This window comes from Choloepus didactylus, chromosome 10 (genome assembly GCF_015220235.1).
Source record: "Choloepus didactylus isolate mChoDid1 chromosome 10, mChoDid1.pri, whole genome shotgun sequence".
Taxonomy (NCBI): Eukaryota; Metazoa; Chordata; class Mammalia; order Pilosa; family Megalonychidae; genus Choloepus; species Choloepus didactylus.
The window spans coordinates 29044358-29188536 of NC_051316.1; the positions used below are offsets into that span (position 1 = coordinate 29044358).

Below are 144179 nucleotides of genomic sequence, written 5' to 3' on the forward strand. Positions count from 1 at the left end.
GCAAGGAATGAGGCCACTTCTTGCTTTCTGCCTCACCATCCCTAGCATGTGGCTTTTGTCTTTATGGCTATAAGATGGCTCCATATTAATAAGCACTGTGTCCACAGAAAGAAGGAAGAGATTCAAAGGTCCAAAAGAATGTGCTAGTTGAGTATGTTGTTTTTTTTTTTTTTTTTTTTTTGAAAACCTTTACTGGAAGCTTTATGCCATAGGCACAGGCTTTTGAAGAGATCATGATGACCTCTGAATAGTCCCGAGTCTTGCATTTTAAAGGGTAACAAAGGAGGGAGGCATGATTAATGATGTTGTGTCCCTATCACTTTTTCCCCGCCTGAACAGTCCGTAGTAGAGTATTCCATTCAGAAAGACAGCCATCATTCTGAATATCTAAATTAGATAGTCAAGCACTTGGAACAAATATTGCCACATTAGCTATTTTCTGTCATGACAGGATATGGCAGAAACTTAAGTAGAGGGTTAAGGGGTATTCTTAAAGAAAAGTTGCAAAAGTCGGTTACAGCAATGGATAGTCAATAAACATTGACATTAGAGAGGAGGCTGTAGTTTCTTGTATCTGCAGAAGGAGTTTGGCAGGAATTTATATATGATTTATTTCAAGGAATTTGCTTACACAATTGTGGGGGCTGGTGAGTCCAAAAACCAAAGGGCAGGAAGGGAAGTCTGGAAACTCTTGAGCAAGAGCTCATGCTGCAGAGTCTTGAGGCAGAATTTCTTCTTCCTCAGATAACCTTAGTTTTGCTCTTAATGACTTCCAACTGATTGGATGAGACCCACCCATTATTAAGTACTCTCCTTTACTTAAAAGTCAACTGATTGTAGATGTTAACCACATCTACAAAATATGCTCATAGCAACATCTAGATTAGTGCTTGATTGAATAACTGGGTACTATAACAAACTATAGCCTAGGCAAGGTGACACATAAAGCTAACCATCACCATTACCCCAGTTCCTTTGGCTACTCAGGAAGTCAGATCCCTTGACCATGAAGTGTGGCATTTTATTGAAGGCTGAAAGTGGAGGGAGAAACCAGAAACTCAGGGCATGTTGCTGATTGGCCTAGATACTCAATGACAGCCTTGAGGCAGGGCCTAGCATCTGGTCAGCCCCAGATGGCATAACTGAAGGCTCAAGTGACATTGCTTGGTAGCAGCAGCTGAGGTGGAGCAAACCTCTGTCACCATATTTGGTTGCTGCTTGCACAACATAAGCCTCTTTGATTGAAAGGCTGCCTGTAATAGCAACTAACACTAGATAATTTAACCAAAAAGAGAGTTTATTGAAAGATTATGGAAGTCCTTATTGGACGGAAGGGAAGGTTGGGGAAACCAGACTCATAAAGGATAGAAATGAGGCAGTTCAAGAGAGTATTGAAAGCAGAAACTGCACAAAGTCCTCTTCTACTAGTGCTGCTGAAAAAACGAACTGTAATCATTACATCTTGCTTGCATCATTCTGCTCAAGATTCAAATTCCAGGAGACTGGTTGGCCAAACCTAGGTCATATCAAACCTCTAAGGACAGGGATTTCTATCTCATCAAGTCTCCATGCAATAGGGAAGAGAAAAACTTCAAAAGGAAAGGGGAAACTGATGCTGTGTTGTTAAAAAAAAAGTCCATCAAAATTCACCCCTTTGGCTGTTCAGTGCCCAAACACACTTCTATTCCCATATATATACTTAGAAAAATACTCCTGCCTAACATAATGCACTGATTCCTCATAAAATAAGAAATTCTCTGAGAGAAATAATCCTTTCCCAGAGGGAGATAACCCAAAGTTTCACTAATTATTGCATCAGAGATTTCTGCATGATGGACATTTCTGCTCTTGCTCTATCTCAACTGTTTTAGATCAAGTCCCAAGATGCATAACTGAGCTGGGGATCCTTGTTCATGTGATTTAGTGGAGAAGCGCTCTCAGGTAAAGGAGATTGAGGGCAATAAGAGCAGGAGAAAAGTAGTCAAGCAATGATGTGATCTCAGCTGGAGACATGTCAACACGATCCCATGAAGAGTTCTGGAGTCTGAATTATACACAGAATTTGTGCCACTTTGAGACATAGATATGAATAAATGATCCAGGAAAAAAAAAAGGCTATCTGATCTACCATTTCAAGGCCCCAACACAAGTAGGATCACCTCCATCAAGGATTTATGGTTTCATGGCATTAACCTTATCTCCCTTGCTGGGCTCCCAAATTCCCATATACCCTCTTTAACTGAGCTCAACTTTCCCATTTCCATTGATGGCAGGAAAATCATGTAAATTTGCCAGGTAAAAGTTGGTCTCTTACCTTGTGGATCACACCCCCTTTATCTAGTGTATGGATGAGTGGAGAAATGGGAATAAAAACTAAAGGACAAATGGGGTGGGATGGGGGGATGATTTGGGTGTTCTTTTTTCGCTTTTATTTTTTATTCTTGTTCTGGTTCTTTCTGATGTAAGGAAAATGTTCAGAGATAGACTGTGGTGATGAATGCATAACTATGTTATCATACTGTGGACAGTGGATTGTATACCATGGATGATTGTATGGTGTGTGAATGTATTTCAATATAACTGAATTTAAAAAAAAAAGACGAACACAGGAAAAATGTGTGTGTATACAAGTGTATACATACGATTGAACTTTTATTAAAATTGAGCAAAATGGCAAAAAAAAAAAGTTGGTCTCTTCCAGGTGTTTTTATTTTTGACAGTTATAATTTATTTGATAATCATTTCTTAGTTTTCATCCACATTGAGTACAGGTTTTTGAAAGTGGTGATGGGTACACCAGTAACCAAAGTATAGAGCTTGTTTGGTGAATCTTCATCCTCATTCTCTTTACATTTTCTGGACAACCTTACATGAATATGGTGCAGGACATTCTTTATTCCCATCTACTTCATGACAAATTTATGGATCTCTGAGTGCCTGAGGGACATGCTTCTAGAAGCCCACTCCATGGATGTCCTTGTGAAAGTTGGTGTATCCCCAGGCCACCATCTCATTGATGGCAGAATATGGCCCTTCTCCTCGCCTCTCTTCTTTGCAGGAACCATTCTGCCTGGACCAAATTGGAAAGGAAAAGTGTGAGGGATTGTCTGGTCCAGTTTTAGACAGTCTTTTTTAAGGAAAATATTCAGTTCACTTAAAGGTCAAACTTCTTACTACGGCTGTTTCTCTTAAAGGCTTCTCTTTTGCCTCCAGCGTTTTCAAGATAATTTTCTGGTTGCAAAGGAGGTTTAGGTGTTTAAAATGGGGAAACAGGCTTTGGTGAGCAAGCTGTCTGACCGCTAGTTGAGTGTGTCATCTATTTGCCTGTGTCTCAATTTTGGTCTCGCTTCCCCCATAGCTATTCTTAAATGATCCAAGTTAGTATAACTAGTGGTCTTCCTTGACTAACTTGATTCCACTTTGGCTTTCACTGGAATTAAAGATCCTTTGATATTCTGCCATGTCCTCCATCTGTCCCTGACTAGACTGTCTACCTTTAACTTTGGCTATGTAGTAACCATACCTTGCAAATACTCCATTGCAAATACAGCTTTCAACTGGTGTCCCTATTATGACATAAGTCAAAAGAAATTCTGTGCTGTTTGTGTGAGACCTCAGACACGTGTCAAAACTGATATGCCTCTCCTGTGCTTGACTACCTCATGGAGCACTTTGCAAGGGAATTTTCTCCTAGGGCTCCAAATAGGAGTGGGGTTTGTGCCCCTCTACTTTAGGCTTTCTCATCAACCTATCGGGTTCCTGCTCCCTCACTACCCATGTCCATTTGTCCTGTTCCAGGCTGAACTCTAGGGAGGTCTCAGAGGGATCCAGCTAGCTCTTTTATCCAACTCTTCTCTCCAAATCTCTCTCCTTTCTATTAATAGGGTTTTTCCTTCCCCTTTTGGTGTGTTAAGAAGCTGAATCATATATATGCTTTTTCCAGACATCTTTGTTCTAGGGAAGCTGGCCCTCCTTTCCCATGAAGCTTGGATTAAACTGTAGAAAGGCTTCGGAGGAAAAAGGGGGATGAAAGGGATGAGCAAAAAGGGGAAATGTTATTTCAGAAAGGATTTTGACAAGCGTGATGTTTTGGTAGCAATACCTTTCTCTTCCCTCACAAACCTACAGGTCTAGGGGTTGGGGCTTGGAGATGAGGAATTTGGAGGAGGGAGAGGGAAGAGCTGCTGGGGAATGACAGGAAATCACTACAGGTTCTGGACCAAAAACGAGATAGAACCTAGGTTTGAGGTTATAAAATATCTGGCAGGCCAGTTTGCAATTCTGTTGCTAGTGCCAGTTAGTAAGCCAAGAGCGGAATCTGTCCCCACAAAACATTTGCATCTTACATTTTCCAATGTGTATTTGCACATGTAACCACCTACCTGGACTCAGATTAGCTCCCTATTTTAATATAGACAAACATTTAACTGCCTGGGCTTTTCTTCCATGAAATACCCCTCCCCCGTTTCCTCGTCAGATTTCTTCCCCAACTGGGAGAGACAAGGCCTGGCATGGGTAGATGATGTCTACCTGTGTAAATAAGCTCACAGAGCCTTGAGTCTCAAATACCTGGGTCAAGAAACTAGGATTTTTCTATTTCACTCTAGGAAAGATGTTTCAAACATGCTTGTGTGTCAGTGTGTGCCTAACTTATTTACATACACACACTTCTTGATTTCTACTTTCTTAAACATCTGAGTTCTTTGTGGTTTATGTTTGTGTTAGCATTATTTGTTACACATTGCAATAATTATTGGATTCTCTCCAAGCAGACAGCTTTCACTCGCCCATATCTTCAAGGCCTAGCACTGTGCCTGGCACAACTAAAGAACTAAACACTTAAGTGTTTAGCAACAGTGAAAAACTACAACATTTTTGATTCTTACTATATACCATTACAATGGTCTTCAAACTGTTGAAGCAGCTCTTGCAAAATTTGTTCAATAGGCTCCTGCCTCCCCATCCCGAGATTTAGTAGAGCTGAGGTATGGCCCAGGAATTCATTTTAAAAGCAGCACTCTTGGTGATTCTGATTAAAGTGTTACCAGAAGTTTGAAATACAGCACAATGAAGCTTTCCAAAAGCTCAGTGCATTATTAAAAATACCAACAATTGCTTCATTTCCAACTTGGCAGCAATGGGCAAACCCTGTCAGACTCAGCTTCTGCTACATATTCCAATGGCATGTGCGAGCAAGGATTCAGCTACCTGTTGGCTCCAATCAATACAACTTAAGTATGTTAAATCTCAGGACAAAAAAACTTGGAAGAACTAAAGGCAAACTATTAAAATCCTTAACTAAAACAATTTTTAAAATGTCAATAATTCAGCATAGTTGCTTTCAAAACTAATGTTCCATTTGTTTTATGAGCTTGCAAATGTTTCCTTTTTGTCTCGAGAATTTTTCAACCTGACCACTCCCAACCCATGTTCAAACACCACTACCATCATGGTAGTACTCAATAGCAGTGGCAATGTAAAGAAAATTCCTTAAGTTGTATATCCAACTTTTCTACTAAATTTTCAGGAGGCTGATGAGTGTAAGGTCCAAAATTACTTGCAAAAACCAAGTATGAAAAACTTGACTATTCACCATAGTTACACAACTCATTTTCAAATGACTGAGAAAGCTTTAAAAGCCATCCTCCCCTCTGGGATGCTTTCTTCCAGGAGAAATAACCATTTCACTAAAAGGTCATTACTGGTAATTCTCCTCTAGAGGAAGGGCTTATTTCAGCGTAAGACCTTGCTACCATAAGCACCCCCAACTCACCCATAGTTAAAACAACCAAAGGAGAGGCTAAATAATACTAAACGGCAATCCAGCTAATTTCATCTCGGGAAAGTGCTCACTAGTTTTAAGTCATGTTGTGACAGCATTTTTTTATTGCATATCTCAATCACTGGACACTTTACCACCCCTTCCCAAACTGAACAGGGAATCTCAGTGAAACTACTGTCAAAGGCAATTAAAAGGCTTCTACTCTTTAGGTGTTATTTCAGAAAAACTACCCAGTATCATACTTGTACTAGCTATTTTAAAGGCAGAAACCTAAAAGCTCTAAGAACTCCTTTAAAAGACTCCAACTACTTTAATTTTCTGCCAACCCTACCAGATAGCATTTATGCTAGAAAAACACTTCACACAAAGAAACACGTAATTTAAGATTACTGTATTTCCTTACAAGAGGAAACAAGCTTTACAGGTGTCAATCAACCTCTGTTCAAATTGGGCACACATCAAATCTAGGATCATGGGAGTTTTATTTATTTGGAAGCGAACCTTTAACTATCAATACAAATGCCAAGAAACTACACAAAACATCCACAGGAACTTTTTTTTCCATCTTTGTTTTGAATTGTTCACAAACATTTCCTACATAATCCAACATACAACAGAGAAAATGGTACATATTTTTTCAATTTGCATACAACAGAAAAACAATATATATATATTTTACAAAGTTTAACTAATAAAGACACTATCAGGTTGACAGTTGAAGTCTAGGTGAGAAATAATCTAATAAAAATAATCAGAATTTATTCAGTCACTTCCATAACCAAGCATTATTCTGATTAATAAAAATTGCAAAGTAGGGGGCAACAATTTACAAAAACAAACACCCCCCCAGCTTATTATAAGCATGAATATATGTGATGGAGTTATCTGTATCTTTCCAAACAATGGATTTTCAAACCATCAAATCACCAGAATTGAATTTCCCAAGGTATTTTTGCCTATGTCCAAGAAGAGATGCACTTATATCCAACAGAGGAGCTGAAAATCAAAACTTAGTGTTTAGTTCAGGGGTGAGGTGGAAGAGTTTAGCCATTTGAAAAATGACCACCTTAAAAAAAAAAAAAAAAAAAATGACCACCAAAAAATAGGTTCACTAAATTTATTTTAAAAATCATAAAACGTTTCTTACAAAAGAGCATTACATTCTGCACACTGCTCTGACTAGATGCCAGGGACCTGTGGACTACTGTTACTTTTCCTCTCTGTCCCACCCCGCACCCCAAATGTTACAGTGACCACAAAGCAAGGTGTTCACAATAATTGCATGGGGGGAAATCTTTTTACCAACAACAATGAACAAAAAATAAAATCCACTCACTCTGCTGCTGTTTCAAAATTTCAATGTTAGTTTTTGCACACCCTTCCCCACCCCCCACCCTGTTTGTAAGGAACTAAAACATTACATCTGGTGAACAGCAAAGATTTCACTACACCTCAAATGCAGAACACCTATGAAGCAGAGGAATGTTGGCTTTTTAAACAGAAGCAGATAAAAAAAAAAAGATGCAGGACTCCTTCAGTTCTTCACTAGTCTTAGAAAAACTTTCCAGAATACTGCTTCACACTATAAAAAAGAAAAAATATCTTGCATTAGAATCCTTCAACATCTGCATACTGCTTCACACTATAAAAGAAAAGAAAAAAAAAGTACGAATTAGAATTTTTGCTCGTAACATCTTAATCAACATTAAGACAATTTCAATGCTAAATTAAAATGATAAACATGTCCATTAAATTTAGAAATACGAATTAAAAAACATTAGCAATTATAAATTAATGTAAGATTCAAGAAAAATGATTAATAGTAAATCAGACATTAGTTGAGCAGAATTAAGAAAATGAAACTGAAAGGTGTTAATGTTCAGTAGAAAAGACAAAGAAATGCCAGTAAGGTGTGAAATGCTGCATTTTACAGCACCAATCATTTGTCCTGTAGAGGCATGGCCTGTGCCATACGGCAGACTGTGATTTGTTGTCAATTTAGTTATCTAAAAACAACAAAATCACTAGTCTTCCACACAGAACTAGACCAACATCCACTGAATCTTCTATATTTTCTACAGGCTCTGTATAATTTTATAACAAGTGGTTTTGGCAGCAGTTTTCACCAGAAAAATGAGAAGTTTGCTTGGTTAAGGCTTCTTCCAGCAAGATTAGTATTGAATGTCTTCGTTTTTAGTAAGAAAGCAGAAGAAAATTAAGGCAAAGCTATTAGAAAGTTTAGAAGTTAGGTCCCCAAAAGGTTGAGACACCATGGCTTCTAAAAGAAAAATCAATTTAGGAGGAAAGCTTTTTAAAGTTTTAGTATGTTTAAGCCAACATAAAGCTAAACTTAAACTGACCTGTTCTGCAGCAAATACTGTGCATTCTGTATCTGGTCCTGTGTTCCTGTAATGGTAATGATCCGATCTTCGGATCCTTCTAAAGGTTCATCAATTTTGATTGAAGCTCCTGACTCATGACGGATTTGTTTAATACGCTGACCACCTTTCCCAATAATAGATCCAGCCAACTGAAATAAATAAGTGTTTATTATATACTTTTAAAGTTAACTTATTTTCATTAACCATTGGAAATACTTAACTTTTTTATTGACTTTGACTCCTCTAATGCCTACTTGGTAAAAGTTTCAATTATTCATACTACCTGTTTAAGATTTCTTTTAAACTAATTAAGTGATCAAAACACTAACTGCTTTTCTTAGTAGCACTAAACATCACTTGGTAAGATTCAAAATTGTATAATGATCTAAAACACAACCTCAATCCTAAAATAGATAACTTGTTAAAACAATTTACTAAAGAAAATTTAAACGTCACAAGAAGAATCAGAGAAATGACTCATTATACAAGTTCCTAGTAGTAAATTAAAGATACTCACATCTTTGGGAATAGTTACTTGGGTAGTAATAATAGGTCCACCGAGATCACCGTATGAGCCACGACCCCCTGCATAAGAATAATCTGATTTAAATAATGAGCATTAAGTTCATTAAGAAAGCATGAAATAATGTTTTAGTTCACAAAGGAGAAAACTTACCATATCCAGAGCCACCCTAAAAGCAGAAAGAAAAAAAAAAAATTACTTTTAACTTGAAAACCACTCCAAGCATTTCAATACTCATGAAAAATCCCATTTAGGAAGACAAAGTTCTCCAAATTCCTCCCGTGTCTTTTTAGAGTAAGCAAATTTCAGAAGACAATCTTCAGGGGAAGAATAAAAGGGATTCAGGCACAGAGCATTCAATGAAACAAAAACATTACATGGGAGGGAGAGGGAGGAGGGAATACTTATTGGTGAACAGGCAATCATCTTAAATTTTAGTGACATGCAGGCTAAAATGATACTCAACCTGTGGTTCATAAGCCATCTGCCATTCTGACGGGCTCCATGTATCTATTGCAGAGTCCCAAGTTTCATCAGCACTGAAACCAACCTGTGTCAGACAGAAATGAAAATATTAACATGAACCTGCCATTCTATTTCAGTGAAGAGAACCACCATTTTATATGCCGAATTTCTATTTTACCCAACTAAAATATATATACTGGGCAGCCATGTATTTTTGGAGAATGACAACTCAAGAAAGTCTTGTGTCAATGGAGACCTAAAAGTTTGTTTTGTTTTTTAACTGCATTACTTCAAAGACTCTTTAGAGTCCTCATATATATTGATGAAGTTCTTACCATGCCATCATAACGATCTCCTGGTCTTCCTCTTCTGTCATAAGCCATTAGATCTCTGCAAGCATAATACTTGTTGTAATCTCAGCTTGTCACATGTCAAAAACTTCAAATCAGATTAACTCTTCCCTCGCTACTCCTAAATACAGCCTCTTCTATGCTACACAACCTGCTGATGAAAAAAACTTACCCTCCCCTAGGTGGTGGTGGTGGTGGAAGAGGAAGATTCCGAGCTCTGCTGCCACCCCGGCCACCTCGTCCAGGAGGAGGAGGAGGAGGTCCTCGACGAGGGCTCATATCATCATAATCTCTTCTGGATGGAGGCATTGGACGCCCACCCCGACCAGGAGGCATTCTGTCAAAACCACCTCTTCCCCGCATGGGAAATCCCACAGGACGTCCACGGCGGTCATCAAACATCATCGTAAAACCACCATAATCATAGGTTTCATCATAAAAATTGGGATCATAAGGCTGTGCACGTCCTTTGATGGGAGACTAAAACAGAGATAAAGCAACTTTATAGACTGGAAAAAAAAACAGCCTTGGTTCACATACCAAACCTTCTTTCAACAAAGTATTTCAAGTTATTTCTTCTGGGAGATACTAGATGAAGGGACAGGAATCTAGGAAATGATGATCAATAGCTAGTAAAAGACTTGAGTAAATACAGTGATTTTCCAAGTCCTAAACAAAAAAGTGAGCTTTACTGCTGGGGGCGAGGAAAAACTGCAGCTTGCATAAACCCTTACATCTTAAAAAATAACAGACCCTTTTTGGCATTTCACATAGAGAAACATATATCATAGACACAGCAGGGTCTATGAAGACGAAATTGACCATCCCAAGGGCGGAGGAGATCAGTATATTTTGGATATACCAGTAATCCATACTGAGGAACACTGGTTGGGGAGCTGTGCAATGTAGTTTGTAAGATGGATAAAAGACTAAAGAGGAACTGTTGTTTCTGTTAACAGGAACAAAAACTGAACTGAAGGCTATAAAAATACCACCAATGATCAAATGACTAACCTCCACACTTTTCAAGGTATTCTAAATTAAAGTGATGGATAAGGATGGATGTGCTAGAAAATGGACTTAAAATTTTTAAGTAAATTGCTAGGAAAAGACCAAGTTAAAGTTATTTATCTAAACACCCTGAAACAAACTTTGAATGTGGACATCAATTACTATTCCATGAAATTAAAATCTAAACAAACATTTTGGAGATACCTCAGATATAAGATCAAGGATGATCTTTATGCACTCTACAACCCTATCAGGCTTTCCTCCAATAAGGACGACCCTGTCAGTGGAATGAGGACAGCATTCCTGGAAAAGCTTGATTGTTGTCTGAGTATTCTGTAATAAATTCACACACACACACAAAAAAACAAATTAGAATTAAAAATAAATGCACTAAAAAAGAGATTCCCTCAGTTGAGATAAATTTACATTAGAATTCAGGCCACTATTTCCTAACATAAAAACTGTTCATTCTAGAGCCAGAGCCTTGGCTTTGCAATGGCATAAAAATTACTATCTTTAGCACTGTCAGGCCTTTCAGATATTTCAATAGCAAATAAGATAAAGATAGAAGTGATGTGGAATCTTAGGGAAATCAAGGGGGTGGGGGATGAATGAAAGAAACCCACTGACCTAATTCTACACGAAAAATCATTTTCCAGTAAGGAATATGGCAGGAGGAGAAAACAAAAAGGTGCCTTTACCTCTCGAAGTTCTTTGATTTTAGCACCTTTGACCCCAATAATTCCTCCTGCCAGACTCTGATGAATCAACAGTCTCAACTCGCAGTCAAAGTCGCTTCCTTTATAGTGTTGGTACTGCGGAGGGAGATTTATAGAATTTTAGTCCGAAATCAAGAATTCCCCAACATGTACTTATCTGCTATAAGCATAACAATATATTGTTGCAGTGAGCAACCTGAATTTATATTTCAATAACTTTACCAGTTATGTGCTTATTATCCTCAATAGCCAGGCCCAAAAAGGACATTCTGCACCACCTTAAAAAACTATTTTATTTTCAGGTCCTGCAACACCATACCCACACTGCAGCCATTTAGCATGTCGCTGTTACCACAAAATTATTATTAACATTCAAATAACACCATAATAAAAATGACTGCAAAGCACTTTGCAAATGTAGTTAATTCCCACTGCAGCATGGAGCAGGGTCAACAGTGAGTTGTAAGACCATTCATTTATCTTGTTTTTAAGCTTTTTCTATAGACATGGGAAAAGTACACTATGTTAAAAATAAAATTGATCCTATGGGCCAGGCTCCATACTTCAGTGGGGTTCAATGGCACTATGACATACATTTAAGCATTCCACAGCATCAGATTCGAGCGGGAGCTGGCTGGTTGCAGTGGGTGATGGCAACTGCAGGCCCTGAAAGTAGAAAAATAAGAGTAATAGGTTAAGTGTCTAGAGTGATCAGGCTATTGTCGCATATATTGGTAAAGCTACTACAACATATTTAAAAATCTATACTACAAAAACGAGAAACTGCGTATCTATACATAATAATATAAAGTGCCCTTTTCCACACACCTAGTAAACTTCATAATTCTCTAATCAGAGCAAAACAATTTTCAATATATTCCCAGTTATTTAAAAAAAAAACCTCCTCTAAAACTAAATGTATGTGGAACCCCATGGAAGTGCATGACCACAGGTAGTTCATTTTTACTCCAAGTGTGGCCAGCCTATATTTTAGAACAAATGGTAATACAGTAATGCTGCCTGTTATACAGCAGGCTCTATGATATTGCTGCTATAAACTCTCTTCACCACCCCCGTAACAGTAACACATACTTCACGCAAACCCCCTTACATTGCCATATACATAAACAAAAAAATGAACCTACCTCTTCCAAGGTAGGGATGATTTTCTTCAGAATTTCTCCAATTGTCTCAATATCAGCACTGATACTCAATATGCTGTCAAACACCACAAATACCAAATAGTACAAAAAAGGTAGAAAAGAAAAATGAGTTTTGTGTTTATCACCAGTTATCACACAAATTTTAACAAGAGAAGTAACATACATTTAGTATTCCCCATTTAAAGTACCCTATTTAGATTTTTCACATGCATTTTGTTTTATGCCCAATACAGACATGATAATATTAGGAGACTTGCAGAGAGACAGAGAGAATGGGCTTTTGGAAGGGCTCAGATTAAGTGGGCAATAAACTGACCAGAATTGAAGCAGTGTTGAATATTTATGATCCCCACCACCACTGAGTTAATTATGGATACCCTTTGCTATTACACTGGTAAAATGGGCACACCTTCTCTTAGGCAGAGTGGGGGAATATGCAAGTGGTAAACATTGTATTTGGAGTAAAGGCTATGGATACCAGTTAGAAATTAGATCACTAATGGGCTCTGCAAGAAAACAAATACAAATGCAAGACAAAACAAAGACAACACAAATGAGAAGTGAAGAAAGTGAACCAGAGTTAGCATTTCATCAGGAAAATTATGAACAGGCAATGTTGGGAAGCAAGGTGGGCCACAAAGACAGAGCAAGAGACTATTCTGGTAACAAATTTGATTTACAATGCAGCAAATATGCAACACTTGAAGCTGTGCTCCTTCCATTGAAATAAAATTAGTGGATCGTTTGGGTGGGCAACTCACGGTAAAAGTTCAGTGACAAAAAGACTTAATGGGGAAAATAAGACAGAAACTTGAAAAACAATACACCATCTAAAGGGGATACTATTTAATTATATAAAAGGCAGGTAATAAAATACATTTCTCTCTTTCTAATCAGGCAGTGAGGCATAAACTGTTGGGACATACCGCTCGGGGCCACTGCTGTCTGGGACTGAAACACTGGCATTGTACTGCATTGGTCATTGGCGTTCGTGGATGTTGGCATTGGGCATGGGCATTCAATCAGAAGTTGTCAAGTATGGTACCCGTTTGGCAACGAGCACATTTTTGGGCATAGCCAACCAGGGTTTTCACATGGGCGTTCAGGGGCGGATGGGCCAACGTCATGGTGGGCAACGCAGGGGTAAGTCGATCCAGTACATGGGCAACGGAGATATATGGCCAAAAAAACAAGGAGAGGGAAAAGGGGGAAAAGCAATAAATTTTAATTTAATACAAACTATACTCATACTCTCAATTAATGAAACAAGCTTAAGTTGTTCTGAAGACTAACACAATAATGGATTTCTCTATACCTGTCTGTGGCTTAACATTTAAGGATCTTAAATGATGGTTCAAGCTTACTATTATTATTTTTAACAAATGATGTTTCAGTAGCAGGCTGGCTCATGAGGGTAGACACAAAACCTGTCACGACTCAAAGTTTACCAAAATTCTTGAGGAAATGGGGAAATTAATAACCCAGATAACTATTCAGAACATCTGGATTAAAAGAAGAGAGGTTTATAGAAGACAAAACAAAAATTCCCACACCACCAAAAACCCTAACTACTGAAAGACTAGTTTGGTTTCCTGGAGGTTTAAAAAGCATTCCTAGATTCTAACAAGCAGGTCTGTAAAATTTTAAACAAATTTCAAAGTTCAGTTTACAGTTATCAAGAGGAACAAACAAAGATCTGTGACCAAGAGAGAAATGAAGTATTGTCAAATAAGTATTCAACAGTTATTATTTGCCTCAATTTTAGCAAGAAAAAAACAGAACAAAACAAAAAAAAACCCCACTATGAATGTGTACTATGAAAAAATTTTAGGAATTTTGGTGTAGCCAAGTCCTATAAATACACTCACTACTGGTGATGCCATTTTGATGTGTCTAATCACAAGAGTCAACCCACTATAAAAAATGAAGACTCAAACAAATCCTAGGCATTGACAAACTATTTCTCAACTACAAAAATAAGTCCCTATACTCTGTATTTAAATCATGCAACCTCAATATTAATTTCTCTGTGCTCCATGTGCAACCTATTAAAGAACAGATGGATATATTTTTAAAAAAGGAATAAAAAATTCTGGGTTTAATCAGCCACCTGCAATGGTTTTCGGTAATACTATAAACGATTTACACACATGGGAAATGGCGCAATTAAGGGTTTTTACATTTAGTCAAGATTTCTAATTAAAATGTTATTTTGCTTGAAGTGAATAATTTGGTGGAATCCTAAGAAAGTGAAAAGGTTTAATATAAACCTCCCACATGACTCAATCTGAGCCTTGTTAAAACAGGATCATCAAACCTTGACATCTTCTATATAAAATCATTACAAATGGGCTTGTGTCTAGACTATGATTTCTATGCTTCAAATCTTTAAACTTCTAAACGCACGTTAAACTGAAGCTGCTTGTATGATAGTTTAAACTCTTTAATACTTACGTCTGTACGGAGGGCCTTAATATTCTTGCCTCCTTTTCCAATCACTGCCCCAGCGTTCTGGCAAAGATAAAAGGAGAAAAAAAAAATCATCTTGTATTTTTCCTAGAATTAATGTATGTTCCCCTAGTCTTAGCTCTGAACAAAAATCTCTAAACCTTTTTGTTACAGGGCTAAGAATCTTATTTGGGGGTTATCAAGAAAGAAAACTATCAAGTTAAAAAAAAAAAGAAGCCTGTTTTGAGGACTAAAGAGATTTGGAATATTCAGAATGGTAGGAATACATTCTGAGTATGTAAGGTTGAGCATCAATTAATTTGATACTACTCTACTGTAAAGCAATTTTAACGTTACTATGTATGTACCTAGTACCTTCATATTGTGACATTTGATCAACTGCCAACTAGGAATTTTAAAGAAAGAATCCACAATATGATTAAGACCTAACTCTAATGCTTTAAGAAGTACACACCCGAAGTTCTCCTAGTTGAACTGCAGTGGCTCACTGTATCAGATTTTCAGCTTACTGTTTATAAAACAAAACCACTAGGGCTACAAGTCTGCTCACAAAGAACACCACAAAAGGAATCGTTTATATTGTCTTCAACCTGTAAGGCTCTGATGACTCAGCTAAGGACCAAATCAGCTTTTACCTTAATTTCTAAGGCATACGAATCACCTTAAAATTTTCAAGAAAACATACCTTGCTCTGAAGCAGAATGCGAAGCTCAACCATCTCATCCGTGTTTCTGGATCTTTTAAACGCTTGTTCCTCTTCCATATCTTCTGCAGGACGTTTACCTAGAAAGTAACAGTGCAGATCTCAAAGAAAGCACAAATGCCTTTGAGAAAAGGCACTTCTAATTACATTTCAATTTTAACCGGTAGGTTAAATTAGAAAAAATTACTCGATTCTGTCTGATATGATTTGACAATTCCAAGTGTGTTAAAAAAAAGGCCAAGGAGTAGTTAATATTCTTGTTCATTTAAATAAGGGTAAAAAAAAAAAAGCCTGCTTCCCAACGTTTACCAATCACAAGTTACTGTGACAAAACACTTTAAATCAATTCCAAAATCCAAGGAAAAGATTTTGACGTTTTAAGTTACAGTTACCTATACAAGTCAGTTACTTCTAGTTCAGAAATAAAAGATGTAACTGGAAGATATCTACAGTTAAATTTACCTACGTAAAGGATAACGATAGAATTTTAAACTACACAATCACAAGATAAAAAAGGAAATTAACAGAATGGAAAACACCAAGTGACAATTAAAATATTTTCTCACCAAATTCACCATTGGTTTCCGTGTTGGGGAAGGTTTCCTCCGGCTGTTCAGTTTCCATTTTCTTGTATTAAATGGACACACCAATCTGTTAAAAATACAAAAAGCTACAACTTCTGCCTCACTGGAAAGTAAGCTGTGTATCTCGCTAAATATTAAAACAAGGAACGAAATGACTCTCCTTCCAGAACGTACCAGTTATTATATATCCTTGCAGAGCACAACTGAAGTGTTCTGGGCGGGACCAACAACTGACACCCTAGTGGCTGCTGTAGCCTATAAAAACCAACATAAATCAGTTTTGTTTTCTTAATTCTTATTACTGAGTACTAATTTGTGATCACAATGAACACCAATTTGAACCCAATAAACTATTTCTAAAATTCACTCTTAATTTTAGTGTCTTAAGAATTCAAATGACTGCCTAAAATCAAAGGCCCATGGCTGACTTTTTTAAAGAAATGAAAAACACTAAGTTGTTTTTTTTTTAACTATATATAAAAGACTGAAAAAGCATGTAAGCCCCGAGTCTCAATTTTATCCTTAAAACTACAAATGTACGAAAACATAAAAAAAAAAAACAACCCCAATATACTGCATCCTATTCAATGGAGACCAGTTTAATGTTGGAATGATCGCTTTTGGGTTCTTTAAACTGATTACTTGAAACGCTATCCCCCGAAATCTTTATAGTATAAAAATAATGAGAAATAAAAGCCATATCCACTAACTAAATCACTCTATCGGAGAATAAATCGCAAAACCTGTCGTTAAGACTAACTCAAACTGCCAATATTATTTCATTTTTCAATGAAATTAGTGGAGCCCCGATCACTGAATATTGCCACTAGTGGGAAATCAGGATAAAAAACATGCCTAAAAACTACATCTCTAATATCAAAAACATAAAATGACTCTACGTCCCAGACGGTGGGCAAATGGCCTTTGCAGACGCCCTCTTGGGACCGGCAGGAGCCAACGTGTGGACCCTTCTAGATAGACTGGCTAGACAACAAAGCTTTAAAAAAAAAAAAAAAAAAAAAAAATCAAGGCAGCATATACGCCTCCCAGTCTTCGAAATGTTTATCGATAGATCCACTCTTCTAACAGACGATGACCGTTAAATACTGAGGTGTGGTCGAACGGCCGGATAAAGGGGCTTAGAGAAAACAGGGTCTAGGGTTAAGAATAAGGTTGCCGCGTTTCACTAGTCACCGTGCCTCCGACCCGGAAAATTGTTAAGTGGATACTGACTAGCGTTCCGCAAACATGCCCTCTCCCCCCCAACCCCAGATACCACGATCCGCCAACAGCCCAGTAACAAAAATCGAAAAAGCAAAAGGTGGCTGCAGAAGCGCCGCACCTCTCCTCACCCGGATCCGACGGGAAATGGCGGCCCGCGTAATGGCGCCTACGTGCTGCGAGGCGGAGCTGAACGCGGACCCCTCCCCCACCCACCACGCGGTCCCGAGATCTCACCCCCCGCACCCCCTTCCCACCGCCGAAGAAACAAAGCAACGGAGGCGGCGGGGACCATTCGATCGTTCCCGCTCCCATCCCCGCCCCAGGCCAGGAAGGTCCAAGTGCGGTGAGGCCCACACAAAGAGCGGCGGCAGTGCCGCGGCGTGAAGCGTTGTCTACCACCAAGCTCCCGCCTGCTAGCCGTTTTTCCTTGTTACACAACGTAAAGAGTTCACAATTCTGGATAACACCTCATCCTACACGATAGATGCCTCGTAATTTCCCGAAATCTCTAGTACCACTACGCGGACTGCGGATCTACACTAAGGGAAATGGCGGAGGTGGGGGGAGGGGGAAACAACCAACGTTCCCACTGAGAAGAGGCCTACTACCAAGCATCCCCTAGAACGGCCTCCTTCAAGCAGAAAAACTGATTTCCAACCCTCGCCCCCACGCGCCGCCTGCACAGCCCCACTCCTCACCGCGCTAGGCCTCCGTCCCTTCGCCGCTGCGCCCCCTCAGACGGTCACAGATAGACAGAGAACGAGCCAAGGCCCCGTCGCCCTCCCCCGCCTCCTCGCGCTCGCCTCGCCTACCCTACCTCACACCCGATTGGCTGCCCTGGCTTCAGCGGTGGGGCGAGGGCAAAGTAATTGGTCCAAAGACGCGTCAATCAAGGTGCCGGGAAAGGGGACGGCCCCGCCTTCCGCCGGCACCTCCCTTTGGACCGAGAGGCCGCCAAGGCCCGAGAAAACCTTGGCTTGGGAAAAGTCAGCGCAGGCTTTCAGGGAGGCTAACCCCCTGTCTGAATCCCTAATACCCAAGTTCCAATAACTACAATTACCTATAGGCCGCGAATGAGTAGACGGCCGGAAAGACGTCGAGGTCGCTGCGGCAAGAAGCAGGATAATGGCGTCGGCGTTACTTTCGCCTGGAGCGCCCTCCTCCTTTCTCGTTCGTGCACTTACTAGCTGGGGGAGGGGAGAACCTCTCGCGAGATCTAAAGGCTACTTCGTTCACGCGCAGTGGGAGGGGGCGGGGAAAGGGCGTTTTCCTGTGCCGAGGGACTCTTTTAGGGTTGGAGGAGGGGTGTGAGTGCGCGGCAAACCGAGCGGGAAGAGGCAAAAAGGCTTAGGGCGCGCGCCGTGGCGGTTCCTGCTCTCAAAATCGCGCGGCCTTTGGACCGCTGTTGCGCGAGGGGAAGGCGGGACGCAAGGTCGGTGCCAGGCCCAGACGAACTCCCCGGTCCCCACAGTCTACACTCGGGTCACCCTCCCTCTCCGCCCTCTCTCCCCGCTGCGGGGCGAGCCGCGCGTCGGTAAGTGCCGGCCGCCTCCAGTCGCCCACCTGCGCCCGCTGGGCCCGGCCAACGCCTCAGAAACCTGGTGTTTGTAACAGTCCCGGCGCCCATCCAGCTTTGCCCTCGCCTCAGCTGAAGGTTCGCGTACTCCGTCCGCTCGGGCATGAGCCGGGGAAGGCGGGCGGTCCACCGGAGTCCTGGAGAACGTTGGTTTCGGCCCGGAGCCTCCCGCAATCAAAACCCTCGGGAGAACCATCATTCTGACGCGCGAGCTTATTTGGTGGTTTTTGTTGTTAATCAGGCCCATAATATCGGTATTTCACAGTGTCGGCTTTGCAGTTTTATTTCGTGAAAGATCTGAGGAAACGAATATTGCGACGCAAAAAACGTTTTAGACCTCCGCATTCCGTTCATTCAAGTCTTTTAAAGCACTTCCCTTGTACCAGGGGATTCGGCAATGATCAAAACAGACAAAAACCCCGCCCTCAATGAGCTTACTCTTCTAGAGTGTTGAATTTATACTTGCTTTGTGTTCGCTAATTTATCTCTAAGGTTCCTGTGCCAAGCTTTGATGATTTCTTTTGTTAAGACACGTAAGGTAACTGAATCGGTGACAATCTGGGAAAAGCAGCCGTGTTACCACTTTCCACATCCTGACTCTCCAACTTTCCAGCCTATACCAACAATCCCAGACTTATATTGGAGCATAAAAAGGATGTCATAATTTCCATATAAAACTAAATCCATCATTTGTAGAACATACTTTTCTTTTTTTGTAATGGGGAATTTGTGCTGGTTCATTGCTGCTGTAACTTGATTCCCCTGTTGCTATGATTACGACCATCTATCAACTTTTACTTACCTGATTAAGAAAAAAACTCATGTTGGTAGGAACCGTGGACTTCATGAACTAGCTGGGAGGGCACGTTAATAAATAGAGCATGGTGTCTGGAGTTTTGGGAAGTTATAAAAGGTTTCTTTTAAGTGGTAATTTTTTTTTAATGGCCTCCACCATGAAAAGTATATAGGCGTTTTTTGGAAAGTACAACTTAACTCACATTTTGGTTCTAAATTACATAGTTCAGGTTTTTTTTAAATATTCAACCAAAATTTAATGTTGTGTAAGGGCTGGGAATACTTGGATTATGGAGATTTAGTCTACCAGCCAGGACTTGCAACATTTAATTGAGTCTGTCATTTAAAACCTGAGACATTTCACTACAAATATGCACACGTTAGGGTACTGTAATAATGATGCTGTATTTCAAGTTAGTATTTCTGTTGCAGCCATCATGTGCCATTAATAAGAAGTGATAAGCGCTGAGCCGCTGTCTAAAGCAGCTATATAGGTAGGGAAACCTTCCCAGTTTTACTGTCTTCTGACTGGACCCTTAGTGATGCAATCCTGGTGAACTCGTGTTCACCTTCTCTAGACACCACTATAGGGTGGGTGTTTTGTTTTCCCCACTTGTTTTCTTCCTTCCCTCTTTTCCCTTAATTTTTTTTTCCTGGTTTCCTCAAAATTATCCTTTCATTCTGTTTAAAATTAAAAGTATTGTACCCAACAGTATTATACCTGGGCTTTTTTAAGGACTTGCCAGCTTGACTGATACATTCATTGACTCCTGCCTGCTATAATTAGTTGCATGATCCTTTTGGACTCCTTCAATGAATTTAGAGCTAGATTTGCTTAGTTGTGGAATTTATTTTAGATAGACTAATTTGAGATTATACATTAACCAATCCAGATTATTACTCTAAATATTTATTATTTATAACTTTTACTGAGTTCTCTGCTGTATGCCAGACCCTGGGCTGCACAGTTTAATGCTTAATACAGTCCTGTGAATAAGTTGTGGTTATCCTTGTTTTATGGATGAGAAGGAATATTTCCAAGGTCATATGGCAGGATAGGGATTTACATTTCTAAGCCTAGGATTTTTCTCTGTTTCCCTTACATTAGTTTATAGAGGATCCAAAAACAGCTCCACTAATTACTCCTCTGATTTCAGTCATTATATATCAGTACCTCCCCCTCCCCCCATAATTTTCAAAGATCTGAGATATCGTTGAAGTCATCTTCAACAAATTAAAACATACACATAGCTTTATTTTTTAGATGAAGACAGTGGATACAGAGTGGTTATGATTTAAATAGTTGTTAGTGCTTTTAAGTCTCAGCTATAGGTTGTTTACCACATGGAATGTCCAAAAGCATGATACTTCTGTCTGGTTTTCTACTTCAAGAAAAAAAATTGGAATATGTGAGACTGATGAAAAATAACATAAATCAAGTATGCCTAAACCTCAGTGGTGAGTGATAGAATTTTCTCTTCTGCTGCTCAGATAACTGCAGTCAAACTCTACAATGTAGATTAGTGTGGTCAGCCAAGCTTTGTATGCACAAAGTATCAATCAAGTTTTAAAAAACATTTTCCCCTGATTATGAAATTAATGGGGATTAAACAGTATGTAATTTTATATCTGGCCTTTTCCCTAACAACAGAGGAGTATATTCCTTTAAAAACATTACTCTTAAGACTCCATAGCATTACATTTTATGAATATAATGCAATATATTTAATTATTTTTCTATTTTTGAGCATTTAGATTTTTTCCCCCACAATGTGAAAATAACGATAAACATTCTGCCACATAAACCTTCTCATTTATGATTGTTTCCTTAAGATAAATTCTGGAAATTAAAAAAAGTAGGTCATATGTTATGAACATTTCTTAATATTCAATTTAAAAACGATTTTTTTCTATATTTATTTTTTCTTGGATAGTGGAGCACATGAGGGTTAGAGCTGTCCTTTGTATATTAGCAGTTGGGAAGTTGTGCTGCTCTAGCTGATTTCCCTCTGAGCTGTTTCTACCTGCAGTGACTGTGGTTATCCATAGAAAGGGAAAGATAGAAATGTTCAGAATTCTCAAAAGGGCTAGATTAAAAGTAATAAAATTTAAGAAATTATTAAAGGTCTTGGCTATTGAAACCCGGTCTGAACATTTGTAATATAGACTCCATATGATAATACTTTTTCCATTTAATTAAAAATTTTTATAGTTTTTCTTTCCAAACTATAGGGGGAAAATCCTATTATACATTGGGGGAACTTTATTCATGTTCCAGATAAATCATACCTTCCACTTGACTTTGCTGCTAAATGAAGCATTCTGTGTAACAAATGTGCATTTAGCAGTCAATTTTTTTCTCCAAAGTTCTTGATTTTTTGGTAAAATATTTTAGAATAGCTTTATTGTATATATAATATTAAATGTTTCTTACCACATTTGCTTTAAAAATGTCTTGGTTATCTTTTGGGGTTTCAGTCATTAGAAATTTTTTTCCTTGCCTGGTTATAATAACATTACTATAAAATTGTATTGTGTCAGTTAGCTATGTAAGTAGAGATTCAGATTCTGGAGGGTAGTGCTTGGAGACAGTTATTAATTAGAACTGCACGCATTAATGAAGCAATTTAGTTGTGGTTCACTGAGTAGCGTTCTTTAGAATTTGTCTCAACTGTGAGCTGAAAGGTGTTTTGTCATTTGCTGTGTTCAGCAGCACAAACAAAGAATTGCATGTTTGGAATAAATAAAAATAAATGAAACAAAACAAAACCCTGATACCTGAGCATTCAAATATCACATATTTGCAGATTTTATTTCATTATTTTATGTGGTATTTTAATATAATTATAGCAAAGGAAAAAACAGTGCTTAACCATAACATTGTTTTAAAACTACCACAAAGATAAATGTAGTAATGTTTTTAAGTTTTTACTTCAATTGACTTTATAAATGAAATAATTTAGAATGCCCTAGGAAAGCTTGCTATTTAAATGATTCCAGAGAAAAGTCTGTTCATTGTAATAACAATGGTGGTACCCTTGAAGAATGACCATTTATAAGTGAGTTTTTTGTGCAAATCAGGGACTGGATATTCTTTCTCTCTGAGCTTGAGTCAACAGAGTCTAGAAAAAGGGATAGGAATGAAGATGAGCAGAATTCCAGTTCTAATTCTGGGTCTGCTACTAGGTGTGAAATTTTTCGTGAACCATTAATCTTCGTGTCTCAGTTTCATCATTTATCAAATAGATAGAAATACCTATCCTTTCTACCACAGAAGATTGTTTTGAGGTTTAGATAATATTGCAGATTTGAAAGTATTTTGAAAAAGGTTTAAAACATTTTAATAAGAGGTTTTAATTTTTATTTTCAGCAATCCCTTATTTTCAATTCTTTGTTCATATATCCATCCCTGATGGGATATAGAATTAATATTTCTGAAATTCATCCTTATAACTTTTCATTTTCTGTGCAGCCTTGACTTTTTCAATTGACAGCTAATCAGTTTTTCTTCCTTTCTTCCTGGTTCCTTCTTCCATCTAGAAGTCTCATCAGTATTATCTCCTAGCATATAACAGGTTCGATAGAAGATATCATTTGTGTTATATAGCTGCATATAGTAACTTAGGGGTATAGACTGTACTCAGGTACAAAACATTCTGTAAGCAGTTTAATGGTAATTGTGGCATGTATGTTTGATAATCCACTTGAACAATTTATAACCTCTGATTTCAGTTTACATACCTAATGACTATTATCATATTACTGTACTATCTTTGCAAGTTTTACTAGGTCTGTTTGCCAGCATTGTGATGTTTAAATTTTAGTAGGGAACATAGGTAACTCAGTGCACCTAAGAGTTGTGGACCTGGCTTAATTTTTGAAATGAAAAACAGTGACAAAAGCAGATGCAATAAAATAGTGCTTTGGATTCCTAGGTTATATAACTACAGATATCTTGATATTTAGGATAAGATGTCACTGAGCTGTGGCCTCAGGGAATCACAATTGGAAGTTTTTCTCAAATTTCTTTCTATTGGAGCAGTTGTAGGTTTACAGAAAAATCGTGCAGAAAGTACAGAGTTCCCATATACCATACCCCCAAAGTTTTCCCTATTATTAACATTTTGCATTAGTGTGGTACATTTGTTAGAATTTATGAAACATTATATTAATGATAGTTCATAGCTTACATTAGGATTTACTCTTTCTGTTGTACAGCTGTATTCTGGTAACATATATACAACCTAAAATTAATCATTTTCTGCTTGGATGTTTTAACATGACTTTATTTTGGTTAATTTCAAATTTTGGTGTTATTTTGTTTTAGGTCTCTTGCTTATGAAGCTTACAGCTGGATTTGCTTTATCCAATTTGAGAGCATCTATTGTAATAGGTGAGTTTAATCTATTTATGCTTATTATGATTGCTGGCGTATTTACATCTATTTCTATCATCTTCTTTATTATTTCTATTTATAATGCCTCCCTCCTTTTGTGTCTTCTTTTGGATTGATTGTTTTCTTTATTCTTTGTTTTCCTCGGCTAGTTTGAAAGTTAGTTATATTTCTTTTTTTTGGTGTTAACCAACCAAAGGAATGTATAGGTCTAATGAGTTGAGTTTTTTTTTGTGTATGTTTTTTTTTTTTCTTTTAAATTGGACAGTAAATTTATGATCAGGAAAGATGAAATTATTTTTATTTAAAGAACTCCAAAGGTAACACATTTTTACAATGTTCATAGTATTGACATCTAATTCTAGGGGATCTCTGAGAACCATGTTTGAAAGGCTCCCATTGCACAGAATCCCTTTCACCTTGACCACATTGGGCTTATACTTAGGCCCTTACACTTTAGAATTTATCTTGGGTATTCATAGGTTGGGGGCAGACACCTAGACGTGTCTGAATCATGCTAAAAGTTGCCTTCCCTCACAGTGGAGTAAAGAGGTTAACAGCCTCCGTGCCTTTTTGTTTATTTATTTTTAATTTTAATGCAATTTTATTGAGATATATTCACATACCATACAGTCCATCCAAAGAATACAATTAGTTGCTCACAGTATCATCACATGGTTGTGCAGTCATCATCACAGTCCATTTTAGAACATTTTCATTACTCCAAAAATAAAAATATAGAAGAGAACCCAAAGCACCCCAGATCACTTATCTCCCCCATCATTGATCCCTTGCATTGGTGTGGTACATTTTTTTTACTGTTGATGAAAGAATAGTAAGATATTACTGTAAACTGTAGTCCATAGTTCGCAGATAGGTACATTTTTCCCTATATACCACTTTATTATTGACTCTTTGTAAAAGTGTCTTACATTTGTTTTGGTTCATGAAATAACTTATTTATATTTGTAGTGTTAGTCAAAGACATTGTCCATCACAAGGTTCACTCTGTCATACATTCCCATGTTTTAACCTTTTACCTTTCCTTCTGGTGACACATGTGACTCTAAACAACCCCTTTCAACCACAATCACATACAATTCAGTGCTATTACTTATACTTACAATAACATGCTACCTTCACCTCTATCCATTTCCAAACGTTTAAGTTCAACCTAGTTAAAAATTCTGTACTTATTAAGCAACTGCTCACCTAGCCTCATTCTGTCCCCTGGTAACTTATATTCTAGATTTTATGACTTTGAGTTTATATATTATAATTAGTTCATATTAGTGAAATCTTCCAATATTTGTCCTTTTGTGTCTGACTTATTTCACTCAGCATAATGTCCTCAAGGTTCAGTCTATGAGTTTTGACAAACACATATAGTCATGTAGGCAATACTGCCATAGTCAAAATAGAGAACAGTTCCATCACCCCCAAAATTGCCTTGTGCCCTTGTGGCCAATCCCTCTCCTCACCCTCAGCCCTTGGCCACTACTGTACTATTTTCTGTTTCTGTGGTGTTGCCTTTTTCAGAACGTCATATAAATGGAATTAAACAATCCTTGTCTGGCGTCCTTGTCTGGCTTCTTCTACATAGCAAAATGCATTTGACATTCATGTCAAATTGGGTGTATCAGTAATTTTTTCCTTCTTATTGCCAATTCCATTATATGGCTATGCCACGGTTTGTTTATGTGTTCACCAGTTAAAGAACATTTGAGTTATTACCATGTTTTGATGATTTTGAATAAAGCTGCCAAAGACATTCACATACAGGTTTTTAAGTTTGCATTTCTTTTGAGTAAATAAGAGATTGCTGGATCATAGGTGAGTTTAGTTTTCCTTTCTAAGAAAACTGCTAAACTGTTTTCCAAAGTGACTGTACCTTTTTTTGGTACCATGATCTTATTTTTATTTGAGAAAATGTATGTTTACATACAGGTATACATTAAGTATTTGATTATTAGGGTTTTGTATTTTATTCTATATGTTTCAGTATTTTCTCATTTTTTGACACTGGACATGTCATTATTTACATTGAATGATAAAAAGATATTTTAAGTCTTAATATTTACATTTATGCATAGAAAAAATCTGAAAGAATATACATCATAATGGTAAGAGTAGTTATTTCTTAGCATTAAGTTTTTTTCTAAATTTTTTACAGTAAGCATATACTAATTTTGTAATCAGAAGCAAAGTAAACAAGTTATTTCAAATATAAATCACAGGTAATTGGCCCCATTAAAATATATGCTTCTAACTTGAGTTGCTCTGTCCATTGTAACTCTTAGACAATGTTTTAATGACCTCTTATTAATTCCCAGTTGAATGATAGCTTGCCTTCCAAATATTCTTCAGTCATCTCTTTATGCCTCTCCAACCCAGCTGAAGAAACACTTATTTTGATGTGAAAATGGATGCAATCCAGTGTGTCCTCAAATTTTTTCTTCTCTCTTCAAAAATCTCTTTGCAAGTTAACTTTTATCTTAGTGTCTGTCTTCTGTCAAGAATGATTAATGTATTTTTTGAAATTTTTTGAAAATGAATTCAAGAATTTCATTTTTTTACCTCGTGCTCTTCCTACCAAAATTAAGGAGATAATCCAGGAAGGAAATAAGGAGTAAGGTACATTAAATTGTGTACCCCAATTTAGACATGTTCTTAATCTTAATCCACATTCCTGTGGGTATGAAGCCATTATAAATAGGATCTCTTAAGGATTTATTTTTCATTAAGATGTAGTCCAACTGAATGAGATTGGATCTTAATCCTGATTACTGGAGTCCTTATAAGCAAAAGAAATTCAGATACAGAGATAGAATGCTTTCTTATATTTAGGTCTTTGATCAGTGTTGAGTTAATTTTTGTATAGGTGGGTGGTAGGGGTCCACTGTCATTCTTTTGCAAATGGAGATTCAGTTTTTCTAGTACCACTTGTTGAAGAGACTATTTTTTGCAATTGTCAAAAATCAATTGGCCATACATACAAAGGTTGCTTTCTGAACTCTCAGTTTGACTCCATTGGTCTATATCTTTGTCCTTGTGCCAATACCATGCCGTTTTGATTATTGTGACTTTGTAATAAGTTTTAATGTTGGGAATTTTGAATCCTCCAACATCTTTCTTCTTTTTCAAGGTGGCTTTGACTATTTGGGCCCCCTTCCCCTTCCGTATAAATTTGATGACTGGCTTTTCCATTTCTGCAAAGAAGGTTATTGGAATTTTTATTGGGAGTGTGTTGAATCTGTAAATCCCTTTGGGTAGAATTGACATCTTAACAATATTTAGTCTTCAAGTCCACAAACACTGAAAGTTCTTCCATTTATTTGGGTCTTTGATTTCTTTTAGTTTTGTGTATACAGATCCTTTATGTTCTTGGTTAGATTTATTCCTAGATATTTGATTGTTTTACTTGATGTCATAAATAAAATTTTTTTTCTTGATTTCTTCTTCAGATTGTTCATTGCTAATGTATAGAAACAGCACTGATTTTTGTTTGTTCATCTTGTACCCTGCCACTTTGCTGAATTCATTTTTTAGCTCTAGGACCTTTCTTTTGGATTTTTCAGGATTTTCTGTGTATTGAATCATGTCATCTGCAAATAGAGAAAGTTTTACCTCTTCCTTTCCAATTTCCAATTTCTTTTTCTTGTCTAATTGCTCTGGCAAGAATTTCCAGTACATTGTTTAATAACAGTGGTGACAGTGGGCATCCTTGTCTTGTTCCTGATCTTAGAGGGAAAGCTTTCAGACTTTCACCATTAAGTAGGTTGTTAGCTGTGGGCTTTTCATATATGTCCTTTATCATGTTGAGGAAGTTTCCTTCTGTTCCTAGTTTTTAAAGTGTTTTTATCAAGAAGCGGTGCTGAATTTTGTTAAATGCCTTTTCTGCATCAAGTGAGATGATTATGTGGATTTTTTTTTCCTTCATTTTGTTCATGTAGTGTATTTATTAATTGAACTTCTTATTCTGAACCACCCTTTCATACCTGGGATAAATCCCACTTGGTCAAAGAGAATAATTATTTTAATGTATTCTTGGATTTGGTTTGCTAGTATTTTGTTGAAGACTTTTGCATCTAAATCCTTACAAGGTATTGTTCTGTAATTTTCTTTTGCGGTGGTATCTTTATCTGGCTTTTGTATGAGGGTAATGTTGCCTTGTAAAATGAATTAGGAAATATTCCCTTGTGTTCAATCTTCTTGGAGAGTTTGAGCAGAATTCTTGGCATGTTTGGTAAAATTCCACTGTGAAGCCATCTGGTCCTAGGCTTTTCTTTGTTGGGAGATTTTTAATTACTAATTGTATTAGTCAGCATTCTCTAGGGAAACAGAACCAACAGGAGATATCTGTAAATAGAATAAGATTTTATAAAAGTATCTCAAACAACTGTGGGGATGTATGAGTCCAAATTCTGTAGGACAGGCTGCAAGCTGGCAACTGATGAAGGTCTTCGATGAATTCTCCTGGAGAGGCTGGCTGGCTGAAGCAGAGACAAAAGTTCTCTCTTCTGACTGATTAGATTAAACATATCTCATTGCAGGAGACACTCCCTTAGCTGACTGCAGATGTAATCAGCCATAGATGCAATCAACAAGTCTGTGAAATGTCCTTGCAGCAACAGATAGGCCAGTGCTTGCTTGACCAGACAGCTGGGCACCATCACCTGGCCAAGTGGCACATGAACTTAACAATCACACTGATTCAGTCTCTTTACTAGTTATTGGTTTGTTGATATTTTGTATTTCTTCTTGAGTCAGTGTAGGTAGTTTGTATGTTTCTAGGAATTTGTCCATTTTATCTAATTTGTTGGCGTACATTTGTTCATAATATCCTCTTAAAGTCCTCTTTATTTCAGGGGGTCAGTAGTAATGTCCCTTTTTCATTTCTGATTTTAGTTGTGTCCTCTTTATTTTTCTCTTTGTCAGTCTAGCTAAAGTTTTGTTGAATTTTTTATCTGTGCAAAGAACCAAATTCTCTGTATTGTTGATTTTCTCTATTTTTTATTCTCATTTATCTCTGCTGTTATCTTAATTGTTTCCTTTTTTTTAAATTAACTCCTCATTCTCCTACCCCCAATCCCTGGTAACCTAGTCTCAATTTTCTGTTTCTATGGATTTGCATATTCTATCTTTCATATAAGCAAAATACAATATTTCTCTCTTTTTGTCTGACTTATTTTGCTCAACATATGTTCAGGGTTCATCCATGTAGTAATGGTATCAGAACTTCATTCATTTTACAGCTGAAAAATGCTTTATTGTATGTGTGTGTGTGTGTATGTGTGTATGTATATATGTATATATATATACACCAAATTTTATTTATCCAGTCATCTGCTGATGGACAGACATTTGAGTTCCTTCCACTTTTTGGCTGTAGTGAACAATGCAGCTGTAAACATTGGTATGCAAATATGTGCTTGACCTTCTGCTTTCAATTCTTTTGGGTATATACTTGAAGTGGGATTGCTGGGATACATGATAATTCTATGTTCAACCTTCTTAGGAACCTCCAAATTGATTTCCATTGTGGCTGCATCATTTTCCAATCATATCAACAATATATAATGGTTCCGACTTTCTCGCATCCTCATCAACCCTTGTTATTTTCTGTTTTTCTTTTTTTTGATAGTAGCCATTGTAGTGGGTGTGAAGTAGTATCTCGTGGTTTGGATTTGCATTTCCCTGATGACTAATGATGTTCAGTGTTTTTATGTGGTTATTGTCCATTTGAATATCTTCTTTGTAGCAATTCAAGTCCTTTGCCCATTTTTTCATTGGGTTATTTGTCTTTCTGTTGTTGAATTTTAGGACCTCTTTATATATTGATATTAAAACTTTATCAGATATATAGTTAGTGATTATTTCCTCCCATTCTGTAGGTTGTCTTTTCACTTTCTTGGTAATGTCCTTTTAATGTACAAAAGTTTTAAATTTTGATGAAGTCTATTACTGTAGACCCTTTAGGATATAGTTTTTTTCTGGTATGTATGGTCAGGAGGTAATCCCTTGGTGTAGGTCTCTGTATTCTGCATTGGGAACTCCTGGGCATTTCTTTAGTTTTAGAGAGTGATGCATGGATAGGCCTCAAGGAAAATGAAGCATTTTCATAAGTACTGGCAAAATTCACTGGCATTATTTTATATCCACACTTCATACACCAAAGGTCAATAGTATCATTCTCCTTCAGTAGTGTTTGTTCATCAAAACTCATTTGGGAATTTGGGCCTGTCAGGAAGTTACTTTTTTCAAGATAAGGAACTTAATTCATTCAGTATATATTGACTGTAAAGCACTATGCCCAGGAGTCTGAGGGAGAGTCAAAGATAAATAAGCACAGCTTCAAGGGGTTTATATATTTACTAAGGAGTATAGATAGGTAACCAATGTAACAAAGCATTTAACCAGCACACACAAATGCTGCAGGAATATAGAAATAGGTGGGAAGTCTTCATGGAAGGTAGCGTTTAACATGATTATTGAAGGATGATTAGGATTTCCATATATCTTGAAGGGATAAGGGCTTTTAAGGCTCAGGATGCAGCCTGAGGGCATGGTATTTTGGGAAAGGATCATACAGTAGTTTAGTCTGATTGGAGTGTGGGATGCATGAAAAAATATAGGGCACAATTAAATGAGATAATATGAGAGCAATTCTTAAGGCTCTAAAGCCCTGTAAGTTTACATGTAAACCATTTGTGCTCTATACTAGCTAAGCGCAATGATAGATTTGGGTTTAAATCTGCTCAGACTGTGTGACTTTGAGCAAGTTGCTTAACCTCTCTTAGCTTCCATTTCTTCATCTATACAATGGGAATAATAGTATAGCATTGTTGTAGTAAATGAAAATGTATAAAAATATTTAGCATAGTGTATGGCACACATAATAAACACCAAATTAATGGTAGCATGATCATCATTAACAGGAGATGAAACTGAGTGACAGATAAGAGCATGGAGTATTTAAGATGTCATAGTAAGGAATTTAGATTTTGTTTTGTAGGGAATAGGAAACCTGGGCTGGTTTTCGAGCAGGGGAGTAATGATAATCCAAACTGCCTTTTAGAAAGACAATTACTAGTCATGTGAAAGTTTGAATGGATTTGAGAGATTAGAAGCTAGGAGACCATTTGACAGAGTTGTGTTAGTTGAATTTGGAAATCATTTCAGGTTCGAGAGTGAGAAGGGAGAAGATGGAGCTATCTTGAGTCTGTAGGCTAATGGGAGAACAAATATGGAACAAAAGAGGTGGAAAAGTTGAGAGGAAAAGATAAGGGGTCTTTGTCACTGAGAAATAGATGAAAAAATGCTCAGCCAGCAGCTTTAGGGTCAGCAATAAACTGTGATGTTTTAGTTTCCTTCTGCTTCTTAGGCACGTGCTGCATTTCTCTTCGGCTGGTTTTTTGTTTCGTTTTTTTTTTGTTTTTTTGTGTTTTGTTTTTTGGATACAGTGTAGAATAGTTTTGTTGCTACAGGGGCAGGTTAAGGTGGGTCACATTAACATTGTCAAGGTTCATGCGCCTCAAACAGCAGATGCATTATTTTCCTGTTTGAGAACTCTCAAAAACTATCAGTTCAGTAATTTCATAGCATTCCAGGACTTTATCCAAAGTAGGGACTTGTCATTCAATCTAAAATAACTGTAACTACAATTATTTTTTTGCCAGGTACCATAGTAGGCTTATATTTACTACGTTCTTACTGTGTGCCAGGTGCTGCTTTATCCATGTCAAACAGTTTAATCCATATTAAACAGTTTAATCCTCATAACAAACCTATGAGGTAAATGCTATTTTTCTCCCTTTACAGATGAAATAAGTACGTTACCCTGAAGTTAAACAACTTGTCTAGGGCACAGAGTTTATAAGTGAAAAATAGTTTGTCACCAGAGCTGTACTTTGAACTGCTACATTATATTCTTTCTCTCTGATCTCCTTTAATTTTCACAGTAGGCCTATGAGGTAAGAATGTGGATAAGGAAACAGAAAGAGTATGTAACTTTCTCAAGGTTACTTGTTGGTAATTATCTCACTCCAGACCTCATGTTTTTATTCAGTATTGCCCCTACTCTGCTGATCACAAGATCCCCAAGAGCCATACTATCAAACTCTGCACTCATAAACAGACCAGCTTCTTTCTTATAACTCTTACTGCTTCTTGTCTTAGCTCCCAGAACCATTTTTGAGTAGTAGAGGTTACAAGTACTCTACCAAACAACCAGCTCCAAATCCTGTCATCAAATCCTGTGCTTCTGTCCCAAGTGGTAAGTTTTCTTATGGACATTTAAAAACTTTTATAAATTCTAGCTCTTAAACATCTTCATCAGCATGAACACAGGGCCATTAGTCCTCTGTGTTTTGCTGAGTAAGTGTATTTACCATGTAGGACTATTGAAGATGTTTAGCCAAATAAATAAAAGGCTTTATATCACTTCAAAGCCTTCTGTTACTTATTTAGTTTTATCCTTAGATCACAAATTTAAGTGCTAAATGGCTAAATACAGGTAGTAAACGTTTTAATAGAGAATGCGTTATAGATATGAAAGGAACCTTAGTGAACATTGCTTCTTAACCAAATTTTAAATGATTAGAATATTATTGTTATATAATAACAACTATTTACCAAGTACCTTCCATAGGTTTTACATTATGCTTTACAAGTATCATTCATATAATCCTCATACCACCCCTTAAGATACAAGGTAGTATTGATATTTTACAGATGAGAAAACTGGGTTAGAGAAGAAATTTATACCAGTTCACATAGCTTATAATTTAGCAGAGCCAGCTTTCAAACCTAGGTATATCTGTCTCAAAACCATTTACTTTTCTCATTATACCATTATACCATCTGATTAATTGTGGTGGTTGATTTTTGTCTATGTAGAAAGTAAAAAAATATTAAAATACTAAAGAAAAAAAAACCTGCAGGGTGTAGTTTTGTCTGTGCATTGTAGAGAATTATAGAAACTATCTAAATTACTGAATTATAATTTTTTTTTCAGGTAATTGATGCATAATATTCCTTTTACTTAAAAGAAATGAGTGTAGCTGGTATTGCATTAAGAGCTGAAACCTGGCTTTCAGCTACGTGGCATGTTAAAGTACCTCTAATGTGGCTGGAAGCTTGTATCAACTGGATCCAAGAAGAAAATAATAATGCTAATTTGAGTCAGGCACAAATGAATAAACAAGTGTTTGAACAATGGCTCCTCACTGATCTGAGAGATTTAGAGCACCCTCTTTTGCCTGAGGGCATTTTAGAAGTTCCAAGAGGAGAACTGAATGGATTTTATGCCCTGCAGATTAATTCATTGGTTGATGTAAGTCAGCCTGCTTATTCCCAGATACAGAAGTTGAGAGGAAAGAATACAACAAATGATCAAGTAACAGCTGAAACACAAGTAACCCAAAAACCTTGGGAAGCAAAGCCTTCACGAATGTTGATGCTACAGTTAACTGATGGGATTGTACAAATGCAGGGAATGGAGTATCATTCTATTCCAGCTCTTCATAGTGACCTTTCTCCAGGTACAAAAATTTTGATTTATGGGAACATTTCTTTCCGTCTTGGTGTTCTCTTGTTGAAACCAGAAAATGTTAAGGTGTTAGGAGGTGAAGTAGATGCCCTTTTAGAAGAATATGCCCAGGAAAAAGTACTTGCAAGATTAATTGGGGAACAACCTGATCCTTTAGTTTCAGACATACCAAATAATTCTAACCAAAGCATCCCCAGAATTACAGATGTTCTAGACCCTGCGTTAGAACCTTCTGATGAAGAACTCTTAGCAAGTCTTAATGAAAATGATGGGCTTGCAGCAGATAATGACACCTCTTTGGAAAGATGTTTCAGCACAGGTAGCTCCTCAAATACTGTTGCTACAAGAAAGTCAAGTTTTGAACCAGGATTTATGGTTTCTCCAAGACCAGAGGAAGAACCACCAAATCAATCTATGCATCTCATTGATGGAGAATTAGATGACTTTTCATTGGAAGAGGTCTTGCTTTTAGAAGAAACTGTCCAGAAAGAACAAGTGGAGATAAAAGAATCACAGCTGTTAGCTTTGAACAGAAACACAGATGAAAGTGTAGAGAGAATTTCACATAAATCTAATACTCTGGATAATTTTTCTTTGATTTGCAAAATTGAAAACAATAATTGGAATGAAAAAAACTTATCTGAACAAGTGACTAATGAAGAGAAATCTTTTGCTTGTCTATCTGCTAGAGACAGTAACGTTTTTTCAATTCATCATAATGTACCCTTATCCCCTGATTTTACCAATAAAAATCAGAACTCAAAGACGGATGATAAAGTAAAACAAAGTATCAGCAGTTCAAATGGGCATTCCTTAACTCATAAAATATTAAATAGAGAGCTGGTTAATTATGTTCCAAAAAGAACTTTACAAATTTCTGAGGAAAATGAACACCATTTACAGACTTGTTCTTTAAAATCATCAGAGAATAGCACTAATCTTTCTATCACAATGGATATGTATTCTCCACCGTTTATCTATTTGTCTGTTCTAATGGCCAGCAAACCAAAGGAAGTTATAACAGTGAAAGTCAAAGCATTTATTGTAACCTTAACTGGGAATCTCTCAAGTTCTGGTGGCATTTGGAGTATAACTGCAAAGGTTTCTGATGGTACTGCATACCTAGATGTAGACTTTATAGATGAGATACTTACCAGCCTAATAGGGTTTTCAGTACCAGAAATGAAACAGTTGAAAAAGGACCCTTTTCAGTACCAAAAGTTCTTGGAAGGTTTGCAGAAATGTCAGAGAGATCTAATAGATTTGTGCTGTTTAATGACTATTTCATTTAATCCCTCCACGTCTAAAGCAATGGTACTGGCATTACAAGATGTTAATGTGGATCACCTTGAGAACCTAAAGAAGCGATTAAATAAATAATTTACTAAAATCATATTAGAGAACAATTCAAAGCAACGAGGAAATATTTAGACTTGAATTTGTCCTTTTGTTTTTGAAATTTTCTTTTTGTAAAAAGGAAGAATAAAATTTCATAACTTATTTTAGTTTAGTTTAAAAATGTTTAATCATGTTTATTGTGTTTAGTTTTTTTTTTTTTTTTGTAAATTATTCTTTAAAACAGAAACTGTTGAAGGAATTGATGACCCAGTATTGTTGAGAAGTTTGTTTCCAGTTGTCATTTCACTTAAGATGATTGCTAAAAATATCATTTTGGTGTTCACTAATAAATCATAATATTGAAAATTAATAATTATAAATAGGTAGTTTTAATTCTAATATGTTGAGTACCCAAAAAGATTTGCTTATCTTGTTGTACTTAGAAAAAAATTTAAAATCCAGTGGGTCAGAATGTCAGGCTTTCAGATGCAGATTGCTTTACTGGTTTTTATTTTGCTGATTGTAGATATTTGTTTGGTATATTTAAGTCAAGTCTTATGCTATCTAGATACTATTTCAGAAATTATATTGAATGATTTAAAATAACCCTTATTTTCAAAGATAGTTTACTTCAAATGGCATATTGAAAACTTAGTTAAGATCCAGTGAGTATTTCACTTATTTAATTAAAATGTCATTAGGAGTTATCGCCTTTCTGAATAGCTCTCTATATAAGCATTCCTTTAGCGTTGTTAGAAGTGCTGATTTTGAAAGGCAAAGTTATTTTATTAATCTTTTAGCTTTAAAATTTTACATTCAAAGTGCCTTGAATTTTTTTTTTTTAATTAAATTTAGTTTTATTGAAATACATTCGCACACCATACAATCATCCATGGTATACAATCCACTGTCCACAGTATGATAACATAGTTATGCGTTCATCACCACAATCTATCTCTGAACATTTTCCTTACATCAGAAAGACCCAGAACAAGAATAAAAAATAAAAGTGAAAAAAGAACACCCAAATCATCCCCCCATCCCACCCCATTTGTCCTTTAGTTTTTATCCCAATTTTTCTACTCATCCATACACTAGATAAAGGGCGTGTGATCCACAAGGTCTTCACAATCACACTGTCACCCCTTGTAATCTACATTATTATATAATTGTCTTCAGGAGTCCAGACTGCTGGGTTGGAGTTTGGTAGTTTCAGGTATTTACTTCTAGCTATTCCAATACATTACTATATAGTGCATAAAAATGTCCACCAGAGTGACCTCTCGACTCCATTTTAAATCTGTCAGCCACTGAAACTATTTCGTCTCATTTTGCTTCCCCCTTTTGGTCAAGAAGATACTCTCAGTCCCACGATGCCAGGTCCACATTCATCCCCGGGAGTCATATTCTGCATTGCCAGGGAGATTTACAACCCTGGGAGTCGGGTCCCACGTAGCGGGGAGAAAGTGCCTTGAATTTTAAGAATTAAACCAATACTTAAATAACAAAATGAAAACATTGTGTTTTATTTCAGTGAAAATAATGCAATAGGAAAATATCTGGAAATAAGATAAATAAATTTTTAAAGTTGGAAAAACTTCTGTCAACTTCCAACGGCTTCTTAAACCAACTGTGAATACTGCAGTAACTCAATTCACTTCTGACTAACTCCCAGGAGTTAGGGCAGACCCCACAGGTTACAGGCAGTCCTCTATAAGATTGCTTTTCAAACACCAGTCACAAGTTCTGGGGCTCAGACTACAAACTGGGGGGTTTCCCACCACTTACTTGGGTTCAGTAATTCGCTAGGATGATTCACAGAGCTCACTGAAATTACTATACTTATGATTCTAGCTTTACTATAGTAAAAGGATACAAATAAGAAGCAGCCAAAAGAAGAAACACATAGGACAAGGTCTGGGAGGGTCTCAAACAGCAAGTATCTATCCTCTCCACGTGAAGTCAGAATGCGTCACTATCCCAGCACAGTGATGTCATTATCAGTCATGGATGCTCACCGGAGCTTCAAGTGTCACAAGTTTATATAGGATCTCAGTATATAGGCATGATTGGTGGAATCAGTGTCCACAAAGTTGAACCCTAATCTGTAGCCCCCCTGCCCACCCCCAGAGGTTGGGGAGGTTGGGCTAACCTGACAGCTTAAAACCCCGATCCCCTAAGCACCGGCTTAATCTGGTGTGGCTAGCCCCCACCTTCAGACTACAGGTGTTTCTGGCCCCACCCTGTTGTCTCAGCATATGAACTATAAGGTGTGGTCCTGGGTCCACTATGAATAAGAAAAGTCACTCCTAACATGGGATATTACAAGGACATGGAGATTACACCCTCAGGACCCGGGGACAAGGACCAGCCAAGTTTTTCATTATACTGCATACATACGTACATAAAAATATGATACGGAAGTAGTAGAAAAATGTTTTTTGCCATTGTTTGAAGGATGATAATCAGAGTTGAGAGCACAAGGACAGTTATTACTGATACAGTCTGCTGGTAATCTTGTCTATATGCTTGAATAATTCTTATTACTATAGAGATCTAAATGGCATGACATTATCTTTCATTACCTTTCTCCTAAATGTTCTCCTGTACTCAGAATGGTGTTTGAAAGTTCGAATTAGGCCTTATTGTTCTCTTCATGTTCAGTTGCTAAAGGCTGGCATCATACTTGACCATCCTTCTATACTGGTTCTCAGTGCCTTTATTCTGGCTCTGGTTGTATCTGGTCTGGATTATTCCAGAAGTTTCCTAAATGGTCTTTGCCTTATTTTGCCCACAAACCATTCTCCACAATGCTGCAGGATGGCCATAGCTTGTTTTCTCTTAAACCTTTTGTATCAACCTACTGCCACCCCCTTACAGGGTGAAGTACCAACTTCTTATTTAGTGTGTAAGGCTATTTGTGATCTGGCCCCTGCCTTCCTTTTCAGCCTCATTTTTCCCCTAAATTTTAGACATACTAAAGTATTTGTAGTTCTTCAAACATATAGGGGGATATATCCCATGCTTTTTTACTTATGTGCATAGTGCCCACACTCCCTAATTCCCTCCCCCCTTCCAAATTCATTCGTTTCCAAACTTGGCCTAAGCTTTAGGTGCTGCTCTAGTTTGCTAATGCTTCTGGAATGCAAAACACCAGAAATGGATTGGCTTTTATAAAAGGGGGTTTATTTGGTTACACAGTTACAGTCTTAAGGCCATAAAGTGTCCATCAACAAAATACCTTCACCGGAGGATGGCCAATGGTGTCCGGAAAACCTCTGTTAGCTGGGAAGGCATGTGGCTGGCATCTGCTCCAAGTTCTGGTTCCAAAATGACTTTCTCCCAGGACATTCCTTTCTAGGCTACAGCTCCTCTTCAAAATGTCACTCTCGGTTACTCTTGAGACATTTGTCCTCTCTTAGCTTCTCCAGAGCAAGAGTCTGGTTTCAACAGCTGTCTTCAAACTATCTTTCATCTGCAGCTACTCTCTCAGCTTCTTCAAAGTGTCCCTCTTGGCTGTAGCTCCTCTTCAAAACGTCACTATCAGCTGCACTGAGTTCCTTCTGTTTGTCAGCTCATTTATATGGCTCCAGTGATTTAATTTAGACCCACCCTGAATGGGTGGAGTAACACCTCCATGGAAATTATCCAATCAGAGTCATCACCCACAGTTGGGTGGGGTGCATCTCCAGGGAAAAACTCATGCAATTTAATCAACACTGATATGTCTGCCCACACAAGATTACATCAAAGATAATGGCATTTTGGGGGATATAGTACATTCAAACTGGCACAGGTGCCCACTGAAGTGTTTCATGAATTCTCCTGCTCCTGTACATTTTACAGGAATGTATCATGTATGTTTTACTGTACTTGCTTCCTGTTCTGGTTTGCTAATACTGCTGTTATGCAAAATACCAGAAATGGATTGGCTTTTATAAGGGACTTTATTTGGCTACAAATTTACAGTTCTATGGCCATAAAAGTGTCCAAACTACCTGACTCCCAGGGGTGTAAATCTCCCTGGCAACACAGGATATGACTTCCAGGGATGAATCTGGACCCAGTGTCGTGGGATTGAGAACATCTTGACCAAAAGGGGGATGTGAAATGAAATGAAATAAAGCTTCAGTGGCTGAGAGATTTCAAATGGAGTCGAGAGGTCACTCTGCTGGACATTCTTACGCACTATATAGATAACCCTTTTTAGGTTTTAATGTATTGGAATACCTAGAAGTAAAGACCTGAAACTACTAAACTCCAACCCAGCCTTGACTCTTGAAGATGATTGTATAACAATGTAGCTTACAAGGAGTGAAAGTGTGATTGTGAAAACCCTGTGGATCGCACTCCCTTTATCCAGTATATGGATGGATGAGTAGAAAAATGGGAACAAAAACTAAATGAAAAATAGGGTGCGATGGGGGGAGTGATTTGGGTGTTCTTTTATTTTTATTTTTTATTCTTCTGATTCTTTCTGGTGTAAGGAAAATGTTCAAAAATAGATTGGGGTGATGAATGCACAACTGTAAGATGGTACAGTGAACAGTTGATTGTACACCATGGATGATTGTATGGTATGTGAATATATCTCAATAAAACTGAATTAAAAAAAAAAGTATCCAAACTAAGGCAACAAGAGGATACCTTTGCTGAAGAAAGGCCGATGGTGTCTGGACTAGCTTCCATCTCCGGGGCAAACTCTGGTTTTATCTCTTAGCTTAGCGTCTCCAAACATCCTTCTGTCCTCTACTAGGGACTAGAATTATAGCAACTCTAATTAATGGTTAAGAGTATAACAAAGTTAGTTTAAAGCACTGAAAATTACAGAATCTCTGCCGTCTGGGCAGATTGTAGAGAAGAATAGCCTTTTCTATCCTTAGGTAAGAGCAAATCCAATACCCAAGAAATATTTGTCATTTTAATAGACAACCAAATTCTAGTCTTGTATTAATATGATTTTGGACAAAAACCGCAACTGTTAATAGGTATGAATCTTGCCCCCCAAATTTGGATGTGTGAGAAATGTCACATTTCTTTATGGACATCAAATGAAATTAAGCTTCAAAGATAAGCTGAGACATTTAAGACATTTTATTAAAGTTTACTTGGGCAACAAATGATTCAGGAACCAGACCACTGAGGGAGTATAAAGGAGAAACTTATATAGGGCAAACATGGAGGCGATGGAGAAAATGTTCTGATTGAGTGATGTTAAGTTTCCATTTCACATGGGGGGGGGGTGGCTTAGAGAGTGGGGAGCTTGTGTATTCTGACAAGCTCTCTCTCCTGGACTGAAACTAGGTTATGACGAGGTGTTGCTTATCTGCAATTCTGCACAGAATTCCAGTGGCTCCACAATACATGGGAGTTCAGTAACATTTAAAGGAGTACAAAGTACCTAAGATAGGTGTATGTTTAATTTTATTAGCAACTATTATACAGTTCACGGTACCATTTTACACTTCCTCTCTCAAATAAGAGTTTCAGTTCTTCCAAATTTTTGCCAACACTTTAATCTTTTAAATTTTAGCTGTTTTGATGGTTGTATAGTGGTATCTCATAATGGTTTAAATTTACATTTCCTTAATCACTAATGTCTGATACCATAGTATCTTTTTTTATTATTCATTTTATTGAGATATATTCACATACCACGCAGTCATACAAAACAAATCGTACATTCGATTGTTCACAGTACCATTACATAGTTGTACGTTCATCACCTAAATCAATCCCTGACACCTTCATTAGCACACACACAAAAATAACAAGAATAATAATTAAAGTGAAAAAGAGCAATTAAAGTAAAAAAGAACCCTGGGTGCCTTTGTCTGTTTGTTTGTTTGTTTCCTTCCCCTATTTTTCTACTCATCCATCCATAGACTAGACAAAGGGGAGTGTTGTCCTTATGGCTTTCCCAATCCCATTGTCACCCCTCATAAGCTACATTTTTATACAATTGTCTTCAAGATTCATGGGTTCTGGGTTGTAGTTTGATAGTTTCAGGTATCTACCACCAGCTACCCCAATTCATTAGAACCTAAAAAGGGTTGTCTGTATTGTGCGTTAAGAGTGCCCACCAGAGTGACCTCTTGGCTCCTTTTGGAATCTCTGCCACTGAAGTTTATTTCATTTCCTTTCACATCCCCCTTTTGGTCAAGATGTTCTCCATCTCACGATGCCAGGTCTCCATTCCCCCGGGAGTCATACTCCATGTTGCCAGGGAGATTCACTTCCCTGGGTGTCTGATCCCACTAGGGGGGAGGGCAGTGATTTCACCTTTCAAGTTGGCTTAGCCAGAGAGAGAGGGCCACATCTGAGCAACAAAGAGGCATTCGGGAGGAGGCTCTTAGGCACAACCATAGGGAGGCCTAGCCTCTCCTTTGCAGCAACAGTCTTCCCAAGGGCAAATCTTGTGGTAGAGGGCTCAACCCATCAAACCACCAGTCCCCTATGTCTGTGGGCATGTTAGCAACCATCACGGTGGGGCAGGCCAATACCTTAAAATAAAAAAAAAAGATTTTCTTTTAAAGTGGTTAATCCATTTTAAGGACAGTATTGATTTTAAAATTTGGGAATTATTTAGTGTGAAACATTTTATAAATATTTGTCTGTGGGCAAGATTTAAAGTGAACTCTGCTTTGGCTAAAATCCTTCAGGAGAGTTGTAAAATGACTACCATAATTTCTGACACTAACTCAAATATTGCAGTGATTTCTGGTCTCCAACGATAATACAATTCTGACTCTACCTGGAGTTAGAACAGACTCCATAAGTTAAAGGCAATTCTTTACAAGAAGGCCCTTCAGTCACCAGCCCCAAGTTCAGGTACCCAGGCCACCCGAGCTTTGGAACAACTGGCTACAAATTCAGGGATGGAGGGTAGAAACCAGGGAGATTCACTCCCCTGGGTGTCTGATCCCACTAGGGGGGAGGGCAGTGATTTCACCTGCCAAGTTGGCTTAGGTAGAGAGAGAGGGCCACATCTGAGCAACAAAGAGGCATTCGGGAGGAGGCTCCACCCCTCCTCCTCCCATTTAGGTTTGGTAATTTGCTGGAATAACTCCCAGAAATCACTGAAAGCACTATACTTATGATTATAGTTTTATTGTAGCCAAAAGTATACAAAGAAGAAGAAATCAAAAGGAGATGCATAGGGCAGGGTCTGGGAGTGCCTAAAATTGAGCTTCTGTGTCCTCTCCCAGTCTTGGTACAGCAATATATCTTCTCAATCATGGAGAAGTATCTGGAGTTTATATGGCATTTCATTTTGTAGACATGAATAATGGAATCAATGCCCAAGTGGTTGAACTCAATCTTGAACCCTCCCCTTTCTGGAAGGTCAGGCTGATAAAACCTGGTGCAACCCCCTGATCACATAGTTGGTCTTTGTGGCGTGGCCAGCCCCTTCTCCCCCCAAGCCTATGGAAGTGTCTGGCCCCACCCTGTCACCTCCTTAAGATAGTGTGCTGGGGGAGGGGGCACATTAATAACAAAGTACACTCTAATCTTACAAAAATTCAAAGATTTAGAGGATATCTTCCAGGAATGGGGATCAAAGACCAGCCAAGTTCTTTATTATAATATGGCCAACTAAGATTTGACAGTAATAAAGCAGGAGGAATTAAAAACCACAGCAGTACAATTTAGTAAAGTGTTGGGAGACAATTTTCCTTGGGTCTCTGGGTTTTGGCATGCCTGGTGAGCACAGTCGCTCATTTTGTTCTGGGCTATTTCAAGGATTCTTGCATACCAAGCATCCCTGGAATATAGAATTAATGCCTCCCTGTAGGGTAGAGTGCAGATTTGTTTGCGGGCCAGCATAGTAAGCTGAGACGTAAACCCACTCCAGATCACCCAATGGGACTTGTGGGGCAAGAGAAACCCATGTGAAGGTGAACTCATGCTGCTTGCTGTGTCATGAGTCATAAAATCCTTTGTCTCTGACCCAGAAGTTGTATCTTCTGCCAGCATCCATGAAACAGTAGTGGGTTAATTTATTAGCCTGCAAGTAGAGTAAAATCTCAGACTCTTTACAGTTATTGACAAAAAGGCATTTAGTAAACATCTATATTTGTTAATAAAATCTCTTAGAAACCTAGCAACAGAAAGGAATTTACTTAAGGTGATGAACAGAATGTTTCAAAGGACCTTCAGCATTATACTTAATAGTAACATTTGAAAAGCATTCCCAATTGTGTCACGAATAGTTTGGATTATGTTAACTTATGTAAGAAGCCATGAAACTATACCCAAAATTTCAGTAGCTTAACACAATAGAAGTATATTTCTTTACCTAATGGTGCAATGTGGATATTCCTCATCAGCAGGTGGCTTTTCTTCAAGGAGTGATTCAGGCTTCTTCCATATTGTGGCTCTGCCATCCAGCTAGCAGAGTAAGAAAGGGCGATGAAGGCATGCCTGCTTCTTACCTAACTTTCTCTGAAGTGATACATCATTTCTACTCACAACTGCAAGTATACCCCATTGACTTTTGAGTTTAAATCATAAACTAAAATCATGACTGTTTTTAATTAATAATAGGTCAAGCAATGACTCCTTTCTGAAGCCATCTTGTAGAATAGAGATCTGAATCAAACACAATTTTGACGCATTTCAGAGAAGAAAATAGAATACTTTAGTTCATGGCTTGAAAGGCAAAACCAAAGGCTGAGCAACATGATCTAATATAATGAGATTTCTCATATTATAGTAGCACCATTAAAACTGTGACTACAGCTTCTAAAAACCTCACAGTTTTAGACAAGACTGACACCTTGGATATAATTTAATTTGAGTTGCTATATTCAACCTCACTTTATATTCCTTCCCTATTCTTAATGATTAATTAGATCCCTGGTTCCCAAACTGTTTGTTGAGGTGCCTGGCATTCCAGTGAACCTGCAGGGTCAGGATATTTTTAATTTTCAATTTTCAGGGAAACATAGCGACATCTGTCCAATACCATGCATGCTACTACTATTAAGTTGTTTGACTCTAATTACATTATAAATGGAACTGTTATGTGTTTCTTTTTAACCCGGGGTGCCATGAAAAAAGTTACTCACACACTAAGGGTGCCCTGACAGAGATATTTTGTGACCCTCTGAACTAGATGTGAAAGGCTTTTTTTGAGCTTTTCAACAAAAACCTGCAATGTTTTAAGGTAACTTCAATAGAAAGTCAGGTAGGCAGAATATAGCATGAAGAAGAGAATTCAGACATTTTAGTCAGAATGAACCTTAATCCCAACTGCCACTTAATATCTGTGTGACCTTAGATAAGTTGCTTTATCACTTCATACCTCAGTCTCCTTGTCTTGAAAATGGAAGTAATAGCAGTACCTGTTTCCTAGTGCTAAATGAAATAATGTGGTTAGCATAGTTCTTGGAGTATGATAAATGGTAGCTACAATTGTTGTTGTTGCTATTAGTAGTAGTATTAGGTTTAGAACCAATTTGGTGACATAGGAATCCTTATCCAGAGTTTAAGGAAACAAATTACTGAAGTAAACATACACACACACATATAAATATATAAATTTTAAAGAAGCTCCTATAAGCTGCAAAAAAAAACCTCAGCTTTATTTAAATATAATGTACATACAATAAACTGCACTCATTTAAAGGGTATAAGTTGATGAGTTTTGACAGTTATATACATCTATGAATGAAACTACCACTATAATCAGGATAAAATATTTCCATCCTCCTTCTCAACCACCCCACCCTTATTTCCTTGTGCCTCTATGTAGTCCATTCCTCTCTCTGTTCCTGGCACCAGGCAACCACTGATCTGCTTTTTGACACTATAAATTACTCTTCATTTCCTAGAATTTTATGTAAATGACATCTTACAATGTGTACTCATTCGTGTCTGGCCTCTTTGACTCAGCATAATGATTCTGAGATTCATCCATGTTGTGTATCAGTATTTCACTCCTTTTTTGTTGCTGAGTAGTATTCCATTATATGGACTTTCCATATTTTGTTTATTTATTCACCTGTTGATGGATATTCAAATTGTTTTCAGTGTTTGGCTATTGTTAATAAAGCTGCTTTGAACATTTGTGCACAAGTCTTTGTATGGACATAGATTTTCCTTTCTCTTTCGGGTATGCACTTAGGGGTAGAGTGATAGGGACATATTGCAGGTGAATGCTAAATTTTATAAGAAACTCCCGAACAGTTTTCCAAAGTATTATTATAATTTTACATTCCCACAAGCAGTGTATGTCATAATCCCACCACTAGATCTAATGAGCCAACATTTGGTGTATATTCTTTTTGTTTTTTCTACATATATTATTTTTATAAAAGTTGGATACTATATACCTTGCCTGGTATTTTTGCATTTCCCACTTAACATGGGAATAGCTTTCCATCGCAGTAAGTATAGAGTTATACATCATTTTAAATGGCTGTATAGTATTCCACTGCATTAATTCATAGTACACTGAAATTAGCCATTTGGCTGCTGTTGGACCTTTAGGTTGTTTCCACTTCTCAATTTTATAAATAATATTACAATGAACAAAGAAAAGAGTGCGGACCTGGGTTCACAAGCAGTCGATGGAGGACATCCAAACTCGACAGTACCAGGCCATGGAGGGCCTGATCCGCTCTGAGTACAGCCCGCTGGGGGACATCCGGAGTACCGTGTGCACGGCCTTCGAGCTGGCCACCGGCGACTACCTGTTCGAGCCCCACTCTGGAGAGGACTACAACCGCAACCAGGATCACTTCGCCCACATCTTGAGTTCCGGGGAGACATCCTCCCAGGCGTTCGCCCTCTCGGCTGCTATTCCCGGGAGTCCTTCAACCAGAGAGGGGAGCTGCGACACATCCACAACCTCAAGCACTAGGGCCTGAATGAGGTGCTTATGGAGAAATACGACTGGCCCCGGGGGCAGGCCATGCATTTGAGCACCTTCCTGCTGCCCATGATGGAGTACATCCCCAAGAAGCTGGTCAGTGCCACCGACAGCCACCAGCACATTTGGCTCAAGCCCTAGGGCCTGCCACCATGGCGGGTGGCTCCCTTGGCCTGGCTCTGCTCCAGCTTGCAGGGCCTCGAGGGGCAGCAGACACCCACTGGCCCGGGGGCGCCGTCCCCTCCCTGCTCCATTGTGTGGCTGTGCTGGGGCCAGGTCTGTCTCTCAGAAGTTGGTTTGTGTCCCCAATCCTCCTGTGTTTCTTTTCTTAATAAAGTCTGAATGGGAAAAAAATAATAATTATGCAAATATAATTGTATACTTACGTAATTATTTCTTTGGGATAAACTCCAAGAATTGCTGGCACTAAAAATATACAAATTTTAAAGGTTTTTGATACTTGTTGCCAAATTGCCTTCTAACTCAGTTATGACTATCTGTGTAACCTTGAGCATGTTACTTAACTCTTGAGCCTTAACTTCCTCATTTATAAAATGGAGATAGTGTGAGAATATATTGTTTTAAAGCAGTTAAAACAGAGCCTTGCATGTGCTAAGTACTTGTTGGTAATGATTATTACTTTTTTTTCCTAAGCTCTTCCAGTTAATACTCCGACCTGAGTTGTATGAGAATTTGTGGTTTTTCAACCTCTCAAGTAGTTACACAAGGTAATATAATTAAAAAAAAAAAGTGCTAATCTGACCATCTGTATTTCTTCTCTTGTGGATTATTTGCAACTATTCCTTGATGATGGTCCTAAATATTTCTCAAACAGTGGGATGAACATAGGACACCAAGTTGTTGGAACTATCTCGAATAATTAAAAGTGAAAGATAGGTAATTATCCCATAAACAAATTCAATAAATTTGGTGCTTCCCTTTATATATTTGTGAACTCATGCAATTCACTCTAGTTTAAGATTCAGGGCAGCAGACCCGCAATGCATTTAAAGGATTCACTGTAAATCAACTTTAAATATGTATTTGTCATTATTATTATTTTTCCATGATGGCCTGGTTCATTATGTCAATTTTATGGTATGCCAGTGCTAATGAAGTGGAGCAGAACTGCATAATAAGCCTACATTTATTTAACATTTTTTTTTTTTTTTTTAAGAAAAGAACCAAGAGGCTAAGATGTTTTTTGTTAGGTTACATTTCCAGGAAATACAGATCAACAGATTGTTCCTGGGCACTTTAGATTATAATCTTCACCAAATGCTATCAAGCCATTTCTCAAGAGCTTTTAAAATTTTTTAAATTTAACTGTGAGTGGAGGTGAGGGAGGTAGGAGTAGGAGGTAGCAGGGGAATGGGAAAATTAGTGTATAGAGTATCTCTGTCTTGGCTTTATCCTTGGAGTTCCCAAACTTTCAGAAGGGGGAACAAGTTTCTGACTCTTGTTTTTCTGTGATGGGCTGCAAAAGTAGCTAAGGGGCACTGAAAAGGTACTTCCTGGTCAGTTCCCCCCAAATCATCATTAATATGCCAACAAAAAACAAAACAAAACAATCCTTTCATCATTTCAGAGATTTAAGAAATTAGTCTATTAAAATGTCTTTACATCTTAATGTGAATTACAGTTATCAGACAATCAACTTTCCACTCCTTAATGGGATAGTTCACTGATTGGGGACCCAGTGCTAATAAAAATACAGGCTGTCATTGGGAAATGGGCAAGTCTGAGCCAGTGTCAGGGAGAGAGCTCTGGGCTGGTAGGTCATGGTACTAGGGCATGTGTTCTTGGCAATTTGTCCATTTTCTCCAAGCCTCAGTTTTCTCATTGGTCAAGTGGGAGTGATGATTTACAGGCTACAGTCCTGGGAGGCTCAAATGGTAAAAAGTATGCCAATATCTTGCATGGTTAATAATCACTATTACCATTTTGGCACCAGATTTTTGTGTTCTCCCATATAAGTATTAAATCTAAGATAGCATTGCAGGCTGCTTGCATACATCTTACAGTTTTGTGGTAGTGGGCAGAAGATGAATTTTATTTAGATTGAAGCTAAATAGGTAAAACCCATAAAAGCATGAATGTTATTATAGCTCTCTAAATAGCATTCATGCAAAATTCAAGTTGTATGTTGGATTATATTTCCTTCTCTTTGCACTCTATGTCTCAATACTTGAATTGCTCAAAAGAGAATGTTCCTGAAGACAGATGCAAACTGAGTCTCTAATTGCCTTTATGAAAGCCTCCAACTTTACCACCAGCTTCCACTGGTGTGCAGGTAAATGTTCAATAACTGGTTGACTCAGTATAGATATGTTTATTATAAATTTTACTGATAATAATAATAATAATAAAATGTAAAATATTCTTTATTATTTCCATATAGCAAATTGATGCTTACAGAATGCTGATTTTTGCCTGATTCTTGTATCTATAGCCAACCTATTGTTGCAACTCACCCATAATTTTGCAATTGTTTTGTGCTGTTTACAATGTAAAAGCTACAGATATGACATATTTTAAAGTTTAATCTGCATAATTAGCCTTTTATCTATCACTTTCTAAAGTCTAGATAGATAGCAAACCAATAAATCAGGTTCTGATTTGTAATGTTTGCTGATTTCCATGGTGTCATTATTCCCTCCGTGGCCAATTTCAGTCTATCAGCATAATGTCCCTGAACATGGAACTGGGAAGAGATGTGCGGTAGCCCACCATTTCTTATTATTTCCATCATACAGATAAAATAGATGTAAATAACTTCAAAAGCATAGATAATAATAAAATAATAAGGAAATGAAGAGTTGTACATATTTGTAACCTTTTTTTAATATAGCTTAATTGTAAATTTATATAAATTAATTTTATGTAATGGTTGTGGTAAATAACTGACTTGCAAAATTCCTGAAAATTAGCAGGTGCTCTCATGAGCTTGTTAGGAGCCAGCTCCAGCACACTAACATCCTCTCAGAGACCTCCATACTCTTGCTCCTAGCTAAACTGGTTGCTTTCTAGGCTTGCTGCAGGGTTATCATCTTAAGATTCTCCTTTTAATTTTCCTCTTTTATTTTTTGTTTCTTACTCCCTCATCTTGCTGGAGTACATCCTCAGGTAACTTCCAAAGAACGGGAATGGAGTAAGTAAATTTTCTGAGTCCTTGCATGCTTGACTATCTTCTTATTCTCTCCTCATACCTGACTGAAAATTTGGGTATAGAATTTTAAGTTGAAAATAAGTCTCTTTCAGAATTTTGAAGGGCTTGCTTCTTTGAATTCTAGTGCCTTGTACTGCTGATAAGCAGATTGGTGCATACTTTTGCCCCTCTGGAAAATTTTAGGATCTTTTCTTCATCTTGGGGTTCTGAAATTTCACAGAAGTTTGTCTAGGTCTATGTCTTTTTCCTTCATTCTTTGGGATATTTAGTGGGACTTTTCAAAATGAAGAGCCATGTCTTTCTTTAGTTCTGGGATAATTTCTGGTATCATGTCTTTAATAATCTCCATTTTTTTCTGTTGTCTTTTCCTGTACCTTATCAATCCAGCATGAGTCTTCTCAGAATGACTCTTTTTCTCTTACCTATCTCTCATATATTCTTTATATTGTCTTTTGTTCTCCATTTTGGGAGATTTCCTCAACTTTATCTTCCAACCATGTACTAAAGTTTAGTTTGGGCAATAATATTTTTAATTTCCAAAAGTTATTTCTTATTTTCTGATTGTCCTCTTTTCACAGCATCCTTTCTTATTTTATGGATTTAATATTTTCTTAAATCTCTCTGATAATATGATTATAACTTTTAAAAGGTTCTTTTTTTTTTTTTTTTCCTTGATTGTTTCTTCCAGGGCCATTTTTCCCCTTGTTTATTTTGATTTTCCTATGTGTTTCCAAAATTATGGATGCTCAGTGGTGTATCCATTTCCATCAATAGAGAACTCTTCAGGCAACCTTGAAATAACTTTTGGTCTGTTTCACATGCATTTATTTTATTTTATTTATTTATGTATTTATGTATTTATGTATTTATTTATTTTGAAATAAATTCAAATTTATAGGAACAGTTGCAAAAACAATACTAACCCCATACACAGAATTCCATTATACTCTGGCCCCCCTCCCCCGATAGCTCAATCCACCAACTTTAACCTGCTGTCACATCGCTATTTCTTTCCCTCTCTCCCTCCCTCCCTCCCTGCCTATCTATCATCCATCATCTATTGCTCTGTCTTCTGAACATATGAGCTAGCTGCACACATCCTTGAACATACACTATAATTCACATATACATTTCCCATGAACAAGAACATTCTTTTATGCAGTCCCGTAAGCGCAGCTAAGAAGTACAAGAGATTCAACAATGATACGAAGCTTCCATTCTATATTTCCTTTTCCTTATGTCTCAACTGTGTCCCTTTGAGCCTCCTGTCCTCCATCCTCCAATCCCATCCAGGCTCATCCTTGGCATTCAATTGTCGTCTATTTAGACTGTCTTTTTTTTTTTCAGTTGTGGAAACGTATATACAGCCTAAATCTTCCCATTCCACCCCCTCCCTAGCCTTCCATTAGTGGGATTAATCACCTTTAGAATGTTGTAATGCTCTTTCCCACCATCCATTACTAGAAATTTCCCTTCACCTCAAACAGCAACCCTACACTCATTTCTTAACTCCCCATTGCCCCTTCCCCCATTTCTCTTAACCAAACTTGACTTTTCATCTCTATGGTTATATTCTCTGATAATTTCTTTGTGTTTACTGTGGGGCTTAAAATTAACCTCTTAAATCCGTATCAATCTTGTTTTTCTTTGATACCACCTTCTCTTCAATAGGACACATAAACTATGTTCCTATACTCCTCCATTCCTCCACCTTTATATAGATGTCTAAAATTACATATTTTACGTTGAGTTCAAAACCTCTGATTTGTCATTTGAGTTTGTGTATTTTATATCATGTAGGAAGTAAATAGTGGAGTTACAGTTCAAAAATTATTGACTTCTATTTGTATTCCATTGTGGTTGGAGAATGTGCTTTGAGTATATTCAATTTTATTTTATTTTATTTTATTTTTTTAATTTCTTGAGGCTTGTTTTATGTCCCAGCTTATGTTCCCTTCTGGAGAAAGATCCGTGATCACTGGAGAAAAATGAGTGTCCTGGTGATTTGGGATGTAAGGTACTACATATGTCAGTTAAAATACTCTATATCTCTTTCTCCTTTCTTTGTTTTTCTGTTGGTATGAGTCCCTCTAGTATCTGAAGTAGGGCAGGTCTTTTATTGGCAAACTCTCTCAGCATTTGTTTGTCTGTGAAAAATTTAAGCTCTCCCTCAAATTTGAAGGAGAGTTTTACTGGATAAAGTATTCTTGGTTGAAAATTTTTCTCTCAGAATTTTAAATATGCCGTGCCACTGCCTTCTTGCCTCCATGGTGGCCGCTGAGTAGTCACAACTTAGTCTTATGTTGTTTCCTTTGTATGTGGTGAATTGCTTTTCTCTTGCTGCTTTCAGAACTTGCTCCTTCTCTTCAGTATTTGAGAGTCTGTTCAGAATATGTCTTGAATTGGGTTTATTTGGATTTATTCTATTTGGAGTTTGCTGGGCATTTATGCTTTGTGTATTTATATTGAGTATAAGGTTTGGGAAGTTTTCCCCAACAATTTCTTTGAATGCTCTTTCTAGACCTTTACCCTTCTCTTCCCCTTCTGGGACACCAATGAGTCTTTAGTTTGGACATTTTATTTTATCTATCGTATCCCTGAGATCCATTTTGATTTTTTCAATTTTTTTCTCCATTCTTTCTTTTGTTCTTTCATTTTCTGTTCTGTGGACTTCTAGGACACTGAGATGTTGTTCAGCTTCCCCTAGTCTTGTATTGTGAATATCCAGAGTCTTTTTAATTTTGGCCAACAGTTTCTTTTATTTCCATAAGGACTTCTATTTTTTTATTTACTCTTGCAATGTCTTCTTTATGCTCTTCTAGGGTCTTCTTTGTGTCGCTTATATCCTGAGCCATGGTCTTCTTGATGTCCTTTAAATCCTTTGCTATGTTTTCATTCCTCGATTGTAGTTCTTTGATTAATTGTTCAAGGTACAGTGTTTCTTCTGATATCTTGATTTGTGTGTTTGGAGTTGGATTCTCCATATCATCTGGTTTTATCATATGCATTAAGATTTTCTGTTGTTTTTGGCCTCTTGGCATTTGCTTTGCTTGATAGGGTTCTTTCAAGTTGGAAAAAAAATACCTATCTAATTTTTCAGAAACACAGTTTGGTGGCGTACACTTTCTCTAAGTAACCAGCAGATGGCATCTATGAGTCACCTATACCCCTCAAGTCAGTTCTCCACCTTGTCCCCACAGTGTGTGGGGAAATGATTCTTGTGGGGTTCAGTTGGAGAATTCAGCTTGGGTGTGTTGCTGGAGCCATCTGCCCTGAATGTGGGGCACATGTACGGGTGGCCAGGGAGGAAGGACAGTTTTAATATTCAAATCTTCCAGGTTCCCGGAGATTCAAGGCCGCTGCAAGAGTCTAAGCCTTCATTTCATTTCAGCCCCAGACCCTCTCTCTCACCGTCCCACAAACCACCGGACTTGGCATAGTGTCCCTGGGTTCTCCAAGCGGGTTCCCCCGCCCAGCCGCGATCCTCCAGGACCTCTGCTGAGGGAATGCTGTTCTACGTCACCAGTGCACGCCTTCCCTCAAGGGAAGCCCCGGGCTGCTGGGCCGTGCCGGCTCGCTTTTAGCCTGATGCAAAGATGGCCGAACGGGGCGTCTCCATACCCCCCTCCTCGCACAGTTCCTCCTTCCCAGCTCTGGGACAACTGGTGGGGCTGTGGGCTGTGGGCATGGCCCCGGGCAGGAGTTTATCCAGCCCTCCCGGGAGCGAGGTGCTAGCTGCGGGGTTTCTGTCAGCTTCTGGCTCTCCCCTCCATTACCCCGGCCCCAGGGGTATCTGCAGTGGGCTATCTTCCAGGCCAGATACTGAGAGGCCGGCCCAGCCCCCTCTTGCTGTGTTTTACTGCGTGGTTCCCACTATCTCTGCTGCAGCTGCTCCGGGATTTTTCCCTTTTTTTTTTTTTTTTTTTTAAAGAGCCCATCAGTCTCCAAATGCCAAACCCCGGCTTCCCCAGACTGCCGTGTGGCTGCGGGTCTTCCAGCAAGCTTACTCACTTGTTTCAGAATGCAGACTCCCAGTTTCACCAAGTATACTGCCCCTTTGGAACTAGAAGATCTCTGCCAGCTGGCGCATTGCTGTAACTGGTATTCTGGATCACCCTCTGGTTTTATCTAGTGTTTCTCACGGAGGTGTTTTTTCGCCCTGTCTCACCTAGCCACCATCTTAGTTTTCCCACATGCATTTATTTTGAAATAGCAATTCTACTTTGTGTAATTAATCCCAGAGAAATAATAGGATATAGAGCAAATATGCACATTCAAGAATGTCCACCCAGCTTTTATTTTATAATATTAGGTGACATAAATTGAACTCTTATTATGTTACAGGCACATGCTTTAAAGTGGTCTACATTTTTTAACTCAATTCTCACAACAACCATTTGGGTTAGGTATTATTATTGCCCCTATTTAATAGATGAGGAAACAGGCTTGGAGAGGATAAGCAGCTTGTCCATGACTGCACAGTTAGCAAGTGGCAGGATTCTATCAGGTGTCAGGATTCTATCAGGCTGCAGGCTCCAGAGCATGCGGTTTTACATAATAAATAATACTAGTGAAATAGAAGATAAGAGTAGAATATTAACAGTAGTTATTTCTGGGTTGTGAAAGAATGATGATGATGATTGGTGAATTTCCTTTTATTTAAATTTTTAAAATTTGAGATTATGGGTGTAAATAATTTTAAAAATTGCTATCTTAAAATTGAGATGTAATTCACATACCATAAAGTCTACTCTTTAAAGTATAAAGTTCAGTGGTCTTTATATATTCACAAAGTTGTGTGAGTGTCTCTACTGTCTAACATTTTCATCACCCTCAACAGAATGGGGACTCACTCCCCCTTTCCTTCTCCTTTCAGCTTCTGGCACCACTAATCTACTTTCTGTCTCTATGGATTTACCTGTCTACAGTGGGCAAGCTCTGAATCAGGTTAAATAAAAGCAATATTGTGAGTGGGGTCTTCTGCAGAATCACCAGACAAATAAAATAATGGCAATTCTCTGAGAATGGGGCTTTGAAAGAGCTCTGTGCTGGTTTGGATGTATTATGTCCCCCAAAACACCATTATCTTTGATGCAGTCTGTGTGGGCAGGAAACATATTGGTGTTGATTGGGTTGGAGACTTTTGATTGGATGTTTCCATGGAGATATGATCACTCAACTGTGGGCGAGATCTTTTGCTGGATAATTTCCATGGAGTTGTGCCCCATCACCCCCACTCAGCATGAGCCTTGATTAGTTTACTGGAGCACTTAGAAGGAGCAAGCTTGCTACAGCTAAGAGGGACACTTTGAAGAGTGCATAGGAGCTGAGAAGAGAGGAGCTGCAGATGAGAGACAATTTGAAGATGGCCGTTGAAAGCAGACTCTTGCTCCAGAGAAGCCAAGAGAGGAAAAATGCCCCAAGAGCAACTAAGAGTGACATTTTGAAGAGAAGCTGAGGCCTAGAGAGGAACGTCCTGGGAGAAAACCATTTTGAAACCAGAACTTGGAGCAGACACCAGCCATGGGCCTTTCCAGCTAACAGGTTTTCCGGTTGCCATTGGCCATCCTCCAGTGAAGGTACCCGATTGTTGATGTGTTACCTTGGACACTTTATGGCCTTAAGACTGTAACTGTGTAACCAATAACCCCCCTTTTTAAAAGCCAATCCATTTCTGGTGTTTTGTATCCTGGCAGCATTAGCAAACTGGAACAAGCTCCAATTACATTCTGCTCCCTCCAGTGGTTGCCAGGCTACTGGTTTTCCCTGTGATTTTGGAATACTGGCCTTCGAGGTTACTGCAGAGCTAGAGAAGGAGATGTCTAATTTTTCTGCAATGAGGTAGTATTGTTCTTGTATCAACCAAGACATTGTTTTTAATGAAGAAAAACTACTGAATAAATGATTCTCAGCACTGCATTTTGCTTTTATTATATTTTATTTATTTTTTATTATTACAGATAAACAATGAAGACAGGAATAAGAATGCTTGAGAAAGCGGAAAAGTTCAGTACTGTCAGAATCAGAATCAAAAGTCAGAATCACTGATTGTTAATTTTGTGTACTAACAGATTTTTGCCATTTATTTTTTTTCAATTAGAGAATTCAGAAATTTAAGGAAAATGAATTAAAATCATTAGAATAAATATCCAATATATAAAAAAAACCAGGACTTACAACAAGTAAAGGAAGAGTTTCTCTTGTGACTTTTGAGTAGTAATGATTAAATCATTCTAAATGTCACTTACTAAAGCAACCCTTTCAGTATTTCAGATGGTTTCCTCTTATTATACAAGTTTAAATCAGCATGTACCAACCTTATAGCATTAAATCCATTATAAATTCTTAGATTGGTCCTAGCTAGTTCATCTTCAGGCAATTATTTATTCTCTCTTAAAAACTAAGCCTTTTGAAAGCCCATGTGCCTCTGGAGATGTTAGACATCTGGAGATAGTTTTTAGCAGTGGGTTTCTACTCCTGGCAAGCCAAGATTTAGGGGTTTGTATAAATATTCCCTGTTAATACAAACTAGGAGCAAATTGAGATGACCCAAGTTCCATTCTCAATATTTCTAAATTACACATCAATCAAAAATCAAAGCCACAGTAAGATAGCACTACACACCTGTTAGAATGGCTAAAATTAAAAAGACCGACCATTCCAAGTGTTTGCAATGATGTGGAACAACTGGAACTCTCATACATTTCTTGCAGGAAAGTAAAATGCCACAACTATTTTGGAAAACAGTATACCAGTTTCATAAAAAATTAAACATACACCGACTGTATGATCCTGCCATTCTACTCTGTGGTATTTACCCAAGAGAATTAAAACGTGTGTCAGTACATAAATGTTCCTAACAGCTTTATTTGTGATGGACAAAAATTGGACACAACCAAATGATGAAACCTGGTAAAATCATCTGTGTCTGAGGCTTACAAATAGGGTAGCTCTTAGATTATCTATTCAGTTTCTCTGAGATTTGGTTTATTTAGGCTTTCAACCTCTTTTTGAAATAATTTTAATAACTTATATTTTCCCAGAAAAATAATCAACCCATTTCTCTCTATTGTTTTTTCCTAATGTTGTTTATTTTGTTTTCTCTTCCTTTTTCTTGAACAACCTTGTTAAAGATTTGTCTAATTATTATTCTTTGAAAGACAAGCTTTTGTTTTTATTTGATTTGATTTGATTTGATTGATCATCTCTACTATATGTTTTGTTTTCTGTTTCCTTAAGTTTTACATTTATGTTTATTTAGTTTTGTATCTTGTGTATTTTAGATTCATTTTATTCTTTTTTTCTTTTTGAATTACATGCAAAATTCATTTTTGAGGCACTCATTTTCTATTAGGTACTATTTTAGTTATATCCCACATGAGATGTAGTATTCCATGTTCTATGTACTTTTCTCATTGTTTATTTCAAAATAATTTTTAATTTTCTGTTTTATTTCTCAATGGCTAATTTAGAGGGTTTAAAAATTTTCCAAACAGATAATTTTCCTTATTCTGTATGCTTTTGTTGTTCATTTCAAATATTATTACACTTGGTTAGAGAAGGTAGCCTGTGGCCTGACGCAGGGGAAATTTTTGTGAATGAATACTGAGATCTGTTGGTGACAAATTGTATACGTAGTCACTGGATTAATCTTGTTGATTGTATTATTAAAATCCTCCATATTTTATTGGTGTGTTTTTTCTGTTAATGTAAAAGTCTTTACCTATGATTAAGTCTTTACCTATGATTAGGTTTGGCCTGTTTTTCCATATATAAATATATTAGTTTTGCTTTATATATTTTGAAGTTATAGTTCTATGTACAAAAAGATTCATGGCATGTTTACTTGGTAGACCGTATTTTAAAATTATTATGCAATAGCCCTTTTTATTTTGCTTGATGCTTTTTCTTTGTGTTTTATGTTGTTTGACATTGATATTTCTATACCTGCTTTCTTTTTTATACCATTTCACTTTTTAAATCTCTTTTAAAATGTTTTATTTAAAAATAATTTAAGACTTATGGAAAAGTTGTAAAAATAGTATAAAGAACTCCCATATACCCTTTACTCAGACTTCTCAAATGTTAGCATTTACCATTTCTTTATTTTTCTTTCTCTCATGTATCTTCTCTGAAACATTTAAGAGTAAGTTGTAGACATATTGCCCCTTTATATCTAAATAAGTCAGTGTTTGTTTCCTAAAAGTAGAGCAAAAACAGTACAATTTTCACAAAAAGGAAATTAATAGCGATACAAAGCTATTATCTAATCTACAGATTTTATTAAATTTTTACCAGTGTCTCCCCTAATGTCCTTTAGCAACAGAAAAGAGAATTTTTTTTTTTTTCTGGCTAAGGATCTAGTCCAAGGTTACATGTTACATTTAATTGTCATGTCCACTGCTTTCTTCAAACTTTTTGTGTGATTTTGTTTCAGGGCCATCTCTTCTATATAGAATACAGCTGGATTAAATTTTTTAAAATTCACCCTAAGATTCTTTGACTTTTAATAAGATATTTCAATCCATTCATATTGTTGCCAATGCATATGCATTGAACTTTCCTCTGCCTAACATTTGTTTTCTATTTATTTAATGCTATCTTACTATTTTTTTCTCTTTTTTCCCTTTCCTGTCTTTTATTGGGTTAATGAGCTTTCTTTGATTTGAAAGTTGAGCATTCTATTTCTATTCTTATAATGATTACTCTTAAATCTTTAACTTACATATTTAAATTTAAATTTTTCTCATGAAATCTGGGATTAATCATTATATGTTCCTCTTAGCAAGTTAATCTCAGCAAGGATTACCTTGCTCTTCCCACTCTTCTTGCTATCTCTGATATTGAATTTGCCTGAGACTTTTAGTTCCAGGTTTTTAATTTAAAAAACAATTAACACTATAAATTAGCAACTTTATCATTTTTAGTGCTTTACTGGGTCTTTTCTCACCATTGTTTTGTATCCATGTCTATCTTTTTATTTTCTTAGACTAGATCTTTGGGTAATTCATTCTGAAATCTGATGTTGGTTAACTTTCTAAGTTTTTGAATATGTGATAAAAATTTTCATTTCCCCTTTTTGTTGAACACTAATTTTGTTGTATGCATAATTCTAGATTTAAAATATTCCCTGAGAAATGTATCATCTGCTAGCATACAGATTACTAATGAGAAGTCTGACTTCAATCTGATTCTTGCTCCTTTGTAGGCAAAATGTTTTCCCTTTTTGAACCTCTTAGCATTTTTTTTTTCTCATTTCCTCAGTGTTATAAAACTTCACCATGAAGTGTCTAGTATGGTCTTTAAAAATCATCCTGTGTGGCACTTGGCACTTTTAATTTGAAGGACTCCAATCTTTCTTTAGCTCTAGGAAAAAATCCAAGCCACCATGAACTTTCTCTTTCCCAGAATATCATCATAGTTGCCTCACTAGTCTCTCCAATCTCTTTTTGTCCTTCTCAAATCCAGTCTCCATAAAACAGCTAAAAGGACTTGTAAAATCTCTTTATTATGGAAAATTTCAATACATATAAAAGTAGAGAGATTCATATAATGAGCTCCCCATGTACCCTTCACTTAGTATCAACAGTTATCAACTCAAAGACAATCTTGTTTAACCTCTACCTTCCCTCACTACCCCTCTGTTTTTGTGAAGTAAATCCCAGGTATCACACCATTTCATCTGTAAATGTTTTTAAAATGCAATTTTATTGAGATATATTCACATACCCTACAATCATCCAAAAGTACAATTAATTGTTCACAGTATCATCACATAGTTGTGCATTCATCACTACAATCAATTTTTGAACATTTTCTTTACTTCAAAAAAATAAAAATGAAAGTAAAAAAGAACACCCAGGACATCCCATACCCCTGCATCCCTCCCTATTATTCATTTACTTTTTACCCTCATTTTTCTACTCCTCTGTCCATACACTGGATAAAGGGAGTAGGAGCCACAAGGTTTTCACAATCACATAGTTACGCAGTAAAAGCTATATAGTTATACGATCATTTTCAAGAATCAAGGTTAATGGATTGCAGTTCAACAGTTTCAGGTATTTCCTTCTAGCTATTTTAAGACACTAAAACTAAAAGGGATATCTATGTAACATATAAGAATACCCTCTAGAACGACCTCTTGACTCCACTTGAAATCTCTCAGCCACTGAAACTTTATTTTGTTTCATTTCTCTTCTCCTCTTTGGTCCAGAAGGCTTTCTCATTCCTATGATACCAGGTCCAGGTTCATTCCTGGGAGTCATGTCCCATATTACCAGGGAGATTTACACTCCTGTGAGTCATGTCCCATGTAGGGCAGAAGTGAGTGGGTTTATTTGCAGAGTTGGATTCAAGAAAGAGTCCACATCTGAACAACAAAAGAGGTTCTCTGGGGTTGACTCTTATGCACAGTTATAATTAGGCTTAGCCTCTCCTTCCAGTAACAAGCTTCATAAGGGCAAGCCCCAAGATTGAGGGCTCGGCATACTAAACTGGTAGTCCCCAATGCTTGTGAGAATGTCAGTAATTCCCCAAGTGGAGAAGATTAATATTTTCACATTTTTCCCCAGTCCCTCAAAGGGGATCAGGAAATACTTTTTATTCTCTATCCAAATTACTCTGGGATGTATTCGGATTTCACACTAACCTGTACAGACTAACCAGATCTCACTCCCTATTCAAGGTTCCATGTAATTATGGTGTTTGAATGAACTGACTATATATGTTAAATTATCCAATTTGCTACAGAAAATATAGATTTTATACCAAATAAACATCTCTTCCTTTGGTCTCACCCAGAAGTTGAAGTTTTAAAACACAGTCAATATCAACCTTTAGTCTGATTTGCCTTAGTCCTAACAAAGTCCATTTTGTTCATGTTTCTAATTGAATTCTGATCTCTTTTTCAGCCTTTTTTTTATTTTTAAACAATTGCTGTATGGGGTAATGCTGACTTTCATGGCTGCCAAATTCTGGCTCTGAGTCTCAGGTGTCACCAGATACCCAAAGTTCTAGGGACCGACCAGGTTATACACAAAGAGCTCAGCATCTCAGAATTTAGAAATAGCCATTATAACTCAGGAATAGATGTGAGTACTGAAAGAGTTTACAATCTGGGAACCTTTACCGTAAGCCTTCCCATGGTAAACTGTGCTCTCAGATTCAATTCTCAGAGTTTGCAAATTATAGTTAGTCCATATTGAGGCATTATAATGTTTGTCTTTTCATTTCTGGCTTATTTCACTCTGCATACTGTCCTCAAGGTCCATTCACCTAGTTGCATACCTAACAACTTCATTCCTTCTTGTAGCAGTTCAATATTCTATTGTATGTATACACTACAGTTTGCCATTCAGTTTATCAGTTGATGTACCCTTAGGCCACCTCCAACCATTGAAAAGCATGAATACTGCTGCCATAAATACCAGTGTGCAAATGTCCATTCCTGTCCCTTTTCTCAGTTCTTCCAAGTATATACCCAATAACAGAGTTACAGAGCCATATGGCAACCTCATACTTAGTTTCCTGTGGAGTCACCACACTGTCTTACAGATGGGCTGCACCATTCTGCTTCCCCACCAACAGTGAATAGGTACATCCCTCTCCAAAGACACTCTTTAAAAACATAACCACAATGCCTTGAAATTATGTGAAATTTCTTAGTCATAGCCCAGTTTCCTTTCCTTTCTTTTCCTTTTCTCCCCTCCCCCTTCCCTCCCCTCTCCTCCCCTTCCATCCCCTTCCCTCACCCCTCCTTTCCTCCTTTCTCCCTCTCTTTCTTCTCTCAGAACAATCATTCCCACAAGAAAATAGATTTCTTGATCATCTTATGTACATGTTTCTTAGAATTTCAGCTCACTTATATTGCTCTCTATATGATGCCCTTTGTGTGTTTATCTGTATGGACATTGTCCTGGAGTGTAACAAAGCATAAGGTTCTCATCTGAGGTTACACTTCAAAATCATATGTAAACTACAGATACTCTGGTTCCCCCACTTCCTACCCACAGAGATTCTGACTCTCCAGATCCCTGGAATGGAGCTTGGCATCTGTATACTTAGCAAGTCATGAGGGGGATTTGGAAGCTTCTTGGAACCACTGCCACAGGGATTGTAATTATGTCTACATAATACCTCAGTCACTGGTTTCTTCATTTATTTAGTAGGCGCTGGGTGTGCCTGTGTGGAGAAACCTAAACAAAGCAAAACAAAGTGCCCTAAAGCAAGATACCATCTTGGCTCTTCTGGAACATATGTCTCATTAGTAAAACAACTGAAGGATATAAAGGATGCTGAGAAAGTAAGAACACTGTGGAGTTGAGTTGGTTCAGGAAACCTTCAGATGGAGAGCAGTCCCAAGTTGAAGCTTGAAAGAAAGGATTTGGGTGAAAGGAGGAAAGGATGAGAGGACATTTGCAGCAGGGGAATAACATAAGGAAAGGCGTAGACAATAACTGAGCCTGACTTATTAAGGAGACTTGCCAAACTGGAGAGGAGAGTTCATTAAGAACTTTTTTGGACAAGGGAAGCCGAAGCCCCGTGGTGAAGGTTCTTGGGTGCCAGGTGAGATGTTTGCCCTTAAAGTCAGAGAGACCTGGGCTTGAATCCTGCCTCTACCACTTGCTACTACCTGTGATTTTAGACAGCTTGTTTATCTTCCCTGAGCCTGTTTTCTTCTGTCCCTGAAATGTTGGGAGATTAAATGAGTCAGCAGTTGTTGGCAAGAATACATAATCAGTAAATGGCAGCTTTGGCTATTATTGATCCAGTAACTATGGAGGGTTCTGGAGCAGGGCAGCTACAGATGGGTGGTGATATGCAGTGAAGGTGAGCACAGACGTAGCAGGAAGGACAGACTTATTCACTTGGGTAAGAAGATAATTTAAAATGGATTTTTGGCATTGTGAGGGAACTATGACAATTCTACTTCACTGGATACTGCCCTGACACGGCCTGTGACCACTTAAAGCTGCGTGGTACCATCCTGTGCAGCAAATAAATGCTCTTTTTCTACCCCCCAGGTACCCTAGGTTCTTTTCTTTTCTTTTCTTTTTTTAACTTTTATTACAGTAACAAGCAAATAAATGCTCTTGCACCTCTTGCGTCAGTTGTTAAAAAACCCCAAAGGACAAGCGAACGATGTGTTGGAGGCAATAAAAGTAGGTCCCATTTGTTGAGCACTCTGCTAAGTGCTTTATATGCATTCCCCAAGATTATGACAATGAAAGAAAGCAAAAAGAAAACTAAAGAATCTTCAGAATAAATGGAAATATCTACTGTTGTACTTTCTTTTCTAAAACTTGTTTTTATTAACTATTGAACAGATTAAAAGCATTTATAATATACATGTAAGGCTTAAAGAATGGTGATAAAACATTCCCAGTACATTAGAATCCCCTGCATGCTCCTTCCCAATTCCATTTTCCTCCATCAGAAGGAATGATTATCCTGAATTTTGTGTTTATCATTTTCTTGCTTTTCTCTTTAATTTTACCACTCTGTGCGTATCTTTAAATTATGTATTGTTTAGTTTTGCATGTTTTTGACCTTTATATAAATTAAATCATATAGCATGTATGTTTTGGCTTCTTGCTTTTTTTCCCCTCAACGTTATGTTCCTGAGATTCATCCATGTTGATGCATGCTGCTGTAGTGTATTTGCTTTGCTTCATAATGTTTTATTGTAGGAAAAGACCACATTGTATGCATCCATGGTCAAGTTTATGGAAATGTAAGCTATTTCCAGTATTTTGCTTTTCCAAATGTTGTTGCCATGAATACATGTCCATTTCTTCATGCCCACATGCAATAATTTTTTGAGGGTGTATGCTTTTGGATCAGTTAAGATTACATTGAGCTACATCACCCCCCTGCCTCCAGGGTAGAAGATAGAGGGTTAGGAAAGTCTTAGGTTACTGGTGTTCCTTGGCCCTTGAAATTGTTTAAGGTAATTCTGTCTGAACTTAGTAAGTGATCAGACTTTTTGGGGGCACATAAATGTTTTCTTCAGAGAGCCTTCCCTGTATTTCTGGGGAACTCCACTTGCAGATGCCTTGACAGGGGTGACCACACCTCCTCTGGCTGGCCACTTATGAGTACCTCAATAAGCCCTGAGCGTCTAGCTGTACATCTTTAGCATCTTCCTGCTGCGATCTTCATCCTTTTCCACGTGGCCCTCAGAAGCGGGATCCAAGTCTGCCCACACCTGCTTGTCCTCCCACTACACTTCCCCTGCCTCCCCTTATCCCCTTAATGAGAAAATGTCAGGAAGCTGACTGAAAAGGGAAGCTGAGGCATTTTCAATGGTTTTAAGACCATTTGGAGTCACTCCAGTTATTACTATTATTTAAAAATTTTCATACATTGTTGTTGGGGTGTAAAGAGGTACAAACTCCTTAAAAATGAAAATGCACATACCCTTTGACCTAACAATTTCACCTACAGTACTTTGTTCTATGGATATATTCACACATATTTGCAAAGACATATATATTAAGACTAGTCATTGAGGCATTGCTTATAAAGCAAAAACTGGAAAAAAACTTAAATGTCTATCAACAGAAGATGTACCTATGCAAGGTTATATTATGCGGTCATTAAAAACGAATAAGGTGTGTTTCATAAGGAATAAACTCCAAAATATATTAAGTGACAAAAAAGTAATTTGCAGAATAATGTATCTAGTATGCTACCATTTACATGTACTGGTATTTTTAAAGGACAGCTGTACATATATCCTTGCAGATACAGAGAATATTTCTGGGTAGTTATATAGAAACCCAGTAACGATGGTTGCTTCTTAGGAGGGGAATTAGAGGTTTTGTGGCCAGGGTTGGGAAGACAACCCTCCTTTTACTGTATTCAATTAACTATTTTATATTTTTGAATTATTCTTTTTATTATGTGATTACTTTTAAAAATGATTTTTTTAAAAAAAGAAAATAATTCCTATTTGAATATTAGGCTTCCTATGATTAATAGTTTGCTTCTGTAGCATTAGATATCTGCGACCTTAACCTGTTAATATATTTTTTTCACAATGACTGGGAGAATATTATTTGTGATACAATAAGTAAATATGGATAAAAAAGATGATTATATTTTCAGCATACTGAATTTGGGATGCCAGTAGGACAGCATATTAGTTTCCTAGGGCCACCATAACAAATACTACAACTGCATGGCTCAAGACAATGGGAACATTTTGTCTCATGGTTCTGAAGGTTAGAAGTCTGAAGCCAAGGTCCCAGCAGGGCCATCTTCCCCTGGAAGTCTCTGGTGAAGAATTCTTCCTTGCCTTTTCTGGCTTCTGGTGACCCAGGTGTTTTTGGTTTATGGCAGCATCGCTCCAACCTCTGTCTCCATCATCTCAATGGCCTCCATGTGCATCTGTGTCTGAATCTTCCTCTCCTTTCTCTTATAAGGACACAAGTCATTGGATTTAGGGCCCATCCTAATCCAGTATGACCTCATTTTAACTTAACTAGTTATAGCTACATAGGCCCTAATTCAAAATAAGTTCACATTCTGAGGCTCCAGTGGACATGAATTTTGGGGGGACACTAGTCAATCCAGCATAGATAATCATTTAGACATAAAAATGTCTAAGAGGCAGTTGAAAATGTAGATGGGAGCATTAGTTTGTGCTAGTTTGGATTTATTATGTCCTGCCAAAATCCATATTCTTTGATGCAATCTTGTGGGGGCAGATGTATTAGTGTTGATTAGATTGGAATCCTTTGAGTGTTTCCATGGAGATGTGACTCAATCAACTGTCAGTGAAACATTTGATTGGATAATTTCCATGGAGATGTTAACCTGTCCATTCAGGGTGGGTGTTAATTGGAGCACTGGAGTCCTATAAAGGAATTCACAGACAGAAGGACCTCAGAGCAACTGAGAGTGACATTTGGAGCAGCTGCAGCTAAGAGAGGCAAAACACCCCAAGAGATTTAGAATATCTTCTTGACCAAAAGGGGGATGCAGAATAAGACGAAATAGTTTCAGTGGCTGAGAGATTTCAAATGGAGTCAAGAGGTCACTCTGGTGGACATTCTTATGCACTATATAGATAACACCTCTTAGGTTTTAATGTATTGGAATAGCTAGAAGTAAATACCTGAAACTATCAAACTCCAACCCAGTAGTCTGGACTCCTGAAGATGATTGTATAACAATGTAGATTACAAGGGGTGACAGTGTGATTGTGAAAACCTTGTGGATCACACTCCCTTTTTCTAGTGTATGGATGGATGAGTGGAAAAATGGGGACAAAATTAAATGGAAAATAGGGTGGGATGGGGGGTGATTTGGGTGTTCTTTTTTACTTTTATTTTTTATTCTGGTTCTGATTCTTTCCGGTGTAACGAAAATGTTCAGAAATAGATTGTGGTGATGAATGCATAACTATATGATCATACTGTGAACAGTTGATTGTACACCATGGATGATTGTATGGTATGTGAATATATTTCAATACAATTGAATTTAATTAAAAAAATAAAATAAATGAGAGAAAAAAAAATACCCCAAGAACAACACTTTGGAGAACACCATTTTGAAGCACAACCTGGGAGTAAGCAGATGCCAGCCACATGCCTTCCCAGCTAACAGAGGTATTCTGGATGCCAATGGCCTTTCTCCAGTGAAGGAACCCTTTGTTGATTCTTTACCTTGGACATGTTATGGCCTTAAGACTGTAAGTTTTTAACCAAATAAACCCCCTTTATAAAAGCCAATCCATTTCTGTTGTTTTGCAAAAGGGCAGCATTAGCAAACCAGAACAAGGACTAAAGAAGTAAATCTATCTAGGGGTAGAAAAGAATGGGTAAAATTCCCAAAGGAGAAAAGAGAAATGGGTGATGGATGTAACCAAAGGGAGGCCTTACGTTTGGGGACAGAAGGAGAAAGAGGCATCAGAGAATGAAAGTGAAGCTGAGAGTGAATGGCATTAAAAAATCATGGGAGAAGACAATACAAAGAAATAAGAGTTGTTGATAGTGGTTTGCTGCAGAGAGTCTGAGGAGGATGAAAAACTGAGCTACAGCTGTTGGATTTAATCTTGCAGTGGTTATCAAGGGACCATTTTCAACTCATGATTAGATGGTGAGGAAATATAGGCTGTAGAAAGAAACTTGGGAGTGAAAAGAAGGAGGAAGGGTCAGGAATGTAGTTCAGCGGGTAGCCTGGGGAGTGGAGATGTGTGTTTATGTGTGTGTGTGTGCTCATTTGTGTATTTTAACCTGGGGAGCACTTCAAAACCTTGATGCACCGACAGTAAGAAGTCACAGAAGAAAGAATGAAGACACAATGAAATATGGTCAAGTTGGGAAGATTAATGATGGACTATAATGGAATGAGGGCGACAGAAGGGGCTTTTGTCTTTAAATGGAGGATCATCTCTTTCTCTGAGATAGTAATGAAGGAAGGAGGAGGGGGAAAAGACAGGAGAGTGATGTTTTAATGTGGCATCACCTGCATATTTTGAATTAAGGAATGGGAGAGATCATCTGCAGAGAATGAAACAAGAATAGAACATTTATAGAACAGTCTTGTAAATTTTATCATTAGAAAAGAGATGGAAAGAGATTTTCTTAATTTAGCAAAGCAGGTGGTTTGCAGCAGCATGATATGGTGGAAAGAACATTAACTTTGGAGCCTCATATACCTGAATTTAAGCCCTGGCTTTGTTCCTTATTAACAAGTTACCAAACTGATCATTCTCAATTTCTTCATAGTAAAATGGAAATAACTATACCTACTTTGTTCAGGTAGTTACGCAGATTGAATGACAGGACATATGAGTTAATTTCCATTTCAACAAACATTGATTTGTCTCGTATTGTGTGCTAGATACTTTACCAGGTCTCTATCTTCAAGCAGTTTAAAATCTGGGAGGGTTATTTCTTCACCCTCTTTTGGGACAGAGAAGCAACTTTTGCAGAATTGTGAAAGGACTTGTTAGGTACGTTCCTCTCGGTATGCTTTTAAATACTACTTCACATCCTGCCTGCAGGTTTTATTTTGGTCTGCCTGGATCTAGCCACTAATGTGGGGTGAGCCACTTCTCCAATGCAGTGTGCTGCTGTTTTGACAATTTGCCCTCTGGCCAGTGGAGTTGGCAGAGGAAACCTTTTGCAGCTGCCAATTATGAGGCATGAGTGGCTTTGGACTACCGAACCCTTAGTGGTGCCTCAGCCTGTCTCATTCTTATCTCTGCAATAAGCTTGGCATGTATTTTCTGTTTTGGTCTTTTTTGTTGTTGTTATTAGCAGCTAAATGTAGGGTTGCTTTGCTTTTAAATAGCATCCCAGAGGGACATGGTCCCAGACTGAGACCTGAGAACAATTGACCATGATCATGGACAATACTGAAATTCATAATTTTGCAATAAATATGGAGCTAGGGACACCCATTTATAATCTCCATTACTTTTAGGGAGAATAAGTATAAAGATATGCACCCTTGATTAGGGAGATTGGAATTAATTGGAATGATTGGGCTTGGAGCATGAGTCTAGAGAAATATTAAATTCTAGCAGAAGTGCTTTGGCAAAAGGATTAGAAATTAAGGCTTAAATATGTGTACTCTAGTTACTTAAGTGACTGAAACATCATTTAAACATTTAATGGCAGTGAAATTGTCCCAATGTCACCTGTAATTTGTGATGAAGATCAGGATGTCCAGATCAGAATTGGGTTAATTGAACCTCATCAGTAAGGAAAGGACAAAACATTCTGACCAGAACCTGGATTGCATAATAGACTTCTTTCCCTTCCTTAGTCCTTTTCCATTGCAGTTAAGCTTGTATAATCTTGTGTCAGATCAATAAGGGTTAGGTTGGCTACATTTCAAAGTTGGCCATAGGCAGTTCATAGATGCATCTTTTCCCTATATGTGACCTCTCGGTTCTCCCTGGTTGGCCTATCTCTTTCAACAGGACTCATGTCTTGTCCTGGCTGTCAGCCTTGCCTGAGAATTATTGCTGTGTCCCGGAGCATCAGCTGAAGGTCCTAGCTGACCTTTTGAAGTAAGATGGCAAAAACCAAACCAAACAAAAAACAATTGACAAGTGCCAAGGTATCTTCAGTGAGTAGAGTAATAGTGATTTTCTTTAGAAACTCTGTGATTCTATTGAAATAGGAGAGCGGGGGTGGCCGCCTCCTAGCCCGGGCTCGCGCAGCTGCCTATGACGCCCTAAGGGCTCCGTGGAGGCGCTCCCGCCGCCGCGCGTCTCCGGGGACCCCTGGGGCGCTGCGCAGGTGGCCGTGCTTCCTGGCCCGCGCTCGCTCTCCTGCCCCTCCTGGCGGCCGCTGGAGAGCCACCCTTAAGACCATCCGGAACGGGGTTCACAAGATAGACGCCTACCGGAACGCCGCTTTGGACCTCCTTGGAGGCGAGGACCGGCCCTGCCAGTAGAGCGCAGAGACAATAAAGCGCAGTCTAAGCCTTTCCCTCGACGCGGTTATAAACTCTCCCCACCGAAAGGCTGTGGCTCTCCGCTGTTTGGTGTTCACTTTAAAATTGCCATCCCTTCCCCGACGAAGTGCAGCAACCAACAGGACAGGTGCTACGAGATCTGTGGCAACAGCAAGAATGACCGTTTGCCAAGAGCTGCCCAAATGTGCAGAAAACACCGACCATGTTCGGGCGCGTGAAACAGCAGTGGAGCTCTTGTTTGCGAGTGTCATACATTTAGGGTGTGAACCGTACCTGGAAAGCCAAAGAGTCGCATGCAGGTGTCATTATGAAGAAAAAACTGATCTCTGAAGAAGATGCTGCCAGCTGGTAACAGCAGATGAAGACAGAAAAACATAACCTTGGACAAAGAACTAATGCTTTTACAGTATAAAGCTGTCTTGTTTTGTGAAAGGATTATTCTAAGATCTTAAAAAAGACTTTATATTGTGCATTAAAACCTCAAGCTAGGAGGGGATGTGGAGAAATTGGAACTCTTATTCATTGTTGGTGGGACTGTATAACGGTTCAGCCACTCTGGAAGTCAGTCTGGCAGTTCCTTAGAAAACTAGATACAGAGTTACCATTCGATCCAGCGATTGCATTTCTCCGTATATACCCGGAAGATTGGAAAGCAGTGACACGAACAGATATCTGCACGCCAATGTTCATAGCAGCATTATTCACAATTGCCAAGAGATGGAAACAACCCAAATGTCCTTCAACAGATGAGTGGATAAATAAAATGTGGTATATACACACGATGGAATACTACGCGGCAGTAAGAAGGAACGATCTCGTGAAACATATGACAACATGGATGAACCTTGAAGACATAATGCTGAGCGAAATAAGCCAGGCACAAAAAGAGAAATATTATATGCTACCACTAATGTGAACTTTGAAAAATGTAAAACAAATGGTTTATAATGTAGAATGTAGGGGAACTAGCAATAGAGAGCAATTAAGGAAGGGGGAACAATAATCCAAGAAGAACAGATAAGCTATTTAACGTTCTGGGGATGCCCAGGAATGACTATGGTCTGTTAATTTCTGATGGATATAGTAGGAACAAGTTCACAGAAATTGTGCTATATTAGGTAACTTTCTTGGGGTAAAGTAGGAACAGGTTGGAAGTAAAGCAGTAATCTTAGGTTAGTTGTCTTTTTCTTACTCCATTGTTGTGGTCTCTTTGAAATGTTCTTTTATTGTATGTTTTTTTATTTATTTTATTTTATTATTTTTTTTCATACAATTGATTTAAAAAAGAAAAAAAAGTTAAAAAAATATGTAGTTCCCCCTTGAGGAGCCTGTGGAGAATGCAGGGGTATTCGCCTACCCCACCTCGATGGTTGCTAACATGACCACAGACATAGGGGACTGGTGGTTTGATGGATTGAGCCCTCTACCATAGGTTTTACCCTTGGGAAGACGGTTGCTGCAAAGGAGAGGCTAGGCCTCCCTATAATTGTGCCTAAGAGCCTCCTCCCGAATGCCTCTTTGTTGCTCAGATGTGGCCCTCTCTCTCTAGCTAAGCCAACTTGAAAGGTGAAATCACTGCCCTCCCCTCTACGTGGGATCAGACACCCAGAGGAGTGAATCTCCCTGGCAACGTGGAATATGACTCCTGGGGAGGAATGTAGACCTGGCATCGTGGGACGGAGAACATCTTCTTGACCAAAAGGGGGATGTGAAAGGAAATGAAATAAGCTTCAGTGGCAGAGAGATTCCAAAAGGAGCCGAGAGGTCACTTTGGTGGGCACTCTTACGCACAATTTAGACAACCCTTTTTAGGTTCTAAAGAATTGGGGTAGCTGGTGGTAGATACGTGAAATTATCAAACTACAACCCAGAACCCATGAATCTCGAAGACAGTTGTATAAAAATGTAGCTTATGAGGGGTGACAATGGGATTGGGAAAGCCATAAGGACCACACTCCACTTTGTCTAGTTTATGGATGGATGAGTAGAAAAATAGGGGAAGGAAACAAACAAACAAACAGACAAAGGTACCCAGTGTTCTTTTTTACTTCAATTGCTCTTTTTCACTTTAATTATTATTCTTGTTATTTTTGTGTGTGTGCTAATGAAGGTGTCAGGGATTGATTTAGGTGATGAACGTACAACTATGTAATGGTACTGTGAACAATCGAATGTACGATTTGTTTTGTATGACTGTGTGGTATGTAAATATATCTCAATAAAATGAAGATAATAAATAAATAAATAAATAAATAACATTAAAAAAAAACCCTCAAGCTAAAAAAAAAAAAAAGTGGGGGAGGGGTGGTGGGGAGGTCATGCCTTCCTCCCAGATACCAGTCACCTGAGTTCCTGTGCCTCACTGTTCCAAATTGTCTCAACCCATCCCAGAAAAAAAGTGTGTTTTAAGAAGGGAGGCTTTTTTTTTTTTTAAAGAGAGGGTCTGCAACTCAATAATTGCTATTGTGTATTTTAAAAAAAGTGGGTCCAATGTAAAAGTTCTTTATAAGATCTGTTCAACATTATTAGCATTATCTTATTTGGATAATCCTCACTTAAGTTTTTGTTTACTATGAAATTTAAAAATACTTACACATTTATGCCTGCAAGGATCTGACTTATTTTTTTCTCTATTTTAATTGCAAGTAATATTCTACTTCTTTATAACCCATTTAGCATATGAATATATCATGATTCTTTTAATGACAGGACTGGTTACACAGACAAAGTTTCCATGTCTGTTTCTCTTGTAAATGTGGAACCATCAGTTGATAACCTCTTAGGGAGCAAAACCTAGACATCTATGTATTATATAACATGCATAGAAGATGATGTGAACAAGATTCAGAAGTATAACCACTCCCATTTTATGAACCCACTAATAAGACAGATGTCATATTTTGTTATAATCTTTGCCTAAATTGGATAAAAGATAGATTTAATCAGACAAATGAAAAGTTGTTTAATATAATGCACTTTGGAGCCCTATATACTGTTGTGTTTGTTGTTTATTCCCTAGCACTTGTTCCAAATTCTGGGATATTTTAGAAATATCCATTAGTGGTTTTAGTAAAAATTGTTCTTGGAAACAAACAAACAAACAAAACAGAAAAAAAAAAAAAATAGAAGGAGAGCAGACATTAACTTGCTGGGAATGAGCTAATACATGAAAGGAACACAGAATAGGGCCTGGCTCAGGGTCAGTGCTCCATAAATGCAAGCCCTTATTACCATTATATCCTCACAGGCATCTGCCCTTTCACGCTGAGTGTCGGTGGTATGAAGATAAACAATATCCACTGTCTTTTCTGAGGACAGTCTGCCCTGATATTGAAGGTGATTGGACACAGTAGTCCTGGAAGCCCCACTCCAGATTCTGGGTAATTTTGCTGGGTCAGCACAGCCTTGTAAACTGGCAGCTGGCTGGAAGATTGAGGTCATGCTCTGCGTTGGCTTACACTGGAGAATTGCTATGCATAGCCAAAAATCTTCCCTGGCAGTAAGAAGAGGAAAGCTAGCCCTGGACCCTGCTTCACAGCATTCCTTTAAATGATGCACTCATAAGTCAGAATTTAAATGTGGAACTAATGAGGGAGTCAATTTTTAGCTAATCAAAAGCATTCTGTCAACAAAGCATCATTATTCAGGCCAAGCTAGAATTGCTACATTTATGGTACCTTGCAGATAAAAGGGGAGGATTTAGAACTTCTGTAGGTCCTAAATCAACTCCTGTTTCTCTGCAGATGGCTCCTTGTTCTAAACAATATCCTTTATTTTTGTGTGCTTCAGACTTGGCATTTCTAACTGCCTGACAGACATTTCCACTTGGATTCCCAGCTATTATAACCTGTTCCCAACCTCCTTATTTCTATCTGTGATATTACCAATATTGAGAGAATGCATGTTAGAGTGAGTTTTGGAGCCTAACTAGCTGGTTTCAAAGTCCTGCTGTGCTATTTACTAGCTGCATGAACTTGGACAATTTATTTGATTTCTTGGTGCTTTAATTTCCACATCTGTATAATAGGGAAAATAACATGTCCCTCTTCAAATTGTTGTAAGTATAGAGTTAAATTGCTTAGACCAGTGCCAAGCATGTAGTCAGTATTTTTATCAGTTTGTTTTATATTTGGCTGCAAGTAACAAGATACCAGCTAACAGTGACTTAGGCAGTAAACACATTTAATTATTTTACATAACTAGAATTCTGGAGGTAGGCAGTTTCAGGTTCAGTGCAGGAAGAACCCAGTTTCTTTCTATCTTTCCCCTCTGCCATCTTTAGCATATTGGCCTTTTATCTTCATGGTTATCACGATATATATTACTGTTTATTACAGCTCCAGGCATCACATCCACATTCAAAGCAGGAAGAAGGGGGAAAGGTCAGGCCTGGCATCAACTGCCTCTTTCATCAGGAAAGCAAAAGCTTTCCCAGAATCCTCTCAAAGGACTTCTCCCTATGTCTTTTTGGGCAGGACTAAGTTACATGTCCTGTCTGTCTGTGAAGGAGGCTGGGAAATTGACCATCCAGTTTTCCAGTCCTATGATGGTTGTTGAGGTAGCCAGCCTATGAAGACTGCCACAGTGATTAATATATGTTAGCTATTTTTGTTATTATTATTTCAGTTTCTTAAGTTAGAGAGTGTTGTGGAATGGAGCTGTATGTACCCCAGAAAAACATGTTATTAAACTTAATCCATTCCTGTGGGTGTGAAGGAACTTTGGATGTGGTTACTTCAGTAAAGGTGTGGCCCAACCGAATCAGGATGGGTCTTAGTCCTATTACTAGAGGCCTTATAGAGAAGGTCTCAGAGGAGAAAGATACAAGGAGTAGCCAGAAGTTGGGAGACAGCGGAATCTGGAAGAGAAAGGAGAACCCAGGAAAGGCTGCTATGTGCATTGCCATGTGACGGAAAAGCCAAGGACTGAGGATTGCCAGCAGCCAGTCCTAGAACGCCACAGTCTTCTGAGAGAAAAGCATTGCCTTGATGAAACCTTAATTTTGGACTTCTCCTACAATCAAAACCATGATCCAATAAATTACCTTTGCTTAAGCTGACCCATTGCATGATACTTGTTTTAGCGGCAAGGAAACGAAAACATAGTTTGAAGTTAGTTTCCATTCCCCTTCTTCTTCTTCCCTACTAAACACTCTGTCACCAAGTTTGGTGATTCCTCCTTCTCCATGTTCTCCATAGCCACTCCCTTCCTTTTCCTTCATGCCATCTCTAATATTTCTAGTTATTATTATCTTGTGTATGGAAAAATGCAGCAGTTTTTGTTCTCTTCACTCTATCTCCAGTTTATCTAGACTCCAACTTGCATTCCATTGAATAGATCTTCATAAAACACTTGTCTCAAGCCACTTTCTTGCCGAAGATCCCTCAATCCCACCTATTATATATAATAATGATTCTTAAACTTCAGTGTGTATCAGAATCACCTGGGAAGCTTGTTAAAATCAGATGTCAAGTCCCACCTGATTAAGATGGTGGAGTGAGAAGTTTCAGGGCTTTGTTCCCCCATGGAAACTTTGAACAACCAGCAAGAACTAGCAGCAACATCTTACTAAAAGCTCTAGAACATAGTTAAAGACTTGCAGAAACAGGGTGAGCACTGAGTCAAGCAAAAGGCTACTTAAGAGCTGTAGGATGTTGTGACCCCTCCCTCATCCCTTCACCTGGCTTGGTGTGGAGCTGGCCCATGCTCCCATGTCAGATCCCTGATCCTGGTTCTGCAGACAGAAGAATAATCCTCATGCACATACTGGGAGCATGTATATCTGACACAGTCTGACTGGTGGCAGCCTGAGGGACTGAACCAGGATACTCATCACAGGCTCACCATTCCGGAACTTGTCCTGTTTGTAGAAGACAGCTTACAGAATTCTTCTACAGAATGCTGTAGGAGAGCAATCAACTCATGGCTGCCTGGGGCAAGGGATTACTGGTTATAGGATATATGGTACAGTGCTCAGGACTGTGAGGAAACTGCTTCCTAGAGAAGAGAGGACGTTTGTATCTGTGTAAACAAGGGAATTCCTAAGGTCACAGGCACATGCCCAACACAAAAGGCATGTGCAGGAAGGATCAGGGAGGCCCCTATGCTTTGGCCTGGAGCTATTCCCTAAACTCACTATTGGGATAAGCCCTGGTGGAGAGCACTCACACTGGCCAATCTGCAAAGACTGGGAAAGGTGTTTTCTTTTTCATTTTTTTTAGTGCTTGGTATTCAAGAAAAGCCCTGTCATAACACTAGCTGGATACAAGCTTAAGCAACAGATGCCTTTGAATCTAAATTCCAGTGGTAGCATATTAAAATACCAAAATGTCTAGGTTTCAAAAAAAGAGTAAAAAAAAAAAAAAAAAAATACAAAGGAACAGGAAGTGTTTCTTTGCCTAGGCAATGGAGAAGGTTAAAGCATTAGAAACCAATTATGAGGAGGGCCAGAGGAGGGACATTCCAGATAAAGACTTTAAGAAAATGGTCCCAAATATGCTCAAAGAGCTAAAGGAAAACATGGACAAAGAACTAAAGAAAATCAGGAAAATGAGATGAAAACAAAGAAAATATCAATAGAGAGATGGAAATTATGAAAAGGAACCAAACAGAGCTGAAGGCCATAGTAACAGAAAATAAAAAATTCCCTAGAGGGGTTCCCAAAAGACCTTTCACTGTATTCCACTTGGCTTCTTTTGGAACATTACTAGAGTTATTCTTTTTCTCATGCTTGGTCTCACTTTCTTGTCAACTATTAAATTGCAAAATTAAACATCCAAGGAGTGGATAACATCTTTTATACTTCCTTTTACTTCCTTGTACTAATTAGACTGGAATCAACCTCAGAAATCACAGAATCTGACCCAGCCTTTATAGACAAAATGGTCATCTATTTTCTGTCTCTCTCTACCCATCCCTGATCTCCCACCCTCTTTTCCTGATTATGAGAGACTTAAAGTGATAAATCATCCTGGTTTGCCTGGAACTGAGAGGTTTCCCAGGATGTAAGACCTTCAGTGTTAAAACCAGGACAGTCCCTGGCAAACCAAGATGACTTGGTCACCCTTGGATATAGAGAAAGATTTGGAAATAAGGGGCCTGGGTTAAATTCTAAGTTACATTCTTGACTGTGGGAAAATCCCTTTATGCTGATGGTAGCTTTGTGCCACCAAACAAAAGTGAGTCCCTGGAAGCCAAGGCAACCAGCCCGCACAGATTCTTAGTTGACTTTAGTCAACTTCCTGCCTCTGTAAGGCTGGTTCCAGTGTCAAAGTTGGTATGAGCTCTGGCTGTATCACTTATTAACTGCTGTAACCTTGGTTAAGGGCTTTAATTTTGCTCATCTGGAAATTGTGATAAAGCCTATGATGATGATTAAATGGTTAAATGTGAGTATGCATTATGAAACTCTTCAGATGAGGAAAGTGAATCATGGAGAGGCGATGATTGTTTTTAATGTGTCAACTTGCCTAGGCTATGGTACCGAGTCATTTAATCAAACACTCATCTAGGTGTTGCTGTGAAGGCATTTTATAGATGTGGTTAACATCTACAATCAGTTGATTTTAAATAAGTCAATTACCCTCTATAATGTGGGTGGGCCTCATCCAATCAGTTGAAGGCTTTAAGAACAAAAACTGAGGTTTTTGGAGAAGAAAAAAGTCTGCCTCAAGACTGCAACATCAATTGCTGCCTTAATTTCTGGTCTGGTGACCCACCCTATACATTTGGACTTGCCAGTCCCCACAATGGCATTAACCAATTCCTTGAAATAAATCTCTCTCTCTCTGTGCATATATCCTGTTGGTTCTGTTTCTCTGGAGAACCCTGACTGATACACTTGCTCAAGGTCACACAACTAGTAAACCATAGAGACAAGAATGAGCCCCAGGCAGTCCAGCCTCCCAGTCCGTGTTCCTAATTGCTCCTCTCTCCCTATTGCCTCCTGGTAACAGAGATGGCCAGAGAGATGGCAGGACCTTGAAGAGGCTCTCTGCATCTGCAAAACTGGATCCTGGACACTGAGGCTGCCAGAATCTAGTGTCTCAAGTCTTGCCTGGAGATATAAACAATGACCACAATGGACTGCGGGTGAGGACCATTCATGTTTTCTTGCAGTCTCACAAGTCTTCGTGATTCTTGGGTGACCTGAGGAAAGGAAGGGAGCCTAGGAGTGACTGAGATTGAGTTTCACAGTACAGGAGCTCAAACTCTCACATTTAAGTTGAATCAAAGAAAACCAAAAGAAATTAATGTTTTCTTTAGACCTGAGCTTGTCACTGTAACATCATTCCTACTTCACATAGAAAAAGATCCTGAAGGATATATACAATAGTTTCTTCTTTTCTCTCCGTTTTTTTTTTCCCTATGGAGGATGTTGGGGGATGTGGGAGGAGAGGAAGGGGAAGTGTTGCTACTTCTGGGGAAAGATAGCATTAGCGGGGTGGGGGGTTGGGGGGGCAGTAGTAGTAGCAATTGCAGCTCCCACTAACTGAATACTTGAATCAGTCGCCATGCCAAGTGATTATCATATATTGCTCATTTATTTCTTACAATAATCTTGGTAGGTGTTATTAATCTAATTTATAGATGATGAAGCAGAGTCTCAGAGAAGTTAAGTAAATTGCTCGAGGTAACATGGCTATCGAGCATTAGAGCTGAGATTTAGACTCCAGTCTGTCTGACTCCAGAGTTTGTGTCCTGAAGCACTATGCCCCTGAGAACTGCCTGGTAAAGTTAATTCATGTTCTTCATGGGGTAGTAGGAGGAGGCTCATCACTGCCCAACAACTCATTGTGGTGTCTGGTGACTGAGCAGACGTCAGCACCATGTTGGTTCTGTATGACAGACAATTCTCCACACACAGATGGAAAGTTCCCTGTCCAGCTCCCGAGGCACTGCAAAGTTATGGGAATGGAACACGAGATGTCTGGATGAGGCCCCAGGAGCTTGCCCTCCTTCTCCTCTCAGGGTGTGCTGGCAGTTTATCAGAAGTTCCCAGAGTATCTAGCCTTATTGCAGACATAGCCTTGGGCAAGGAGAATCCCAAGAAAGCTAAGAGATGTCACATCTTCTACTTATCCAGTATGGGCTAGAAAGAAAAGGGTCCCAACATATCTTGTCATAGTCACCTGTAAACAAACATCTTCATCAGTATCCACATCAACAACTTCTAAGAGTGTGTGCGGAGTACACAACTGCTTGGGGGGTTGACTCTGGGTGATACCCAAAATTTAGGATCAGTAAAGACGGCACATCTCCATAACAACACAAGAACTTGGATAATGGAAATAAAGATTTCAAATTTGTCAGTGACAATACTTATGTTGGCTCTGCACCTTGGAGGAAAATATTAAGCTGATAGAAAGTGGAAAACAAGAATATATTTTGCAGAATTCTATAGGCAATCCTCTTGTTGACCTCAGGATGATTGTAATTAAACATTTTTTTTTAACCTGAAAGGGCATTAATTGGGCCTTAAAAGCAGAAGTAGAAATATAAGTGGTTTGACAGAAGAGTGAGGAGTAGTTATACAGCAGAATTTAGCAGATAATGGCAGAAGAGTTCGGTGATCTTTTCCAAAGATGAAATTTATCGGATTTGTTTTTTGTGGTGATATAAAAGGAGTAGGGAGGATTGTGACATTCTTCCAGTGTTTTGAAAGGAAAAGTGGGTAGCATTTTTACCATATCTATCTAGGTCAGCATCAAAGGGATTTATACTAAATGCTCAGAAAGATGTGCAGACGAAGGCAGTAGAACAATAGAATTCAGAACATAAAATTCTTTGCAGATTTTTAAAAAATACAGTAAATGAAAGGCCTTGTTTCCTAGATTAGATAACGAGTTTCCTTTTAGCTCTGTAATTCTATAAGAAGGTGTAGATGTGCTTAGTTTATCTTGCTTTAGTCCCATATTCAGAAAAAGACAGCTTTAACTACTCTTGCCTACATTTGAATGGAGAATAATTTAGGATCCCCCCCCCCAAGCTGAAATATGAGCTTTCATAAAAATGCTTCCCCATAGTTGCCACAGCATTTTGATGTGCTTCTATATTTTAATTTTTAATGTGGTATATTAATTTTTATTATAGATGTTCCCATACTCATACCCACTGGTGGTAATATTCTTTGTTTACCTTCTCATTTGTACATTTTTTGGGGGGTAATGCATTCTGATAACTCATTAAGATACATGGCTGGAAAATTCTCATTTTAAAGTAGAATAGTTGTTAAGCAACATTAAAATTTAATTAGAACTCTTCACTGCATTTCATTATGAGGTTATTCTGTAATTACTCAGCAGGTCCTGGTGTTTACCAATGCAGAAGTGACAGCACATAATACTGCTAAATTATTGCCACATTGGTAGAGAAGACAATTGGAAAAAAAGGGGAACAGATAAAGGCATTGTTTAAAAAGCCTCAGGGGAAAACACAGCCACAGAACATTATCCTTATCTTCTTTTAACTACCTTTTTCACATCCACCTAGGGCAGCATGTAGCTGATAGGCCTCCCTTACCGTAGGTTAAGTATATATAATGGCTCCAGCTGCATTATTCACATTTTGCATGAAACCCTTTTCTTGCAAGGGTAGGAGTGAAGTGGGGCCTGTTGAATATAGTTCTAAATTGCTCTGATACATTATAGGCAGGGAGAAAATAAACCTCTGAATAACTGCCATAAACTGAGGCTTCTAAATAGCTTTATGCTTTTCAAATCATCATGCTTTATTCTCCTTTAATTAGGATACTGACATTACATTATGACCAAAGAACATAATGGTGTCAGAAAACTCCACCAAATGTACCCTGACCCTCTTCAACATGACAGGGATGTGTGGGTTGCAATTTTCATATATGAGCACATTGAAATTCCTCTTTTTTTCTTTTTAAATCTTCCTTCAAGTAGACCTCATAATCTTGCTGTTAATTGGATTCCCTGCCCCCTTTCCTCATTATACCTAAGACTGCCTCTACACACTCAATTAAGGCAACTATTTTGATAATTTGGATGAAAATGAGTTTTTTTTTTTAAATTCAGTTTTATTGTACACCATACAATCATCCATGGTGTACAATCAGCTGTTCACAGTACCATCATATAGTTGTGCATTCATCACCCCAATCTAGAAAATGAGTTTTAACTAAGACATAGGGCATCCAGGTAACAGATATGTTTTTTGTTTGTTTTATTAGTATGGGAGTGTATGAGGAATTTGTGTTGGAGTTGGTCTGGTGGCACATATTGATGGAGGGGATGAGATCACATCTATGGATGGATTATCCATAGTGGAATGGATTATCACCATAGTTCTTTTCTTCATAAGCCTTTCCCACTAGAGTGGTGAGAACAGACTCCTTGTCTTATCCCTGGTCTTAGGGAAAAGAAGCCTTTAACCATTAAGTAGGATGTTAGCTGTAAGTTTTTTGTAGGGTACCTTTTATCAGGTTGAGGAAGTTAATTGTGTTTCAGTTTGCTGAGACTTTTTTATTGTGAATGTATGTTGAATTTTGTCAAATGATTTTTTTTTGGCATAAATTGATAGGATCATGTGGTTTTCTTTTTTGGACTGTTATGATGATGGATTTAATTGATTAATTTTTATTGAGTCAGTGGTAGTGTATTATTCTTTTACTATATAGCTGAGTTTAATTTGCTGGTATTTTGTTCAAGAAGTTTGCTAAAATATTCCTAAGATATATTGGCCTATAGTTTCCTTTTTTTTTCTTTAATATCTTTGTCTGCTTTTGGCATCAGGATAATGATGGCCTCATAAAGTGAATTAGGTTTTATTTTTGTTATTTCTTTTTTAATTGTTTGATTGAATTCATCAGGGAACCACTCCAAGCCTGGAGATTTCTTTTTCAGAAGATTTTTAACTGCTTACTCAATTTCTTTAATAATTACAGGACTACTCAGGTTATCTATTTCACAGTGAGTGAGTTTTGGTAGTTTGGGTTGTTTACAAAAATGGTTCATTTCATCTAAATTATTAAATTTATGTGTATAGAGTTTTCAGTATCCTCTTATTATCCTTCGCATTTTTGAAAAGTCTGTAGTGATATCCCCTTTTCCATTCCTGATATTGGTAATTTGTGTCTTCTCTGTTTGTTTCTTTGTCCGTGATGCTAGAGGTTTATCAGTTTTATTGATTTTTTTTTAATCTTTATGGGGACTTTGATTTCATTCCTATTTTAGAAGAATCAACTCTGTTTCATTGATTTTCTCTCTTTGTTGATCTATTAATTGATCTATTCTATCTCTTTCCATTGATTGCCACGGTCATCTCTATTATTCCTTTCCTTGTGCTTTTATTAGATTTATTTTTTTATTTTTATTTTTATTTTTATTTTTTTTGTAAGGCAAACCCATAACAAGATACAGAACATTGCCATCTCCCCAGAAAGTTCCCTCATGACCCTTCCCAGTCAATCTCCCACCCCTGGAGGCAATCACTGTCCTGATTCTTTTCCTGCCATAGATTGGTTTTGCTTCTTCAGAATTTCCTGTAAATGGAGTAAATTACATGCACAAATTCTTTTGTGTAAGCCTTCTTTTATTCAGCATGTTTTTTTTTTTCTTTTTTCACTTGAAGGATATTTTTATTAAAGCCACAAATAAAAATACACTTTACTTTTTTTTCATATTAAAAAAAATCAGGTATTTACTGTTTTGATTGGTGTCATCTGCCACAATGATTGCTTTAATCAAGGCTGAGAGAGTTCTTCTTTTATTGTATGGTACATTTTTTCAGGATTTCCAGGCCTTTGAATTATATTACCTCTCCTAATTTATTTTTATTATTATTATTTTTTTAATCTTCATTTTATTGAGATATATTCACATACCACGCAGTCATACAAAACAAATCGTACTTTCGATTGTTTACAGTACCATTACATAGTGGTACATTCATCACCCAAATCAATCCCTGACACCTTCATTAGCACACATACAAAAATAACAAGAATAATAATTAGAGTAAAAAAGAGCAATTGAAGTAAAAAAGAACACTGGATACCTTTGTCTATTTGTTTCCTTCCCCTATTTTTCTATTCATCCATCCATAAACTAGACAAAGTGGAGTGTGGTCCTTATGGCTTTCCCAATCCCATTGTCACCCCTCATAAGCTATATTTTTATACAACTGTCTTCGAGATTCATGGGTTCTGGTTTGTAGTTTGACAGTTTCAGGTATCCACCACCAGCTGCCCCAATTCTTTAGAACCTAAAAAGGGTTGTCTAAAGTGTGCATAAGAGTGCCCACCAGAGTGACCTCTCGGCTCCTTTTGGAATCTCTCTGCCACTGAAGCTTATTTCATTTCCTTTCACATCCCCCTTTTGGTCAGGAAGATGTTCTCCGTCCCACGATGCCAGGTCTACATTCCTCCCTGGGAGTCATATTCCACGTTGCCAGGGAGATTCACTCCCCTGGGTGTCTGATCCCATGTAGGGGGGAGGGCAGTGATTTCACCTTTCAAGTTGGCTTAGCTAGAGAGACAGGGCCACATCTGAGCAACAAAGAGGCATTTGGGAGGAGGCTCTTCGGCACAACCATAGGGAGGCCTAGCCTCTCCTTTGCAGCAACCGTCTTCCCAAGGGTAAAACCTGTGGTAGAGGGGTGAACCCACCAAACCACCAGTCCCCTATGTCTGTGGTCATGATAGCAACCATGGAGGTGGGGTAGGCGAATACTCCACAGGCTCCTCAAGGGCGCACTACATCTTTTTTTTTTCCTTGTTTTTCTTTTTTTTAACTTTCCCTTCTTTTTTAAATCAACTGTATGAAAAAAAAGTTAAAAAGAAAACAAACATACAATAAAAGAACATTTCAAAGAGACCATAACAAGGGAGTAAGAAAAAGACATCTAACCTAAGATAACTGCTTAACTTCCAACATGTTCCTACTTTACCCCAAGAAAGTTACCTAATATAGCAACATTTCTGTGAACTTGCTCCTACTATATCCATCAGAAATTAACAGACCACAGTCATTCCTGGGCATCCCCAGAACGTTAAATAGCTTATCTGTTCTTCTTGGATTATTGTTCCCCCTTCCTTAATTGCTCTCTATTGCTAGTTCCCCTACATTCTACATTATAAACCATTTGTTTTACATTTTTCAAAGTTCACATTAGTGGTAGCATATAATATTTCTCTTTTTGTGTCTGGCTTATTTCGCTCAGCATTCTGTCTTCAAGGTTCATCCATGTTGTCATATGTTTCACGAGATCGTTCCTTCTTACTGCCGCGTAGTATTCCATCGTGTGTATATACCACATTTTATTTATCCACTCATCTGTTGAAGGACATTTGGGTTGTTTCCATCTCTTGGCAATTGTGAGTAATGCTGCTATGAACATTGGCGTGCAGATATCTGTTCGTGTCACTGCTTTCCGATCTTCCGGGTATATACCGAGAAGTGCAATCGCTGGATCGAATGGTAACTCTATATCTAGTTTTCTAAGGAAATGCCAGACTGACTTCCAGAGTGGCTGAACCATTATACAGTCCCACCAACAATGAATAAGAGTTCCAATTTCTCCACATCCCCTCCAGCATTTGTAGTTTCCTGTTTGATTAATGGCAGCCATTCTAACCGGTGTTAGATGGTATCTCATTGTGGTCTTAATTTGCATCTCTCTAATTGCTAGTGAAGCTGAACATTTTTTCATGTGTTTCTTGGCCATTTGTATTTCCTCTTCAGAGAACTGTCTTTTCATATCTTTTGCCCATTTTATAATTGGGTCGACTGTACTATTGTCATTGAGTTGTAGGATTTCTTTATATATGCAAGGTATCAGTCTTTTGTCAGATACATGGTTTCCAAAAATTTTTTCCCATTGAGTTGGCTGCCTCTTTACCTTTTTGAGAAATTCCTTTGAGGTGCAGAAACTTCTAAGCTTGAGGAGTTCCCATTTATCTATTTTCTCTTTTGTTGCTTGTGCTTTGGGTGTAAAGTCTAGGAAGTGGCCGCCTAATACAAGGTCTTGAAGATGTTTTCCTACATTATCTTCTAGGAGTTTTATGGTACTTTCTTTTAGATTGAGATCTTTGGTCCATTTTGAGTTAATTTTTGTGTAGGGGGTGAGGTAGGGGTCCTCTTTCATTCTTTTGGATATGGATATCCAACTCTCCCAGCCCCATTTGTTGAAAAGACCATTATGACTCAGTTCAGTGACTTTGGGGGCCTTATCAAAGATCAATCGGCCATAGATCTGAGGGTCTATCTCCGAATTCTCAGTTCGATTCCATTGATCTATATGTCTATCTTTGTGCCAGTACCATGCTGTTTTGGCAACTGTGGCTTTATAATAAGCTTCAAAGTCAGGGAGTGTAAGTCCTCCCACTTCGTTTTTCTTTTTTAGAGTGTCTTTGGCAATTCGAGGCATCTTCCCTTTCCAAATAAATTTGATAACTAGCTTTTCCAAGTCTGCAAAGTAGGTTGTTGGAATTTTGATTGGGATTGCATTGAATCTGTAGGTGAGTTTGGGTAGAATTGACATCTTAATGACATTTAGCCTTCCTATCCATGAACATGGAATATTTTTCCATCTTTTAAGGTCCCCTTCTATTTCTTTTAGTAGAGTTATGTAGTTTTCTTTGTATAGGTCTTTTACATCTTTGGTTAAGTTTATTCCTAGGTACTTGATTTTTTTAGTTGCTATTGAAAATGGTATCTTTTTCTTGAGTGTCTCTTCAGTTTGTTCATTTCTAGCATATAGAAACATTACTGACTTATGTGCATTAACCTTGTATCCCGCTACTTTGCTAAATTTGTTTATTAGCTCTAGTAGCTGTATCGTCGATTTCTCAGGGTTTTCTAGATATAAGATCATATCATCTGCAAACAATGACAGTTTTACTTCTTCTTTTCCAATTTGGATGCCTTTTATTTCTTTGTCTTGCCGGATTGCCCTGGCTAGCACTTCCAGCACAATGTTGAATAACAGCGGTGACAGCGGGCATCCTTGTCTTGTTCCTGATCTTAGAGGGAAGGCTTTCAGTCTCTCACCATTGAGTACTATGCTGGCTGTGGGTTTTTCATATATGCTCTTTATCATGTTGAGGAAGTTTCCTTCAATTCCTACCTTTTGAAGTGTTTTTATCAAAAACGGATGTTGGATTTTGACAAATGCTTTTTCAGCATCTATTGAGATGATGAATTGATTTTTCCCTTTTGACTTGTTAATGTGTTGTAATACATTGATTGATTTTCTTATGTTGAACCATCCTTGCATGCCTGGAATAAACCCCACTTGGTCATGGTGCATGATTTTTTTAATGTGTCTTTGGATTCGATTTGCAAGTATTTTGTTGAGGATTTTTGCATCTATATTCATTAGGGAGATTGGCCGGTAGTTTTCCTTTTTTGTAGCATCTTTGCCTGGTTTTGGTATTACATTGATGTTAGCTTCATAAAATGAGTTAGGTAGTGTTCCATTTTCTTCAATGTTTTGAAAGAGTTTGAGTAAGATTGATGTCAGTTCTTTCTGGAAAGTTTGGTAGAATTCCCCTGTGAAGCCATCTGGCCCTGGGCATTTATTTGTGGGAAGATTTTTGATGACTGATTGGATCTCTTTGCTTGTGATGGGTTGGTTGAGGTCTTCTATTTCTTCTCTGGTCAGTCTAGGTTGTTCATATGTTTCCAGGAAATTGTCCATTTCCTCTACATTATCCAGTTTGTTGCCATACAGTTGTTCATAGTATCCTCATAATTTTTTTAATTTCTTCAGGATCTGCAGTTATGTCACCTTTTTCATTGATTATTTTGTTTATATGGGTCTTCTCTCTTTTTGATTTTGTCAGTCTAGCTAGGGGCTTGTCAATCTTGTTGATCTTCTCAAAGAACCAACTTTTGGTGATATTTATCCTCTCTATTGTTTTTTTGTTGTCTATGTCATTTATTTCTGCTTTAATCCTTGTTATTTCTTTTCTTCTACTTGGTTTAGGATTGGTTTGCTGTTCATTTTCTAGCTTCTTCAGTTGATCCGTTAGTTCTTTGATTTTGGCTCTTTCTTCCTTTTTAATATATGCGTTTAGTGCTATAAATTTCCCCCTTAGCACTGCTTTTGCTGCATCCCATAGGTTTTGGTATGTTGTGTTTTCATTTTCATTCGTCTCTATATATTTAGCAATTTCTCTTGCTATTTCTTCTTTAACCCACTGATTGTTTAGGAGTGTGTTGTTTAACCTCCAGGTATTTGTGAATTTTCTAAGTCTCTGATGGTTATTGACTTCTAATTGTATTCCATTGTGGTCAGAGAATGTGCTTTGAATAATTTCAATCTTTTTAAATTTATTGAGGCTTGTTTTATGTCCCAGCATATGATCTATTCTGGAGAAAGTTCCATGAGCACTAGAAAAGTATGTGTATCCTGGTGATTTGGGATGTAATGTCCTGTATATGTCTGTTAAATCTAATTCATTTATCAGATTGTTTAGGTTTTCAACTTCCTTATTGGTCTTCTGTCTGGTTGATCTATCTATAGGAGAGAGTGATGTGTTGAAGTCTCCCACAATTATTGTGGAAACATCAATTTCTTCCTTTAGTTTTGCCAGTGTTTCTCTCATGTATTTTGTGGCACCTTGATTGGGTGCATAGACATTTACGATTGTTATTTCTTCTTGCTGAATTGCCCCTTTTATTAGTATGTAGTGGCCTTCTTTGTCTCTCAAAACATCCCTGCATTTGAAGTCTATTTTATCTGAGATTAATATTGCTACACCTGCTTTCTTTTGGCTGTAGCTTGCATGAAATATTTTTTTCCATCCTTTCACTTTCACTTTCTTTGTGTCCCTGTGTCTAAGATGAGTCTCTTGTATGCAACATATTGATGGTTCATTTTTTTTGATCCATTCTGTGAATCTATATCTTTTAATTGGGGAGTTTAATCCATTTACATTCAACGTTATAACCGTGAAGGCATTTCTTGAATCAGCCATCTTATCCTTTGGTTTATGTTTGTCATATTTTTCCCCTCTGTCTATTAATATCCTTTATTGTACCCATACCGAATCTCTTTAGTACTGAACCTTTCTCCAAGTCTCTCTGTCCTTTCTTTGTTTCTCTGTCTGTAGGGCTCCCTTGAGTATCTCCAGTAGGGCAGGTCTCTTGTTAGCAAATTCTCTCAGCATTTGTTTGTCTGTGAAAAATTTAAGCTCTCCCTGCAATTTGAAGGAGAGCTTTGCTGGATAAAGTATTCTTGGCTGGAAATTTTTCTCACTCAGAATTTTAAATATATCGTGCCACTGCCTTCTCGCCTCCATGGTGGCTGCTGAGTAGTCACTACTTAGTCTTATGCTGTTTCCTTTGTATGTGTTGAATTGCTTTTCTCTTGCTGCTTTCAGAACTTGCTCCTTCTCTTCTGTGTTTGACAGTGTGATCAGTATATGTCTCGGAGTGGGTTTATTTGGATTTATTCTATTTGGGGTTTGCTGAGCATTTATGATTTGTGTATTTATGTTGTTTAGAAGATTTGGGAAGTTTTCCCCAACAATTTCTTTGAATACTCTTCCTAGACCTTTACCCTTTTCTTCCCCTTCTGGGACACCAATGAGTCTTATATTTGGACGTTTCATATTATCTATCATATCCCTGAGGTCCATTTCGATTTTTTCAATTTTTTTCCCCATTCTTTCTTTTATGCTTTCATTTTCCATTCTGTCATCTTCAAGGTCACTGATTCGTTGTTCAACTTCCTCTAGTCTTGTACTATGAGTGTCCAGAATCTTTTTAATTTGGTCAACAGTTTCTTTAATTTCCATAAGATCATCCGTTTTTTTATTTAGTCTTGCAATGTCTTCTTTATGCTCTTCTAGGGTCTTCTTGATTTCCTTTTTCTCCCATACTATGGTCTCATTGTTCATCTTTAGTTCTTTGAGTAGCTGCTCTAGGTGCTGTGTCTCTTCGGATCTTTTGATTTGGGTGCTTGGGCTTGGGTTATCCATATGGTCTGGTTTTTTCACATGCTTTATAATTTTCTGTTGTTTTTGGCCTCGTGGCATTTGCTGAACTTGATAGGGTTCTTTTAGGATTTGTAGACCAATTGAAGTCCTTATCTCTAATTTATCAGATCTACAGCTTTGTGGAGTACACTTTCTCTAACTAACCAGCAGGTGGCGTCCACGAGCCACCTGTTCTCCACAAGCCAGTTCTCCCCTGCTTAGCCTTTTTGGTGAGTGGGGGAGTGAGTCTTGTGGGGTCCAATCGGTGTACCAAGCTTGCGTGTGTAGTTGGTGTTGCCTGCCCTGTATATGGGGCGTGTTTCTGGGCTGTCAGGGAGTGGGGGGTGGCTCTAACAATCAAATCTCCCTGGTGATCCTAGAGTTTTAAAGCTGCTGCAATAGTCTAATCCTTCAGTTCAGTCCTGCCACAGTTTGTCTCTGCCACTGACCCACAAGTCCTTGGTATTGGCGTATGGCTCCTGAGACTTGCAAGTGGGCCCCTCTTCCAGGCCGTGCACCCCGGGTCCTCTGTTGAGGGATGACTGTGCTATGTCACAGGTGAATGCCGTCTCCCCAGGGCAGTTCTGGGCTGCTGGGCTGTGTAGGTAGGCTCCCAGTCTGCTGAAATGATGGCTGAATGGGGCTTTGTTAATTAACACTGCTCCACCTTCCCAACTCTGGGACAATCAGCTGAGGTTGCAAGGAAGGCTAATGTCCACGCCCAGTTTTGTGGTGTGTGCCTGTTATTTGAAGCACTTCCGTCACACTGGGTTGTCTGGGGCAGTTCTGGGCTATGGGGCTGGCGATGGGCATTAGTGTTTCCTGTCCACCAGGATGATGGCTGTGAGTGGACACCCCCCTTTGCTTGGGAAGTTGTGGTGTTTAGTGAATTTTCTCAGCCACTGGATTATTGCGTTTTGTCTCAGAGCTCTCCTAGTTCTGCTCTTGACTTGACCTGCCCAAATTGCAAGTCTTTGAAGCTTTCTGTATTGGGCTTCTTAGAGTAATTGTTTTAGAAAAAGAAAAAAGGATTAAAAAAAAAAAAAAAAAAAGGGCCCTCCTCAGAGATCTAATGGGTTATTGAAATGCTAAGAGACAAAGCAACCAGGGCCATTAAGGAAAGGTCCACAGGGCAGAGAGATCAGCTTTTCTTTGGGATTTGCATATGCGCCTCAGGGCCTGAGCTCGGGTCTGGGCTCTGCCCTTCCCCTTTCTATGTTCACCAGAACTCCAAAAATCCTCCGCTTTTATTTTGGAGTTTTTCGTGTTGTTTTTTTTCTATGCCTGTGTCCTCTCTGCTGGGCTGGCTGCTCTCAGATTCTCTGGTGTCTGGTCTCCGTCTATCTATGGTTGGAGTTTGGATCAGCAGAATGAGTTTCCGATAAGGGCTGCCACTGCAGTTCTCCCTTCTCCTTCCCGGAGCTGACAGCTCCTCCTCCCACGGGACTGAGCCTGGCAGGGAGGGGCGCGGGTCCCCTGGCCGCAAAAACTTACATATTTCGCTGATCTCAGCAGTGCCAAGTTTTCATGAGTGTTGTATGAAGTATGCCCAAAGTCAGATTGCTCTGTGGTGTCCAGTCCACGCAGTTCCTGGCTTTCTACCTACTTTCCTGGAGGAGTAACTAAAACATACAGCTCACCAGTCGGCCATCTTGCCCCGCCTCTTAATATTTCCTTTTAAATGGGCTTTATTTCTCTCTTGTAAAACTAAAAAATTATTTTTTTGTTTCACTGTTTTTTTTTAGCAAAATGCGTGCCAGCTAGGGTCCATGGATAAGATATATGGCGCAGCTGTTCTTTTATTTTTCCCACTCAGTCTGGAAATAGCTTTACCAGAGCAAGGCAGAAGTGAACAATAGAATAATACGTTTGTAAAATGTGCTTCTGCAAAGGATCGATAAGTGGTTGAACAAAGATATACATCAGCATGACATTTTCTTCATAAATGCTCAAAGTTTTCTCAGTAAAAAATCTCCCCTATTTACAAGCACAGGCAATCTTCTATCCCTGATTGTGGCAGCTTTCTCCTTGATGCTGCAGTGACCCTCTCCAAATGCACAGCCAGGTTGGGCTTTCTTTGCCTTTCCTCCATTTGTACGGGGATGGACGAGTTGCCTGAAAAAGCCTCCAGTGATGGAATTTTGGGAGGTGGAGTTCCCATCTGGAATTTCTTACTGAAGTGACTCTTTCACAGGTCATTATACATTTTGTGTGCTTATGTGTTTTCCAGTCCCCTGAGAAAAGGAATCACAGTATGGAGCTTGGAATTTATTGAGGTCCCTTTAATTCTACTTATGGTCTGTGGCAGGAAATAAAGGGGACTCACACAAATCCACGCTTTCCAATTTGTTCTGGGCACACAGCTAGACTACATTTCTCGGCTGCAATTGTAGTTAGATGTGGCCATGTGCCTGAGTTTTATCTGCAATGATACATGCAACTTCCAGGACTGGCCCCTGAAAACCTCCCCCTGTTCCATGCTCTTTTCTCCTTCTGGCTGGTTGGAATGAGATGACATCCAGTGCAACCCTGGAAGCCACATGTTGAAGGTGGCAGCACCTCTGTCAGCCTGGGTTCCCTGAGTGACTGTTCTGTCAACCTGCTTACATGCTCAGTACTGTTTCATGAGCAAGAAATAAACTTCTATTGCATTTGAGCCATTATACATTTTGGGGTCTATTTGTTATAGCAGCCTATCCTAACTAATGTAATTCTCCATAGAACTTAATCTTTTTCTATATTTTTGGTGACAATATATAAATTTTAACAGGACTATGAGTTCTGCTGACACAGGGTCAGTCCTTGAAGTATTTGGTACAACTCTTAATCCTCATATATCGCCTTCCCTAGGAATCTGAAGTCTAGGTTATTGCCCAGCACTGCTAAAATAGTTCTTTCTTAAAATTTCTGGCATTCGCATCCTACTAGATCAATTTGAGGATCCTTCTCTTCTCAGTAACAATTACAATTTATTCAAACATTCATTCATTTAAGTCATTCATTCATTTGATTATTTGTTCCCCAAAATATTCCAGAACTGGAAGGCAGTTTATAAGATAAATAAAATACAACAAAATGGCCTACAAAAAACAGAAGTGAAATAAGAAAGGAAAACAAGGCTAGAATCAACAAAATGGAGCCAGGAATATAGCTAACATATGTAAGGGTTAATCTTGTTTGCCCCAGTCCTCCCTGACATATTTTTTATTTTTTTAACTTTATTTATCAAAAAATAAACAAACAATAATTAAAAAAAACTACATTTCAAACAAAACCAAAACAAAAGAATAAGTTAAACAAATAATCTAAAATAACTACATTGCTTCCAACATGTTCCTACCTACCCCAACCTACCTAACATCTTCTGATGAAGCTGCTCATGGCTGTTTAGTCTCACCTCCTTCTTCATAAATCCTAGTTTCTTGAGAGACCATTTTCTGATATCCCTAGTTTGTCATATGCTCCTGTGGAATCTTTGGTGTCTGCTCATACTCTTAAACTTCATTTAGGCAGGCAGATAGTTTGTCTGAGAAAACTTAACTCAGTGAGATATTATTACAACTCATGAGGATGAGTATTTTTTCACACACTGCACTTGTTTGCCATTTGTATTTCTTTCTTTGTGAGATTTTCATTCTAATCTAATACTGACTTCTTAATTGGGTTTCTTTTCTATTGATTTATAGGTGTTCTTCGCATATGAAAAATATTAATACCATTTTTAATATTTATCCTACAAATATTTTTCCCAGTCTGTCTTTTTTTTTTAATTTTATTTTGAAATAAATTCAAAGTTATAGGAGCAGTTGCAAAAACAATACTAACCCCATACAAAGAGTTCCATCAAACCCTGACCCCCCTCCCCTGATTGCTCAATCCAACAACCTTAACATGTTGTCACATCGCTATTTCTTTCACTCCCTATCTATCATCCATCATCTATTGCTCTGTCTTCTGAACATATGAAAGCTAGCTGCACACATCCTTGAACATACACTATAATTCACATATACACTTCCCATGAACAAGAACATTCTTTTATGCAATCCCATTAAGCGCAGCTAAGAAATACAACAGGTTCAACAATGATACAAAGCTTACATTCTATGTTTCCTTTACCTTATGTCTCAACCGTGTCCCTTTGAGCCACCTGTCCTCTATCCTCCAATCCCATCCAATTTCTTCCTTGGCATTCAATCATCTATTTAAACAGTCTTTTTTTTTTTTTAGTTGTGGGAACATATATACAGCCTAAATCTTCCCATTCCACGCCCTCCCTAGCCTTCCATTAGTGGGATTAATCACCTTTAGAATGTTGTAGTGCTCTTTCCCACCATCCATTACTAGAAATTTCCCTTCACCTCAAACAGGAACTCCACCCTCATTTCTTAACTCCCCATTGCCCCTTCCCCCATTTCTCTTAACCCAAACTCTACTTTTCATCTCTATGGTTATATTCTCTGATAGTTCCTTTGTGTTTGCTGTGGGGGTTAAAATTAACCTCTTAAATCCATATCAGTCTTGTTTTTCTTTGATACCACCTCCACTTCAATAGGACACATAAACTCTGTTCCTATACTCCTCCATTCCCCTACCTTTATATAGTTGTCTAAATTACATATTTTACATTAAGTTCAAAACCACTGATTTGTCATTAGGGTTTGTGTAATTTATATCATGTAGGAAGTAAGTAGTGGAGTTACAGTTCAAAAATTATTGACTTCTATTTGTATTCCACTGTGGCTGGAGAATGTGCCCTGAGTATATTCAATTTTTTTTTTTTAAGTTTCTTGAGGCTTGTTTTATGTCCCAGCTTGTGGTCACTTCTGGAGAAAGATCCATGAACCCTAGAGAAAAATGAGTGTCCTGGTGCTTTGGGATGTAAGGTACTATATATTTCTGTTAAAATTCTCTATATCTCTTCCTTCTTTCTGTTGTTTCTCTGTTGGTAGGGTTCCCTTTAGAATCTGAAGTAGGGCAGGTCTTTTATTGGCAAAGTTTCTCAGGATTTGTTTGTCTGTGAAAAATTTAAGCTCTCCCTCGAATTTGAAGGAGAGTTTTGCTGCATAAAGTATTCTTGGTTGGCAATTTTTCTCTCTCAGAATTTTAAATATGTCATGCCACTGCCTTCTCACCTCTATGGTGGCCACTGAGTAGTCACAACTTAGTCTTATGTTGTTTCCTTTGTATGTGGTGAATTGCTTTTCTCTTGCTGCTTTCAGAACTTGCTCCTTCTCTTCAGTATTTGAGAGTCTGATCAGAATATGTCTCGGAGTGGGTTTATTTGGATTTTTTCTATTTGGAGTTCGCTGGGCATTTATGCTTTGTGTATTTATATTGTGTAGAAGGTTGGGGACGTTTTCCCCAACAATTTCTTTGAATACTCTTTCTAGACCTTCACCCTTCTTTTCCCCTTCTGGGACACCAATGAGTCTTAAGTTTGGACGTTTTATTTTATCTATCATATTCCTGAGATCCATTTCGATTTTTTTGACTTTTTTCTCCATTCTTTCTTTTGTCCTTTCATTTTCTGTTCTGTGGACTTCTAGGACACTAAGATGTTGTTCAGCTTCCTCTAGTCTTGTATTGTGATTATCCAGAGTCTTTTTAATTTGGCCAACAGTTTCTTTTATTTCCATAAGATCTTCTATTTTTTATTTACTCTTGCAATGTCTTCTTTATGCTCTTCTAGGGTCTTCTTTATGTAGCTTATATCCTGGGCCATGGTCTTCTTGATGTCCTTTAAATCCTTTGCCATGCTTTCGTTCCTCGATTGTATTTCTTTAATTAATTCTGCGAGGAACTTTGTTTCTTCAGATAACTTGATTTGTGTGTTTGGAGTTGGATTCTCCGTATTGCCTGGTTTTATCATATGCATTGAGATTTTCTGTTGTTTTTGGCCTCTTGGCATTTGCTCTGCTCGACAGGGTTCTTTTAATTTGTAAAAAAAAAACCTATCTAATTTTTCAGAAACACTGTTTGGTGACATACACTTTCTCTAACTAACCAGCAGATGGCGTCTGTGAGTCACCTATACCTCTCAAGTCAGTTCTCCACCTTGTCCCCGCCGTGAGTGGGGAAATGATTCTTGTGGGGTCCAGCCAGAGAACTCAGCCTGGGTGTGTTGCTGGAGCTGCCTGCCCTGAATGCGGGGCGCTTGTACGGGTGGTCAGGGAGGAAGGACAGCCCCAATATTCAAATCCCCCCGGTTCCCGGAGATTCAAGGCCGCCGCAAGAGTCCAAGCCTTCATTTAATTTCAGCCCCAGCCCCTGCCCCTCTCTCTCAATGTCCCACAAACCACCTGACTTGGCATAATGTCTCTGGGATCTCCGAGAAGGTCCCCCTGCCCAGCTGCGCTCCTCCAGGACCACTGCTGAGAGAATGCCACACTACGTCATCAGCGCGCCGTCCCTCAAGGGAAGCCCCGGGCTGCCAGGCTGAGCTGGCTCGCTTTCACCCTTATGCAAAAATGGCCAAACGGGGTGTCTCCACACCCTCCTCCTCGCACAGTTCCTCCTCCCCAGCTCCGGGACAACTGGCGGGGCTCTGGGCTGTGGGCACGGCCAAGGGCAGTTTATCCAGCCCTCCTGGGAGCAAGCTGCTAGCCGCGGGGATTCTTTCGGCTTCTGGCTCTCCGCTCTGTTCCTCCGGCCCCAGGGATATCTGCAGCGGGCTATCTTCCAGGCCAGTCACCGAGAGGCTGGCCCAGCCCCCTCTTGCTGTGTTTTACTGCGTGTTTCCCAGGATCTCACCTGCAGCCGCTCTTGGGTTTTCCCCTTTTTTCTTTTTTTTTTCCCCCAGATGCCAAACCCTGGCTTCCCTGGATCGCTGCGTGGCTGCGGGACTTCCAGCCAGCTTACTCACTCGTTTCAGAATGCAGACTCTCAGTTTCACCAAGTATACAGCCCCTGGGAACTAGCAGATCTCATCCAGCTGGCACATCACTCTAACCGGTATTCTGGGTCACTCTCTTGTCCTTATCTAGTGTTTTCCACAGAGGTGTTCCTTAGCCCTGTCTCACCTAGCCGCCATCTTGGTTTCTTCTCCCAGTCTGTCTTTTGAACAAAATGTTTATGCAGGTTATATTATTTTGTATTTCTTTAAAAATAGTTTTTTAATCATATTTTTTATTATAGAATATAACATATATACATAGAAGTGATAACTATCCAAGGGCAATTTAACAAGTAGTTAGAGAGCAAATTTCAAAGAATATTATAGGTTACAGTTCCACAATTTCAGTTATTTCCTTAATGTGAAATATAACATATATAAAAAGGTAATAATAACAGATAATTTTTATTTGTACAAGTCATACATTACATGTTCCTATAAAAAACCCTGTTCTAGTTTGCTAATGCTGCAGAATGCAAAACACCAGAGATGGATTGGCTTTTATAAAAAGGGGGTTTATTTGGCTACACAGTTACAGTCTTAAGGCCATAAAGTGTCCAAGGTAACACATCAGTAATCGGGTACCTTCACTGGAGGATGGCCAATGGCCTCCGGAAAACCTCTGTTAGCTGGGAAGGCACATGGCTGGCGTCTGCTCCAAAATTCTGGTTTCAAAATGGCTTTCTCCCAGGACATTCCTCTCTAGCAAGCTTGCTCCTCTTCAAAATGTCACTCACAGCTGCACTGAGTTCCATCTCTGAGTCAGCACGTTTATATGGCTCCACTGATCAAGGCCCACCCTGAATGGGTGGGGCCACACCTCCATGGAAATATCCCATCAGTTTTCATCTACAGTTGGGTGGGGCACATCTCCATGCAAACAACCTAATCCAAACATTCCAACTTAATCCCCACTATTATGTCTGCCCCACAAGTTTGCATCAAAGAATATCGCTTTTTCTGGGGGACATAATACATTCAAACCAGCACAAACCCAAAGAGTAAAGAATTACATAAAGAAAAATAAAAACTATCTCCTTTATAACTTTCTCTCTTGTGTTGTCATTTCACTTCTCTCTTTGGGAGAAAACACTATCAGCTTGATGTTTATCCTTCAAGATATTTAATTTTTTTGCACATTTACATTTAAATGTTCATGTAGAAAGTCACATATGTGATTGCAAATGTATATATGTATGTTTATGTATATATGAAAAAAGGGATCATGCTATATACATTATATCTTACTATTTAAAATTTAAGTGTATGTTTATAGAACTCTCCATGTTGTATATCTAAATCTAAATTAAAATTGCTGAATTACATTTCATTATATTGATATACTACAATTTATTTAAACATTCTTTTCTCTATGTACATTTATGTTGCTTTCAATTTTTTGTCAGTACAAACAATACTGCAATAAATTCTTCATTCAACTTTGAACACATAATATTTCTGTAGGATAGGTATCTATAAGTAGACTTGCTATATATTTTAAACCTTTAAAAAGTTTTTACAAATTTTATGGGTAAAAAGGATCCATTAGTTCTTCTAATGTACATTTCACTGATTCCTCAGGAAACTGAGCATTTTTCATATATTTAATGTCAATTCATGTATTTTATATTCTATAATATTAATCTGCTTTATATGTTGCAAAATATTTTCTCCCTGTTTCTCATGTATCCTTTAAACATTATTTATATTGTCTTTGTGGAAAATTTTTCTGTTTTATGAAGTCAAATATGTTAAACTTTCACTTTTTACTTTTGACTTAAGAATTTGGCTTAAGAAAACCTTTCTTACCACAAGCTTACAAATTTATCCTCCCAGTTTTTTTCTGCATAAAAATTCATAGGTGAGGCAGAAACAGGTTAGTTGCTCAGCAAACTCTTTTCCTTTTCCTCTGAGCATGATAGTCTTCTTTGCAGTTGGGTGTGGCCGTGCTGCTGAGTTCTGGCCCATGGAGTGTGGATGGCAGTGACTTGCAGACTTCCAGGATGGGCCTGTGTGATTTTTTTTTATGCATTTTTTTTATTGTGAACTTTAACATATACACATAACAGTGATAATTTACAAAGTACGATTTAACAAGTAGAGAGCAAATTTCAAAGGAAGTTATTGGTTACAGTTCCACAATCTCAGTTATTTCCATTATTGTAAAATATATATACAGAAAGATGTTAGCTTTCAAAGTATAGCTCAACACACAGTTATATAGGTAATTTCAAAAAATGTTATGGGTTACAGTTCCACAGTTCCACTGCCTAGACACCCCTGAATATTGAGAAAGTGATTAAATGAGAGGAAGGGGTAGCAACAGACAAGACAGAGTTTAACAAAGGATTATGAATACTGAAACTTGATATAAATAAATATATATATGTAAATATTTTTTTAGATGCTAGGGTATTAGGATACCTAGAAGGAAATAACTGAAATGGTGGAACTGTAACCTATAACATTCTTTGAAATTTGCTCTGTAGCTATTCGTTGACTTGTGCTTTGAAAGTTATCACCTTTCTGTATATATCCTATATTTGACAATAAGGGAAGAACTGAAACTGTGGAACCATGTGATCTTTTGTGCTCTTTCCCTTTTGGTTGGCTGGAATGAATACAGCCCCCATAGTTCTCTGGGGGAGCTAGGCATTGGACACGATATGGAAGGTGCCTGGATCTGAATCACACCTTGGGGAAGAGCCGCTCAATTAGAAATAATTGCTTTGACTTTTGCATGAGTTATAAGCCGCTGAGATTTGACAGTTTATCTGTTACAGCTGCAGATTATCTTACCTAACGTATTGTCTAAGTTTCCCAGCTGCTATGACAAATACCACACAATGGATCGGCTTAACAACAGGATTTGTTGGCTCATGGTTTCGGAGGCTAGAAGGCTTGCTTCCTCCAGGGGGCGGTGTTTGACTGACTGGCAATCCTTGGGTTCCTTGGCTTTCCTGTTACATGGTGTTGCCCCTCTTTTCTCGTTCGGGTTCCTTTAACTTCCAGCTTCTTGCTTCTGGGTCATCCCCATGGCTTTCTCTTGATAAGGTCTTTAGCAATAAGATTAAAGCCCATCCTGATTCATTTGGCCACACCTTAACTCAAAAAAAAAATCTCCAAAAGATCCTATTTACAATGGGTTCACACCTGCAGGAATGGATTAAGAATTTGTTTTTACTGGGGGATATATAACTCAATCAACTGATAACATAACTTACTTTTTTTTTTTTTTTAAATCTTCATTTTATTGAGATATATTCACATACCACGCAGTCATACAAAACAAATCGTACTTTCGATTGTTTACAGTACCATTACATAGTGGTACATTCATCACCCAAATCAATCCCTGACACCTTCATTAGCACACATACAAAAATAACAAGAATAATAATTAGAGTAAAAAAGAGCAATTGAAGTAAAAAAGAACACTGGGTACCTTTGTCTGTTTGTTTCCTTCCCCTATTTTTCTACTCATCCATCCATAAACTAGACAAAGTGGAGTGTGGTCCTTATGGCTTTCCCAATCCCATTGTCACCCCTCATAAGCTACATTTTTATACAACTGTCTTCGAGATTCATGGGTTCTGGGTTGTAGTTTGATAGTTTCAGGTATCCACCACCAGCTACCCCAATTCTTTGGAACCTAAAAAGGGTTGTCTAAAGTGTGCGTAAGAGTGCCCACCAGAGTGACCTCTCGGCTCCTTTTGGAATCTCTCTGCCACTGAAGCTTATTTCATTTCCTTTCACATCCCCCTTTTGGTCAAGAAGATGTTCTCCGTCCCACGATGCCAGGTCTACATTCCTCCCCAGGAGTCATATTCCACGTTGCCAGGGAGATTCACTCCCCTGGGTGTCTGATCCCACGTAGGGGGGAGGGCAGTGATTTCACCTTTCAAGTTGGCTTAGCTAGAGAGACAGGGCCACATCTGAGCAACAAAGAGGCATTCGGGAGGAGGCTCTGAGGCACAACCATAGGGAGGCCTAGCCTCTCCTTTGCAGCAACCGTCTTCCCAAGGGTAAAACCTGTGGTAGAGGGCTCAACCCATCAAACCACCAGTCCCCTATGTCTGTGGTCATGCATAACTTACTTTTTTTTTTTTTTAATCATCATTTTATTGAGATATATTCACATACCACACAGTCATACAAAACAAATTGTACTTTCGATTGTTTACAGTACCATTACATAGTTGTACATTCATCACCTAAATCAATCCCTGACACCTTCATTAGCACACACACAAAAATAACAAGAATAATAATTAGAGTGAAAAAGAGCAATTGAAGTAAAAAAGAACACTGGGTACCTTTGTCTGTTTGTTTGCTTCCCCTACTTTTCTACACATCCATCCATAAACTAGACAAAGTGGAGTTTGGTCCTTATGGCATTCCCAATCCCACTGTCACCCCTCATAAGCTACATTTTTATACAACTGTCTTCGAGATTCATGGGTTCTGGGTTGTAGTTTAATAGTTTCAGGTATCCACCACCAGCTACCCCAATTCTTTAAAACCTAAAAAAGGTTGTCTAAAGTGTGCGTAAGAGTGCCCACCAGAGTGATCTCTCGGCTCGTTTTGGAATCTCTCTGCCACTGAAGCTTATTTCATTTCCTTTCACATCCCCCTTTTGGTCAAGAAGATGTTCTCCATCCCACGATGCCGGGTCTACATTCCTCCCCGGGAGTCATATTCCACGTTGCCAGGGAGATTCACTTCCCTGGGTGTCTGATCCCACGTAGGGGGGAGGGCAGTGATTTCACCTTTCAAGTTGGCTTAGCCAGAGAGAGAGGGCCACATCTGAGCAACAAAGAGGCATTCAGGAGGAGACTCTTAGGCACAAATACAGGGAGGCCTAGCCTCTCCTTTGCAGCAACCGTCTTCCCAAGGGTAAAACTTATGGTAGAGGGCTCAACCCATCAAACCACCAGTCCCCTATGTCTGTGGTCATGCATAACTTACTTTTATGTTTGGTGTGAGATAAGACTCTAACCTAATACCCTGCACCCACCAATAGATAGCCATTTTGGGGGGATAATTTGTCTTTACCTGTGTGAAGTGCTATCCTTATCATATATTTGATTATACCATATACAACTACCAATCTTCAACCATCTTTGACTCCTAAAACAGCAGTTTTGCATGAGTCAAATGAATTTTAAATTCTCTCATACATATCAGAATGCTTGTGGATTTCATATTCTATTCCATTAATCTATTTTTTTCTTCACCAGTAGCATATTATTGTAATTATTGTAGGTTTCTAGTAAATTTTTACATTAGGTAGGGCAAGATGAACTTTAAAATTAGCCTTTCAAATTCCATAAAGTCCTGTTGGAATTTTGAGTGGAAGTGTATTAAATTTGCATAGATTAATTTTTTTTGACAATCTACTTCTGTATAATATGGAGTTTCCTCAATTGGGAGTATGAACGTAAATAGGCAACATAAAACTTACATATAGATAATTAAAAATGGACAAGTCATAGCTCTAGGGAAGCCAGGTGTTTAATGGGCACTACTCATGTTTTTCTAAATCAGGGGCATGAAGGGCAGGTAATCCACAGGGGCATCCTGAATTTTAGGCTATACCCATTGTCCTTTGGTTTCTGTAAGGGAGAAAGGTACTGTTACCTATTTGTTTTTGGACTCTCCACTAGGATGTAAGTACCATAAAATCAGGACTTTGCTTGCTTAATTCACTGCAGCATCCCTATTATTTAGAACATAGCCCTTCCCATATCAGATCCTAAATGAATACTGTATTTGTTAAATGAAGGAAAGAGTGAATATGAGAACTCTGCCCTTAATGGTTTTCATGTAACACATGATAGGTGACATTCATCACAGCATCAGTCTTCTGACTCTTAGATTGTTCCCATAGCTGAATCTATCGGGCCCTGCTGAATTGTTATGAAGGAAATGGTTTATCAAGTGGTAGTGATGAGTAAAACATTCAGGAGTCTGGCCTTGGAATAAATAATGCAAAAAATGCACAAGGCTACTCATCATTGCTACACTGTTTACAGTAGCAAAAGATTGGTAACAACCCAAATGTAAATCAATAGGTCAATTGTTCAAGAAAACTCTGACACATTCATACAATGGAATACCATAAGCTGCTAAAAATCAAAACAAAACAAAAGAAGAACTGAGATGGAATGATCTCCAAGATGAACCACATTGTGAAGTTTTTAAAAAATGTGCAGAACTGGCTATATAGTATGCAACCTTTTGTGGAAAAAAGGGGAGGGAATAAAAACACATTCATATTTGCTTCTCACTGCACAAAGAAACTCTGAAATGATTATAAGAAATTAAAAAAATGATTACCTGTTAGAGGGATGATGGGAACTGGGATAAGAGTGACACTTTCCACTTATATTTTATATATTGCTTGATTCTTGAACCTTGTAAATATATTACCATTTAAAAATTTAAATAAAAAAACATGAAATACACCCAAAAGCATGTGATAGAGAGACACATTATAAAAGGGTAAAGATGAGGATAATGATTATATTTCATCTAAGAAATACTTTCTATCCCTTAGTTGGTATAATAAAGAAATGAAAAGTGTTTTCAATTTGTACAATTTAGGGGAACTGGTGTCTTCTGCTATAGCTGTTAAGTATTTGCAGAAATAACAGACAAGGCGGCAGCAGCAGAATCAGACTATATGTTCTACTCAGTCCTGCCTCATTCAGAAAGCTCTTCTCAACCAGGCGTTTAGGGTTAAAAATCTTGTTTTTCCCTTCTTTTCAGGCTACAAAGCTCAATGCACATCAAATTACTTTAGCAAAGCTTCTGTTTTGATGCAAAGGGTTTCAGTCTTGTCCCCTTGTTCAAGTTGAATCAATTAAATCTCTCTTAATAATTTCATGGCAAATTAGCTCCAGAGAACTAACAAGTGACTCTCCCACAGCTCACTTATTCACCAAAATAATTAAATTTGTTAACAAATGTAAAGCATAGAATTACAAACACTGAAAAGTCTCAGCTGCCTTGGCCTGTTGCCTTCATCTATTAATATTAACCATCTTTCCTATGTGATTAGAAGAGTCATTGCCTTTTAAATTTGTGTGATGGACAGAGTTGACAAAGACTTTGCTTCTGGTGCATTTTTTAAAAGAATGGCTTCTTTATTATATAAAAAACAACATCATTATCAAAAAATATTATTGATTATGAACGGTATCAAGGGAATTTACATGAATTCAGCCACTATCCTCTAGAGAATTACCATGAAAGATTTAATTTACATTTGAAGCTACATAATGTAGATTCAGTAATAAATGTGAAAGTGCAGTGCATCATATACATATATGGCATTGTTAATTTTTGGCATGCGTTGTAATACAGATAGGTAGACAATAACATAGGGAATGAATGGGCAATTTAGGTTGGCGAAGATGGATGAAAGCAGTGCTAATAAACATAATCAGGTTTTCAGCTACATAAAAAGGCCCTACAAATATTCAGGTTATTAACTGATACTCACCAACAGCCTGGTAATGATGCATCTAATGAGAGTTAGAGTGGATAGCTCAAGGAACTGTGAGTCAAATTATAAAGTTTTATATTAAAATATTTTCTCCCCCTGTCTTCAATTATTTAGATCCAATCTAATTTTCTTTCAAAATTAAAGTCTGGGGCTCAAGTTAATTTATGTGACTGAACATTAAAAAACAGACCTCCTCTCTACCTGTATGTAACATTGCATCAGCACTGTTGTTACACCACAACTGATTTTCTGAACTTATTACAATAATGTGCAACGGAAAGAGTAAAACTGGAGCTTTGTCCCTGAACACCTTTGGAGGGCTCTCAAATTACTTTTTCTCATCACTATCTACCGCACCACCCCGTGGACTAGCTCTTCAAGCTCCCTTTCACCTTCTACCTAATCTTCTGGCAGGTGGACACAGAGAAAGGTGATACGCAGTTCAGAGTTCCAGAGAGTGAAGCTCTCAGCGTCCAGGGAAACGATGCATATTCAGTTATCCCAGAGCCACCCCTAAACCTGAAATGCCCAGGGGCTTTTAAGAAATTATCCCTTTCTGGGGTGCGGACCCCTGGGACTTACATTATTCTACCGTGCAGCCTCTGGATACTATTCAGCATTGTCCGGAAGCGAGGCCCAGCTAGTTGTAAAGGATGCACGGTGAATAGCTTGATGTTCTTCTCGGTTGGGGTGCCTTGGCTTTATATCCACTATTCAGTCCCCACCACCATGCAGTCTCTCCCTCTCCTGCATCTTCTATTATCCTTTTTCTCTATGGCTTTGGTCCTCTTTCTCTCTCTGGCTTTATTTTCCTTTACAAATTTTACCTTTCTTTTAAGGCCCCAGTTGTAGATCATCTCACTCTGAGAAAAAGCATATTTTAATAGAACCAGCACATAGGAATTTTTTTTTTTAAATCTTCATTTTATTGAGATATATTCACATACGACGTAGTCATACAAAACAAATCGTACATTCAGTTGTTCACAGTACCATTACATAGTTGTACATTCATCACCTAAATCAATCCCTGACACCTTCATTAGCACACACACAAAAATAACAAGAATAATAATTAAAGTGAAAAAGAGCAATTGAAGTAAAAAAGAACACTGGGTACCTTTGTCTGTTTGTTTGTTTGTTTCCTTCCCCTATTTTTCTACTCATCCATCCATAAACTAGACAAAGTGGAGTGTTGTCCTTATGGTTTTCCCAATCCCATTGTCACCCCTCATAAGCTACATTTTTATACAATTGTCTTCGAGATTCATGGGTTCTGGGTTGTAGTTTGATAGTTTCAGGTATCCACCACCAGCTACCCCAATTCTTTAGAACCTAAAAAGGGTTGTCTAAAGTGTGCGTAAGAGTGCCCACCAGAGTGACCTCTCGGCTCCTTTTGGAATCTCTCTGCTACTGAAGCTTATTTCATTTCGTTTCACATCCCCCTTTTGGTCAAGAAGATGTTCTCCGTCCCACGATGCCAGGTCTACATTCCTCCCCGGGAGTCATATTCCACGTTGCCAGGGAGATTCACTCCCCTGGGTGTCTGATCCCACGTAGGGGGGAGGGCAGTGATTTCACCTTTCAAGTTGGCTTAGCCAGAGAGAGAGGGCCACATCTGAGCAACAAAGAGGTATTTGGGAGGAGGCTCTTAGGCACAACCATAGGGAGGCCTAGCCTCTCCTTTGCAGCAACCATCTTCCAAAGGGTAAAACCTACGGTAGAGGGCTCAACCCATCAAACCACCAGTCCCTTATGTCTGTGGTCATGTTAGCAACCATGGAGGTGGGGTAGGCCAATACCCCTGCATTCTCCACAGGCTCCTCAAGGGGGCACTACATATTACATAGGAATTTAATAACGTATCAGTGGTAATAACCCAGTTTAAACCAGTTACGAGTATTTCAGGAGTTCTGACTTTTTTCCTTAATGAGTAAATATTGTCTCATTTGAACAGATGACATACACAGTTTTATTCCTGAATGTGTCTATACTCCTACATCAGGCAGTTATTTCCCAACTGTTTGCGCAAGAGCTTCAGACAAAATGAATAATTTGAAAATATTTTGCATTGGAATGCGCTATATGATTTGGTTCTCCCAGAAGCTTATTTTACTAATTACATTTAGTTTAGACTGGTATTAAAGGAAATACTTCCACGGTTGCTGCAAAGGAGAGGCTAGGCCTCCTTATAATTGTGCCTAAGAGCCTCCTCCCGAATGCCTCTTTGTTGCTCAGATGTGGCCCTCTCTCTCTAGCTAAGCCAACTTGAAAGGTGAAATCACTGCCCTCCCCGCTACGTGGGATCAGACACCCAGGGGAGTGAATCTCCCTGGCAACGTGGAATATGACTCCCGGGGAGGAATGTAGACCTGGCATCGTGGGACGGAGAACATCTTCTTGACCAAAAGGGGATGTGAAAGGAAATGAAATAAGCTTCAGTGGCAGAGAGATTCCAAAAGGAGCCGAGAGGTCACTCTGGTGGGCACTCTTACGCACACTTTAGACAACCCTTTTTAGGTTCTAAAGAATTGGGGTAGCTGGTGGTGGATACCTGAAACTATCAAACTACAACCCAGAACCCATGAATCTCGAAGACAGTTGTACAAAAATGTAGCTTATGAGGGGTGACAATGGGATTGGGAAAGCCATAAGGACCACACTCCACTTTGTCTAGTTTATGGATGGATGAGTAGAAAAATAGGGGAAAGAAACAAACAGACAAGGGTACCCAGTGTTCTTTTTTACTTCAATTGCTCCTTTTCACTCTAATTATTATTCTTGTTATTTTTGTGTGTGTGCTAATGAAGGTGTCAGGGATTGATTAAGGTGATGAATGTACAACTATGTAATGGTACTGTAAACAATCAAAAGTACGATTTGTTTTGTATGACTGCGTGGTATGTGAATATATATCAATAAAATGAAGATTAAAAAAAAAAAAAAAAACAAACAAAAAACTAAAGGATGGCAACATGGGAAATGACTTCTGGGGATGAGCCTGGACCTGGCATCGTGGGATTGAGAAAGCCTTCTTGACCAAAAGGGGGAAGAGAAATGAAACAAAGTAAAGTTTCAGTGGCTGAGAGATTTCAAATGGAGTTGAGAGGTCATTCTGGAGGTGATTCTTATGTGTTATATAGATATTCCTTTTTAGTTTTTAGTGTATTGGAATAGCTTGAAGGCAACACCTGAAACTGCTGAATTGCAACCTGGTAGCCTCGACTCTTGAAGACAACTGTATAACTATATAGCTTACATGGTGTGACTGTGTGATTGTGAAAACCTTGTGGCTCACACACTCTTTATCCAGTACATGGACAGATGAGTAGAAAAATAGGGACAAAAATTAAATGAATAATGGGGATGGGGGGTGGGGGGTGGAATGTTTTGGGTGTTCTTTTTTACTTATATTTTTATTCTCCTTTTTATTTTCTTTGGAGTAACGAAAATGTTCAAAAATTGATTGTGGTGATGAATGCACAACTATATGATAGTACTGTCAACTACTGATCGTACACTGTGGATGACTGTATGGTATGTGAATATATCTCAATAAAACTGAATTTTAAAAAAGAAAAATAAATAAAGGAGGAACGAGTTTTAGAACAAAAAAAAAAATAAATAAAGGAAATACTTCCCTGGGGTACACATCAAATTGCTTTTAAGGGGAGGCAATCTAGTAATAGTTGGGAGGCAAGGTAGAAGCCAAAGGGAAATGAAAATTTCCAGAAACAGGAAACTCCATTTTATTTATACTTTGCATATTCCAAAAAAGATTTCAAGGTTGAATGATTGCTGTGGTTCCAAACTGGGAGCATTTTGCCATTTGAGGCCCAACTCTTTGTCTGGTATAACATTTTGCTGTCTAATGATAACACCAAAAGTAATCATTCATGGATGGACCCTAATGAGTCAAGTGCTGTGCTAAATACTTGCCATGGTTTATTTCATTTAATCCTCACAGCATCCCTACAAGGTAGAATTTATTGCTGTCCCCATTTTACAGATGAGGCTCAGAGAGGTTGATTACCAAAGTCTCAGAGCCCAGCTTGGTGACTCTTGACTCATGTTCCTAACAGTTTTTCCCGACTACCTCTGTTTTTTGTTGATAAAGATAAGCTATGAAGTTATATGACCCCTTTCTAGAAACCTGGGCATTTTTAAAGTGGATCCCAGAGCCAGAAGCACTGTTTAAGTTGAATATAAAGGAGCCAGGCCTTTTTCATGTTGTCACATTATTCCATCTGAGAAAGGGGTTGTAATCATCTTACCAGGACAGTTGGAAGAAAACAAGTGAAGCCCCAAACCATTGCTGATGGCCCTAACCACACAGATTCCAAACAAGTGTAAAGTCTTGATATACTTGTATATCCACATGGACTTACTTTGACCAAAAGACCTGGCTGTAGAACCCCCTCACCCAGAGTCCCACCATCCTGTTGGCCATTGCATTCCTTGTCTTGTATATCCCTGCTAACTGATTCCTTGAATGCAGGTCTTCAATCTGCACCTCAGTCTTAGGATGTGAAGTACCAGTCAGTTCTAATGCATAGTCTCAGTTGTCTAGGTGGTAACATCTCGTCATCATCCCTCCAGCTCAACATCCTGGACTTAACTCTTAGCTGCCACTCATCCTCCCCAATCATAGTTATTTTGTGCTGACAAAGCACTGGTGTTTGGCCTCAGTTGTGACTTTTGGAGCAATCTCAATGTAAGTGCACAATCATGAAGGAAAAATTCCTCAGTGCAAGTTCTTTAGCAACACCTGTTTTTCCATCTTGCTACCTAACCCCCTTTACTCTCCTTAGAGGCAAAGATCAATAAATATTAAGTTTTAGTTCATAGCAGCTAATTTCAAAGCTTCCTACAGTGGTGAAGTTTTTGGTAGTTCACAAAACCACTGGAGTCAATTATATGCAGTTTTATTTTTTAATGGGGGAGAATAAACAAACCTACAGAATTACTTTGCAGAAACAATGCACAGTATCTAAATCATGTCAGTTCAAATCACTACTTTGTCAAGATGCAAGGACTTAATGCTTATGTTGAGTTGCTCGTTTTAAAACTGTTTCCAGCCCAAGACTGGCATACATAATTGCTTTTTAAATATACTTGTTAAAGCATCAAGAATATTGTTGACTGTTTTTAAGAGTCATTGGGTAGGCTGCTGTCTCTAACCTCCAACTTGATGGTTTTAATATCTAAGCTATTATTAATATCTAAGCTATTAAATTTATTCCAGGAAGAGCTGTGGCAGATAAATCTTTTATCAAAGCGATTTAAACAACCAACAAAAATAATGAAAAGGGTAAACCACTTAACGTTGAGATAACAAATCCTTTAAGGTCTGTCCTCTATTTTTGTGGCATTGCATTGGGTTGTTTGAAGCTGAAGAAATGCTATATTTGAGGTTGACTTTCTGTGGAATCAGCTTCTGAATTCAACCCTGAAATGAATGCTTTGGCTTCAATTGTAGTATTGATGAATGAGCAAAGAAATTTCAATTGGAGGTAAAAATCCCAAGTTAAATTCTCTTTTGCTTTTTTTTTAAGAGGTCAAGAGTAACTCCTTTTGGGGAAAAAAGAAAACAAAGTAAAACAGACTTACCTTGCTTCTTTTAAAAAATATTGCTTTGGTCTCTTCCCCATCTTAAAGTCCAAGGACTTACAAGAATTTATTATTCATTCAACAAGCATTTATGGGCCATCTACTATCTTCCAGATATTGTTCTCTGCACCAGGGAATACAGTTCAGTACCCAGAAAGACACATCGCTGGGAGCTTTTCTGTATCAGTTTTATGATAACTTACCTGGGGAAAATGTGGCTGACACTAAAATGTCTTAGGAGCATTCTGAAAAATTAAAAGAACAGAGTTTATTCTCTTCTTTGATATGTTTCAATATGGAGGCTATTTGAAGATGCTTTCCCATTTCTTTTTGGTAAGATATACAGCAAAGGAGTCCAGGCTATTTTCAGAGAACTTGCCTGCTTCTTGTTAAAAGAAAGTCTTAAATGAAGTGAAAGCACTGTGCCAGGATAGGACCATTGGTGACAAGTGCTGTTTATTTGTGATAGAGGAAATATGCTATCTTTGTTCCTTTGGTAAGATGTGCATTCATTAGAGCATTTTATCAAGTAATTTGGGCTTCCAATACATTATCAGGAATCAGTGAGATTGGTTATGAACTTCATTATGTTTTTCTAAAAAAAAAATGTTTTTAGTCTGCTCTCAAACATTTTGAAGTGAACCTTTATTATAGTTACCAAATTGTATGAAAGCACATTGCCCTCATCACATAAAGGGTCACAGGTGGAATGTAGCAGGGCTGAAATGAAGGGTAATGGAAAAATCCACTACTTGTGTTTGCTACTTAAATGTCATGGCTGGGTAAATGGATTTCTCTACTTCCTAGGACTCGGTTTCTACTACATTAGTCTGGCAGCAATTAGAGAGGAGAGGTTGCTTTGCAAATTGGCTTGGTGAATCATGTAGTTCATCTTTTTATTGTGCAAGACAGACAAAATTGCCTTTAATCAATCCACTTCAACTTTTAGTCTAAAAATTATTTACCATCCCATCAGCTGAAAGTACCTATGAAATGTTGTTTTTGAATTAACTGAAGAAAAGAGGTATTTGTATCAATAAGCTGATTATGATTATGGGGCACAATCTTACTATGGAAGCAATAAAGAAACTGCATTATTATTGAGGTGTCCTCGCCAAATTGACTAATGCTTTTAGGACAATTAATCTACATTTCAAATATAAGTGGACTAGTATTAATTAAATAATACATGTTTCACTTCATGACCGTATGCTCAAGAGATGTGGGGCTTCCTTCCAAAGAGAATATTATTAATTTTGAACTTTTTAAATCTTTGTGTTTGATTCTTTTGGTTGTTCGATCTCTCTGCTTTGTGTCTGCAGTGGGATGTCACATTTTGGGGGGGAATGCTTAGATGTTTATTATTCTTAATTTTCTCAAGGTACAATTAACAGGAGAACTGATGGAAGATACAGGAAAATTTTTACTAATTTTCATTTTGCCCATTAGCACACTCAACAATGTTTAAAAAAATGAATGAATGAATCACTCTACTCAATAAAATATAATAATGAATTTGAGATAGTGCAATCTGCAAGAGTAGACTCTTTTAAGCTGTGCCTCACCACAGTTGCTTCATTAGGACAAAACCTAAGACCAGGAGCCGAGGCTCCACAGAAGGAGAGAGAAGAAAGGACAAGCAGAGGAACGTATGATGGGAAGTGGTTTATGAGATTCAGACAGTCTTCTGGGAATTGGGACATTGTAGACTGAGAAACCTTGGCTCCATGTGAGGAAAAGAAACTTCATTCACATCTCAAACCAGGTAAACATCATCGTTGTTTAGTTTCTCAAATGCCAAAGACTTTCTATGTGGTAGGACTACACATTTCTGAGCAGAAAAAAAATCTTAGAAGAGAAGAACAAAACATCTGTTGAAACCAATTTTTTTTTAAACGAGTTCTAATTCCTCCCATTGGCTAAGCCAAAAGAATCTAAATTAAAAAATAGCCAGTTCTTTTAAAGAGAAACATTCACCTCTTGTAGATGAATACTGATTACACAGTGGGGGATTAGGTGATACTTGCAGATAATGTCATGTCTTACTTGGTGTAGGGGTTGAAATTTTAGGCCCGCATTTCAAAAGATCCCTTTAACCTTTGTAAAAAAATCAAGAGAAGGCCTTGGAGAGGCCTCCCCTTTTGTGCTCTCTCCCGGCCTTCCCCACCTGCCCCCAAACAGGGGCTCCTTATGCACTGGTTTACGCCTATTGGAGAGAGGGGAAGAAGGCAACTGGCTTTTGCTTTGCTTTGAGCTTGCTCTCCATTACCCTTTCTCAGTTCCTCTCTCATTACCGGGGCCACATATGCTATTAACACTCAAAAACAGCTTCCTACTTCTTGCAAGCTAAGAGGGTTTAGCTGAAGTGGACATTGTGCATATGATGCATTTGAGATTGCCTGAACAGCAGCATCTGACTGCTTTGTTCAGACACCCCCGCCCAAAGGCCTCATTAAAAAGTTGAAGGGCTAAGTGTACAGGAAGAGGAAAGAGAGGAAGAAAGGACCAGTGTGTTTTACAGACTTAGGGCTCATGACTAACTTCATCCCTATGGAAGAGGGACTGCTTGGAGGATTTGTAGGTGGCAGTCCTGCTACTTACAGAAATGTGGGCTTGTAGGCTTCCCCTGTCTTCAAGGCTTGTTTAGGTGTTTATATCCTTGAATTTAGCCCCAAGTCACAACTTCTCAAGGTCTCAGTTTCCTGATTGCTAAAAAGAAGTTGGTTCAATGGATGGTCCCTCAATTCTCAGGTCCCTTCCAGTGCTCACATCTCATGAGATAATGAAATAACCTTGCAAATCTCCCCCACTCGTTTATCAGACGTGGTTTGGAAAACAAGTATGGACAATCAGGATTGAAAGGAAGTCCCCAAATCCGTGCGGAACACAATAGCACGTATTTCTTTAACATTCTCTTTTTAAGCCTGTGTGCAGATAGGGTTCAAACTATTGCATCCAAGTCAAGCCTACCCAAAGACCTGGTTAGCTTTCTTAAACATTTCAGGCACAAGTTTATGTATGTTATATGTATAAATAAACACAATCTTAGGATTCTAGACTATTAGGGCAAGGATGTACTGGGCATGTCCATAAACAAAACCAGTTCCCCATGTTAAGAAATGACTTTTCATGCTCATATGCTTGCTCAAATGTTTTGTTTGCTGGGAAGTCAGGGGCTATGGGAGGTGTCATGGGAAAACATGCAAAATATAAAACAAAGATTCTTGTGCTGTTCATCTTATAAAAGAGACTACAGCTAATTTCTATGTCCCTCCCTCCCTCTGTCCCTGCCTCCTTCCCTCCCTCTCTCCCTTCCTCCCAGAATCTCTGACAACAAATTCTTTGGCACTTTGTAGAGGTTAGAATTTTGGTGTGGATCACTGAAAAAACAAAATGATAATATTAGCCTTGGAAATTAACTCCCCCCAACAACAACAACAAAAAGTTTATTTTACTTTTTCTCTTGGAGAAATTTAAAAAAATTAAAATAGTTACTAAAATGAATGTCTAGCTCCTTATCACACACCCACCTCATCCAGAGAGAGCTACTTGGGGAACTACGTGGGGAAGGAGGGCGGTTGGTTCTACATTGTGGTTGACCACAGAGCCCAGAAACTTCACAGGGCAAATTGAAAGAGGCTCTCGACTAGCGGGATTTGTAAACACAACCAGAGACAGGAAGCGCTTTGAACTGGGAAACTGCGGTATTCAGCTGGGTTCCCTGACGGTGGTGACCGGCACAGGGCAGGGAATCTAACACTGGGAGACTAGAAAGATGGAGTCATCTGTCAGTTTGGAAATGCACGGCCCCTGGAAATTACCGCGGTTGCGCCGTTCAATTTCGGGTTCTTGAGGGCAATTCTTTCCCGGCCATTTCTGAGCCCAGGTCAACGTGCCTTTACCACCTGGACACAGCAAATCCAGGTTACTCTGAGCAGAACTCGGGCTGGTACTTTCCATGGTGATGTTTAGCTACCCCCGCCCAGAAAGAAGTGCTCCAGGTACGGCATTCACGATGGGAAACCTTGTGCCATTCATTCATTCATTCATTCATTTATTCAAATAGTACTGGGAGTGATGAGGCGGGAAGAAGGAGGGAGGAGCGCCCCCTTCCTGCCCGACTCTCCCGCCGAGTGCGCGTCCTGGCCGCCGGGAGCGCGATCCCAGAGAAGCCCGACCCCGAAACAATCCTCAGCGGCTGCAGGAGTCCGGCGCACCGACACCGAAGCAGTCCATTCTATGTATCTAATGATGACGGAGTGTGGGGCTCAGGTTATGGCACCGGGGGGGAAGGGGAGAGGGCTTATTTAGGAAGCTATGAAAACCTGAAATTTACGAATAAACGGTCTTTGCGCGCCTTTTTGGAAACAGGATTCAGAGCCTCGCTCCCCTTTTTGTTCCGTTTGCACTTCCAGTTTTAGCTCTCTTTTTTTAAGAGTGGTTTTAAAAGAGGGAAATTTCCTTTTTTTTTTTGACCCCCCCCCTCCAATCCACTTATGAAATATAATATTATGTTAAATTTTTATTATTATAGTTTATAATATTAAATTTAATTAAAAATCTCCTAGTTTCATGATAGCAGCACTTACAGGGTTTTAACCTAGCATTCTGAAATGCTGTAATACTCCTTGGGGGTGGTTTTACTTTTGAAAAAAGTTATCTTTCCGTTTGGTAGGAAATTTCTCAGGTATGAATAAGGTTATGCTAAGGATGGAGAATTCTGGTGTGTTTTTTAATAGTATTGAACCATTCCATCGTATGTTTGGAACCAAATAAAGTTTATGTATGTCATATGTATAAATAAACACAATCTTCGGATTCTAGAATATTAGGTCTAACAGTGGCCTTTGTAATGAGGGGCTAAATTCACTCACTTGACAGATGGGCTGATCTCACAAAGCAATTCTTTGTCTTCTTTTGGAGAAATAGCTTGCTTCTGCTCTTTTGGTAGTGGAGTGCTTTCTGAGACTCATTTCATGTCCCAATCATTTTGATGACATGATGGCAGCATATAGTTATTTAGGCAACTTTGACCCATCCTTTTTAAGCATTTAGAATTAATTTTTAACTTCTAGATTTCTGTTTGCAAAAGAAACACACACACATACACAAACACACACTTCTGGGTTCAGAATTTGCTTATGGGCAGTTAACAAAATGGGTTCAAGTGAGTCCTCCCTTTATGGGACCTTTTATTCCTATCTTCCCTGCATGATGGAGAGGAGACCCTAGAGTCAGGTGTTTGACTGGGTTTTTCTGATGGTCTATGAGACATTTTAGAATGTGTGGGTTTGAGGTGGTGGTTGTGGGAAGAGGCTATTTAATGAGGAGAAAACCACAGCAAGTGGAAAGACTCTCTGAGGTGGTCTTCTCATTTCTCTGCAATTGCTGAGCAAGAACCCATGTTCATTTTCTTCTTAGTCTCTGGAGACCCCAAAAAGCTGTCTGGGGAAGGGAGTCTTTGGCATACACACTCATCATATGTCTCCAAGTGATATAAACATGGGGTGAGGCTGAAATCCTTGCACATATGTTAGGGATAATTGTGAGAACTCAAAATTCTGAAATATGATTTTTTTTTAATGTACTGTTTAACAACTCCATTACTATTTTATGTCAATTAATAGAGCTTTGTTGTTGTCAAATACCCTCCCTTTTCTTGTACAACTCCTGAAACTGGCTATTAACGTTAATAGGAATAATAATGGCACATTTTATTGAGTATATATTCTCATTGTTCTGTTCCAGAAACTATGCTTTGTGCTTCACATGCATTATTTTTTAATTCAATTTTATTGAGATATATTCACAGACCATACAATCATTCACAGTGTACAATCAGTTGTTCACAGCACCATCATATAGTTGTGCATTCATCATCACAGTCAATTTTTGAACATTTTCATTACCACACACACAAAAAGAATAAGAATAAAAGTTAATGTAAAAAAGAACACCCATAACATCCCATACCCCCATCCCTCCCTATTATTCATTTACTTTTGTCCTCATTTTCCAAATCATCTGTCCATACACTGCATAAAGGGAGTGGGAGCTACAAGGTTTTCACAATTACACAGTCACACCATGTAAGCTATATAGTTATATAATCATCTTCAACAATCCAGGCTACTGGGTTGCAGTTCAACAGTTTCAGGTATTTCCTTCTAGCTATTCCAATACACTAAAAACTAAAAGGGATATCTATATAATGCATAAGAATAACCTCCAGAATGACCTCTCAGCTCTATTTGAAATCACTCAGCCACTGAAACCTTACTTTGTTTCATTTCTTTTCCCCCTTTTGGTCCAAGAAGGCTTTCTCAATCCATAATGCCAGGGCCAGGCTCATCCCCGTGAGTCATGTCCCACCTTACCAGGGAGATGTATACCCTTGGGAGTCATGTCCCATGTAGTGGGGAGGGCAGTGAGTTTACCTGCAGAGTTGGCTAAGAGAGAGGCCACATCAGAGCAACAAAAGAGGTTCTCTGGGGGGTGACTCTTAGACACAATAGGTAGGCTTAGCCTGTCCTTTGCAGTAACAAGCTTCATAAGGGCAAGCCCCAAGATCAAGGGCTCAAACTTCTAAATTGATAGTCCCCAGTGCTTGTGAGAATATCAGTAATTCCCCAGGTGGGGAAGTTTGCACATTATAGTTATTCCATATTAGTGAAGGTTTGTAATGCTTGTCTTTTCATTTCTGGTTTATTTCACTCAACATACTGTCCTCAATGTCCATTCACCTATTTGCATACCTCACAACTTCATTCCTTCTTGTAGCAGTTCAATATTCTATTGTATGTATACACTACAGTTTGCCATTCCATTCATCAGTTGATGTACCCTTAGGCCACCTGTATCCACTGTGAATCATGAATACTGTCCCCATAAACCCCACTGTGCAAATGTCCATTCGTGCCCCTCTTCAGTTCTTCCAAGTATACACCCAATAACAGGGTTGCAGGACCATATGGCAACCCCATGCTTAACTTTCTGTGGAACCACTACACTGCCCTCCAGAGGAATTGCACCATTCTCCTTCCCCACCAACAGTGAATAGGTACATCCCTCTCTCCACATTTTCTTCAGCACTTATATCTCTGTTTACGTTTTAGACAGTTTTATTCACACACCATACTTTCCTTCCTAAGTAAACAATCAATGGTTCCCTGTATAATCACATGTTATGCATTCACCACCACTAGCTATATGAGAAGATTCTATTTCTTCCACAAAGAAAGAGGAAAAGCAAAAAAAAAAAAAAAAAAAAAAAAAAAAAGGGAAAAAGAAAAAGAAAGAGAAAAACTGATGACAAAAAAAGAAAAAGGAAAATTAAAATAAAATAAAATACAATAAAAAGGTCAGACAACAACACCAATGCCAAGAATCCCATTCCCCTCCCTTATGTCTGCCTCTTATAGACATTTAGCTTTTGTATATTGACTTTGTTACAATTAATGGAAGCATATTATAATGCTTTTACTGTTAACTATAGACTCTAGTTTGCATTGATTATATTTTTTCCCCAGTACCATCCCATTTTCAACACCTTGCAAAGTTGACATTCATTTGTTCTTCCTCATGTAAAAACATTCTTATATTTGTAGACTTAATCACAATCATTGATCACTCTAGGTTTCACCATCCTAGTCTTCATCTTCTGTCTTTCTTTCTGGTGTCCTACATGCCCCTAAACTTCCTTTTTCAACTGTACTCACAGTCATCTTTGTTCAGTGTACTTAAAATATTGTGCTACCATCACCCAGTAATGTGCTATCCATTTCTAGATCTATACAATCAATCATGTTGAACATTCTGTAGTCCTTCAGCATCAAATGCCCGATCTTTACCCTCTGGTATCTTCAGTTCTACACTCTTCTCCAAATCTCTCTCTCCTATCTTTTCCTATCTGTCTGCAGTATTTCTTGTAGAGGAAGACTCCTGTTCATGAACTTTCTCAGCACCTGTTTATCTGTAAATATTTTAAACTGAAGGACAATTTTGCCAGATATAGGATTCTTGGTTGGCAGTTTTTCTCTTTCAGTATCTCAAATATATCATACCACTGCCTTCTCGCCTTCATGGTTTCTACTGAGAAATCCACAGTTAGTCTTATTGAGCTTCTCTTGTATGTGATGGATCACTTTTCTCTTGCTGCTTTCAGAATTCTCTTTTGTCTTTGACATTTGAAAATCTGATTAGTAAGTGTCTTGGAGTAGGTCTATTTGGATCAATTCTGTTTGGGGTACACTGCACTTCTTGAACCTGCAATTTTATGTCTTTCATAAGAGTTGGTACATTTTCATGGATTATTTCCTCTGTTATTCTTTCTTCCCCCTTTCCCTTCTCTTCTCCTGCTGGGTCATTAATAACATGTAAATTCATGTGCTTCATGTTGTCATTCAGTTCCCTGAGCCCCCTTAGCCCCTGCTCATATTCTTCCATTCTTTTCCCTATCTTTTCTTTTGTGTGTAGGGTTTCAGATGTCCTGTCCTCTAGTTCAGTAATCCTTTCTTCTGCCTCTCCAAGCCTGCTGTTGTATTTTGTTTTGCATCTCTTCCATTGTTCCCTTCATTCCCATAAATTCTGCCATTTGGTTTTACAAGCTTACAAATTCTTCCTTATGGTCACCCAGTGTCTTCTTTATATCCTTCATCTGTCTTGTCACATTTTCTTTCAACTTATTAATTTGATTTTGAAAATTTGTTTGAACATCTTTAATTAGTTGTTTCAACTCTTGAATCTCAGTTAAGGTGTTGATTTGTTCCTTTGACTGGGCCATATCTTCATGTTTCCTGGTGCGGCTCATGATTTTTTGTTGTCTAGGCATCTGATTTTCTTGATTAGTTTATTCTGGAGGTTATTGTGTCTCTTTTGCCTTAGGTTTTCCTGTTGGTTTCCTTTGGTCCCTATATTTCTTTGTTTCTCTTGCTGGGTAGTTGTCAGATTGATTCTGCCCCCTAGTTTTCCTCCCAGATCAGTCACTCACCATAGCCCACTACAAGGATGGGAGGTAGGCACTGGACACTCCAGAATGTTCAGTGTGTGATAATATAGATCTGCTGGCTTCCCATGTTGCTCTGTTTTCCATTGGCCAGCAAGACCTGGGTTTGTTTTAGAGCCCTGCTTTAACATTTGGGTTGTCCATATTTCTCAGCAAAACAGGGCTAGGTCTCTGTGCATGGCATGTAGTCCAGCTCTTGTGGTCCTAATAAAGGAGCATCTTTTTTAGTGTTTCTATTCCCTTGCACTTTCTGGATTTTCTGCTTTGCCTCTGAGCACAGGCTGCATCTACACAGGTGAGCTGAAACTGCAGGATTCCTATGCCCTCACTTTGCTGGCCAAAATCTGGCTCAATGTGGGGCTCCACCTGTGGCAGAGTACTTCTCACTGACCCAGTACTCCAGCCATCCCCTAGGCAAGGAAAACAGGTCTCAGCCAATACTTTCCCTCAGGGGTTTCAGACCCAGGGCTGGAAACAGTCTCTGTCCATGTTTTCTCTGTCTCTTTGTCCCTCACTGACCTGGGCCTTGAGATGTCCTACCCTGTACCCCAGGTCTTCAAACAGCGGGGGTATGTCTCACTGCTCTGAAAGATTTTATAGTCTGTGTCTGTGGTGGGAGGGGTCCCATCTGCTGATTCTGTGCCTTTCCCACACTGAGCCTGAAGGAGGTGGTGGGGAGAGAACCAGCTGGTTTGGGACAGAAGATTCCTAACTGTTATTTCTTCTCTTTCTTCAATTTGGCACCTGCAGGGCCCTTCTCTAACATATATCCTTCTCCAGAGTTTCAAACAATTCAGAATTGTCCTTTTTTTCATTGAATTTCTGGAGAGGAGTTTTCTGTAGCTGTTTACACTGCCATGTTGATGATGTCACCCCATAAAGCCACATGCATTATATCATTTATAGCAATCCTATTAGGTAGGTTTGTGTTTTTTTTTTGTTGTTGTTTTTTAACAAATGAGCAAATTAAAGCTCAGAGAGTTGAAATAAGTTGTCCAAGGTCACACAGTAAAGAGACAGAACTGGCAATTAACCTTAAATCTATCTGACACCAGAAACTCAGTTCTAGCCTCTCTTAAATCAACTCAATTTTCAGAGAATTTTTTAACTTCCATTTACCGGTTAACTTAGAGAAACAGTTTTTAGTTCTCAATTATGTTCTAACATGATTTCTTCTATTTTGGAAATAGCTCTAATATTTAGAAAAAACAATTTCCTTAATAACAACTGACATTTGTTTAATATTAGTTTCTACTGTCCTGTTCTACACTTGTTCCCATTAATCCTAATGTCCATCCTGGAAGGCAGTGTATTGAAAAGATGATCCCCAGCCTGTCAGCATCAGAATTAGAAAGAATTCTCTGAATGTGCTTGTTTAAAAAGCATTTTTCTAGATTCCACCATGATTTGGGATAAGAATCTGGACAGTGGGATGGGACCCAGGAAACAGCTTTTAAATAACTCTCAAACATATGAATGAATTAGAGAAACATGAATTTTGGAATTAAACCTTGACTTCTCTTTATCTCTTTTTATAGGGCTGTCATGAAGATTAAATTATATAATGTGTGTAAAAATAGTAATGGTGTTTGAAAGTACAAATAATGATGAAAGCCAATTCTCTTTGAGCACTTACTATGTGCCAGACACTGCTAAGCACTTTGTGTGTATCAGCTCATTGAAGCTTCATAGCAACCTTATAAGGGAGGAGCTCTCATTATTCCCACTTTACAGATGAGAAAACTGACCAGATGCACAGAATGGTGAAGCCAAGCCAGCATTTGGTATTAAGGAATCTGTCACCAGAGCTGTGTTCTTAAACCCTATACTTACCTCTTACAGTAGGTATACTACTCAATATGAATTCCTTTTTGGACAATCTTACCAAAACAACAGTAGCAAAAATTGATTGAAAAAAAATACTGGGTGGAAAACAATGAGAGCTTTTGACCCAGAATATGTGACCCAGAATATGAGAGCACTATATGGGAAATGTCTCCTTAAAATTACTCATTCAGTCCAGGATCAGATGTGTGTGTTTGATAAGGCAGGGTGGAGATCCGTTTGGTCTATCTGATGGCTTGCTTAGAGAGCAGGGCTCCTCAAAATGGGATTGGCAGACTTGTAGCATCAGCATTATCTGGGAATTTGTTAGAAAGGCAAATTCTTGGGCCTCATCCCAGATGGACTGAAAGAATTTCTGGGCATGGGGCCCAGCAGTCTATGTTTTAACAAGCTTTGCAGGTGATTCTGATGCACCCTGAGGTTGAGAACCACTGGTTTAGATCATGGAGCTGGAAACTTTATTATTATTATTGTTGTAGTTGTTGTTGCTTATAAAAGCAGTGAAAATGTTGACATGTCTTCATTCCTTACTGATTTAGCTAGATTTGTGGTTGATCTTCTTAGGGGAACGGGTATTCATTGAGGAATTTCTCTGTTCCGGGCACTGCTAGGTGCTGGATATACAAATATAAACCAGACATAGCACCGGTGCCAATGAGGTTGCCGTCTAGTGAGAGTGTGTGCATTAAATCGGAACACGATACCAGCAGGGTTAAGATGGGAGATGCACAAAGTGCCACAGGCCTGCTCGGCTCTCCCTGGAGCTGAGATCAGGCAGGAAGACTGTCACAAGGTGACACCCGAGTGGGCTGGGAAGGCTTGAGAGAGTTGCCCTAGACAGAGAAGGTGATCAATAGAAGCTTACTGAAAATTCAGACTAATTTCATCTAAGATTAGCATAATAACAGTTATGAGAATTTTGTCCTCGGAGCCAAGTCTAATGGGGGGATCAAATATTTGTGGCTACAATACCCAGAATAAACTACATTACACGACATTACATAACCACATGCATACATTATACATGCATACATACACACACACATGCATATGTACATTACATGCACTAGTATGTACCCCACACTGTACAGTGTGTACAGAAACTAGATGCAGGGGTGTATTTCAGAGCACAGAAGACAAGTACCTAACCTATATCCGATGGTGGAGTAGGTCAGGCCAGGGAAGAGTTCTGTGGGGAGGAAGTCAGATAGCCAGAATTGTATCTGAAAAGATGGCTACAAATTACACCGATGAATAGATTTTTTTTTTTCACAGAGAGAAAGGACAGCCGTGTCAGAAACAGCATGTAAAGGCCAAAGCTTCCCAGCTGTTAGCAAGTGATGGTGCTGGAGAAAAAGATAACATTTGTAAGGCACCCTGGGGTATCTGGACCAGCTGCTGCTCTCACAGCTGGAGGCAGCTGCTCGAGGCTCTGGCAGCCACTGAGGGTGGAGGGGCTTAGTGACCCTGTCGCCTATGATCCCTCGGTGGTACACAGGCTGGTGTGCTCTGGATTAGGGGAGTATTAGCCATTCACGATGACTGGAGTGTAGAGAAAGAGGCTAAAGTGGCACTTGGAGCACCAGGAGAGGATACATCTCCTCAGGAAATATTTTATGAGACCGACTGCCACTTCAAATTAAATTATTATTTTTAGTCACTATTTCCTACAGAGCATTTTGAGACCCTTGAACGCTCCTCTAGGAGACAAGGTGCTGGAAGAACTTTCTCTTGCCCCTTCAGGTGTGTCGGGGAAAGACGCTTTCCCCTCTTTTGGGTCCAGAGGGTAGGCTGTGTGTTACTGCAATCAGAAGGCAAGAATCAGACTGAGCGAGAGCTGGAAATCATTGTTTGCATGAACAGAGCTGGCTCTGCTATTCATTTTCCTCTGTGTGGGAAGAAAAATGTCAAATCCTGCTCCATTTGAAAACACCTTTAATCAGACTCATTTTGGATTTAATTTCAAGAGCTATGCATTCTGGGAAATGGAATTACTATGGCTCAAAAATAAATTGCATTTTAAAGTTATTTCTAAAAGCTATGTAAATGTTAAACATTTCCATTTACTGTATCTGTGACATGCAATAATGGAGCACATTAAAACGAGGTATACCTACATTTCCCTATATGTGTCTCTTTTCTTAGAATCTGAACGTTTTAGTCAGGTTACACAGGGACTAAAATTATTTATGCAGACCTATGAACTGCCTCTGTCTGCACAAAAAAGAAAAAGTTGGGACTTTGACCACTGGAGTTTCCTCTGCCTGCTTTCCTCTCCTGGGCCTTATTTTACACAACCTAGCAGTGCAGACAGAGCAGAAGCAGCAGGAGAGGCTCTTAGATTTACATTGCAAAAAACAAAATAACTCAAACTACTGGAAGGAGAAAAAATAATATCTGTAAATGGATAAGGTCAGGGATGAAATGCTGTATAGGAAACTCCAAGAAGTTTTTGTTTGGGATTTGAGAGTTGTCATTTATGGGGAGGATATAACAGAAATGGGAGGAGGTTTTTTTTTTATTTTGGGGATGGGTAATGAAAATGTTCAAAAATTGTGGTGATGAATGCACAACTATATGATGATATTGTGAACAATTGATTGTGCACTTTGGATTACTGTATGGTATGTGAATATATATCAATAAAATTGAATTTAAAAAGTGTATTTCAATTACCTGCTTTATCTGTCTAATATGCAAATATAACTGTTATAGTGCCAACCTTATCACATATTCCTCAAGAAATTTCAGAAGCAAATTTTCTTTTTCTTTTTAAGACAGCTGGATTAAAAAATTTTTTGTCAAATATTCTTTTTCTTTAAAAGTTTGTTTCTAGTTAGAGAAAACATGATGGTAGACAGAATACATTGCCTCGAATTATATAGCTATGCAGTTGAGTGTTGCCTGGCTGGTAAGTAGGGACAAAGAAACAGTAGCCAGGTCTCCGGCGGTCAAGCTGCCTTAGATGTCATAGCAGTGATCAAGTCAGGCTCACGTTCTTAAAGTGGCCTTCTAATGCACCAGTCCACATCTAGAGAGCAAGCAAGGATATGTATGCACACAGCGTCATGCCATGCCACACATAAATCTTACTCGAGGAGAATTTATGTCTAAATACTACTTCTTGACCATCCCGAAGACTAAAATCCTAATGGACAACTCTAAATGGGAAGCATGTCTAAACCACAGAAAACCCTGTCATTGGGAGGGAACAATATTGTTTTTGGCAGTGTACCCAGGGAGACAGACTCCCAACCTCAGGGAAGAAAGCAAGCCCTCAAACTCAAAAAGATAATGAGATGCCTAGACATCAGCAAAAAATTACAATTCATACTAAGAAACAAGAAGATATGGACCAGTTAAAGGAACAAATAAAACTACGGAGGAGACACAGAATTTGAAACAACAGATCAATGATGTTCAAATAAATCTCCAAAATCAATTCAAGGAGATGAAGGAAAATATGTCTAAAGAGATCAAGGATATTAAGAAGGCACTAGGTGAACATAAAGAACAATGTAAAAGTATAAAAAGAAACAAAATAGAAATTATGGGAATGAAAGGCACAATAGAAGAGATTAATAATATACTAGTGGCAATACATTCCAGAGTATTTTGGGCAGAAAATAAAAAAGTATTCCAAATTCCCCTTGAGGGACTGAGGGAAAATGTGGAAATATTAAACTTCCCCACCTGAGGAATTCCTGATACTTTCGCAAGCATTGGGGAGTACCATTATAATAGGCCAAGCCCTTGATCTTCAGGCTTGCCCTTATGAAACTTATCTCTGCAATGGTGAAGCTAAGCCTACTTATAACTATGCCCAAGAGTCATCCCCAGAGAACCTCTTTTGTTGCTCAGATGTGGCTTCTCTCTCTAAGTCAACTTTACAAATAAACTCACTACCCTACTCCCTACATGGGACATGACTCCCAGGCATGTAAGTTTTCCTGGCAACGTGGGACATGATTCCCAGGGATGAGCCTGGCCCTGGCATTGTGAGATTGAGATTCCTTCTTGACCAAAAGGGGGAAAAGAAATGGGGCAAAATAAAGTTTCAGTGGCTAAGATATTTCTAATAGAGTTGAGAGGTCATTCTGGAGGTTACTCGTACATAAGCTTCAGCCACATATTGGAAATTGCCACAGTATACCAAGCTCCAACCAACAGTATTCCTGAAAACCCTAATGAATACCCTGGGCTCTATCTAAGTCTTTATACCCAAAGCACAAGCAATGAAAGAAAAAAATAGATAAAAGGGATCTTCTCAAAATTAAAAACTTTTGTGCTTCAAAGGACTTTGTCAAGAAGGTGAAAAGGTAGCCTATCAATGGGAGAAAATATTTGGAAACCACATAAACAATAAGGGTTTAAAATCCAGAATATATAAAGAAATCCTACAACTCAACATTAAGAAGACAAACAACCCAATTAAAAAATTGGCAAAAGATTTGAATAGACATTTTTCCAAAGAGGAAATATAAATGGCCAAAAAGTACATGAAAAGATGCCGTACACAACTAGCTATTAGGGAAATGCAAATCAAAACCATGATGAGATATCATTTCACATCTACTAGAATGGCTACTATTTAAAAAAAAAAACAAACAACCAGAAAACTGCAAATGTTGGAGAGGATGTGAAGAAATAGGAACACTCATTCACTGATGGTGGGAATGTAAAATGGTGCAGCCCCTGTGGAAGACAATTTGGCAGTTTCTCAGGAAGCTAAGTATAGAATTGCCGTGTGGTCTGGCAGTCCCACTACTAGGTATATACCCAGAAGAACTGAAAGCAGGGAGTTGAACAGACATTGCACAGCAATTTCATAGCAGCATTACTTGTAGTTGCCAAAAGATGGAAGCAATCTAAGTGTCCATCAACTGATGAATGGATAAATAAAATGTGATATATACATATGATAGAATATTAATCAGCTGTAAGAAGGAATGAAGTCCTGATGCATAAGACAACATGGGTGAATCTTGAGGACATTATGTTGTGTGAAATAAGTCAGATACAAAGGGAGAAATATTTTATGATCTCACTGATATGAGCTAATTATAATGAGCAAATTCATAAAGTTGGAATCTAGAATATAGGTTCCCGGGGATAGAATGGGGGAGGTGATGCTTAATTTATGCAGAATTTCTATTTAGTTTGATTTTAAATGTTTGATAATGGGTAGTGGTGATGGTAGCACATTATTGTGAGTGCCATTAATGGTGCTGAATTATGTTTGTGAATGTGGTTGAAAGGAGAAGTTTTAGGTTGTGTATATATTACTAGAAGTAAAGTTAGGAGACAAAACATGGGACTATATAACACACAGTGAATCCTATTGTGGATGATGGACTGTGGTTAACAGTACAAATACAAGAACATTCTTTCATGAATTATAACAAATATATGAGACTACTCCAAGGTATTAATAACAGGGTGGTATAAGGGAAAAATATACCTGATGTAAACTATGGCCCATATTTACTGGTAATATTTTTTATTTTTATTTTTTTTTTATTTTTTATTTTTTATTTTTTAATCATCATTTTATTGAGATATATTCACATACCACGCAGTCATACAAAACAAATCGTACTTTCGATTGTTTACAGTACCATTACATAGTTGTACATTCATCACCTAAATCAATCCCTGACACCTTCATTAGCACACACACAAAAATAACAAGAATAATAATTAGAGTGAAAAAGAGCAATTGAAGTAAAAAAGAACACTGGGTACCTTTGTCTGTTTGTTTCCTTCCCCTATTTTTCTACTCATCCATCCATAAACTAGACAAAGTGGAGTGTGGTCTTTATGGCTTTCCCAATCCCATTGTAACCCCTCATAAGCTACATTTTTATACAAGTGTCTTCGAGATTCATGGGTTCTGGGTTGTAGTTTGATAGTTTCAGGTATCCACCACCAGCTACCCCAATTCTTTAGAACCTAAAAAGGGTTGTCTAAAGTGTGCGTAAGAGTGCCCTCCAGAGTGACCTCTCGGCTCGTTTTGGAATCTCTCTGCCACTGAAGCTTATTTCATTTCCTTTCACATCCCCCTTTTGGTCAAGAAGATGTTCTCCGTCCCACGATGCCGGGTCTACATTCCTCCCCGGGAGTCATATTCTACGTTGCCAGGGAGATTCACTCCCCTGGGTGTCTGATCCCACGTAGGGGGGAGGGCAGTGATTTCACCTTTCAAGTTGGCTTAGCCAGAGAGAGAGGGCCACATCTGAGCAACAAAGAGGCATTCAGGAGGAGACTCTTAGGCACAAATATAGGGAGGCCTAGCCTCTCCTTTGCAGCAACCGTCTTCCCAAGGGTAAAACTTATGGTAGAGGGCTCAGCCCATCAAACCACCAGTCCCCTATGTCTGTGGTCATGTTAGCAACCATGGAGGTGGGGTAGGCGAATACACCTGCACTCTCCACAGGCTCCTCAAGGGGGCACTACATCTTTTTTTTTTTCCTTGTTTTTCTTTCTTTCTTTTTTTTTTTTTAACTTTCCCTTCTTTTTCAAATCAACTGTATGAAAAAAAAAAGTTAAAAAGAAAACAAACATACAATAAAAGAACATTTCAAAGAGACCATAACAAGGGAGTAAGAAAAAGACAACTAACCTAAGATAACTGCTTAACTTCCAACATGTTCCTACTTTACCCCAAGAAAGTTACATAATATAGCAACATTTCTGTGAACTTGTTCCTACTATATCCATCAGAATTTAACAGACCATAGTCATTTCTGGGCATCCTCAGAACGTTAAATAGCTTATCTGTTCTTGGATTATTGTTCCCCCTTCCTTAATTGCTCTCTACTGCTAGTTCCCCTACATTCTACATTATGAACCATTTGTTTTACATTTTTCAAAGTTCACATTAGTGGTAGCATATAATATTTCTCTTTTTGTGCCTGGCTTATTTCGCTCAGCATTATGTCTTCAAGGTTCATCCATGTTGTCATATGTTTCACCAGATCGTTCCTTCTTACTGCCGCGTAGTATTCCATCGTGTGTATATACCACATTTTATTTATCCACTCATCTGTTGAAGGACATTTGGGTTGTTTCCATCTCTTGGCAATTGTGAATAATGCTGCTATGAACATTGGCGTGCAGATATCTGTTCGTGTCACTGCTTTCCGATCTTCCGGGTATATACCGAGAAGTGCAATCGCTGGATCGAATGGTAGCTCTATATCTAGTTTTCTAAGGAACTGCCAGACTGACTTCCAGAGTGGCTGAACCATTATACAGTCCCACCAACAATGAATAAGAGTTCCAATTTCTCCACATCCCCTCCAGCAGTTGTAGTTTCCTGTTTGTTTAATGGCAGCCATTCTAACCGGTGTTAGATGGTATCTCATTGTGGTCTTAATTTGCATCTCTCTAATAGCTAGTGAAGCTGAACATTTTTTCATGTGTTTCTTGGCCATTTGTATTTCCTCTTCAGAGAACTGTCTTTTCATATCTTTTGCCCATTTTATAATTGGGCTGTCTGTACTATTGTCATTGAGTTGTAGGATTTCATTGTATATGCAAGATATCAGTCTTTTGTCAGATACATGGTTTCCAAAAATTTTTTCCCATTGAGTTGGCTGCCTCTTTACCTTTTTGAGAAATTCCTTTGAGGTGCAGAAACTTCTAAGCTTGAGGAGTTCCCATTTATCTATTTTCTCTTTTGTTGCTTGTGCTTTGGGTGTAAAGTCTAGGAAGTGGCCGCCTAATACAAGGTCTTGAAGATGTTTTCCTACATTATCTTCTAGGAGTTTTATGGTACTTTCTTTTATATTGAGATCTTTGGTCCATTTTGAGTTAATTTTTTTTTTTTTTTTTAAATCATCATTTTATTGAGATATATTCACATACCACGCAGTCATACAAAACAAATTGTACTTTCGATTGTTTACAGTACCATTACATAGTTGTACATTCATCACCTAAATCAATCCCTGACACCTTCATTAGCACACACACAAAAATAACAAGAATAATAATTAGAGTGAAAAAGAGCAATTGAAGTAAAAAAGAACACTGGGTACCTTTGTCTGTCTGTTTCCCTCCCCTACTTTTCTACACATCCATCCATAAACTAGACAAAGTGGTGTTTGGTCCTTATGGCTTTCCCAATCCCATTGTCACCCCTCATAAGCTACATTTTTATACAACTGTCTTCGAGATTCATGGGTTCTGGGTTGTAGTTTGATAGTTTCAGGTATCCACCACCAGCTACCCCAATTCTTTAGAACCTAAAAAGGGTTGTCTAAAGTGTGCATAAGAGTGCCCACCAGAGTGACCTCTCGGCTCCTTTTGGAATCTCTCTGCCACTGAAGCTTATTTCATTTCCTTTCACATCCCCCTTTTGGTCAAGAAGATGTTCTCCGTCCCACGGTGCCAGGTCTACATTCCTCCCTGGGAGTCATATTCCACGTTGCCAGGGAGATTCACTTCCCTGGGTGTCTGATCCCACGTAGGGGGGAGGGCAGTGATTTCACCTTTCAAGTTGGCTTAGCCAGAGAGAGAGGGCCACATCTGAGCAACAAAGAGGCATTCAGGAGGAGACTCTTAGGCACAAATACAGGGAGGCCTAGCCTCTCCTTTGCAGCAACCGTCTTCCCAAGGGTAAAACTTATGGTAGAGGGCTCAACCCATCAAACCACCAGTCCCCTATGTCTGTGGTCATGTTAGCAACCATGGAGGTGGGGTAGGCGAATACCCCTGCATTCTCCACAGGCTCCTCAACGGGGCACTACATCTTTTTTTTTTTTTTTTTCCCCTTGTTTGTCTTTTTTCTTTTTTTTTTTTTTTTTTTTTTTTTTTTTAACTTTCCCTTCTTTTTTCAAATCACCTGTATGAAAAAAAAAGTTAAAAAGAAAACAAACATACAATAAAAGAGCATTTCAAAGAGACCATAGCAAGGGAGTAAGAAAAAGACAACTAACCTAAGATAACTGCTTAACTTCCAACATGTTCCTACTTTACCCCAAGAAAGTTACATAATATAGCAACATTTCAGTGAACTTGTTCCTACTACAACCATCAGAAATTAACAGACCATAGTCATTTCTGGGCATCCCCAGAACGTTAAATAGCTTATCTGTTCTTCCTGGATTATTGTTCCCCCTTCCTTAATTGCTCTCTACTGCTAGTTCCCCTACATTCTACATTATAAACCATTTGTTTTACATTTTTCAAAGTTCACATTAGTGGTAGCATATAATATTTCTCTTTTTGTGCCTGGCTTATTTCGCTCAGCATTATGTCTTCAAGGTTCATCCATGTTGTCATATGTTTCACCAGATCGTTCCTTCTTACTGCCGCGTAGTATTCCATCGTGTGTATATACCACATTTTATTTATCCACTCATCTGTTGAAGGACATTTGGGTTGTTTCCATCTCTTGGCAATTGTGAATAATGCTGCTATGAACATTGGCGTGCAGATATCTGTTCGTGTCACTGCTTTCCGATCTTCCGGGTATATACCGAGGAGTGCAATCGCTGGATCGAATGGTAGCTCTATATCTAGTTTTCTAAGGAACTGCCAGACTGACTTCCAGAGTGGCTGAACCATTATACAGTCCCACCAACAATGAATAAGAGTTCCAATTTCTCCACATCCCCTCCAGCAGTTGTAGTTTCCTGTTTGTTTAATGGCAGCCATTCTAACCGGTGTTAGATGGTATCTCATTGTGGTCTTAATTTGCATCTCTCTAATAGCTAGTGAAGCTGAACATTTTTTCATGTGTTTCTTGGCCATTTGTATTTCCTCTTCAGAGAACTGTCTTTTCATATCTTTTGCCCATTTTATAATTGGGCTGTCTGTACTATTGTCATTGAGTTGTAGGATTTCTTTGTATATGCAAGATATCAGTCTTTTGTCAGATACATGGTTTCCAAAAATTTTTTCCCATTGAGTTGGCTGCCTCTTTACCTTTTTGAGAAATTCCTTTGAGGTGCAGAAACTTCTAAGCTTGAGGAGTTCCCATTTATCTATTTTCTCTTTTGTTGCTTGTGCTTTGGGTGTAAAGTCTAGGAAGTGGCCGCCTAATACAAGGTCTTGAAGATGTTTTCCTACATTATCTTCTAGGAGTTTTATGGTACTTTCTTTTATATTGAGATCTTTGGTCCATTTTGAGTTAATTTTTGTGTAGGGGGTGAGGTAGGGGTCCTCTTTCATTCTTTTGGATATGGATATCCAACTCTCCCAGCCCCATTTGTTGAAAAGACCATTATGGCTCAGTTCAGTGACTTTGGTGGCCTTATCAAAGATCAGTCGGCCATAGATCTGAGGGTCTATCTCTGAATTCTCAATTCGATTCCATTGATCTATATGTCTATCTTTGTGCCAGTACCATGCTGTTTTGGCAACTGTGGCTTTATAATAAGCTTCAAAGTCAGGGAGTGTAAGTCCTCCCACTTCGTTTTTCTTTTTTAGAGTGTCTTTGGCAATTCGAGGCATCTTCCCTTTCCAAATAAATTTGATAACTAGCTTTTCCAAGTCTGCAAAGTAGGTTGTTGGAATTTTGATTGGGATTGCATTGAATCTGTAGATGAGTTTGGGTAGAATTGACATCTTAAATGACATTTAGCCTTCCTATCCATGAACATGGAATATTTTTCCATCTTTTAAGGTCCCCTTCTATTTCTTTTAGTAGAGTTATGTAGTTTTCTTTGTATAGGTCTTTTACATCTTTGGTTAAGTTTATTCCTAGGTACTTGATTTTTTTAGTTGCTATTGAAAATGGTATCTTTTTCTTGAGTGTCTCTTCAGTTTGTTCATTTCTAGCATATAGAAACATTACTGACTTATGTGCATTAATCTTGTATCCCGCTACTTTGCTAAATTTGTTTATTAGCTCTAGTAGCTGTATCGTCAATTTCTCAGGGTTTTCTAGATATAAGATCATATCATCTGCAAACAATGACAGTTTTACTTCTTCTTTTCCAATTTGGATGCCTTTTATTTCTTTGTCTTGCCGGATTGCCCTGGCTAGCACTTCCAGCACAATGTTGAATAACAGCGGTGACAGCGGGCATCCTTGTCTTGTTCCTGATCTTAGAGGGAAGGCTTTCAGTCTCTCACCATTGAGTACTATGCTGGCTGTGGGTTTTTCATATATGCTCTTTATCATGTTGAGGAAGTTTCCTTCAGTTCCTACCTTTTGAAGTGTTTTTATCAAAAACGGATGTTGGATTTTGTCAAATGCTTTTTTAGCATCTATTGAGATGATCAATTGATTTTTCCCTTTCGAGTTTTTAATGTGTTGTAATACATTGATTGTTTTTCTTATGTTGAACCATCCTTGCATGCCTGGAATGAACCCCACTTGGTCATGGTGTATGATTTTTTTAATGTGTCTTTGGATTCGATTTGCAAGTATTTTGTTGAGGATTTTTGCATCTATATTCATTAGGGAGATTGGCCGGTAGTTTTCCTTTTTTGTAGCATCTTTGCCTGGTTTTGGTATTAGATTGATGTTAGCTTCATAAAATGAGTTAGGTAGTGTTCCCTTTTCTTCCATGTTTTGAAAGAGTTTGAGTAAGATTGGTGTCAGTTCTTTCTGGAAAGTTTGGTAGAATTCCCCTGAGAAGCCATCTGGCCCTGGGCATTTATTTGTGGGAAGATTTTTGATGACTGATTGGATCTCTTTGCTTGTGATGGGTTGGTTGAGGTCTTCTATTTCTTCTCTGGTCAGTCTAGGTTGTTCATATGTTTCCAGGAAATTGTCCATTTCTTCTACATTGTCCAGTTTGTTGCCATACAGTTGTTCATAATATCCTCTTATAATTTTTTTAATTTCTTCAGGATCTGCAGTTATGTCACCTTTTTCATTGATTATTTTGTTTATATGGGTCTTCTCTCTTTTTGATTTTGTCAGTCTAGCTAGGGGCTTGTCAATCTTGTTGATCTTCTCAAAGAACCAACTTTTGGTGATATTTATCCTCTCTATTGTTTTTTTATTCTCTATGTCATTTATTTCTTTTTTTTTTTTTTTTTTTTCAGATTTATTTGCTATGACTATTGTTCATGTCATATGTTTACTGGTTTAGGATTGGTTTGCTGTTCATTTTCTAGCTTCTTCAATTGATCCATTAGTTCTTTGATTTTGGCTCTTTCTTCCTTTTTAATATATGCGTTTAGTGCTATAAATTTCCCCCTTAGCACTGCTTTTGCTGCATCCCATAGGTTTTGGTATGTTGTGTTCTCATTTTCATTCGTCTCTATATATTTAGCAATTTCTCTTGCTATTTCTTCTTTAACCCACTGATTGTTTAGGAGTGTGTTGTTTAACCTCCAGGTATTTGTGAATTTTCTAAGTCTCTGATGGTTATTGACTTCTAATTGTATTCCATTGTGGTCAGAGAATGTGCTTTGAATAATTTCAATCTTTTTAAATTTATTGAGGCTTGTTTTATGTCCCAGCATATGATCTATTCTGGAGAAAGTTCCATGAGCACTAGAAAAGTATGTGTATCCTGGTGATTTGGGATGTAATGTCCTGTATATGTCTGTTAAATCTAATTCATTTATCAGATTGTTTCGGTTTTCAATTTCCTTATTGGTCTTCTGTCTGGTTGATCTATCTATAGGAGAGAGTGATGTGTTGAAGTCTCCCACAATTATTGTGGAAACATCAATTGCTTCCTTGAGTTTTGCCAGTGTTTCTCTCATATATTTTGTGGCACCTTGATTGGGTGCATAGACATTTACGATTGTTATTTCTTCTTGCTGAATTGCCCCTTTTATTAGTATGTAGTGGCCTTCTTTGTCTCTCAAAACATCCCTGCATTTGAAGTCTATTTTATCTGAGATTAATATTGCTACACCTGCTTTCTTTTGGCTGTAGCTTGCATGAAATATTTTTTTCCATCCTTTCCCTTTCAGTTTGTTTGTGTCCCTGTGTCTAAGATGAGTCTCTTGTATGCAACATATTGATGGTTCATTTTTTTTGATCCATTCTGCGAATCTATATCTTTTAATTGGGGAGTTTAATCCATTTATATTCAATGTTATAACCGTGAAGGCATTTCTTGAATCGGCCATCTTATCCTTTGGTTTATGTTTGCCATATTTTTCCCTCTCTCTATTAATATCCTTTATTGTACCCATACCGAATCTCTTTAGTACTGAACCTTTCTCCAAGTCTCTCTGTCTTTTCTTTGTTTCTCTGTCTGTAGGGCTCCCTTTAGTATCTCCAGTAGGGCAGGTCTCTTGTTAGCAAATTCTCTCAGCATTTGTTTGTCTGTGAAAAATTGAAGCTCTCCCTCAAATTTGAAGGAGAGCTTTGCTGGATAAAGTATTCTTGGCTGGAAATTTTTCTCACTCAGAATTTTAAATATATCGTGCCACTGCCTTCTCGCCTCCATGGTGGCTGCTGAGTAGTCACTACTTAGTCTTATGCTGTTTCCTCTGTATGTGGTGAATTGCTTTTCTCTTGCTGCTTTCAGAACTTGCTCCTTCTCTTCTGTGTTTGATAGTGTGATCAGTATATGTCTCGGAGTGGGTTTATTTGGATTTATTCTATTTGGGGTTTGCTGAGCATTTATGATTTGTGTATTTATGTTGTTTAGAAGATTTGGGAAGTTTTCCCCAACAATTTCTTTGAATACTCTTCCTAGACCTTTACCCTTTTCTTCCCCTTCTGGGACACCAATGAGTCTTATATTTGGACGTTTCATATTATCTATCATATCCCTGAGGTCCATTTCGATTTTTTCAATTTTTTTCCCCATTCTTTCTTTTATGCTTTCATTTTCCATTCTGTCATCTTCCAGGTCACTGATTCGTTGTTCAGCTTCCTCTAGTCTTGTACTATGAGTGTCCAGAATCTTTTTAATTTGGTCAACAGTTTCTTTAATTTCCATAAGATCATCCATTTTTTTATTTAGTCTTGCAGTGTCTTCTTTATGCTCTTCTAGGGTCTTCTTGATTTCCTTTATCTCCCGTACTATGGTCTCATTGTTCATCTTTAGTTCTTTGAGTAGCTGCTCTAGGTGCTGTGTCTCTTCTGGTCTTTTGATTTGTGTGCTTGGGCTTTGGTTATCCATATCGTCTGGTTTTTTCCTATGCTTTATAATTTTCTGTTGTTTTTGGCCTCGTGGCATTTGCTGAACTTGATAGGGTTCTTTTAGGATTTGTAGACCAATTGAAGTCCTTATCTCTAATTTATCAGATGTACAGCTTCGTGGAGTACACTTTCTCTAACTAAGCAGCAGGTGGCGTCCACGAGCCACCTGTTCTCCACGAGCCAGTTGTCCCCTGCTTAGCCTTTTTGGTGAGTGGGGGAGTGAGTCTTGTGGGGCCCAATTGGTGTACCAAGCTTGCGTGTGTAGTTGGTGTTGCCTGCCCTGTATGTGGGGCGTGTTTCTGGGCAGTCGGGGAGGCGGGGTGGCCCTAACAATCAAATCTCCCTGGTGATCCTAGAGTTTTAAAGCTGCTGCAATAGTCTAATCCTTCAGTTCAGTCCTGCCACAGTTTGTCTCTGCCACTGACCCACAAGTCCTTGGTATTGGCGTATGGCTCCTGAGACTTGCAAGTGGGCCCCTCTTCCAGGCTGTGCACCCCGGGTCCTCTGTTGAGGGATGACTGTGCTATGTCACAGGTGAGTGCCGTCCCCCCAGGGCAGTTTTGGGCTGCTGGGCTGTGTAGGGAGGCTCCCAGTCTGCTCAAATGATGGCTGAGTGGGGCTTTGTTAATTAACACTGCTCCACCTTCCCAACTCTGGGACAATCAGCTGAGGTTGCAGGGAAGGCTAATGTCCACGCCCAGTTTTGTGGTGTGTGCCTGTTATTTGAAGCACTTCTGTCACACTGCGTTGTCTGGGGCAGCTCTGGGCTATGGGGCTGGCGATGGGCAGTAGTGTTTCCTGTCCACCAGGATGGTGGCTGTGAGCAGACACCCCCCTTTTCTTGGGAAGTTGTGGTGTTTAGTGAATTTTCTCAGCCACTGGATTATTGCCTTTTGTCTCAGAGCTCTCTTAGTTCTGCTCTTGACTTGATGTGCCCAAATTGAAAGTCTTTGAAGCTTTCTGTATTGGGCTTCTTAGAGTAATTGTTTTAGAAAAAGAAAAAAGGAATAAAAAAAAAAAAAAAAAAGGGCCCTCCTCAGAGATCTAATGGGTTATTGAAATGCTAATAGACAAAGCAACCAGGGCCATTAAGGAAAGGTCCACAGGGCAGAGAGATCAGCTTTTCTTCGGGATTTGCATATGCGCCTCAAGGCCTGAGCTCCGCCCTTCCCCTTTCTGTGTTCACCAGAACTCCAAAAATCCTCCGCTTTTATTTTGGAGTTTTTCGTGTTGTTTTTTTTTTCTATGCCTGTCTCCTCTCTGCTGGGCTGGCTGCTCTCAGATTCTCTGTTGTCTGGTCTCCGTCTATCTATGGTTGGAGTTTGGATCAGTAGAATGAGTTTCCGATAAGGGCTGCCATTGCAGTTCTCCCTTCTCCTTCCCGGAGCTGACAGCCCCTCCTCCCACGGGACTGAGCGTGGCAGGGAGGGGCGCGGGTCCCCTGGCCGCAAAAACTTACAGATTTCGCTGATCTCAGCAGTTCCACGTTTTCATGAGTGTTGTATGAAGTATGCCCAAAACAGATTGCTCTGTGGTGTCCAGTCCACGCAGTTCCTGGCTTTCTACCTACTTTCCTGGAGGAGTAACTAAAACATACAGCTCACCAGTCTGCCATCTTGGCCCGCCTCTACTGGTAATATTTTAATTATCTTTCATCAGTTGTAACAAATGCACCAAATTAATGCAAAATGTTAACAATAAGCGTGTGCTGTTTTGTGTTTATTATGTCTCCCAGAAAAAGCCATATTCTTTAATGTAATCTAGTGGGGGCAGACTTACTAGTATTGATTAGGTTGGAACCTTCTGATTCAATGTTTCCATGAAGATGTGACCCACCCATCTGAGTGACACATTTGATTAGGGTGTGATCTCTTGATTGCATGTTTCCACGGAAATGTGGCCCCGCCCATTCAGTGTGGTCTTGATTTGTTCACTGGAGTCCTTTAAAAAGAGCTCACAAACAGAGAGACCTCAGAGCAACTGAGAGTGACATTTTGAAGAGGAGCTGCAGCTAAGAGAGGAGAAAATGCCCCAAGAGCAACATTTTGGAGAACACCATTTTGAAACACAGCCTGGGAGCAAGTGGCCGCTGGACTCATGCCTTCCCAGCTAACAGAGGTTTTCTGCATGCCAATGGCCATCCTTCAATGAAGGTCTCTATTGATGCCTTACCTTGAACACTTTATGGCCTTAACACTGTAACTGTGTAACCAAATAAACTCTCTTTATAAAAGCTAATCTATTTCTGGTATTTTGCTTAGTGGCAGCATTAGCAAACCGAAACAAGGGTTTTCATGGGAATGTTGTATGTTTTTACATGACTTTTCTGTAAACCACTCCTCTAATTTAAAAAAAATTATAATAATGAAAAAAAGTACATAAGCCCTCCTTTTATGATGCTCCCATTTTTCTCCCATTGAATTAGGAGTTGCAAACTGGTAGCCCACAGGCCAAATTTGGCTCACAAATGTATTTAGTTTGACACACATGGTGTTTAAGAAGGCTTTCAATTTGAGCATGCACTTTCCCATTTGGCGCAGTTGCCACCGTTCCCTGTTGTCTTATAGAACTCCCTGGTTTCCATTCATTGAGGTAACTTGCTTGGCTCCTGCAGCCACTTAGGTGGCAACCCTTGTTAAATTGTTCTCCAGCCACGGTACAGCACTTTACCTCAACATAGAAAAGCTTTTTAAAGGCTTTTTGTTGTTTACTTCATATGGATTATAGAATACTTTCATCTGCATTTAATGCATTCTAGACAATAAAATTTTTATTGTAGTCAGCAAGAAACTGAATTTCACTCCCCCCCCCCGTTTCTTCTTTTACCTGGAAAGTGGGTTTTAGGAATGTACGTCACAGATGGATTATTCTTAACTTTGAGGCTAGACTTAAAACTGTTCAGTATAGTAGCCACTAGCCACTATGAGGCGTCAGAGCACTTGAAAAGTGGCTAGTCCAAACTGAAATGTGCTGCAAGTGCAAAATACACACTGGATTTCAAACACTTAGTACAAAAACAATGTAAAATATCTCATTAAAACTTTTTTATATTTGAAATGATAGTATTTTGGAGATACTGGATTAAATAAAATGTCTGTAAACTTAACTTCACCTATTTCTTTTTACTCTCTTCATAAGGCTACTAGAGAATCCAAAATTGCATATGTGGCTTACATTGTATTTCTACTGTCTAGAAGTTAAACGAAAGACCCCTAACTACATCAAGTTGATTAATTTCACAATACCATATGGAGTTTATTTATAACCCTTCTTATAAAATCAATAACGAATGACTTTTCAGTTTCCTGAAAGAGGTCCCCTTCTAGGGTGTGGGATTAAAAAAAAATGAGTGGTTGTGCTGACAGGGGAGAGGTGTGCTAGGAATATTTTATATTCAGACAACAGGTGAACACAACAGTACAGAAAAGTTTGGGTCAGAAATTAGTTGTCACTTGGACATGTGACATAATTTATCACTTCTGCCATTCATGTTTCTCTACCAGGCAGCTGCTGGGGCTTCTTTTAAAGTACCTACTTACACATACACCCACAACCATGTCTTGAAGCTTCTTTTAGGTGTTCTTTTGGCATCTAATGGGAAACATTCCCTTCCAATGGGAAGTGATCCTGGTATTTACTTAAATCCCTAGTGGCTGTTAGAGATCATTCTTGGTTTTTTTCTTTTTTGGTAGAGAAATTAAAAGAACAAGAAAGTTAGGAAATTAATGGAATAGTGGCAGATGGTATATAGGAAAGAGACTAGAACTTGGAGGTACGCAAGGCTTTGAGTGCTAATTCTTGCCACTTGTTTTTCTTCTACTTTGCTTTTCTTCTCCTTTGTTTTTTTGTCTACTTAACTTCTTCAACTTTTGTTTCAGTGGATCAACTCTTACATCAGTCCTGTTTGTGTCTGAGTAAAAACATAAATCTTGGTGACGAGAAAGAAGGGTAAAAAGGATCAGGAGTTAAAGGTATGCCCCATTAAGAAAGAGAAAGGGAATATAACCACAGTTAAGGAGATTCAAAGGGAGAGCAAAAGATTAGTAGAATACACCTTAAGACGATCCCCAATGGGTCACACCTTTGTATGAGCCCCTTCCCTTCAGTACAGGTGGAATCTGTGACTTGCTTCCAATCAATAGAATATGGTAAAGATGATGGGATGTCTCTCCCTTTATTAGGTTATGGTATAAAAGACTGTATCTTAGCACACTGGAGATAGATTATCCTGCTGGCTTTGACCAAGCCAATGACCATGTTGTAGATGGCCTACAGAGAGGACCATGTGGCAGGGAACTGTGGGTGGCCCCTAGGAGCCAGTGTCTCTAGGAGCTGAGGATGACCTCCAGGAATAGCCAGTAAGAAGCCAAGGTGCTCAGTTATACAACTGCAAGGAAGTGAACTCTGCCTACAGCCTGGAGGTGGATTCTTCCCAGTTGAGTCTCCAGACGAGAATGCAGCTGACTGATACCTTGGTTGCAAGCTTGTGTGATCCTGAGCAGGGGACCCAGCTAAGGTGTGTCTGGACCCCTGAATCACAGAAACTGTGAGATAAAACACATGTGTTGTTTTCAGATTGGGGAGGGTCCAGTGTTCTCAGGGTAAGTACCAGTTAGTTCCAAGTAGCAGACCGTGGCCAGTAGTGGTAGCTAAAGTGAAGAAGTGGCCAAGGGACTGAGGAGATGCATCACATTTGTGCCTGATATATCTAAAATTGAAAAATCAAGAGAGAGCAGGGTATACATGTTACTTAGAAATAGATATTTATAAGTTCACAATTTGAACCTTAACACTTCTAGAAGAAGTTAAAAGTCATCTAATTTAGGGATTGGAAAGCCTTTCTAAGTATGACATCAATGGCAGAAAGTCATAAAGGAAACAATGGATAGATTTAAAACTTCTTTTTAATAACAATAACAACTCAAACCTACCCATATATTATAAATAAGGTTGTGGAAAAAAAACTAGGTAACAATACATGATAATAATCTTTATCCTTATAAAACAAAGAAAACTTTCAAATTACAGAGAATAAAATGAATATCTCAATAGAAAAATGGGAAAAAGTTATAAGCATTCCATTCACAAAATAAAAATATACAAATGGCTAGTTAGATAAAGACATAGTTAATACCTCTAATAAATAAAGAACTACAAATTAAAATATAATATATTTTAGTTTGTCATAATGGCAAATAATAAAGCAAACAAATACTTAGTGTTGGGGGGGGGCATGGGTAAATATTCATTTATTGCTGGTGGAATGGAGGTGTTCCAGAGAACAATTTGCAATATATATTTTAAACCCTAAAATACACATACCCACAGAGTTAGAAGCCTGAATCAAGGAATTTATACTAGACAAATGAACAAAAATGCATGTCTTAGGCTGTTTATTTCAGCTTTTATTACATTGCAAACAAAACAAAAACAACATAAAAATCCAATAGAGTGCTGGTTATGTAAATATAGTATATTAAAATATTGGAATGCCATGCAATCAATAAAAAGACAGTTTATATTTATAGACACAGAAAGATATTCATTGTATATTATTAAATGAAAAAAGCAGGTCACAGTAAATTGTTCATTGCAGGCACTTCCCAAAAGACCTAGTAACTATTCAGTGGAAAGTACCCCGATATCCTTTGAATCCATTGCTTTAAAAATCCTCTCCTTGCTTTTTCCATCAATCCTGGATCATGATATCCTTACCTATTCCTAATCAATCCACCCCTTCCAACTGCAAGACCTGCCTTAAACTCAATTCCAAAAATCTAGTTTTCAATAAATTCCACGCTTCCCTACACCCACCCCCATCTGAGATACAACCAAAACTCTGTCCAGGTATTGTTCTCCCTTAACTTGGTAAACAAAATTTTGCTTTGTCTTAACAGTTTGTGTTGGTGAGGGTATATACACTTTGCCAGGTATAAAAGCCCAAGTTGGGAAATCATATTTGCATCAATACATCCAAAGGGATAACACAGTCAGAAGTTAACCTGGTGAAGTAGCCAGCCCCACCAGCAGAACCTGATCACGTGTGCTTTGCTAACTGTAAGGAAGGATTAGGGGCAGAAAAACCTACATCCACTTCTGTGGGAGAGCTTCTAGTTTATGCCTGTTGTCCTGGTGTAATTAATTATTAATAGCATCCTTTTCACTTTCAGAAGTGTTCTGATTCGGGGAATGCATTCTAAAGAGTTCTTTATGGTCACACAGGAGCTATTCACCAGACTTCATTATGACCCTTTTAATCAAGTCCTCTGTAATAGTCCCAATAAATATAGCTCTTAGTTATTAATTGCCTACAACACCAAACCCTGTGCTATAGGCTTTAAATGCAGTTTTGATCTTGTGTAATCCTCACAACAGTTCTCTGAATTAAGACTACTATTATCACCATTTTATACATCTACTGAGAATTGTAATCCCCAGGCCCTGTGCCCAGGATTCAGTATTTTTGAAAGCTCCTGGGTAATTCCAGTGTATCTGTCCATGGTTGATATTGGAGAGATGGAGATGAGTGATACACTTTCCACTAGGGGCTTTGAACTAGTGAAGCTAGTAGATAAGTAAGTAAATGTACATAAACTGCTATGAAGTCGACTTTCAAAGTCCAGCTTTGGTGTCCAAGAGTCATGCTATTTAGGCAGGAATTTTTTGGTATTTGGGATGGAGAAGACTGGTTATTAACTTCTTGATTTGGTTTTTAAAAAACTTCTTTTGTCATAGCCCTACAGAAGGATCATGAAAAAGGAAAATATTTTCAAAAATATTCAAACCCAAATCCACTTTGATTTGGACCTCTTCTGGTGGAACAAGGCTTTCATATGTCCTTGGCAGAAAGAATTCAAAAATTGGATTTTAATGGAGCTGTATGTATTGAGACGAGGAGAGTGGGTACACAATGAATGAAATGTTTGTGCAGATAGTTATGAAGTATTTACCTATAGAGCATGCTGTTTGTAGCTGCTCTCACATAATTTACTTGGTACTTGAAAGGAAAAATGTTGCCATGGCAACGCTGTGACAAACAAGGCAGAATTGCATACAGATGAATCACGACTTCATATGCAAGGTAAAGAAGAAAATGTTCTGCTATTAGGGCTGATTTTATTAAGCTTAAAAATTACAGCAAACATTTTAATGAGATTTGTTTTTAAATCATCACTCACAAAAGCAATGAGGGAAGTGCACAGGAGGGCAGAGGGTCTGAATTATATTTATTTCCGTAATATTACCACAATGGGGTACGGGCCTGTTGCTTCAGCCTCATCGTCCCAGACTCTCTGACAGGGCAGAGGTTGAGTAATCTGTTTTCTGGAACATGTAGTTGAGAAGTTGACACACACACACACACACACACACACACCCCACAGTGAATGAACATGGCGTAAGAAAATGTCCTATCTGGTTGAAAGAGCTGGGTATACCAAGTCATTCCATTGAGGGGTGTGAAGCATGTTCCCTGGGCTTTCTGGTGACCCTTCCTTCAAGGGCCGGAAAGCTTATGAAGTATCCTGCTTGCAGGAGCAGATCGGAGTCTCTTCGTGAGTCTTTAAGAATCTTCTCTTGGCCCTCCATGGAAGAGAGAAGGCATGTGCAGGACCCACAATAATGTGATCATGCATTCTGGATTCATTGGTTTAGGTTATAATTTCTATCATCCCTTGTTTCAACAAGTGGACCGTGTCCTGGGGCTGGGAAATGACTTTGTATAGAGGGCTTTTCTGATGAAATGCCATTCCTTGATACAGAGCTTTTGAGAATATGGACAGTCTGCTCTCGGATGCAAGTTCTACCTCAGTGGTTCTTAAACTTGAGCATGCATCAGAATCCCTTGGAGAGCTTATTAAAACACAGATTGCTGGGTCTACCCCCAGAGTTTTTGAATTTGTCTTTCTAACAAATTCCCAAGTGATGCTGATGCTCCTAGTCTGGGGACCACACATTGAGAAACACTGCTTTACCCAAAACTTACCCAACACAGAGAATGGGATCATTGGGTTCGTGACATCCTTTTCCTCCCCACTAAGTGGCTGGGCAGTAATTGGGGGAGGTCTCGCTGGAGAAGGTCGCTGAATCTGCGACTTGATTGTTTGAGGTGGGTTTGATGAAGAAGAGATTAAGGAAAAGACTTTCTTTCATTAGCTCCCAGACGGTGTAGAAGGGATTATTTTCTAGATTTCTCTCTGACTGAGGAATGTTGAAAGGGGTGATGTAAGAGCATGCTACACGGAGAATAGCATACTGGGGAAGCTTATCAGAAAGGAGTCATTTCCAGTCCTACCCAATCAGAATTAGCATTTAACAAGATCTTCCGGGTGATTCAGATGCACATTAAAGTTTGAGAAGCACTGATGTAAGAGACAGACTATCAATGTAGTCAGTGTGCCTGATGTTTAGTCCAAGCTCTGCCTTCACCCAGCTCTGCGGCCCTTCCTGGGCCTTGAGGCTGGGCTGGGGATGGTTGAGTGGTCTACAAGTTTCCTGCCAGCTCTGGACTGCTGTGATTCTGAATCAAAGCTGGGCAGGTCTGGACTTTCTGCTCTGCCACTTCAGAAAGCTTCTAAGAATTTGGACCCCAGGGCCTCTGAGTTCCTTGTGCTCCCTCCCCCTGCTGCCTCCCCTGCAAGATCTTGTGAACTCCCATGGGAGGGCAGTGCCTGGGACAAGATCTCATTCCATGTACCTGAACCCTTTCTGTGAGTCCAGTTGATACTCTCTTATCATGAATTAAACCATGAGCAATCTAGGGGAAAGCACATTTGGTCCCATAGTGCTATCTGATAATAAAACATAATGAAGCCCTGTCCTTAGTAGCCTCTAGGGAAATAGACGGGCTAGACTCTGTGCTTGGTCACTCTCTCTCTATCTTTCTCTAAGAACACGACACTTACCTTTCATACAGAAACATCCTCCAAACTATCAAAGCATTAAAGCAAAACCTCATTCATTTTCAGACTTGAAGCATGAAATTATTATTATAAAATGGGCAGAAAAGGCATCTGGTGGCCCAAATTAGTAAACAGGATTTCATACGGAATGTTTAATCTACCTTCTAGGAGGTACTGTTTTTAAAGATTTCAGATATGCCAGTTTTCATCTAAAACATAGATTTACTTGAGGCCTGCTCTGTGGAGGGTGCACCTACCCTGGTCTAGTTCTCACAGGGAAAACACTTTATATTCTTGGAATAGTCTGTCCTGACTTTATTTTAATTTAAGCCCGCTTTCTCCCAAATCTGCCCAAATTAATTAAAAGTGTTTTTGACCTTGAGATGTTCCCACTTGCTACTGGAGGAGTCTGGTTGTTAGATGGGGTTTTTGTTTGTTATCGTTGTTGTTGAAAGAAACTTTTGGCCCATTTTTGACTCAATCACGAATTGGTGATTGGAGCAATGGGACACAAACATTCTCATCCCAAAGCCTTCTCTTGCCTATGAAAGCAGTTTTTTTCCTATTCTTTCTTTTGTCCCTGCCAATTTGGGTTCTACTGTAGCATTTTTCAGGGAAACCTTGTGTTTCTATTTCCTTCCTTGAGGATTTTAAAAGATCTTTGCTTGCTGTGTCTTTATCTGCATCCTTTTGCTGGGCAGGCATGAGGGGTGTCGGAGCAGGTTGCTGGGGAGAGTGGGGGCCTGGAATGGAGCTGAGCCTTGGTGTTTGTTCAGGGATGAATGCTGCAGAAACAATGGAGTTGGGTTCTCTGTGGGCTGGCTCAGGATCAGAGGTGAAGGGAAAACGGATCCTGGATAGAAATCCTTATGCACTGGCACCCCAACGATTTGGTCTATGAAGCCATCTGCTGGGATGGGAGTAGCACTTATGGAAACAGCCAGCTCTGCAGCTGGCCTTCCCACCACATCGCTTAGTTTCTGTTAGGGGAGCAACTACTTTTATTAAAACCATGTAGGAATATAGCAGGTACTAGTTTCCAAGTAAATGGATGATTTTCAAAAACTTAAAAAAAAAAAAAAAGTAGGACTCTAACAATGATGATTTGAGTGAGAGGGAAGGGGTTTTGTTGTTGTTGCCTTCTTTTATGTCTTATTTCATTAGAAAGGAAACTAGGGTAGTTTCACATAAAAGCTTGGAGAGGGAGCTAAATGTACTGCAGCATCATTTGGAATAGCGCAACCCCAGAAACACCAAAACACACACCGATATAGAATTGCTTCCACACGGGGAAATATTAAACAGCCTTAAAAAAACATTGAGTAAACAAACTCAAAGACACCACAAAGCACATCTCTCTATTTCTATGACATAATCTCCAAGATTCAAAGTTAATGGCGAAAAAGCAAGGTAAGAACCATGATTGAGTATGGTCAGCATTTGAGGGGAGGATGCAGTAAATGTGTGGTGACTTGAATAAATGCACACACACGTGTGTGGGCGCAGAATATCTCTGGGAGATGCAGAAGAAACTGGTAGCACTGGTTGCCTCTACGAGAAAGACTTGGAAGAGAGACTATCTTGCCATCGATACCATTCTGTTCTCTTTGAAATGTTTATTTTGTGTGATACAGACTTAAATTAACAAACAAAGAAAGGATCAAACTCAGGGAAAAGCAAATACCCAGGCAGGAGAGGAATGAGCGATGTGTGTGGGATGGTGTCGGATGGGCCCTGGGGGCTTGAAGAGGAGTGGTCACACAGCTGGCTGTCACACCAGATGGCTCCAGAGCCCTAAAGGAGCTGCAGGCACGAACTGGCCCCACACCCCGCCCTGCCACTGCAAACCGCACTCCCCAGCCCCAGGCCGCCCCACTGAGGACCAAGCTTCCCTCCCGAGTTCTCTGGCTCTTTGATGACCACGTCATGGCAGGGAGCTAATTGACTGGGGTTTGGGGGTACAAAAGCCCCATAGAAGCCCACTCTGCCCAATGACTTCTTCCGTCCCAGCTCGATGGCGGCCCTTAAGCCATCTGTTTTCAGTTTATGAAAACACTGGGGGTGGGTTTAGCTTTTCCTTTGGGAAACAAAAAAGCAACACAAAGAGCGTGTGTGCAGATCTTCTTTGAAAATAGTGGGGCATTTGAAACTGGTGCTGCAGCTGCAGGGGCTGTTTCAATCTCAAGCATTTCATTTTCTGAAAGTGCTCTAAAAAGATGCTGGAAAGAGAGCGAGCCCTGAGCACTTTTGGAGATGGAGGACTTTGAAAGCCTATGTTTATCCCCCTTGTCAAAAAAATCAATTCCTCTAGGGCAGAGCTTCCCAACGTTTTTATGTCATGGCACACAGAAAATAAAATTATTTGAAGAGCATTTAGGGTAAAACTGGAGGGAATTTGAGGGCATCTATAAGGCTTGTTAAAAAATTAGTTTCATTGTATTATGTAATTGGAAGAAAAATGTATAAAATATTAGGGATGATACTGCGTTTGTTTAAAACTTCAAATAAAATCTGTTCAAAATTTTAAATGAGAAAATTGAGCTTGCTTACATGAACATAACCTTGTCTTGTAAGCTTTATTATGGAAAAAATTTCAAGCATATACAAAGTAAACAGAAGAGTATAATGCCTGCCCCACCCTTCCCACATACCTAGGACATAGATTAAACAATTATCAACATTTCACCTTTCAGATTCCATCTATTCCACACACCCCTCTTTTTTTTGCTAAAATCTTTAAAAGCATATCCCAGGCATCATTTTACTGCATTGAAAATACTTCAGTGACGTCTCTAACAGACAGGACTTGGAAAGAATAACCATAATACCATCATCACTCCCAGTAAATTAAAAATAATTTCTCAATATTATCTAATACCCA

General features: G+C 38.6%; 3 protein-coding genes and 1 pseudogene across 13 annotated transcripts; 3 read left to right on the plus strand and 1 right to left on the minus strand.

The window, feature by feature from the left end:
- Positions 1-6158: 6158 nt before the first annotated feature.
- Positions 6159-18573, minus strand: HNRNPK (heterogeneous nuclear ribonucleoprotein K). Of its 9 annotated transcripts, none has more exons than XM_037797433.1 (17): positions 18435-18493; positions 16325-16405; positions 16133-16217; positions 15549-15646; positions 14849-14905; positions 13321-13364; positions 12377-12449; positions 11826-11897; positions 11214-11327; positions 10717-10845; positions 9674-9981; positions 9487-9541; positions 9153-9236; positions 8840-8855; positions 8681-8763; positions 8143-8312; positions 6159-7424 (listed from the first exon to the last, which is right to left on the minus strand). In XM_037797433.1, exons 3-17 carry the CDS (start codon positions 16188-16190, stop codon positions 7391-7393), a joined length of 1395 nt encoding a protein of 464 aa, XP_037653361.1. In that variant the 5' UTR covers positions 16191-16217; positions 16325-16405; positions 18435-18493; the 3' UTR covers positions 6159-7390. The 9 variants fall into 9 exon arrangements, with proteins under 9 accessions (XP_037653361.1, XP_037653360.1, XP_037653364.1 ...); XM_037797432.1 differs by lacking the exon at positions 18435-18493 and adding an exon at positions 18073-18127; XM_037797436.1 differs by lacking the exon at positions 16325-16405 and having other exon boundaries at positions 6159-7364; positions 8681-8748; positions 18435-18573.
- A 72-nt stretch (positions 18574-18645) lies between these two features.
- Positions 18646-35186, plus strand: RMI1 (RecQ mediated genome instability 1). Of its 2 annotated transcripts, none has more exons than XM_037796853.1 (4): positions 18646-18908; positions 24073-24138; positions 32317-32413; positions 33155-35186. In XM_037796853.1, exon 4 carries the CDS (start codon positions 33191-33193, stop codon positions 35066-35068), a length of 1878 nt encoding a protein of 625 aa, XP_037652781.1. In that variant the 5' UTR covers positions 18646-18908; positions 24073-24138; positions 32317-32413; positions 33155-33190; the 3' UTR covers positions 35069-35186. The 2 variants fall into 2 exon arrangements, with proteins under 2 accessions (XP_037652781.1, XP_037652782.1); XM_037796854.1 differs by having other exon boundaries at positions 18647-18806.
- A 10399-nt stretch (positions 35187-45585) lies between these two features.
- On the plus strand, positions 45586-54217 carry LOC119504592 (SRSF protein kinase 3-like). 2 transcript variants are annotated; one of them, XR_005210601.1, is made up of 2 exons: positions 45586-46630; positions 53948-54217. XR_005210601.1 is itself a non-coding variant. In XM_037796856.1 (2 exons), the coding sequence occupies exon 1, from the start codon at positions 45601-45603 to the stop codon at positions 45898-45900; it is 300 nt and encodes a 99-aa protein (XP_037652784.1). In that variant the 5' UTR covers positions 45586-45600; the 3' UTR covers positions 45901-45905; positions 46557-46584. The 2 variants fall into 2 exon arrangements, 1 of the variants encoding a protein (XP_037652784.1); XM_037796856.1 differs by lacking the exon at positions 53948-54217 and having other exon boundaries at positions 45586-45905; positions 46557-46584.
- Positions 46055-68844, plus strand: LOC119545146 (annotated as a pseudogene).
- Positions 68845-144179: the final 75335 nt, after the last annotated feature.

What these genes read in the sequence shown, in the direction of transcription:
- RMI1 (XM_037796853.1), top strand. Translation starts at nt 33,191, where the DNA reads ATGAGTGTAGCTGGTATTGCATTAAGAGCTGAAACCTGGCTTTCAGCT.
- HNRNPK (XM_037797430.1), bottom strand. Translation starts at nt 16,190, where the DNA reads ATGGAAACTGAACAGCCGGAGGAAACCTTCCCCAACACGGAAACCAAT. An exon ending in AAATCAAAGAACTTCGAGAG is followed by an intron (nt 10,846 to 11,213) that starts GTAAAGGCACCT and finishes AATTTATTACAG; the next exon opens with AATACTCAGACAACAATCAA. An exon ending in CAGTATTTGCTGCAGAACAG is followed by an intron (nt 7,425 to 8,142) that starts GTCAGTTTAAGT and finishes TTTCTTTTATAG; the next exon opens with TGTGAAGCAGTATGCAGATG.
- LOC119504592 (XM_037796856.1), top strand. Translation starts at nt 45,601, where the DNA reads ATGGAGGACATCCAAACTCGACAGTACCAGGCCATGGAGGGCCTGATC.